The 144,179-nt window shown below is 40.3% G+C and overlaps 1 protein-coding gene and 2 long non-coding RNA genes across 4 annotated transcripts; 2 read left to right on the top strand and 1 right to left on the bottom strand.

Annotated features, from left to right (window-relative positions):
- Positions 1-24,108: 24,108 nt before the first annotated feature.
- FLRT2 (fibronectin leucine rich transmembrane protein 2) lies at positions 24,109-127,321 on the bottom strand. Of its 2 annotated transcripts, none has more exons than XM_045451776.1 (2): positions 125,747-127,321; positions 24,109-32,868 (listed from the first exon to the last, which is right to left on the bottom strand). In XM_045451776.1, exon 2 carries the CDS (start codon positions 32,485-32,487, stop codon positions 30,505-30,507), a length of 1,983 nt encoding a protein of 660 aa, XP_045307732.1. In that variant the 5' UTR covers positions 32,488-32,868; positions 125,747-127,321; the 3' UTR covers positions 24,109-30,504. The 2 variants fall into 2 exon arrangements, with proteins under 2 accessions (XP_045307732.1, XP_045307731.1); XM_045451775.1 differs by lacking the exon at positions 125,747-127,321 and adding an exon at positions 122,254-123,128.
- LOC123584173 lies at positions 67,603-69,711 on the top strand. The gene is made up of 2 exons (XR_006705211.1): positions 67,603-67,729; positions 67,958-69,711. It is a non-coding gene; the product is annotated as an uncharacterized LOC123584173 (long non-coding RNA).
- Positions 95,815-125,425, top strand: LOC123584174. Its single transcript, XR_006705212.1, has 4 exons — positions 95,815-95,901; positions 96,732-96,744; positions 113,156-113,160; positions 125,415-125,425. It is a non-coding gene; the product is annotated as an uncharacterized LOC123584174 (long non-coding RNA).
- Positions 127,322-144,179: the final 16,858 nt, after the last annotated feature.

Genomic DNA, 144,179 nt, shown 5'->3' with positions numbered 1-144,179 from the left:
AGCAATGTGTTAGCGGGGCTAGCATAAAACGGGGGTCTTTATACACTGCAGGTAAATCTGTAACTTGGTACAAACTATTGAAAGAAGGTGATTATATGAAATAAAAGCTTAAACATATTCAGACCTTTGCCTAATTTTCCCAATTATTCAAAGTGTACAAGCACGAAGATGTTCATGTTACTTTAAATATATTACTGAAAAAAAATTAATCTGAGTATCCTTCTTCATTGGACCACTGGTTAAATAAAGGTTAGTGCCTCAATAAGATGGAATAGTATATTCAAAAAGTAAATTTATAAATATAAGTTGCTTGTAGGATTCAGATCTGTTTAGATTGGATTATCTGGATTTTATTTTTTTAAAGAAGCATACACGTACAGATATGAAAATTGTGACATTTGGTAGCTCTGGGCGATGAGAATATATGAGTAATTTTTATTTTATATTTCATGTGTTTTCTTAGATTTTCCACAATTAACATGTATTGCAATTACATAGAGAAAGTTATTTACAAATTAATACATGACATTTTCTTAGCCATCTCAAATCTGTGCTATTATTCACAGAAAGATCACAGGCAAGAAGGCTGGTCTCTTCATTTCAATCATTCCACCAGAAACTGAACTAGACAATATTTGGCACAGGCATGAATGTCAAAGTCCTTTTGCCAACCAGTTTTTCTTTTAACATCTCTCAGATTAAGAGAAATTATTCTGATTGTCATCCGATAACTTTGAAAAACAAGATAAGTAACATTAAGTCAGTTCATGTAAAATGACATTGATAGGAGATAAAATTGTAAAATCGCACATTCTTAGTATCATGAAAAACAAAGGTACAGCTTCTTCATAATTTACTTTGAAAGAAAAATGGGCATCATTTTTTCTGTTTTCTTCATTCATTTCTTAGGCGGCTACTCAGTTTTGTCCTGACGATGTCTCTCTAATACCGACACCCAGTGAAAAGTTCATACACCTGGACTTCTTCTCAAAATGTCCCTGCAACACAGGCCAGGAGTGGCACTTAGATGAGGACAAAGGTTAAGTTACTCAATCAAAGTAACTCTGTGGCTGAGCTGTTAATAGAGTCCACGTCTCCGGATCTCGGGGCACGTTCTCTCCAAGGTGGCTTTGGTGAGGGGAATACAGTATACTCGATCTGAGTTTCTTTCATGTGCTTCTAGGAAAAGGCAGTGAGTTTGAGTAGCACTGTGGAGAATACTAATAGGTCCCCTAGCAGAAGCAGTTTTAGCTTTGCCAGAGATTTCCCTTAAACCGCTAAAAGATACAGTTAAATTGAGATTCTGGAGATCACTTGCTTGGAAGTTTGGCTTAAATGACTTAATGGAGCATCCTTAGTGGCTCAACATAGAACCTCCGGATATTCTTCACCCAGGGCTGACTAGCCAAATGGCACTCCATTGATGCCACCAGAAGATTTGTCATCTAGGATGACGAAGTTGGTATCTTTCCAAGTTACATCTGTTCCTTAGAAAAAACTATTCTGTGTCTAAGGTTGCTTTTTAAAGTGTTTTTTTTTTCTTTCTTTTTTGACTTTGCTTAAAACATTTCATTTGTAATATGTGACTGGAAAGAGCTTTAGCCTAATTACATAAACCCTCAAATGGATCACCAGTTGATTTTTTTTTTTTTTTTTGGTTCTTGTTTGTTTTTGTTTTTGTTTTTAAATGTGTTTTGAGTTCTGATGCATCATTGTAAATGTCTGGAACTTACTTGCTGCCTTCCTTGTTGTAGGTAATGACCATCATCCCAGCCATTGTGTATTAGCTGACTTGGGTTCAAACCTTGACTTTCTCCTAGTTCTCATGTGGTTAAAGGGAACTTCCATTCACAGCATGGAATATGACATTCCTCAAGCAGAACAAATCAAAGGGATCAAAGTTCTACAACTCAGAGTGAAATGATTTTAGGATATTATTATGTGGATTAATGACTGAAACTTAGATTTCTTTTCTTTCCTTTATTAAAAGGAGTGGGGGAAATTTGAAAACCAAAAACTGTTCAAATAAAGCAAATTCATTGATAACTTCTACGTTTTTGTAAATCACTAACAGTATTTTTATACTTATTAGTTGTGATATACTCATTTTGAGCAACTTCATTTGATATAACTTAACATAAACAAAAAGCCAGAGGTTCAAATTGTGCAATTGGCTCACTAATAGAGGAAGATTATGTTTAAGTTGTAGGCTAATAAAAGACACACTCATTTTTTTTTCGATTGTCTGAAAGTTTTATATTTTCATAAGGGATAATTCGTCTAAAAATAAAGATGTCTTTTTTGTTTGCTTATCAAATGAAAAACTCAACTCAAGAATAAAATTCGCAGAAAATGTTTTCTGTAACTAACAAACAAAAGTAAAACCCACCCCAAGGTGGAAAATGCACATTGCTTCTCAAAGAAAGCTTGCAGGGTGTGTGAGTGGCTCCAGGCTCTGAGTGTCCGACTTCGGCTCAGGTCTTGATCTCACAGTCCATGGGTTCGAGCATGCATTGGGTTCGAGCCTGCATTGGGTTCTGTGCTGAGAGCTCTGAACCTGGAGGCTGCTTTGGATTCTGTGTCTCCCTTTCTCTCTGCCCCTCTCCCGCTCGTGCTCTGTCTCTGTCCGTCAAAAAATAAAATAAAAAAAAACGTTAAAAAACGTAAAAAAAAAAAAAAAAAGAAAACTTGCTATCTTGGGTATTCTTCAGTGAAGAGGAAGCACGTCAGGGAACAGAAGTCTTTCCTAAACAGTTATAAAAAAAAAAAAATGCTCCTTAGTGTAAATGCTACTGCATATCAAACAAACAAACAAACAAAACAAAACAAAACAAAAAACTAGCAGTGTTATTTAGAGATTCTCCAAACAATATATTAGCACAAATCATTAAAATATCTTCTGTGCTAAAAACATCTTCTGTGCTAAAAACAGAATTCTAATGACTTTAAATATTATGTTTATGAAAGAATCTTCAGCAACATGAAACATACTTCTAATAATACTTTATTTTCCTTCCTAAGAAATATTGGATGTTCTTTGTTCATTGCTTTACTTTTAAACAGTTCATTTAATGAGACTTATATAATCTAGATGATTTTCTTGGTGTTGTTTTGAAGCCCCTATTTAATAGAAAAGTCTTTTTTCAGATGTATGCATATGTGAGCTCCCAGCATATGTAAATAGGCACGGATGAAGGACAGTAACATGTTTGAAAGTCCTCTCATTATTCAGGAGAAATAAGAAACCATTGATTCATTTGGACTTTAACTCAAACAGGCTTGCTGTGATTGTCAGGAAACCACTTTTTAAAAAAATAAAAATAGAATATGCATCTTCCAAATCAGTTGCGGGAGGGAACTTCCTCTTAAGAGACAGTTTAAGGATAAGGACAGAGGCTAAAAATAAGGGGGAAATAAACCACAACAAGAAAATATCAGCCTAAATAAAGTTAGTGTAACCATGATAACAACAAAATAGAGTCTAAGGCAATAAAGTGAAATGTCCCTCTGAGAAATGAAATGGGTCAGACATATTTATACAAGGAATAACTTAACAAAAACATAGAACTAGTTTAAAATCTACCCATTTAATAACATAGAGTCAACACATGACACAATTGACAAATTGCCACATGCACAATCATTTAAAAATGTACCTCAATTATTCATCAAACAAGCAGGTAAAAACAAAAAGTTGAAAAGATAAAATGAGGTAATCTTAGCTCAATCTAATGTTACATAGAATTCCATAAATAACAATTAGGGAAAAAACACTCGTTTCAAGCAATGACCAAATTCTACTAAGCCATAAAACAAATCATAATACCAAATAATGGATATTTTCAGGCCATATTCTCAACTTAAATGAAAATAACTAGGAATAAGTAATTAAAGATATATATCTATAAAACAAATAAACAAATCCTGGAGACATTCCAAATAATTTATGGATCAAAGAAGTTACATCAATTGAATCAGAACTAGATTCTAGAGCTGAATGTTAAACTTACACACGAAAAGTTGAGAGAGATGGTGAAACTCATACTTAGAGAAAAATTTGTAGTCTTGTATTAAGAAAAATAAATTTTAAAATGATTGCAGACAATATAACAAGCTAACAATTACTATTTAGCATATATAGAGGACTTGAACCGATAAGGGAAAAATTAACCAAATTTCCAAACGGATAAAAAAATAAATAAATGAAAAAAAGCTTAAACACCAGAAGAATCAGGGAAATGCAAATTCAAATAAGAACAATGCTGTTTCCTTTCCTAAAATAGACAAACATTTAAATGTTTTACAATAGGAAATAGCAAGGGTGTGGAAATGAGAACTCTCATGTATAACTGGTGATAATTAAAATTTGTACAAACACTTTGGAGAACAATTTGGTAATATCAGGTAGAGCTACAAATGAAAATTGAATGTTCAATCTAGCAATTCAAATCCTAGATATATATGATCAAGAACTCTCATATATAAGCTATTAAAAATATGTTCAGTGAAGATTCTGTAATCCTAAAATGTGAAATGTAAAATGACTTAAATGTTCATCAGCATGCTAACGTAAAAGTTAAATTCTCATATTATATTATTTGTAAAATGATATATTTATATGATAAAATATTATACTGTATTGAGAATCAATGGGTTAAAACAATATAGGTACATTTCACAAACATGATACTGAGTACAAACAAGCAAGATAGAGAATGATTCATAGATGTTGAAACCATTTAGGTGTATATTTAAAACATGTAAAACAACACTATATACTGTTTATTGATTCATGTGAACATAGTAAATATTTGAGAAAGTAAAAGAGACTAGTGTGATAGATAAGAGACACAAAGGCTTCAACTATATTTGTATATATTTTTTAAATAAACGCAAGACCTGAAGTAAATGTAGAATAATATTAAGATCAGACAAGGGTAGTTGGTGGGTATATGAATGTTCTTCTTATTGCTCTCTTTATTTTTCTGTGTGGGTAAATAATAGTGATTTCCCCATAAAAAATATAAAACAGTACACAAAAAAGATAACAAAGCAATAAGTTGTACAATCAACTAGGACAGAAACTCTACACTCTTCCTGAGAATATGAAAAAGCATTCTCTATGTGTATAGATGTATATTAAAAGCAGGAACTCATTGCCTTTGCCCAAAAAATGGTTTCTTCTCAGAAATTATTGACAAAATTCAAATAAAGATAATTGAAGACTACAAAGATGACCCCAACATGTCAGTTCATTAAATTTTATAATGATGAAAAGTGCAGATACAATCAGATACTCCATTTTGAAAGAATTCATCTTACAATCTTTTACCTAAAACTAGTGTGATAGAAACAGAGCTCTGGTTGCGATCCTGAGCTGCTTGTTTGTTAGGATCAATATGACACCATCCTTGCACATTATTCAAAAACTTAATCCAATATATTTTGTGCCACTGATAACAAATGTGGTTAAGGAGTTCATCTGACAAAATATTTTGTACAATTTTGAATTAAGTTCTGCCTCGAGACACACATATCTATCTTGGCTCCTGATTATCCTCTTGTTTTTCAAATTATTAAAGCACATAAACCAAAAGACCAATGGATGCAAATAGGAGTTAGTGCATCTGCAACAGATTTTGTTATCTGCTTCAGGCTAGTTCTTTCAATGAGCTATTAAATCATCAAAATTTGGGTCAAGTGATTTCTGCTCAAATAAATTGTTACCCAAAATAAATACTTCGGAGCTTTCTGGAGGAAACTGTAGAATAGAAAATTAATAATTAGTACATTTTCAGATTCTTAACGTCATGTTTAAAATGAATACATTTACAGCTCTGATCCTGGAGCCAGACTTCAAGACAATCTTAAGTCACATTGAGGTACTGGCATAATGACGGGGGACAGTATCAAAATTCCCCAGAGATACGGAATATCTGCCCACATTAGTTCTGGAGCACTGTCTGTGGCAAAATACCCTACATGGGTGTGGGTAAATTACTGGTGGGTGGGGAATGGGTGAATTAGGCAATGCTGATTAAAGAATACACTCATCATGACGAGCACGGAGTAGCGTATGGAATTGTATAGTCGCTATTTTGTACACCTGAAACTAATATAACACTGTATACTAACTTTCTATTTATTCTGGAATTAACTTTTTTAAAACTTGAAAAAAACAGAAAAAAAAACTACAAACTTTGTACCAGCTTACACATGGTTTCAAATCTATGCATTCAAAGTTGTTGTTGTTTTTTAAGTCCCACTACGTGTGATAGTCTCTCTCCTTGACTAAACTTCAGACAGTTTCTTCTGAGCCCTCGTTTCAATGAGGCCTCAGCCTCGAGCCTGCCTAGCCCACTTGTAGCAAGTGTCCTGCTAGGTCACGTTGTGAGAATGTTGTGAGAATCTTCCACGTTTGATATGTGATGACCTTGGCCTGTGGAAAGGATGAATCCTAACTCTGTTAAACAAGACTCCCCCTGCCCTTGACATTTCCTCATAGTTAACTGTCCATTACTGACAACTCACTTAACTCCTTGGCTATAAATCCACCCCCTATAAATCCCCCGGCCCTGTCCTTACTGTGTTCACAGTTGAAGCCACTTCTACATTGAGCTCTCTTTTCTCTGGTTGCAATAGTTTCTAAGTAAAATCTGTTTTCGCCACTTTCACTATTGTCTGTCTGCCTTTTCTGGTTCTGCTTACAGTGCAAAGCATCGTGCTAAGTTCTGACCAAAACAACTGTTATCTCTACTTTCATGGATCTTGTGATGAAACTGGAGATAGTCATGAAACACACAATCACACAGACAGATGACCACTGAAGCCGGTGTCCTTGATGCAGTTCCAGGGGTAGGTAAGGAGGTAGACACAACTGAATACCGATATCTAGTCAGAGATACAGCTCAAGAAATAAAACTTACCCTAGGTATTTAGGCAAAAAAAAAAAAAAAATAGGCAATGGAAAATTGTAGAGAGAATTGAAGGAGCAAAAAAAGGAGACTGCCAATGCAAGTAATCACAGTAAGTTCTAGAACATGTCTGAGTGATTGTTCTCTGGGAATTAGGAAAACTGCTGCTCAGTCCTGCAACTATCCCATCTCAGCTGCTCTTTGCACTCAGGTCTCAGTGAACTTGCTAACTGAAACAGCAGCATAAGCATGGCCTCTGCCTCAGTTTCCTTTCAAAAAGGTACATCTGATGGTGTTACCTAATTTCCATCTACACTACTAGCAACAGGGGGGTTGGAAATGCCTTTTTAGGCCTGCAGCTTCTTTAATACAGGACAACACCCAGAAGGATGTGAGAACGGATGCTGAGTGCCAATTGACTGTATCCTATATGCTCTTTGGCAACTTAAGACCTGCAACTTCTACTTTCAAAAAGGGCGTGGGGGGGGGGACTTCAATATGCACCTGCCTAATATATAGCCAGCATTCTTTATACAAATAGAAATATTTGTATTTCTCCCCAAATGTATTTGTCACTGTGGCCATAGCTGGCTGTCATCATCCTTCAGCTCCAGTCTTAATCCTAATCTGATAGTCTGTAACTGGAGGACCAAATTACAAACATTATAGTGTATATAAAATTGTAGAGGGAAAAGAAAGAGGTAAAAAGTAAAGTCAGTACATACATAACAGGGCAAGGAAGAAAAGAGGAAGGATTATGAATTCCTTATTCTGCAACTGGTCACAAGATCACAGATGTTGTTGATGACAGCTTTTATCCTAATCCCATTACCTTTACTTTTGAGTATCTCTCCCAGTACTGAAATTGGTCAGGTGTTTTTGTTTTGTTGTTTGTTTGTTTGTTTGTTTTGCCGGATAGGAGAATGGAATTCTTGTTCTTGAGTGTTCTTTATTGTTGATGGTTCTGCCTCTACTGGGTTGGTATAGTCTTCCATTTAAATTTTGACCAAAAAGGTGATCCTATAGAATTTCCTAGGCTCCAATATACATCTCCTTATCTGTGTAGAAACAACTCTATTTTTCCTTGATAATCAGGATCAGTTGTGCCAGCCAATGCAGTTAACTTCTCCAACTATTGGTTAAGTGGCATGGGAAGACCAAATTATCCAATGGTAATCTTAGAATTCACAGGAATCACTGGCGTGTGTCTTCTTGGAAGAGAAGCAGTCTTCCTTTGAGTGCAAAGATCTTGAAACTATTGCAGCTCAAGGTCATGTGAATAGAAAGGTAAATATTCTGAGTCATCTCTAGATGAAATATAAATGTCTCCTCTCTCAGTTCCATAGCTTGGTTTCCAGACATATACTTTGCATGATTTATATATGTTCTATTGTTAGAAAGCATTCAATTCTGCTATTACTGACACACATAAAAAAACTCATAAGATGTGTTATAAAGTTAGTAACCTATGAGCTATGTTAGCCATGTTAAATATCGATAAACAAGTATGTCTTCTGTGTGCTGAACATAGAAAGATATGGGAAGACCAAAATCCACCTAATATTCATAATATGCTAAATACACATGAGGTACCTGAGGCACAAAATACTCCTGACACACTAAAAGTACATAAAATGTATGAGGTACTCAAATTTATGGGGTTGAGGATTAGCCACACATTTGTGAAACTCATCCTGAACCAATGTGTCCTGTCTCTCATAAATGCAAATAAAATACATAGCTGTTAGTGCAACAATTGGCAGTCTACAGCTTTTGGCAGTTAGGCATGGCCCTGTGCTTCTTGGGTAGGGTAAGTTAGCCCCAGAGTACTTCTATCTATTAGAGACCCTTCCTTAGACCTTAAGCTCACTTGCGCCTTATTTTAAGAATAGTGTTAACTGACCTCAGCTCTTTCCCCTTACTTTCTGTCATGTTCTTTTTTAAGTTTATGTATTTATTTTGAGAGAGAGTGAGAGAAAGCATGAGTAGGAGATGGGTAGAGAGAGAGAAGAAAGAGAATTCCGAGCAGGCTCCACACTGAGTGTGAAGCCAGATGTGGGGCTTGATCCCACGACACTGGGAACATGACCTGAGCCAAAATCAAGAGTCAGAGGCTCAACTGACTGAGCCACCCATGCACCCCTGTCATGTGTTTTAAATTGAGTTAGTCATGTAAGATTTGGGCATCTTAGTTTAGTCTGTGAACCTCTTTGTATTCAATGACCTCTGGGATAGCTTAAGGTAATTCCCACATGACATTTAACAGTAAAAATGTACCATGTACTGGTCACTAATTCAGATCACATTTCTTATTCTGAAACACTGTGCCCTCATCCCCCCATGGTATCTTCTCCCAAGTGATGCTATAACTGAGTCTTCAATAGTACATTATACTGTTTTAAAAAGCCAGTTGCTTCAGGCAGCTTGTGGCATATGATAACACAAGTGAATCCCATTGACTTGAGTCCATTTTTTCAACCTTTGTATCATAAATGAATGCATTTCCCCAAAACAGTATTGTGTGGGTCACTCTGGTAATGTCCCATTAAATAAGTCAACAGATACAGAGGCATGGCCACAAAAAAGGCAAATCCATATCCAGAATTGTCTATTCCAATTTGGATAAATGTTTGCCCTTTCCATAATGGAAGGGGTCCAGTGACATTACCTGTCATCCGATAGATTGCTGGTCCCCCTAGTGAATGGTGATGTGTGAGAGTGTCAGCATTTGTCTCTGCGACTGGCAGCTTGGATATTGATACTGACATGGATACTGATATTGAACTGAACCAAATAAGCCATGTTGTTGAATCTATGTTTTAACCTATATTCTTGCTGTTGTTAATTTTTAATTCATGAATCTACTGAGCAAGCGAGGGGAAGTGGCTATTGAAAGTAACTTATTGACATTCTTACAATGAGTCATTGTATTCACACAATTATTGAGAGGTTCTTCAGCTGGGAATGGCTTCAGAAGAGAATTATGGGACGTTGATATCCACATGGACTCTACCAGTTCTAAAAGGTCCTTCCACATACCTCTTTCCTAGATCTCCTTATTACCAGTCTTCCAAATTGTATTCATATTTCTGGCAACCTTCATTTCCAAGCAAAGTGAACAAGCACATGCACTACTCAGTGATCTGCCCACCTGGAAGATTTCTCATCTCTATAGCTTTTCTGGGGAATAAGCATAGGTTAAAGAAGTGCCAATGCACAAACACATAATCCATTGGTAGGGTAAACAATTGTTCAAACAACAATTTTGAGCACCGAGCCAATCTTATATATACCATTTCTATTTCATGTAGGTTTTTTGTTGCCCAAGCTCAACTTTATGGTTAGTTCATCTTAAGAATGATAGCTATGGTTGCATGGCCACTGGGGGGGTCCAATGGTCAAGTGTTTGGCCTCTATTAGCATCTATTAGCAAAGTAGACTCTTTTTCACAAAAGGATATTAATAATCAACATCAGGAAAAAAAAAAAAACCTGATTTTGTTTCAATACCCAAAAGGTCTACAATATTAATCTCCTATCAGATTTGCAAGATTTTCCAAACTACAAGGCCATTTGCTTCAACCACTTTAGACACCATTGAATTTGCTGCATCATTATGACCAAGTGGCATAGGGAACAGCTTGCAGTTTATCCTGGATGAGCTAGAGAGTCTACTCTTCTGAAACAAACAAAATTCACAGCTTTAGCAATTACTTGGTAAAAATATTGTAATAGCACATCCCAAATTAGTATATTTTGCTTTCAAACATCCAGAAGCCCACCAAGAAGTGGGCCTGTTTCTTTGGAAGGGATATTCAGACATGTCTCACTGAATTTTCAGAAATATGAAAAAGATGGTATATCCTGAATTTTCGTGAGCTGTTTTCTCCTACCTTTCAGCATGTATGTAAATTACAAAGTTGGCTAGGATATCATATATTCATAGCTCTCCAATTTCAGTCACTTGATGTCATTAAATGGTAGACCTGTGTGACATCTTCTAGTATGGTGAAACAGTCAAGGCCCCTGGAAGGAATGCATGATATCACCATGAGAAATGTTAATTAAGGTGAAAGCAAACCAGTTTGGTGTCTTTGTTTATTGAGATAAAACAAAAAGGTATTTTATAACCATTTCTAGGTTAATAGCTGAAATCAAGATGTCACAGCTCAGCTGATTTTTTCCAATAAAGACCACATTGTCTACAACCATAGCAACTGAAGTCACCACTTGATTAAACTTAGATATGCCATTATCCAAACTAGAGCCAACCTCTTCTGGGTGAAAGAAGCAAGTGAAATGGGGATAACATAGAAATCACTATCCCTACAACTTAACTCTGGGTAACTCTTGGTAAGTGGCTATGACTCTCCATTGTCATAATTAAAGCCAGGCTGTCATTTGTCATACCTGGGTCATCTCTTCAGTTGTACAATGTAATATGAGTTAAGTTGGCTGGACATCTATTGTATTCATAAAGTTACAATTAATATACACTCCTAGAAAATGGGTAAGCCATATTTGTACTACTTTACTGTTGATGCCTATTATAATCATGTCCACCCTATACCTGGTAATAAGTTCTGTCATTTGACCTCTCTCACTCCAGGATTTCATCATTCCCACTTAAACATAGAACCCATTTCAAGGGCAGTATTATTTCTGTCCAAGATAGGACAGCTTCATGAATGTATTGCTAAATGCCTCATTGAAATAAATACCCTTTGGACTCTCGTAGGAGACATAATTAGAAGTAAAGTGAATCCGATGATAAATCACTCCTCTGTTCATATGCCCCCAAGTTGCAGATTTTACCACATACCAAAGATTCCTTGCATCTCACCTTCATTTTGTGTGAGCCATTATTGAGTCCAGGTTTTAGGCAACCAATCCAGTAGACAGTTAGAATCACTTTGAGCTGCTTGGGAAAGCACATTAGATGCAGATTCTAGTGGGTGCACACATATTGGTTAATTTCAACCAATGTGTTTATGATCTTTCTTATCTGGTGAAACTCCCTTCAAATCTATTGCCACACATATTCCCCAGGTTTCAACTGATAAAAATTTTAAAAAATACACGACATTTTCCCCGTGTTTTAGCCTTTTCCTCCTGGTTCACCCTTTGGCCTCTTCTAACACCCTGGGAACTGATTCTAACTCTAGGTCTGAGGGCAGTAAAGTGGCAAAGACAAGCAATGAGGAAAAATGGCATTCCTTATACATGAGTTACCTCAGGCAAGTTAGTTCCCCAAGTCAGGAAAAACTGACCTTTTACAACAGGGATAATGGGCTTCCACTGGCAAGGAGGTTTCATTGGATTTGGACAATCAGTATAGTAACATTAATCTATATCCACCTAATATTTCCATCTGAATTTTCCAGGTTCTCAGTCTTTCCCAATCAATGCCGTAACTTTTACAGAGGAGACCTGGGGAGGCTGTGATTCAACCCACATTATAATTCAGCAATAAACAAGATCTGACACTGTGCACCTTTTCTTTCTTTCTTTTTTTTTTTTTTTTTTTTTTTTTTTTTTTGCCAACAGCAGCCCTGCAGCTACAAGATATAAAAGACTGTGGGGAGTAGTCATGGATGCTTTCTGGGCCTCTGACTTGCCTTGAGCAAAGTATTTAAAACCCTGAGCTGTTGTTTTCTTTCTCTACACATTTCAGTCCAGTCATAAGGAGCTAGCCTGCCCCACAATTATTATATTTATATTCCTATCATAAAATTCTATTGAAGAAATCACATAGCTCACCAAAACTTTGGCTTTAATAGGTATTTCATTCTAAGTGACCTCAGGTAATAATTTCAGTAGCTGATTTTTTTTTCCACTGCAAGCCAAGAATTGCTAATGTTCCATTACACAGTGATAGAATTGTGTCTTCTTTCACAACCAGGTTAGGTAACCAATACCAAATTTATATCTTTGAGTAAATAGACTTGCAACCAGTTTGCGTTCCAAATACTTCATCCAACAAGAATAAAACGCAAGAGATAGAAATGATTCCAGTATTTTAAACAGGAGAGGATTTAATACAAGTATTAGGTGTGCACAATATATTAAATGTGCATAATTTTTGGACAGCTTAACGGTTATTTTCTTTAATATCTTCAGCTCAGGCTTTCATTGTAACAAACCATGATCTACCAACATTCGGAAAAAAACACTATTTTTAAACTATTTCCATGTCACCATGCAAAAATTCTTCCTTCTATTTCCTATTTAAAAGGTGACTTAAAAAAATCTATTGTTTATAGAGGTTGACACTAGCCCCAGAAGAAGAGCAAGAAATGGCTAAGGGAGGAGAAGTCTGGGGCCACCCCTTAAACTATTGTCTGCAATAACATTTTACTGTAGCCTTTATCTAGAAATCAGGGCTCTCTTGCTATTGGCTCTTGACCTCAGGCATTGGGACACTGATTATAGCTACCTTGTGTGACTGCCTCTATACCTAAACCCACATATTAATAGGCAGATAGCCTCCACTCCATGATTGTCTTGGAAATTTTGCACATGTGCATGTAATTTGCAAAGCCTAACTGACATCTAGAACCCTGCATGCAGGGGTGTCCTATACATGTGCTAGATTTCTTCCAGGAAAAAAAAAAGTATATAAAAGGAATTAGGAATGACAAATACCAATCAGCCATACCTAAGGGCTTTGTCAAAAAGGTTAACTCTAACACCATGCACCTCAGCATTATATACTACATTCCCTGCTTTTTATCTGTGGGGGGTACTATGCTTTGCAAAGCCCTGTCATTAGTTTCACTTTTGCTTTATTTAGTTTTGGCAGAAATGTTTTATTATCAGGATAGCAAGGCACTACAAATAAGTCATAGGCCAAGTGTACTACAGGTGGGATTATAATATTGCTACCCACATTATGGAGAACTGGATATAGGATGTGCCTTATACGCATTTAAACTCATTTAGAACTTATACCAAATCTATGGGGAAATGATGGCTACAGTTTAAACAACTTGCCCAAGGTCACGTGGTGAGTAAAAAGCCAGGTCAGGATTTCCACACAGGTACTCAGCTATGCTATGGAGAACCCTAAAGTAGGATCTATATTTTAGGAATGTCCCCACTAATTCTCTCAAGCCATATGTGAGAGAGAACGGGAGGTGGTTTCTCAAGATATGTTCACTAGGTTCCTTGAGAACTTTTCTGTCTTTTAATCAAGGGGCTTGAAGTTCTTTGCAGAGATGCTAGACTCCAACAGAAAAGACAGAGAGAGACCAGTAAGAATCTAGCACATGTATATAGACACAGTAATATTCACAAGGCACATTTATTAAAAAGTAGGAAATTTATGGCAGCAAATTGTTGTGTAATGGCAGAGGTTTTAATGAGAGAACTAAGTCTCCTTATTATTATTATTAATGAATTCTGTCTCTTCTAATTTGCTTCTTAAAGAAGACCCCAATGGCTTTTCCAAAGATTAAAGAAAATACCAAAACAATTCTCAAGATGTCTAATACGTGGTATATATACTTTGGTGACTCAATTTTACTTGCCAAGGAAAGCTGGGTCATGATCTGCATTAAAATCTGTAATTGCATGATTCTAAATGTAGTCAGCAGGATGGTTGGGTCATTAATCCACTGACTACCTTGCTGTTCTGATAAAATATACAGTTTGGGGAATAAAGTGCTCAGACTGGTCATTTCCAGATCTCTTTGGATTAATTTTCAGAATGGCCTACCACAGGCTCATCGCAGCATCAGCACTAGTTAGGTAATTAGGTAATAATAATAACTGCAAGAAAACTCACTAGTAAAGTAGCGAAATGAGGGGAAACACCTGATTTGAAATCCTGAGCCCTGTGTTTCAAAGCGTCAGAGCTGACTCCATCACTTATGGTCACCAATTCTCTCAGGGGTCTTCAGTTATGACATCTCTGAAATGGGAGATGCATATAAGGATAGCAAAAAAGTTTCTAAGTATAAATTCTGTTAAGCACTCTAATACTAGCCAAAATCATAAGAGAAAATTCAGCAGTCCTCTAATAGGGTTGAGACAAATCATTCATTGCTACCACTCCTTGGGCATATTAAAAACGTCAGTAGCAGAAAGGAAAATCAGAAGTCTTAGGATTTCTGCTGGAGTCCCAGAATTCGACTTGCATCTATAGAACGTAAATTTGGAGCCTAGAATACCTGATAGCCTTTAGTGCTTATCCTCTGCTTGCCCATGTGGGCAATTGCTTTCAAGAAAAGCTGCTCATTCTCAGGGCACTTGGGTGGCTCAGTTGGTTAAACTTCCGACTCTTGATTTTGGTTCAGATCATAATCTCAAAGTTCGTGGGATCAAGCCCTGCATTGGGCTCTGAGCTGACAGCGTGAAGCCAGCTTGGGATTCCCTCTCTCTACCTCTCACCTTCTCTCTCTTCTCTCAAAACAGATAAACATTAAAAAAACCATGCTTATTCTAAACCATAAACTACTCCAAAAAGAATTCAACTTTTTTATTCCCATCAAGATTTTGTCCACATAAGGAGAAGATGTGCTCATAAACAACTTGCCATCCAGATAGCTGCATTTGTCAAGTGGCATTATGTCTGAAAGAAGGAAACTGGACCAAAGTGAGTGAGAGTCACCCATGTTCCCAGCATTCAGCCAATGACTGAGAAAATTCCTGGGATTTTGCAGGTATGGTTGAAATAATTGGATCATGAGAAAACATTTGTTACAGAGTAGAGAACGCCTGCTCTGGAAATTCTTTTCAGTTTGCTTTAGTTTTTGTCTATCCACAGAAAACACTTGTTCTCATGAAACCAGTAACCAAAGGGTCAATGGGACAGATCTCAGCTGCATACTAATAAATGCAAGTGCAAATTTTTACCCCATCTTTTTCCTTTGCCTTTAAATTTCTCTGCCTCTCTTCCTTCTGGGAGGTGGGTTTCAGGCTTGCCCTCCTGTCTCCTTCTCCGGCCGCCTCTCCAATAGACCCTTGCCTGCCATACACAGGATTTCTCAGTGATTACCTCTGCCGTGCATCAAGCAGACAGAGTTGGATTTAGCTAGACTAACACACCAAGCATTTCGATTGCTTTTTCCATATATTTTTTTCTTTTCATATAGAGTTGATAAACTTTGGTTTCATGTGGCTTCAAGGAATTGAATGTTAACTGTTCTTTTGGGTTTTTTTTTTTTTTTTGGTACCTTGTGTGTTTTTCTTAAATTTTTATGTTTAAGGTATATTAGAGTTATTTTCTTAGAAATTTGACAATCATCAGAGATGGAGAAAGGTTCAATATTGATCAACTCACTAGGTTTGCCATAAACATGCAATCAAAGTTGGACCTCGTGAGTACACGTTGATGTACATCATTCAAATTCACGGAACTAAATGGTCAGAGGTTATAACGTGAAGTTAATTTTATTTCATATTGTTCAATAAATAGGGGACACCTTTGGGCTCAGTCATACCCATTCATGTGATTATAGTCCTACCTCTGGTGACATTTAGCCTTGAGCAGAAGTGTGAAGCAGGCCTTGGTGGGTTGGTTTCTCAGGGAATCAGACTTGCACACAGACTAGTGTACAAGAGGCTTATTAGAGAAGGCTCACTCAACTGACACGAGTGAAAGGGATGCGTGAGGAGGAAGGACAGCATAGAGGGAGAGGTGAACTGGTGATGAAATCTCAGGTGAACCTGCAGCCCATTTGTGAACCAAGGTGCCTACCAGTCATCAGGGAAGGTTGGCGGCCATGGAAAGAGGGAAGAAGCTCAGTGAATACGCCCTCTTCACCCTCAAGCTTTCTACTAACAGCACCAGTGCACTTCATGGAATGCCAAACATATAGGTGACCTTTGCCCTCCTTAATGCTGCCCCCAAATTTGGGATCCCTTTCAGTGGCTGTCCATCCTAGTGGCCTGTGCTCCAAACTCTGCCATTTCTCCTTTTTCCAACCATACTCCGTTGTCTTTTGTCCCACCCTCTACTGGTAATTGCTATATTTGGGTAAGACACATATGCACAGCCCCCATCATAATGGCTAGTATACATTCTACATCTTGAAAACCTAGGTAACCTGTACCCATTTGGCGAGGATGCCTGGAATCAGAGGAATGAAGAAACTGGTGGAAATTTCAAACAAAGTGAAGGATGACAAGGCAAGGAGTAAGAGCCACAGGGAATTTAAGCTTTAAAAAAATTTTAATCAAATTTATTGATTTATTTTGAGAGAGAGAGAGAGTATGCACACTTGCACGTGTGTGAGATGGGCAGGGGCAGAGAGAGAGAGGGAGAGAGAGAATCCCAAGCAGGCTCCACGCAGTTGGCACAGAGCCCGACATGGGGCTTGATCCCACAAACCTTGAGGTCACGACCTGAGCCAAAATGAAGAGTCTGACTGAGCCACCCAGGTGCCCCTAAGTTTTTTGTTTGTTTGTTTTCTTTTCTTTTTTGGCACAGTTACATAGGTACGTATGGTTAACTCTGTTGTCGCTAATGTGGGGAGACTACATCATGAGAAATTTGCAAAAGTGCGTGCCCATCAGCTCTCCCACAGACACCCACAGAAGCTCAAAAGGCAACGACCACGTTTTAAAACTTAATTTAAATCAAGCAATACATGAGCATGCCTGGTTGAAATGTGGATGGGTGGATCCACACTCAAAGCTATGTCACTCCTGGTTGCATGAGATAGTACCTCTCTCTATCTCAGGATCTCATGAAAGAACAGACCGTGGGGTGTCTGTATTCATTACAGGAGCACAAGACAGCATTTTGTTCTATGAGGGGTGATAGAAAAGGAAAGAGACAGGAAATGACAGAAAGAAGTTGTATGGAATTAACATAGCTGAGCGATCACTAGGTACAAGGTACTGTGCTGGTAACTTTAAATGAATTCTCACGCCAACACAATGATAGGGGTTTTTTTATTATAGCACTTTAGATATAAGATACCAAATATTAAAGTGGTTAATTATTTGGCTAGGGACACAGCTGGTAAGTCAATGAGCCAATATTTGAACTCTAAAACCATTGCAATTTCCACCATCATATATGCTGTGGATTCTCAAATAACTTTTAATAAGAGCAGTTCAAATTTCTAGTACTTGAATGGTTAATATTTTTTCCCCTAAATGTTTATTTATTTTTGAGAGAGAGACAGAGTGCAAGCAGGAGAGGGGCAAACACGCACATACACACACACACCCACACACACACCCACACACACACACACACACAGAATCTGAAGTAGGCTTCAGGCTCCAAGCCATCAGCACAGAGCCCGACGCGGGGCTCGAACCCACGAACCGCGAGATCATGACCTGAGCCGAAGTTGGACGCTCAACCGACTGAGCCACCCAGGCGCCCCTGGATGGTTAATATTTTAAACTACTTGTTAATTCTTTTGATAACTTCTTGGTCTCAATGTTTCTTTTTTATTACATTTTCTAAACTAAACCTGATTATCTTGTACCCATGCCACAAATGATTTGTATATGTAAGTGTGCTGATTCATGTACCTACAAAACACATTGTGTGTTTTTTCCTAAAAATGCATTTCACACCCCAATTTTTTTGCCCATACTTTAATCACTGCTCTGTAAAACATTTGTGTGTGTGTGTGTGTGTGTTTCATTTTGTTTTTGATGGGTAATTTATGGTAATTTTATGTAAACATTTTCTATCTTTCTTCCCTATGCTGGTTTGTTTGTTGTTTACTTTTCCAGTTGCACTGGCTTGCACTGGCTTTCAGGTTACACTAATAGACTCACTTTGTAGTAATTCTTTCATTAACGAAAGCTTTGTTAAAATAAATTATTTCAAAAGCATATCTCTGAAGTTTTGAATTTCCTTCACTATGCAAAATTGATTAACAATTACGTACTTTTCCCTCAGATGACTTCATCTTTGATTTACTTGTAAGTTCTTAAACTGCCAGGCAGAATTTTAATGTTTGGAAAAAAAAATACTATTAAGTAATTTTGTCATATTTGCTTTGATAAATTCCTTTAAAATGCGATTTTGGTCCTTTACAGAGGTAGCATAAGGCTTAACTAACTTTCGAAAATAATTATTGTACTAACCTGGTTACATTTTACTAAATTCTTTTCATAGAAGTAACAAACTTTTAAAAATTCCATAACAAGGACATAATGAATAAGTGAGCTTGTAAAAGAAGTGAACAGATAATGATACCTCGATCTGAGTCCCAAGGATCACTTTCTAAGTACATAGCTACAAGCTATTTATTTAAAGTGTCCATCATTAGATGGTATAAATTATTGGAAAGTCTGCATTATATAAACATCCTTAATAAAGCAATGTTTCATTATTAAATTCAGATGTATGATGTGATCAATTAAAGCTATTGCTTACTGGCTGGGATTCTTAGGCAACCACTTTAAGGTAAATATTTTCAAATTAACATCCTTTGCTACCTGGTAAGCCATGGCTTTATAAATGTATTGAAGGCCCTGGAAAGAAGTATTTTCTAATTGTTCTAAAAACTCTTTCTTTATTTTTAAGACCACAATTGTATATTTTTTCAGGGTTCAAAGATAAGAAGTGGCACAGTCAGTGTTAAAATCTGTTCTATTTCATCAAAAATAAAGTACATTTATCATTCAGCATTTTCCTGGGTATTATCATAATTTCTTTTCTGTTGAATATTTAAAGTTTAATAGCTATTACATAAAAGGCTTACAAAGATAGAAGATGCACTCAGTATTTTAAGAAACAATCTTGTTTATACAAGTTTTATTGTAGGGAAATCTATCTTTAATAATTTTTTATCGAAATAAAGTATTTTATAAATATGTCTACTTAGTAACATAGTTTGAATTTCTCTCTTTTGAGGGAAAGATAATTGAGTTAATAAGAATGAGCTTTGTTTCCACTTGCTTCTCTTTCTATTCATTTGTCATTTTTCAGCCATGATGAGCTTGAATGAATCTGTTACTGCACCGAACACTTGACATAAATTATCTCATTGACTCTTCACAAGTACTGTTACCCTATTTCACATATGAGGAAAATGAGGTTTAGGAACATTAATAACACACAAGTATCAAGTGGGAGCTCTTTGTGATTCCAAGGCTCTTTTCATACTTGTGCATGATGCTTTCCAAACATATTGAGTTTACTGTTGCTGTAACTAATGGGGGACATGCTAGTCTTTGTAATAAAGTCAATGAAATGGAATTTTTGCATGCTCCCTGTTTTCTCTCCCATACATATCTTCCGGAAATTCATGAAAACACATGGCATAAATCAGCCCAATTCACTATAGCTAAGCTTCATGGAAAATTGACAAGAATGAAACAGAATTGAGAGTCCAAAAGAACTTAAGAAATCAACCAAAGTCTTATGCTCTCAACTAGAAGAAAGAGGCCAGAGAGATGAATGGTCTGACCCATGATCCAAGGGAGATCCAAGGTGTGTAATCCAACTTTGTGGATATTAATTCCCCATATTTTCAGAAAGCGCCTGGCATTGATTGAACACTTTAGCGTGTGCCAGGCACCTTGCTGTATTGTTGCTGCTGAGGTAATTGTTGTAATTACCTCAAGGACCAATGAGGAAATAGAAGCATAAATACACTCAAGGCCCATGGAATGGAGCAAGGAAAACTCTGGACAGATTTGAACTCAGAATCAGAGAGGTTCATCATGTTCAGGAAGCCCCATACAATAGGCTGTATAGAAACTGCTGCCTTCTGTCAGAGGTGATTGGCCTCCATTACAAAGCAAATGGTTCCCTCTTATTCAAGATCCACTAGTGGAGCACACTGTACTCCAACTAGTAAGAGTCAATATGTAAAAAGTTAACAACAGAAAAAGCCAGGAGGCAAGCTATCAAAACAGACACCAGCCGAAAGAGAAGAGAAATTGGCTATAGACCAGGGGAATGCCAATATTGACTTCTCCCTGCCGAATAGCTGCCCCTAAACCAATTAAACTCTGCAGTCAAGGACTAGAAGAGAAAGCATTTTTCCCTTAGCATCTGAATGGCTAACCTTCTGCCTTTATTAAACAAGGAAAGGCAGGATAAAAGGAAAATAACGCTAATATAGAGCCCAAATGAGTGACCTGTTTTGAGCCTGTTTTCACTACCATCAATTACCATGCACCAAAGGAAAAAAGAACATGACCTATTCAAAGAGGACGTATGCCTCTTAATTACAACGAGATTACAAAATGAAGAATGACATTGATTGCAAAAAGTAACTGGGTGACAGATGGTAGACTGTCACATCTACACTGCAGAACCATTAACGTGCTCTTCCATTTGGTTGTTACCAGCCCCGCTATCTGCCAGCCAAGTGCCGGTATAGATCCTATGGTTGGTTATAGTAAAACAAAATAAAACCATGTCATTTAACATTATAGATTTTTGAGCAGAAAGTTATTATCTTGCTTTTTTTTTTTTTAGTTTTAATTTCCCAATGTCTTCTGAACACTCATTCTCAGAGCACATTTGATACTTCTGTGCTAATTTTTAGCAATAATCACGTGTATGTGTATTCTGAGGATCAGAGAGGAAATATGTTAGCTACACTACAAAGAAGTCTATTCTTTTTCTGTTCAACAGTGATGCTCAATGGTCCCACCCATCATGAGACAGAGGACCTGGTATTGTTCTGTGCTACCTTATGGCGCCTCACTTTCCCTAACTTTTCCAGTAAAAAAAAAAAAAGTAGAGAAAATGGAAAACTCCCTGTTGGACTGTATTGATAATGGTTGTACACAATTATGTGAAATTTGGGATGCTAATTACCTTTGAATACATGCCTCTTGTATAATTCTGATCTTAATACCCATGAACTTGGGTGTCTTCATATAAAGTGGGCAATATGTCACTCTGTGCTTGTGAAAGAGGTCTGTCTGAAAATATATCATGTCCAATGCCATTTATTCAATGCTTGCCGAGTCTGACAAACTGTTAACTGCTCTACATACCTGCACTTCTGACAACCCCCATATGTGTTAGACTTCACTGTCTCCATTTCAGGTAAAGGAAACTGATGACCATAAAGTATAAGTTATTAAAAAAGCCAATTGGCAGAGACAGGTTTCCAAAATAAGTCAGCCTGTTTCAAGTTTGAGGTTTTAATAACTACCACCTCCCCTGCATCCTTCTTTATGGGAATATCATTTCTAGAAGAGAACTATTTATTTGTAGAGCAAATAATCAAGATAATACAATGTGGACCTCTAAATGATACATGCCATATTTTAGGTATAAGATATGACACAGTGAATATCGACTGTCCCTTTTGATATTGTTGATGGAAACAAAAAGCTAATTTACTTTTTTACACGTGAAAAGTTCATCATACCTAGCAAAGTGTCAAAATGTTTCACTTTGACCTTATGTCTATCCATACTTTGTGTACTTCTCATGATGACGACATCTGGTAAGACAATTCTTTAAGATATGTCTTTATATGCCTTTTTGCAAGTTGGCTCAGAGTTTTGGGGTTTTCTGTAAAATATAAAAAGGATGTTCTTCAAATCATTTGAATAGTTCTCTCAGCCTTCCTTGTAGGTATAAACATATCCTGATTTCACAAACAAATAATCACGAAAAAAAATTTTTCTCTAAAAATAGTCATGGATAAACAAAAGATTTTTTTAGGAAATGTATGTTTTGTTTCTTGTAAAATTCATATTGTAGCTTCTGAGCAAGTCTAATTCTGCATATCCAGAATTCCACCGATCATTCGGAGGCTTTTAAGAAAGTCATCCAGCCATAGGAGGTTGACAGAGTAGCTGTTATTTGAGCTGCTGCTGTTTGGGGACACGTGACATCACTTCATTGTCCCATGTGCTCTGTTCACATTTTACCCAAAAGCATGTACGAGACACCTGCCCAGGGCTGGACACTGCACTTACTCATCACTGGATGAGATACAAAAATTGCCAGAGTCTGTCCTCTGTCTCCGGGGGGTTAAAATATAGGCATGAAACATACCCATGAAAACCCACAAAATATAGATGCCATAAAGAAAAGTATTTTAAAGTTATATTAACTGCACAGAGGAGTCAGTTGACAGATGTGATTTGAGAAGCTTCCCAAAGGTGGGGGCCACTTGAGTCATATCTTGAAGAAGGAACAGTTCACCAAGCAAAGGAGAGAGTGAATGTCATAGGATAAAAAACGTCGAGCAAAACTACAGCAGTATGGAGGAGTTGACATTTCTTAGAGATAGATTGTTGGTTGATTTCAAGTTATCTATCTAGTCCAGAGAACATAATGAATAAGGAGGACATACTAGTAAGGAATGCCAGAGAGTAATGTATATATGACACATTATGTCATACAAAGAGCTTGAATTCTCTCTTAAAATCATGGTAATGCCTTGTCACAATCAGGCATTATTTATAGACTATTATACCTTGTCCCACGGTGTGTAGGAAAGATGCAGGTGGACTAGAGAATACAGGAAGGGTCTTAACCATGTCAGAATTAGGAAACGGAGAGGAGAAAAACATTTGAAAAAGCATGTAAGTGCTGTAAATAGAACTGCTGTATGATTACTTAAATGTAAGAGTGCAAGTGCTCAAAAGAGGCAAAGAGACAGGAAAAACCTGGCCCATGTGTTGAGTACCATAACTTTCAGGAAAGATTTCTGATGATGCCAAGTTTGTTGTCCCGGAAAGCAATCTTATTCAGCACCAAAACTTACCAGGCTTCATCAAATAGTTGCTAAATGAAAACGAAACTAAACTAACAAAGACCCATCCTACCCAAACCAGGGAGTTTAGCAGAATCTGAACCAGCATAATTTGATATTTGGTTAGGAATAGATTGACCCAATATGGAAGTTGATTATGTCACAGAAATGACAAGAATCTCCTTAAGGATGTAATGAATTTTTCATTTAGTTTAGACTTCACACCAAGAAAATGGGCAAACGGGTTCATCAATTGGTGTGTGTGTGTGTGTGTGTGTGTGTGTGTGTGTGCTAAAAAGACCTCTGTTTTTAGAGTGTACCATTACAAATGCTTTATCCTTAACTTTCCATATAACTAATAAAAACAAAGCTCCTACAATATCCTCTAAAGCGCACATTTTCTATTTGTGCTATGAAAAAAAAATTGTAAATCCAGGAGCCAGTTTGCTAAGGCCCTAATAGATTCTGACATATGAGCATCTTCAGCAGGATCTACAAAATACTTCGAGCAACCTCTCAAGTAAGAAACAAACTCATTACTAAAAATAACCTCACTCAAGTCCTTTTAATAGTTCTTTCAGCTCACCCCCTGGGTGTAGGCATATCTTGATTCCATCTGAAGCTTTCAAGTCAGATAAATGTGCAGCCACCCAATAATAACAAACACAGAATTTCTCTAAAAAAAACAGGAATGGGATTTGAAAGACAAATATTTTTAGGTTTTTAGAATGTTTCCTTGATTTGCCACAAACAATAATTAATATATGTGTCCTCAGAGTGACGTTGTGATATCTCGATCATCACAAATTTTAACCGTTGACTAAGAAGTTGTCCTGAAGGCTAGTCCATCTCAAAGCTAGTCAATTTAAGAGGCGAGAAAGTACTTAAGAGTCTAAGAATCACGTTTGGGGTTAACGCCCGACTCTGCCATTCACAGGTCTTATGATCAGGGACGAATCGCTATACTTCTTGGGAAATTTTACATGCTGAAAAGCTAAGATGAAACACCTTACATAGTTGAAGACAAAATGTGACCACATGTATCAAAGCATTCTAAATGTGGCATTACATTGGTGCTCAAGAATTGTCAGGTGCCATTATTTATTGTTTTAGATTAATTTATATTCTGGTGCCCAGCGGAAATTTAAAGTTGCATGTCTAATTACCAAACACAATTCCTAAATGTTCAATTACTTAGTATATGTTTGAAAATTTGATTCAAATTCAATTCTAATTTCATCAACGCACCATCACTTTGCGTCATCTATTAAACACCAAAATCATCTAATATATACAACAAATGCATCATCAAATGTATCAAGAAGTACGTCTATTTCTTTTGTCACCTTAGATGCTCTGTTGAGGTTGAGAGAATGTTAAATTATTACATGGTCTCTGAGACTCCGGAATGTGTTTGAAAATAAGCTTCTTGCACAATCTGTGAGCTCCTTAGTGGTAGAGTCATATTTTTCTCTGAATCCCCAAAAGAACCTAACATAGAATTCTGTAGAAGGTACATGAAAAATAAATACTTTGGGTGAACAGACAGATTTCTTTAGGAACACAGGGAAGTAGAAGATGTGCTTGACTTGCCTAAGACTGTATTTTATTCTTCTACAAAACTTCTGAAGTCAGCCAAATGCTGACTTGTAATAAACTTTTTTTTTTTTAACGAATTTTATTCCTTGACTAAGGGTCTGGTCTTCACAGAATAAGGTCTGCAATTCTTGGTAAAAGTAACTGAGAGTTGCATGGACATTACTTGACACAAAATCTCCCAAGTGTAATAGAAATCACCAGTGACCACTGTCTTGCATACTTAATTTTCCAACATAGATTCTAAAATAATTAATACTAGTTAACTGAAGTGTCGTGATTTTGTTTCCCGATTTAATCTCTGTCAAATACATTATTAAAGAGTTAGAGGAAAGGGGTCTGGCAAAATCGTGAGAATAATCCGAGTTGAACTGGAGCACGTGAATAGATACATTTTCATGAGTGCTCATTAGAAGTATGGGTGCATGAGCTATAAACAAATCTGAAGTAGAAATGTACCATGGGAATTCTTAAGAAAAATTGACATTTTAAAACCAATAGTGTATGTTATGAAATGGGGGGGGGGCTATTCTGATTGGAAAACTACATTCATATTTATCTCTATCCTAAGCAATACAGATTTCACAAATACAAAACAATATTCTTGATGTATGGTGTATACTGAAAAGATATGCAAACACACAAGTTAGTCGGGAAGTAGAAAAGAACATGAAGATTTCATATAAACCCCTCACACACACACAAAAAAAGGTTAAATGGCTTTAAAAACAGAAGTTGTCTTCAAGGTAGGAGAAAAGGAAAAATCCTATCACCTCCTTTATTCCTGCCACCCTCATGCATCATCAGGAAGCCTTCCACATTAATTTCTCTTTCACATTAACAATGCAAGTGTTGGCTATAACCCAATGAACTTACTCAGATAAACAAAATGTGGTTTTCTTTTAAAATAAGCCTTTACTGAATATATCAACAAGGTACTGTATAGTGTAGAGTGAAGTTTGTAGTTAACAAGGTGTGCGGCATGGTAGGTCTCAGAGGACGTGCGATGCAGAATCTTCCAGCCCCTTGCAGTCCCTTGTTATGAGAGCACACTAAACATAAACCAGAAGGAAATCAACATGTGGTTCAAACAATAAAAAACCATTGGGATTAACTTTTGGTTAATATATACTGGTCTTAGAGGGACAGACAGTGGTGACGCCTTCACCTTGCCTCAAAAAGTTATAAATCTTATATCCCATGGACATCTTCATAAATGCCTCAGTGTGCGTGTTTGTGTGTGTGTGTGCACGTACGTGTGTGTTGCATACTAGTTTAAAAATGCCTGTTACGATGGCCTTGCTTTGTGCTCTTCTGGTGGATGATGTGCCTCTAGAAAAAGAAAAATGAAAACTATAGCAAAAGAATCTGATTGGTTTGTTGTAACAACAGTATCATACATGGACAAAACTTTCTCCCCACATTCTGTGACAAGCATCCCCCAGTGGTCAATTGTCTTATGGCCCTGATGTAGAAATCAGAGAAGGATGTAAGCCATAGCTTTCTTCATTAGTATTTTCACTTTTTAAAAAAGAGCATCAGGTCAGTTTTGACAAGAGTAAGAATTAGGAGAGTCGTTTGTTTGTTTTGTATTTGTATTGCCCTTTACGGCACAAAGAAATTGCTTTGCACGCCCATGAAGCTGGAAAGGTAAATCATGGGCAAAACTGTTCTTGTTCTAACGTAAAACTCAACGTCTCCTTGTTGTAGGGTAGAGAAAAATGCTGTAAACAAAGAAATTGATGAAAACTAACCAGTTCACTGTCAAAAGGTGATCTGCCTCAGCCGTTCCCTGTAACTTTTGCTTGCATTGGGTGTTCTGCTCACCGCATGCAGAGCTGGTTCTCCACGTGGGGAAGTAAGTTATGATCTTGGGAAGTGACTAAGACCATCATGATCGGCACTGGTAGGAAACGGAGCCTTAAAATTAGCGACTTCATTAATATTTTTTTGCCAGATTGGTCACAATACAGCAACACAGTTTGTTTGTTTTTTTAAACCTTGGGGAACATATCTTATATATTTCCAACAGACATCCAGGTAATTAGAAATCGCATTATTTCTCAGGGGATAGAATGCTTTCCACTTCTCATACAAGGAAACCGGGCAGGGAAACACACTTTTTGTCTCTGCCTGTGGCCATCCGTTGTGATCAACTGCTAATGTATTTGACAGTTTTGAGGGGAGCACAGAGCCTCTCCCTGTTCAAACACATCTCCCCACAACAAGCAGGTATTAATGACAACCCTGGGAATGAATAACGATCAGTAACATCTGTGTGATCACGGCTACACCTTTTACTCTTAGAATTTCCTCTGCACAGTGACAGTTGCCTAGCTCTGAAAGTGGCCGTGTGTTATCTGAAATCAGCTTGTTTGGTCAAACAGCATCCAATTCTATAAGCCAGGGTGTATGTCTTGTTGGTTCATGGTCCTGGCCTGCATCTTCAACTGTGACTCTTGGCTACTCTCAAAGTACATAACAATGGCAGCAAGAGAGGCTCCATTAGAGGGTAGATGTTTCAGCAAAACACACTTCCCGCGATGAAGATGCCAATCAAAGCCTAAGCCAACACTGACGGTTGGTTATTCAGCAGTTTTCCTAAGACACGTAAGACATTACAAATTCCGTGATGGGCTTCCTATCCTGGCGTGAGAGCCCCAGGTATGCTATGACAAACGAGACACTGATCTTATTTTTAGCAGCCTCCGTCATACTGTGCGCAAGATCAAAGCAAAGACTGTAACTAGGTTCTATCTCTTCAGGAACATCTTTTAGCAGAGGCCCCTTCACATGACTAGGACTTCATTGTACCACTCAAGCCCCAAATAATTCTGTGAATCCCACAAGACATCATAGAAACCTTTCCAACATCGGTCTTGGCTCGAAACTAAAATGTTTCAGCAGCCAAATATGATGCTGGGGGTTAGATACACAATATAAATAAATGAGCATGATTATTTTGTGGATAAAAGAGAAAAAAAAAACCCTCAAAAGTCAAAGTACCATAATGTGAACACATAGTTTTATCTACACAGCCAAGGAGAAGACAACAGTGGAAGGGAATTATCCAGTTAAATACACACAACCCCATGTCATTGTCCTGAATGGTAGATGGCTTACTGTTAACACTGATCACCTTCACAGACTGTCTTGTCCCTTTGCTGTGTGGAATTAGCTTTCAACAAGCAACAGCCAGATTTTGCTAGCTAATAAACTCATATGGAAACCTAAGTCACTTTAGAATTAATTCAAATTAATTAACAGCTAATTTCAGTTCAACTGACTGCCGTTTCGATTCTTGCCTCTACAACATTATAACTTCAGTTATATGTTCTGCTTATTCTGAGGGACAAGGGAGATTAAAACATATAAGTTGGGGGGTACGTTATTAAAGAAAATAAAGCTCTTACTATAAAGAAAAACTTGCATAGCGTTTTATACCTAAACTCTTACAAAGAAGACACATCACAGTTCTATTTTGTTAAAAGTGAGAGACAGAGAAAGAGCGAGAGAGAAAGCCAAAATGAGTGTGACATCAATTTCACAGGTCCCTAAAAAATGGCCAGGGGTAAAGGAAATCCACAACACAGGGCAGAATTTGATTTTAAAAGGAATTTTCCAATGGTGTGTTTTTTTAGTTAATGTAGGTGATCGATAGCCCTTCTACATCTACGGGATGAAAAGGAGTGAGTTATACATACTTTATGAAAATGGGCATTGCTTTGAAAATATCTAGAATTAAGCACAGACATCCCTCTCTTCTCTATGCCCTCTGCTCTTTGCCCACTCTGCCAAGATTAGGGGAAGGAGCCTGTGCTCTCTGACTTGTTCCATGTGATCCTACTAATGTAAGATAGATCATCCCTCCACAATTCCGAAAGAAGAGGGACATCCAAGACTGAAAGGGAATAAATGAAATTTCAAAAATGGAATAGGATGAACATCAGTCCAAGGTGGAAACTCAGTATTGCTTTAAAAAAATACATTATTTCAGCCAGCTTTGATATGTCCTTATAGAATTATCAGCAGAGAAAATTAGTATACATTTTAAAGTGTATACGTATATATGGATATTTTGTGGACCCGAGACTGGGATCTCAGTTTCTCTTTCAAAGTTTAAGCAGAGTGGGGGGAAAAAATCTAGCATAAACGGCCAGTTACGAAAATATAGGTGAGGTGATTGGAAGACAAATTTGCAAGGGGATAAAGGTATTAATTCAAGCTATTTCAACATGATACTAACAAAGTCGTTTGATGAAGTGTAGCAGAATCACTGATCACTTGCTTTTGTCTAAATGGTACCAATAGTTTTTAAATAACAAGTTTAGTATATTCCAAACACTGATCTCTTGTTGGTCTAAATATCATGTTGACATAGCTGTGGTGAATCTACCCAAATAATTCTCATTATCAAAAATAATTCCATTCAATATAATTCTTCCCGTTATTTTATTAGCCTCTTCTAAAAAAGTATTCTAGAATATATCTCTGTTGAATGTGATTCAACCTGACATATAATTTGAATAGTAACACTTTTAAAGGGAGTTTTCTTGCTGGAACATCCTATCTGTCCCTGAAGATGGCCGGAATCAGACTCAAGTCTCTAACTCTGTTATCACATAGGATCAGGGAGGCGTGAGGGGTGATTTTTAAGCTCCCAGTCAGAAAGCCAACCCCCGGGTTTGAAGTTCTTTTCAAAGCCCACATCATTTTCTGGATTCTGCCGGGTTCGGTTAACTTATCTTACAGGAACGGGCTTCCTCGTGATGCTTTCTAGATTTCCTGCTTTGAGTCAAATCAGGGTAACTACCTCCTTTCTTCTACTTTGGAATTTTTAACTTTCCTTCCACACCAGGAAGTATAGAAATGGCATAAAGATATCTATCTGGGCCACTCCTTGTTTTCCCCGTGTTGTGTAGCCTACCCTGATGAGTCCGTTTCCATGCCTTTTCATCTGACCACCAACCATAAGAAAGGAATTTATTCTGACAGCTTCAACAGTAAAATGGTGAATGTGCATCATGAGGAAGAATCACTCCTTAGCCTTGGCATTGGGTTCTCATGGTACAACCCTGTACAGTACTTCAGCAACTATTTTTTTTTTTAAGATTTAAAAAGCAAAGAGTTACAAAACTGTTTGTCATTAACTTGAAATAGAAAAGATAGCACTTTTTTCTTTAAATCCCATTATATAGTACACCGTATAAATTACAGAGTATGCAAATGCACAAATGCATCTGGGCAACATTTATCAAATGTAATTCGTGTGTCTTTCGGTGCACACACGTGTGTGTGTTCTCCAGAGTCTTACTGTCTGCCTTTATAACGCTGGACCTCTGGCTGTCACGTGTGGCAGTGCTCCAGGTCTGGCACACTGCTGTTACAGTATCGCATGTTGTTGGGGATATGGCAGTCCGTGTAATTAATGCCCCCGTTTGGGGTATAAAGGGGCTGCAGTCTGAAATCTCCTTTAAGGAGCTGATCGTTATTTAAGGAGACGATCTGAAAGCTGGTTTCTGTCATCTCCAGGATGGAATTGTCTTTCTTGGTGCCCGCCTCGCAGTAGTCGTCTTTCCGCCGCCCTCGGTTGTATTTCCACTTCTGGGAGGTGTAGCGCCCCTTTTTGTGCATGTGCCAGCAAAAGACGCTGAGCAAGACCACGAGCACAAATATCACCGCGCCCCCGATCAGGCCCGCCAGCAGAAAAGGGGAGCCCATGCTGCGGGAAGTCGTCTGCTCGTGGCTGGAAGCCGTGTTGCTGCCATTGTTCAAATAGGAGGCATGGGTGGTGGCCTCGGAACAAATGGTATCTTCTACAGCTCGGTAGTTAAAAGCATCCAGTGGCACTAAACAAATCCGATAGGTGGATCTGGGCTCTAAATTAACCAGGCTCAAGTGCTGTTTCTCACCGCTGACTATGCGTTCCTGAACAATGCCCCCTACTAAACTGTGGCCCATTTTCACCCACGTGAGTTTGTATGCCATCACGGTAAAGAGAGAGAGCCAGCTGACTTGGATGGACGTGTCATTCACAAAATGGATAGAGAGTTGGATCCGTTCAGAAATAGGCGGGGTCACTCTTTCTCTGCCATCCCAGTCAGGGATCGTGGGAAGTTTGGCTGTGGTGGGAGTCAGAGGCATGTAGCTTCTGCTAGGGGTTGGGACAGAGAGCGTGGAAGGCTGGGTCGTTGGCGAGGCTGTACTTGGAGCTGGGGTAAAGACGGGCAGCCCAGGGGTCGTGGTGGGGCACGACAAAAGATTCATATTCAGCTCCCTGACAGCCATCCCCCGGACTTGCTCGGGCCCTTGGCACATGAAACCTCGCACGTTGAGAGATGAAGGGATGTATTTGAGCCATTCCGTGACCCATTTAATACTGCAGTCACAAAACCAGGGGTTATTCCGAGCAGTGAGCTGCTTCAGGTTGGAGAGATTATCAAAGACCCCTTGAGTCAACACGCGCAGTTGATTGTTGGATATGTCCAGGCGTTCCAGCTTGCGCAGATTTGAGAAGGCTGTCAAAGGGATGTGGTTGATCTGGTTGTCCTGCAGGTAGAGCCTGATCAGATGGGTACCTGGGAGATCAGGAGGGGGGTGGGAGAGTGAATTCCGAACAATGGAAAATTCCTTGAGCTTGGTGAGATGACTGAAGGTGCCCTCGGCAATGCCCTTGTTAGTCAGGAGGTTCCCATCCACGATCAGACGCTCTAAGCTCGTGAGGTTCTGAAAGGCCATGTCTGATATGACAGCGATACGATTTTCATCCACTCTCAGCTCTTGCAAATCCACAGGAAGCCCAACGGGCACACTGCTCAGGTGATTCTTGGACAGGAACAACAGTTTGAGGCTCACAGCCTCCCGGAAGGCCCCGTCTTCCACCCCCACCGTGGATATCGAGTTGTCATCCAGGTGAAGCTCTTCGAGCTTCAAGAGCTGGGCGAGAGCGGCCCGCGAAATGGTCTGAATGTTGTTTTCCTGCAAATGGAGGACTCTGACGTTCTTGGGAAGGTTCATGGGGAATTCATCCAGTTGGTTGCCATAAAGGTAGACCGTGTGCACCGACCGTACGTTGTGCAGTTCTGCGGGAAATCCAGCATTATTAATTTGGTTGTTGTGGAGGTAGAGTACGGTTACGCCCTCCGGGATCCCAAGAGGCACTGAGGTCAAGCTTCGCTCGTTACAGTAGACAAAGTTCCTGTCGCAGCGGCACACGCTAGGGCACGCCAAGGTTTTTGACATTTGTGAGTAGAGCCCCAGGGAAATGAGAAGCCAAGACTTCAGGAAAAAAGCCCCACGGCTGGGCCACTGTGTGGTCTGTAGGCCCATTTCTGAAGTACGGAAACAAAATACAAGGTGGTGGGAAAGTAACAAGAAACAAAACCAAAATGACTGGAAAGGGCTCTGTTAAAGTCCAGAACTCCAACTAGAGGAAAAGTCCCAAGGGCCTGTAATAAAAGAATTCTCCTGTGATCTCTGCTCTTATCAGCCTGTGTTGCCGTCTTTGTTACTGTCCTCCATGTGCAAAAACAAAAAAACAAAAAGACACAAAAAATCAATAGGGAGAACTTTCCACACAGGCAATGAGTGAAGCCGAGTTATCTGCAGTCAACAGAGGCCCAACTGGGCAGGCAGAACTCCCTTCTGATGTTGTAGATCAGGTCAGTGTTGATCAGACTATGAACTTCTTGGTTAAGCTCAATCTGCACTCTGTCAGAGGAAAGTAGAGAGAAAAAAGTCAGTTTAGTATAGTGATGGATGAAGTTCTGGTTACTAGATGCCTTTTAAGAACACTATGGCCAGAACCAAATGGCCAGGGCCACAGAGTTGGCGTTAAATGATGTTTTAAGCAACAATAATTTAGTTGAAAAGGTATTCAACAAAGGAACACGATTCAATTACCTTATCTTCAACAACCCAATCAGTACCGTCTCTGAAATATCTGTTTGAATATCCAAATAGAAAGGGCACAAAAGGCACACTGCTGAATCCACTGAATCAATAATGATGGTTACCTACAAATCCAACTGGTCACATCTTCTTTCAAGATGAAACAAATGACTGAGTACCTAACACCACTTGAGAGAAGAAACGTGAAGCCTTTTCTAAATGCACAATAGGCATTGCTGCGGTCATTTAAAAAGATGTGTCCTTTTGATCTAATGCCGTAAGGAAGAGGAATAAACACAATGCACAGAAGCACGCATGAAGGCAGAGAGATTTATTTTTCTTCCCCATTTTTCGTCTCTCCTCACCTTTGTCTTCCATCAAAACAGCTTACCCTCAAGGTATTAGCTAAGGAGAAGGACCAGACTCCTGTTCATGATACATGTGTTATTTATTCCCTCTTTCAGGACCTCCAGGTACAGATTTGAGAGTTGCCACACTCATGATTGGGAATAAGGTATTTTTCAACACCACCCCCTTCCTCCCATCTGTGTTTATTTCTACCTTTTTTTTTTTTCTTTTTTTTGTAGGTTCCACATCCAGAGTGGAGAGCAGTACCGGGCTTGAACTCATGACTCTGAGATTAAGACCTGAGCTGACATCAGGAGTTAGATGCTTAATCAATTTAGCCACCCGGGCACCCCTTTTTTCCTGCTTTAAAGAAAGACCTTTAGCACACTTTAAAACAAAAGAAGACCCAGTTGGGGAAGTCAAGGCAATACACAGATAGTAATCATGCCTCCCGGCTCTACAATGTGTTCCATCTGTTTTTAGATCAGAGAGGTAAAGCAGATAATTGAAAGGTGCCAGATTTTATTTCCTTACAAAATAAGCCAACATGACAGGACATGGCAAGCTATGAGCTTCTTAATTCTCACCAAAAGACAGAAATTGAAACAACTCATATCTAGAAGCACAGAGGAACTATTTGAAATTGTTCCCTTAGCTATCTTTAGAAACATAATTAAAAAAGAAAAAAAAAAAAACACCGCAAATGCTGTTTAACTGTCAAGGATATTGTAAATTTGTTCTACAACTTAAAAAACATTGTGAACCACCTAAAAAAATGCCACTGATGACCTGAAACAGTAAAATTCATGTTTTGTTGTTCAAAAACCTTAAAAAGGGAAGGGGAGATATAGGGAGTTTTCTCCACACCAAAACAGATTGAGATATGATACTTTATTAAAAATCAAACATTGTTTACTTTGTTAAAACGTACAAATAAATATATGTTTTGCCACTAGACAGGAGCCATCCCTCCAACCCAGCAAAAATCTCCCTATATACTTAAAGAATAATTTATAATACAGCCAAGGATAGTATAGGGAAAATTAGTTTAATGCCATCAGCCTGACATCATCCTTAAGCTCAGATTTCAAATTTGTAAGCCATCTCAATGCTCCCTAATAGCTAGCTATTCAAGTGTGCTCTTGGTCCAGTAGCATGAGCTTGAGCTGGGAAATTGTTTGAAAGGCAGAATCTGCACGTTAGCAAGAACCTGGGTGTGCACGTTAAAATTTGAGAGGCATTGCCCTAAACACAGTAACATTTAACCATTCGAATATTTTAATTTATTAAATATAAAATAAATGGAAGAAGATGCCCAATGACTCTTCAAGAAGAGTGAGAGCATAAGGCATACTCATCACTTTTGTCCCCCGGAGACAGTCTCAAATGACATCTTATGTATAAATGACATCTTGGAGGTGGAGTAGTGCAATGGTTATACCACATGTGTTACTTGGCCTCAACAGACCCTTGAAAATGTATGTCTGCATGACAGGCACTAAACTAATGCCCTGTAGGAGCTTACAAAGTTACTTGTGATCGGGGGAGCCCACTTTTACAAAACATGATTTATTTAAGAAGAAATATTTGTTTGGTGTTATTAGCATCTGATCTTCACAGGAGGCAGGAAAGTGAGACCAAAGGATAGAACCTAACACATTTTTTAGCATTCCACAAGTATCTTCAACATGTGATAGTAGCACACAATAATTTCCTAAGATAGAAAACCAGCTACCCCAGGGTTCTAAGTTCCTAAATAAAGAGAATAGATGTTTCTTAACTGAGTTTACAGTCTAAGTTTTAAGGCCCTGGAAACAATTAGCTGATACTTGAGGATGACAGAATTTATTTGGAAAGTTCCTCAGCTAACAGCCTCAAAGTTAATAATCACTGGGAGTTTAGCAAGTACTCAGTACAGACTGGGACACTATCATGTTTTCAAATTGTAGATTTTCCACTTGCCTGAACTGTGTCTTCTGTAAGAACTGTAAAAGCCCCATCAGCCAATCCTTTGCCCCGGGCTTTGCTCTCTGGCCTCTGAACTCTCCTTACGAGTGGTTCTTTTATAATTATGTAAGAAGAGGATGTGGTCCCGAAGAAATCTCCTAATAGGATTACATGGGGCAAACTGTCACTGCTTATCCACCTTAAGAGGAGAAAAGTCCCATCGAGATCACCATGTGTTGATCAGCTATGACAAGTTCAATTCTAAATGAAAACAAACTCTCAGGGTTTTCTTTGAGCTTCTTCGGAATCCCACAAAATTACATCAAATAGATTTGTTGTAATCCTTGGATCAACGACAGCCTATATTATGTCAGCCAGTATACTGTATCTTTGTTCAAATTAGTGCAAGTGTAAAATTACAAACATGTAGGCAATGATGACATTTTTTTTCATTAAATAGGCTAAAATTTCCTCCATATTTTCAGTGTGAATTCCTACCGAATACTGAGGGCAGAAATCCTTTTAGACCTTAAGCTGGAGACTCCATCCATAGAGAAGGCAGTACAGTATAATGGTCAAAAGCATAGCCCCTGACTTTTCATTCCACCTCTGACACAGAGTAGCTGCAGGATCTTAAACTCTATGCCTTCCTTTCCTCACCTGAAAAATGACAATAATAATAGTCATTCTTATCTCATAGTATTCTTGAGAGAATTAAATAGGATAGTATTTGTGAAAAGCTTTTATGTTGCCTGATACCTACAAGAATATAATAAATATAAACTATTATTCTCTGTGTAATTATTAATATTTAGGTTGTCCAAAGAGGTGAACTCCAATGTGTAGAGCAAAATAAAATCGCTTTGAACCTTTCAAGTTCTATGCATTTTTGTATACTCCAGGATTTCTCAACCTCAGCACTACTGATATTTTGGGCCAGATGATTCTGTGGTGGAGCTTCCGTGAACATCCAAAAATGTCTCCAGGCCTTGTCAAATATATGTCTCCTGGGGTGACTAAATCACCCCCAATTGAGAATCACAGACCTACACCATCTTACAAGTACCTTAGAAGGTTAGCATTATTATTCTAATTTTATAGAAGAAATCAAACATAGGTTTCTAATAAACAGAAGCTAAAAATTCTTCTTGCCATGGACACCAAAAAAAAAAAACAAAACATGACAATGCAGCATGGTTTTCATTCATTTATTCAACCAATATTTATTGGCCTGGGCATTAGAATGAAGATACACTCTTAGGCGGAAGCGATGTGGGTTTTGGCTTCATGAGCTTGATTAAGTCAGGGGAGAGAAATGAATAAGCAGGGAATTACAGTACTGTATAAGGAGTTCTAAACTTAGGATACTGTGTAAGGATCTCTCACCTAGTCCTTGGGGTATTAGGAAAAACGTTGTAGGACAAAGACTGTCTATGTAATGATCTGAAAGATAAAAAGGTACAAGAAAGGGAAGAGATTCAAAAAGGGCTGCACAAGGAACCAAGCAGGTTGTAAGGTGGATCAAGAGGTAAAACTCAGCCCAGCTAAGAGAAGGAACAAAACTTGGATGGCAACGCACCTTCCCCAACTCTGCCTACTTCTCCCTGAGATAGTCCAGTTTCCAGAAGGTAAGAAACAAGCCCATGTTTCCAGGTCATTAGCCATTTCCATTTATAAGTCTCTAAATATTAGGAATAAAAGGTTTTGCTTTTACAAGAGGCGTTTCAAATACTGGGGGCAATGTTTTCCCCCCTTTCCTATTTATTTGAATACCGCACTGAGTATGCTTCCTTTCCAGGAAACTAGCGATTATGAAGAACGGTTTAGTGGAAGGTGCTAAGGAAAAAGAAGAATTTTCACTGAAAGTAGCAAACACAGTTTCAAAAGACTGAGTGTAAATCAACACGCAACAAATGCTCTTTGGAGACATCAAGACCCTGGCCCTGCCAGTCTGGTAAAGCTGACAGTAAGAGCAGCAGTTATTCTAGGCTACTTTACCTTAATTCAACTCTTTTCATAGGAACTGAGACTCAAAGCACATAAATCATGTTAAAGCTTTCAGCAAAGTGTTTCTCTCCCAGTGCTGCCTAGGAAGATTTTTTTTAATTAATTCCAGGAGCCTGTATTCCAGGAGGGCTTAATAAACTCAGACTATAAAAATCATAGTACAGAAAATAAGAGTTGTCAATAGGCACTGCCGATTGCATAATATAGTGACACCAGGACAAACCTAATAAAATCTTAATGGTCTCAGCATTGGCTGGATTGTGACAAGACAGTGCAGTAAGGGAACTGGTGTGAATGAGAAAGCTGACCTGAAGAGAGATTCTCTGCAAAATTTCCCGGGGTACCGGGGACTTAGCACTTCTGGAATTAGGCAATTCGTGCTTGAAATCAGACACACAGGTGCAGAATCGATAGGCCTAACTATACTACAAATGTCTCTGTTACAATCTGGAAACACTAAAGCCATTTATAGATCTTGTGCACATTTCCACATTCCTGAAGATAGGTTATAAATACTGCTCTCACAACAGTCAGGAGAATGCTATAGTTAGTTGAGCAAGATGTGGGGATTAGCAGAGGAATTTGGGGAAAAATAAAACAATAGCCACCCCCTAACTTGAAACAATTTTTCCGTCTCCTTCACTGATCCTCAACCAAGCTCCTTGAAGTTTCTCAATAGACAAATATTTTTCTTTGCTAAAACAAAGAGAAGAAAGGAAGAGGGAGAGACAGAGGAGAAGAGAGAAGGAAGGAAAGAAAGGAAACACTTTAGGTAAACAGTAGACAATTTCCTGGCTCCAGTCAGTCTAGGATTGAAAACATTAAAATTGGAGCCCCCCCCCTCCAAAAAGAAAGAGCTATTCTCCCAGCAAGCATAAAATTCTCTAACGCATTTGAAGAGTTGTCCCCATGTGGTTTCCAATGCAGTTGGTTCAAATAATAAGTTGACAACACACAACCAATGTTAAAAACCCAAAGACATAAACTTTGAGGGCAAATTCATTACTGCCATTCTCTGTTCCTCATCCACTGGGGAGCTTCCACTGACCATTCCTTGGGTCCATTAAAATCTGCATGTCTGGATGCAAGACTGGCCTCCATGTTTTTTTGTCTGCTTGTTTGTTTGGTTTTTGTTTTAATGTTTATTTTTGAGAGAGAGAGACAGAGACAGAGTGTGAGTGGGGGAGGGGCAGAGAGAGGGAGACACAGAATCCAAAGCAGGCTCCAGGCTCCGAGCTGTCAACACAAAGCCTGACGTAGGTCCGAACTCATGAGCCATGAGATCATGACCTGAGCTGAAGTCAGATGCTCAACTGACTGAGCCACCCAGGTGCCCCTAGCCTTCATGGTTTTTAAACTCAGTGGTGAACAGACACTAATAGAGAAGAATTTTATTGAGACAGTACCAATAAAGATAGAAGTAGGGTCCATAAAGGATGGAGCCCTCTAAAACCCACATCTATATATTTTTCAATCCATTTCCAAAAGAGGTAGTTCATTCATTCATACATCCATTCATTTGGCCAAACAAATATATACTGAGTATCTCATGTTTCAGGCCTAGAAAATAGCTGGTTTTATGTTTTTATCTCTGACATGGATTTTTCCCATCATTTGCTCCAGATTTTCCCATCAAAAACACTACAGGAAGATGATGAAAAAAGAGAGTTTCTCGGTACCACCCTGCAGATGTGGGGTTTAATAGGCCTTCAAAGAAGGATGTTCATTGTCTTTTGTCAATATTCCCCAGGTGGATCTGATGATCATTTACTTTTGAGTTCATCCACCCAGGTACCGCTACTGGGAATTGTTTTCAAGGCATGGAGACAACTGATTTTTCTCTTTTTTGGATCAAATTGGCTTGTAAGAGGTGGAACTGTAGGTGTGGTGGCATGACAAGAACAAAGGGTTTGGGGTAAGTCAGAATTTGGCTTTGACCTCAGCTCAGCCACACTTCAAAAGCATGATGATGGAGATCTGACTTGAACTCTCTCAATCTCACTCTATACATCTCAAGAGAGGACATTAAGCCATGCTCACAATGTTGTCGGGAAGACTAGAGACAATGAATATAAAGCAACTAAGAGTCCCAAGTAGGCACTCAAAGACCTGTGTTGGGCTCTGGGGATATGTGACCTGGATAGCTTTCTTCCTTGCCAGCTGTGCTAACTCAGGCACAACATTTCACCTCCCTTGGCCCCAGTTAACTCACTTGTCAAATGGAGAAAATGGCAGTTTTACTCTCTCATACTTTTTGTAGAGCTGTAAATCATTTCAAGTGTTATCTAATATCTAATATAAACACACACTCATTATGCTTTGGCTATTCCCATTTTTAGCTTTAAAAAAACAGCAATAGGGGTGCCTGGGTGGCTCATTCAGTTAAGTGTCAGACTCTTGGTTTTGGCTTGGGTCATGACCTCACAGTTCATGGGTTTAAGTCCCACGTTGGGCTCCATGCTGATGGCGCAGAACCTGCCTGGGATTCTTTCTCCCCCTACTCTCTGCCCCTCTCCTGCACCCTCTCTCTCAAAAATAAATAAACTTAAGAAAATAAAATAACATGAAAACAGCAACCATAACACACAGCCTCCTGAACTGGGAGTTTCAGTCCCTAATGGAGTAAAGAGTTGGTTCTTTGGAATCCATGACATTTCACTTTCCTTTTTCATTCATTGATCATAGTTCTTTCCTTTGGAGATACGCACATACATCTTCCCATGTATCAACACTGCAAATATGCGGAGACATTTACTGGGTCTCTCAGATCTTTCCTATGTCAATGTTTCATTTCTTTCATTTGCTTCACAATCTTAGCAATGCTGATGCCTCCATTTCTTGGTATGTGCTGCCCATAAAGGAAGACAAGACTCATGTGGTCTGATCAGCACCAAGTACAGCCCAGCAAACACGTGGGGAGCACCTCACTCCCTGCCAGGCAGAGGACTAGTTACTAGAAATATATCTATGACAGAGCCCCTGTGTTTGAGTATCAGTTTATGTCAGATCAAATAACTCTTTGCATGAAGCTCTTTACAATTCCAAAAGCATTTTAATATGTTTCATTTCATGTAATCCCACAACAACCCTTAGGAGATATGTATATGAACCTGAAATGAAGTCTACAGAGATGAAGTCATTTGGTTGAAGCCATATTGATGGTATGAACAGAGGATGGTATTATAAAATTTCCATAAGAAAATACTAGATACTGGTATGATTTGATGACTGGTGTTAGTTACGATGGTATTAAAGCCAACGTGCAAAAACTAAAGCCTCTCCCACTGCTTAAAAATACAAAGCTATCAGTAGCCTGGCATCTGAAGTGAGTAAAACCTCTAAGCTGGACTGGTGCATAAATACAGAGTAATTATGCCAGGGAACGCAGTGTCTGTTCTCCCCATGTGACTCCAGGACTCAGCAGGAGTAGGAAACCAAGCTGCAGCTCAGCTGATGAGGAGTATCGAGGTGCCAAGGACTGGAGGTGTCTAAAGGACTTGATGACTACTGATAGGATGGTAGCAAAACAGACAGAAAAGCTTCCGTGCCTACTTTATCTCAAAGAATCTCAAGTTGGCTGTCACCACATTCTGCAGCTTGAGAAGGTCTTCATGTGGGGCCACCGTGGGAAAAGCTGTTGAAGGAATAAAGCTAGTCCCTAACTACCCAACACATGGCCACCTTATGTATACTAATCAGTTGGGATGATACGTGTCAAGAATTCCTTCAATTCTAAGGGAAAAAATCTGTAGAAAGTGAGATCAGTAATCTAACATAGAGTAATTTTAAGAAAGATCTTGCTAGATCAGCGTTTTTTGTTTTTTGTTTTTGTTTTTCCTGCAAGAGATTGTTCCTAAGCAATCCCATTGGAACACCTGACTCCAGAAATTCTGAAAGTTTTCTGGGGCGCCTGGGTGGCTCAGTTGGTTAAGCATCCAACTTGGGCTCATGAGTTCGAGCCCTGTGTTGGGCTCTGCACTGACAGCTCAGAGCCTGAAGCCTGTTTCAGATTCCATCGCTGTCTCTCTCTGCCCCTCCCCTTTTCATGCACTATCTCTCTATTTCTCTCTCTCAGATATAAATAAACACTTAAAATATATTAAAAAAAATAAAGTTTGAAATATTTCTTGTATCTTCTGCCCTATGATCCAAACATGCAGGGCTCACTCTGAATACTTATGTCCCTTTCCAAGCTGTCTTCCAGCCAGTCATATCCCCAAAGGCACTCTGCCAGCATTCATCTGGAGTGGGGGGAGGGGGAGGAAATGAGAAGTCATCTTCTTTTCTTCCCTCCTCCCCTCCCCCCCCCTTTTTTTTGAGAGGCAAGCTATGTTGGGATAGAACAAAAGATTTGAGCTTGTTTTCATACAGTCGTTGGTAATTCAACAGAAGAAATAAGCAAATAACTATAATCACTTTATGTACTCTTAGGCTTTGGTGCATTTCCAACTTGAGTTTAAATTCAGCTAACTATTCAAATACCCACTGAGTGTTAACCACTGCTAGTAGTGTGAAATACAGAGCGATGAGAAATAAGTCATAATTATCCTGAATTTACAAATGAGGAAACAAGGTTGGAGAAATCTGTGACTTACTCAAGTTCAAATAGTAGCAAATCCTAGCCATAGAACCCCAGCTCAGTTTTTGTGATAAAAAGAAAGAAAGAAAGAAAGAAAGAAAGAAAGAAAGAAAGAAAGAAAGAAAGGAAGAAAGAAAGAAAAAAAGAACAGAAAAAAATTGGTGCTCTTCCCACTATATTCTCCTCCTTATTGGTTTAGGGTGTACAATCTGCACTTCAAAAATCCTTCTGCCAACATCCAGAGTTCTCTTTCCCTCTGTTCTTTCATTGCACCAATCAAGCAAACAAAGCCACCCAATCACAAGCCCAATCTCCCCTGTGCCTGCCCGAGTTTCAGGTTCTCGCCAGAGAAAGTCACCTAATAGCACAGATGAGGTCTACCTTAAATAAGAAATCACCAGCCTACAGTGAGACTGCACCAAATCGAGGAACTCTGTTAAACTTCTCTGGAAAACTTGTCTCTCATTCTCCTCAAAGATGGCTTCAGTCTTCAACTCTCCTTTAGATTCCCTAACTTCTCTCCCTTTCAGTAGACAACCTGACTTTCATCTGAAGATGAGCAGAAGACATCAGACAGGATCTCCCATGTCTTTTTGTTGCCAAACATCTGAGCTGATCTGTGTCTGCACCCACTTTCTTTTCCTTAGTGGTTGACGACTCTATCTCTCCTGTGGAGCCCTTGCCCTGCAGGCTTCTCTAGAATGTAACTCCATATGTGCTCCTTCCCTGTGTATGCAACCTCTCTGTCTCAGACTGGATCTGCTGTCAATCATATTTCTGATATTTTCCACCAAAAACATCCCTTTGACTCCAAACCCTCCCTCCAGCTGTTGCCCTATTTCTCTCCTGACTTTGATCCAAACCTCTAGAAAGAATAGTCCATAATTGATATCTCTGTTTTCTCACCTCCCACCCATCTTCACATTCCACACTGTTTCCTGCTCCTACTTCCACACACGCGTGTCTCACTGATGTCAACAATCAGCCCTGGGGTTGTAAATCGAAAAGACTAGTCTAAAACCTTCTGTCTTCTTAGCTCCTGACCTGTACAAGCAAACACCCACCTGATTTACCTAGTAAGTGTTTTAAGAGCATTTCTAACTTAGCATTTGCCATTTCAGACTTTTTAAGAAACTTACATTCACTGACTCATAATAAAGCAATACTTTGGTACTGTTACTACTCCCACAGAGGGAACAGGGCTCCAAGTGATGGAGCTTCTCCAAGACCCATCAGCAGATAGAAGACAAGGACAGAGTTTGAACTCAGTCATGAGTTGCAAAGCCTTGCTAGAAGCAACCCATGTCTTGCCTCCCTGTAAGCTTCACACAGGCAGAGTTCAGACATCTTTTGCTTACTCTTGTTTCCCCAGGACCTACAACAGCACATGGCAGACATTCAAGAAGGGCCTATAGAATAAATGATGAATCAAAGAACGACCTTCAGATGATCACTTTGTTTGAAGAGGCAGGCTGTAAAACCTCGTTGACATCTTCAGTCTGAGGTCTCTTAAGAAATCGCCAAGGTAGTATTTCAGAAACGGCTTCAAAGTTTTTAAGTAATACCAACCTACCCAGAGAGATTGAGGGATAGACAGAGAGACGGATGAATAGTCTTCAAATACAAAGAAACTAGACGACCTTAATAAAAGGCATAAATCATGCAACTAGAAAGTAACTGTAATTATCATAGCACTATACTTGTTTTGTAACATAATATCAAATTCTGTGCTCTTATCAACTGAAATGGGGTCAGTCTGGCCCATTATTACAAACTTGGTTTGATGAAAGGCATGATGATCACCTTAGATACCTAATACTTCAGGTTCTATGATTCTGACCCGAATTCAGGGAAGTCCTTATGGTCTACTGCAAAAAAATAAATAAATAAATAAAATAAAAAAATACATGTTTGTGCTCAAATAACTCCAACAGCTTATAAATGTTTACACAAATTTCAGTGCGACAGTTCAACTGTGCTTTAATTGCTTACCCCTTTACCATTCCTCATAGTTACAATCCATACAAAATAGGCCAGGAACTTTGAGAGCTATAAAAAAGCTCACGAAAAAAATAAACTGAATCCAAAAATGTAAACATGACCCATTTTCCCACCGAAATATTGCACCACATATGTAATATGCATAATGAAACAGAAAACCTTGTCTCCTTCACAAGGAGAATACAGATTTCCGTCAGTGATATTGATTAGGCACATGAAATGAAATTACATAGTGTGTATTTGCAGGTGAGTTATCTGGTTTTGAGTTTAAAAAATGAAAAATTCATTGCACAAGCCTATTTCGGTATCATAGGGATGGCTCTGAATGTAAATGGTGCAAAAGTTCCTCACTGAATAAATAGTTTTTACGTTGCACCTTCTCATCTTCAGAACACCTGTCACGCTGAAGTGTCAGGCTATGTTCAGGGGGGTATTTCTGGATTTGAGCGATGAGAGGGGAAAAGCAACAAAAGAAGAATGATTATTTCCTTTCCTTGACCGTCTCCTTTTCTCAAGGGCATCCTCCCCGACCCCTGCAGCATGATCAGATATGGGATAAAATCAAGTGATTTCCAAGACTTAAAATTAAACCCCAGATGAGAACCATTGGTACTGTGTCCGGTGTGAGTTTCACACTGCAGAAAAGGAATAATTCAAAGGAAAATATTAAAAATGCACAGCAGATTTTAAAAGCTGTCTTTAAAAAATCGACACTGGCAGCTTTTCTCATTTGAATGAATCTTAAGGTATGTTTTCCAAACAAAGGGGAATTAAAACATATGAGCAGATCTTTTACAGGTTTATTATACACAGTCAGAGCACTGCTTTCGTTTGTGAACACTGCAGACTTCAAACTTTATCCAAAGTGCAGAAAAGTTTGTCTTTTCTTAATCACATGCTGTCAATCATTTTCAATCACTTAATTCTGTTTAAAAACAGTGCCTTCCCCACCGCAAACACACACACACACACACACACACACACACACCAGGAGAACATGATGACTTCTTCCTTTCCTTTTCCTTCCTTCCTTCCTTCCTTCCTTCCTTCCTTCCTTCCTTCCTCTAGGAAAAGCAAACTACAGTCTGACTCAGTGCTTGCCCACCAAGCCCATGTACACAAAGCTGCCACCAGAGGGAAGCAACACAGCTAAACGATGGTCCCAGTAACTCTAACCCACACATCACGTGAGAAGACAGTTTGAGCTGTTTTTCATCTTTGTCTCAGTTACTTGATAGTTGTACAAGAAAGAGTTCCAATCTTCACTTCTAAGTAAAATTACAAACTCAAGTATTGGAGAGTAACAGGATGTTTGGGATGATAAAGCAAATTTAAAACATTGAGACTGATGAGTCTCAACACATCATATATATGGAATTAGATCAGATTACTCATTGCTTCCTTAGTTACACTCTCATACTTGACTAAAATGTGCCCCCCAGACCCTTGGGAATACTATGATTGTTCTAACAAGGCTTATCTTCTAAAGTATTACATCTTAAATGGCAGGTCTGCTCTCTGAGACAAAACATTCAAGAAATAGGTCAAAGAAAAACACACTTTGAGTGGGCAGCCACTTAACGTGATGTGGTTTCCTCAAAAACCTTTCCTCACCAGGTCCCTAATGCTTAAAAGTTTATAAATATAAACCAATCCCTTTGGATTAGAATGCTACTCTCTCTAGAAATCCAAACATTCTTGGCAAACATTCTAAATCAAGTAAAGGATATCTGACCTTTTCCTAGAGCTAGTGTTTGTCACTCATTCATTCATCAAACGATTGTTGAGTGGTTACTTACTATGTGCCTGGCACAGTGTGGGATCTTTGTGATACAAAGATGAAAAATACAGTCAAGAAGAAGAAAAGAAAAAAATACTATAAACATGAGACTAGAAATGCTAAGATAGTGAGCAATGTTATGAAGGAAAGAAAGAAGGGTGACAGAGAATATCACTGTGGGTGATAGGTGTGGGTTTAGATATGGAGGTCATGGATGACATTTTGCAGAATGGGATTCCCAAAGAATGAGGAGTTGTAATGAATGGGGCATCTGGGAAAAGGGAGGACAGCCCATGAGAAGAGAGAGGCTAACAACACTCTGGGCATAGTAAGGAAAGGAGCAAAGATCAATGGAGGAAGAGCCTGACCTCTTCCCAGAACTACAAGACCAATGTGGCTGGCATTTGGTGAGGAGTGGAGTGAACAGAGGGCCACTGATGATCCTGGTCACACAAAGTCTCATGGCTTTAGCAAGCCTTTTGGATTTTATTCTCAGGGCAATGGGAAGCCTACAATTAAATAGACTAAAACAGGGAGGGTACAGTGAGAGAAGGTAAGGATCAAAAGAGACAACCTGAATCTCTACAGCAAAAAGCTGAAAGAAGTTTGGGGGGAAGGGATAAAGTAGAACAGAAAATGCGATGGAGAAGAGGGGCTCGGTGAGGCAAAGTAAGCTCCGTACTCTTCTGTCAGAATTTTCTCTTTAAATGCCCTGCTTCAGGACAAATCCGCCACCCCCCCCCCCTCCACCATTTTTCAGCTGTCTCAAATTCTCTTTGGAAATAGATGAAGTATAAATAATAAATAAATAAAAGAAATACAGCTTTGACTAAACAAGAACTTAAAAGACAAAGTGAGGTACCCATGCTGGGGAAAGACAGCCACATAATTAATTAGAAGGGTCTCTCCCCTTCTATCCTCAGCACTGAAGCCAGCCACCCTGCTTAGCATAATGTCCCCTTCACTGGGAAAGGCACAGACTACCTGCTGTTCCCTAGCAAGTAAATTGGTCCCTACTATAAATTATTCTATGTGGTGAGGAAAAGCACTGGCTTTTTATTTATTTATTTATTTGGTTTTCTGAAGCTAGGAACATGGCCAGGCAAATAACCCTAGATAATTTGAAAAAGTGGCTTTTAGTGACCCTAGTGACAAAAAAGTTGCCAGTGCTGTCCAGGGTGAGGCGGGGCCGCATCATTCCATGGAGGCTGTTCTGTCTCACCTGAAGGGGGTACTGGGGTTGCTGCTTTGCTCCCCTCAGGCAAGGGTGGACCTCACTCAGGGTGAGGGTGCAGGAACCCGGACATTGCCAGCTTCCACTGGAAATCTCACTTTCTAGACCCAAATCTCTTTACAAAGAATGAGTCCGTCTTTCGTGGGACTTGAGAGGCCAGAAGCTGGAGATTTATGATCAGGACTTAATGGAGGGATTGATTCTCAGGTGCAACAACCCCCTCCATTAGCCTCCTTTGGATGTGGCTAAGCCCTGACCTTAATGTTTCCTCAGACTGTTTTGTCCCCTCTCTTGCTCCCTCTTCAGGGAAGTCAGAGCATGGGAATAATTTCAAAACCAAGGCGAGTTCCTCAAAGAACTGAGACTGACCACTGACCACAGCATCACCCTCAAGACGTGCACCCTGCACCCTCCCACCAGGGGCACGGTGTGCACAGGGCTACAGGCCATGACCGTCCAGAGCCTATATAGTCCTTTCTAGGCTATGCTCTGAGTACCCAGGTTGCAGAAACCTTCTCCCAGAACCTTGATGGGCTTCTCAGCTGCATCTGTCTTCCCAGGGTATTGGCGCCTCCAGGCTGATTTGTCTCGGTGGGGGAAATGCAGAGCTGGTGTGTGTGCCCAAGGCCCCTTGGGGCTCAGGATACAGCCCCTGAGGGAAGAGAAAAGGGTTGCTACCAGTTTTCTCTGCACTGCGACTTTCCATGCAGAATGTGGTGGAGTGTGAGACTTCTAAAGTCAAACCTGGCTGGCCTTCCAGGCCACTCTAAAAGACAGATCAGTCACCTAGGAGAACTGTATACACTTTTTAAACAATTTGTTAGTAAGATTTATAACTTTCAAGGGATTAAATCTGAGGTGGGCTTCCCTCTCCAACTCTTGCACAGGGCCCCACAAATGTCTAGGGCAGTGCCGCTGGTGACAGTGGCCCTTCAGGTGATAAGAGGAAATGTCACCATGGAGAGAGCAACTGTGCACAGCTGCTGAAAAAATAGAAACACCGCCGTGGAATTTTATCTCTTTCAGGGTGAAAGAGATAAAAATATAAACATTTTAAGAAACTTACTAATAACTCACAAGAACGGACAGAATTGCTAATTCAAACATGGCCAAAAATAAAATAAAAATTCATTCATTAACCCATTTATTCATTCATCCATCCGTTCATTCATTAATTCACTGCTGAATGTCCACACACGACAGGTAGTGGATTATCATGAACTCAGTTGTGTCCCACAAAACTCATGTGTTAAAGTCATAGCCCCATGAACCACAGAATGTGACCACCTCTGGAGACAGAGACTCCAAAGATATACCTACGTTAAAATTAGGTCATTAGCGTGGCCCTAATACCTTATGACTGGTGTCCTTATTAAGAAGAGGCGATCAGGACACAGATACACACAGAAGAACCATGTGAGAACACAGAGAGAAAATGACCACCTACGAGCTGAAGAGAGAGGCTTTAGAATCCTGCTGACATCTTGATTTCAGACCTCCAGCCTCCAGGATTGTGAGAAAAGAAATTTCTATGGTTTCAGCCACCCAGTGTGTGGAACTTTGTTATGGCAGCTCCAGTAGACTAACAGAGAGATACCTTACAACAGTAGTTCACCACACAGCAGAAAAGAAAGATATGCCAGAGTCTATTGTAAACTGAGGTGATTAAGAAACAGCTCGCTAGGGGTGCCTGGGTGGCTCAGTCAGTTAAGCGTCCAACTTCTGCTCAGGTCATGATCTCGCGGTCCGTGAGTTTGAGCCTTGAGTCGGCCTCTGTGCTGAAAGCTTGGAGCCTGGATCCTGCTTTGGATTCTTTGTCTCCCTCTCTGTCTCTCCGCACCTCGGCCCCCACACTCTGTCTCTCTCTGTCTTTCAAAAATAAATAAATGTTTAAAAAAGAAAAGAAAAGAAAAGAAAAGAAAAGAAAAGAAAAGAAAAGAGAAAGAAAGAAAGAAAGAAAGAAAGAAAGAAAGAAAGAAAGAAAAGAAAGAAAGAAAGAGCTCACTTACGTCTCACTCTCAGAGCAGGACTGCAAAGCGATTTGAGTTTCCGTACCGCTGGAAAGTCTCCCTTCTGGACCTCCACTCTGGACCTCCTTCTGAACCTAATCTCAGCTTCTAGGCCTTAAGCATTTCTCACTCTTGGAGCTGAAAACCTTTTCTCAAGTGCCATGGTCATAGCCCCAGCAGTTTCAAGAATCCATCCACCCCCCTACTTTTCAGGCAAATGAATAACAACTTCATACCTTCGATGATAATCCATTAATAAAAAATAAATAAAAGCTACTAAGAGGTCATTAAGAAAAGTATGTTGTCTAACTATAATTGCTCTCTCAGACTCTAAAAATCACTGATGTGCTTCAATTCCTTACAGGGTTGTCTGTATCAACAGTTCCCAAATCTAAATGTCTGTCTCAGGGAGGGGGACATCCAGCGGGGAAGTGAGCATGACTCTCAGGTCAACTTGCTCAGCCATGTCCTGAGCCACGCCCACTCTAACACAGGGCCCCACTGCCTTGGGTAGAGGGGGGGTACAATCACCTGAAACACAATAGGTCATGCATTCTTGACAAGGGGGACAGCATCCCCAAGGCAGGTACACACTGGTTCTCAGAAAAAAGGAGAAGAAATCCTTAGATATTATGATAGTTTATGGACTTTCCAGTGGCCACACTACACGAACAGACATACTGAATGTCTGCAGTATTAAAATGTCAGGAGGGAAGGGGGTCTTTAGGAAAAGAAAAAATCTAGGCAACTTTTCAGGGGAGGGCAATAAAAAAAAAGTTTGAGAAATACTTCCATAGATTGGAAGTAAGAATACCAAGCATGGAAATAAGAATAATAATAGCTAGCATGTGCTGAGTGCCTTGTAAAACTGTGAAATGCACACTGTCACAGGCTTGAGATCTGTCAACTCATTTAATTCTCGCGGCAACCCTATGTGATAACTATTATTATTATATTGCCATTCTAGCGATGTAGGTATTGAGACATTAAACGTTTAATTTTCTGAGTGTTACGCATCTTAGATATATAGTAGCTGGGATACGTGTAGCAGAAAGTTCCTTACCAATATTAGATTTTATCAACATACCCGAAGATGATTTGCACCCTCACTGACTGCGACAGTGGCACAGAGGATGTTAGTGGCGGCTCAGTGTTCGTCTAGCATCTATACACACACTCTTGACTTTCGAGCTCTATGCCTACCAAGAGTTCCCAACCATATTATGCTAGGGGTGCTTTTGTACTGGAGTTACACGAGAATAAAGATTCTATAAAGCAATAAAACAGAAATACAAAAAGGGAGTTACTCATATGAAAACATGGTTGAATATAAAAACAGTTTTTTTTTTATTCAATAGCAAGTCAGTTAAAGTTGCTGGCACATTAGGGAAGACAAATATGGAGAGAGCAGAATTAAAATTCTGTGATGATTTTGCACTCAGATTACTCTCCTCGTGCCTAAATGTTTTAAGTGCACTATAAGAAAGCAAACTGGAAATCAGAGTTGATGCATTTGGGGAAGAAAACAGGAATCCAATAAGTTCCATAAGCAGATGGAACCCTGGGCCCTACATGAAAAGACTGGCAAATTATTGTCCATTTAAATGTCTGTGTGTGTGTGTGTCTATAAGTTATTATTAAATATTTTAATGCTTTCTTAATTAAACTTAATTAAACTTCCCCTAGTGTACCTGATATAGACAACTTGTATACTATGTCCATTTTCAAATGCATCTCGCAGTTCAATCGGCCCTAAAACCTAGAAACCCGTAACCTATTTTACTGAAGCAAAAACTTAAGCAAAACTGAGGAGCACCATCCAACGGAGACAGCTACCAACCATTACCGAAAGAAATAATGCTCCCTATTTCCACCTACTGTTGTGAGTTAGCAAAGGCAAAATAGAGCTAAGAGAAAACAAGCCACTGGGCTCCCTAAATGACATTTCTTGACAAAAAAAAAAAGAGAGAAAGAGAGAGAGAGAGAGAGACAGAGAGAGAGAGAGATGGGGGGGAGAGAAAGGAAGGAAGGAAGGAAGGAAGGAAGGAAGGAAGGAAGGAAGGAAGGAAAGAAGGAAGAAAGGAAAGGAAGGAGGGAGGGAGGGAGGTGAAAGGAAGAATGAAAGAAAGAAAGAAAGAAAGAAAGAAAGAAAGAAAGAAAGAAAGAGAAAGAAAAGAAGGAAAGAAAGAAAGAAAGGAAGGAAGAAAGAAAGAAAGAGGAGGGAGGGAGGAAGGGAGATGAGAGAAAGAGGGAGCGCAAATTTAATCAAATAGATGGAAAGTCTTGGATGTTATTAAAGAAGATGAAAAAGCACACTTAGAGTCTTCCGCACCCAGGCACTTCTGACTCCCTGAATTATTTATCAGGTGCACTGCAGTTAGGCTCCAAAAGGGTTATGAATTCTTAGTGGTGTCTTTGTGACCTGTGATGATTCTGAACCCTCCGTGTCAAAGCGTCCCGTCTTCACTAATGGGCCCTGACAGCCAGATGAGGCTGGGACGGCCACTGTGGTCTTCCCATTTTCTTTCCTAATCCCCGTGGGCCGCCCCTCTGCGCACACAGGCAGCAGGAAAGACTAATTTCTTTCCCATTTTCTAAGCCCTCTTTGAAGGTACTTCTCTAGCAGTGTGCTGAACTGCAGCGGTTTAGAGTGGTTTAGTTTATCTGCATCGTTTTATTTCCTCTGCCATTAGTCCACTTTAAAAAAACAATAAGAACAAAAAAAGAAATCGTCCTCAGTTTTAAAGACAATCCTTAGGCTTATTTATCTTGCTTCTGATTTTTTTTTTCCTTTGGTGGAGGTTTCCAACTCTCAATTTCTTCATCCACAGCAATTTGTACAAACAAATACTGCCCACAGCCATCATTAATCCTTGAAGTGTGACCTCATGTGAATAATAATGTTCAAAAGTGCAGGCTTGGTTGTGCAAGGTGAAGTCAAAAATGCGATCCAAGTCCTTGAAAAGTTTACAATTTAGCTGGGTAAATAAATATGCACATTAGAGAAGATTACCAGGCCACAGAGGAACAGGGTGGAAAACGTGAAATAAAGTATAACTGAAGGAAGACTTGGGTAAGATTTTTGAGATCCTGATTTTACTCCCGAATGTTCTGCTAATACAGGCATGTCAGTTGGGCGCCTAGGTGGCTCCGTCGATTAAGCATCCAACTTAGGCTCAGGTCATGATGTCCCAGTTCATGAGTCCAGGCCCGCGTCAGGCTCTGTGCTGACAGCTCAGAGCCTGGAGCCTCCTTCTTTGGAATCTGTGTTTTCCTCTGTCTCTGCCCCTCCCCTGCTCTCTCTCTCTCTCTCAAATAAATAAACATTAAAAAAAAAATACAGGCATGCCAATTAACTTTTCTAGGCCTGGTGTCACACATATCTTTACAGAAGAAGCTGGAATCACTTCTATCAGAACTTCTTCCTTTCCAATGTTAAGATAAGTGACAGTTTTTCATCCCATGTCATCCCCCCAAATTAACAATGATAAAACAAAAACTCCCCATTAATGTTTTTAAAATCCAGTAAAACTGGGTAGTAGTAATTTAGGTAAGAGAACTGTTGAAATTCCTGAGTTCACAGAAATAATATTAAAGAAAGCAATGATGTGAGCGTGAACAAAAGCGGTGTATTTTAACACAGCTAACACGTCCCCATCAAAAGCAGTGGAGTCACTTTTTTCGTTACCCAGAAATCTGTACAATGTTCATCTCTGACCTTTTCTCCATTCTTAATCCAGGTCTCAATTACCTGCCAAGATCTGACAAAAAGAAAAGAGAAGAAAAAATAAAGAGAGAACCCCTTCATCTTCTATCAGAAGGTATTTATCTGCCCTTATCTTGTCCTCAAGCAGAAGTCACTCATCAATGAACAATAAGACAGGGTCATTCTTCATATGCTGGTTTTGAGCTTATCAGTTATTCAGTCAATGCGATTATTCTAGAAAGCATTAATGACAGAAGCCTTTTTTTTTTTCTGTTAATAATCGATGCCCAGAACCTCAACTTTCGTCTTCCCTACAGACACAAGCAAAGAGGTCTCTATCTCCTGTTCTCTGGGGTTTACCTCATTGGAATAGCTTCAGCAGCTACCAAGTGAGCGAGCTAAGTGAAGAGCTCTGTACTGAGTGCCTTCAGGGAATTCAGAAATAAATCAGTTCAAGTCCTTGCCTGCGTGTTACTTAGGAGAAAAGAAGGCAAAGAAGATGGATAAATGAATAATTGAAGGCAGAAGGTCATAAATGCCATAAATAGAGGTATCAACAAAATTATATCCAGGCTGAAAAGAAAGAGGGGGGATATTTGGGAATATCTGAAGGACTTGGAAGGGAAGTGGCGTTTGAGACTAACTTCATTTCCAACTCCTCATCCAGTAGTAAAGAAGAAAATCACCTCAAGACCCCCCTGCCTGGCTCCCCAAAATAAATCCAAGAAGAGAGATGACCATTCATCTGGGGTCATGGCGTATTTTTCTCTACAATATATCTTCCAAATGGTTATTAGTTTCATTTTCAGCAGGAATGAAGGGTCCCCACGCAGAATTCTCACACATCAAAGGATATGCCATCCATTTATGACATTGTAGCAACTCGTTTCCTGATAAATAAGTTGCCAGATCCATTCCCCTACAGGGTGAATGAAGGCATTGATGTTATGGTAGGGTTCTTAAAGCAAAATTACACTCACTCTTTCCATTTCACTTTTCATAATAACTGGAGTTTTTTTTTTTTTTTTTACCAAATCAGTTTGCTGTACTGAATGTAGAGCCCCCTTAAGCTACGCTCACTTTGAAAACTCTAACTTGGCTTTGAACAGATCCTGATAAAGACAAAGAGAGCACAGAATGTAATCAATCCTGATTTCTCCAATTTGTTCTCTGAGCTACAGGGTGCTTTAATGAAATCGGAAGTGTCACGTTGCCTTCCAGTAGAGGAGCTGGGCCCAGAGAAGAGCCAAGAGCGTAGCAGGAATGATTCTGCAGTGGTAACTCTAAATCTGAGCACAGGGACCACTGCAAGGTTGTTATAGCAAGACGGTTACTTTGAGAAACTGAAATAAATGTATCATTATTTGAAAAGACAGCTTTACAGGCTAGAGCAAAGAAAATAAAGTAGCTGTATATGTAATTTTGTGTAAACATGCATGTAAAATTTTACATGCATTTACAGAATATGTGTGTGTGTGTGTATATATATATATATGTATATATATGCAAATATATACCCACAAAATACACTTCTCTACTCTTTACTACGAATACGTATTTAATGGTAAATTTTAGATATGGTTAAGAAACTCATGAGTCTATTTTGAAAAGAGGCTTTCCTCCATAAAGTCCAAGAAGCAGTATTATTTGTCAAAGTCTTCTACTCGACTTGTAGGAGCAACCACCTGTACAGGGTATTCAGAACCTTTCATGGTGGACTCCTGGACAAGTGCATTTCTGAGTACTGTACTCCAGGTATAGGACTCAGATACAGGGTAACCTTTCTGCTAGTACTGTTTCTTAGCCATCCGCATCTTTGCAGCTTTACCAACAATAATGAAAACCATTAAAGAGATAATATTTGCATAGAATTTGCCATTTACAAAGCACTCTCCCATACATGTCATTTGATCGTCCCACGTCTAATGAGGCAAGTCTTGTCACTGGGCCATTTTACAAATGGCAAAACTGAGGCTCAGGCAGTTCCAGGAATCTGTTCACCCTTATCGAAGTAGTGGGTAGCAGAGCTGGGGGTGAAACCCAAGTGCTCTGATGCTAAAGCTATGCTGTTTCCTTTGGGGTGGAAAGATCTTTAGGGCTTTTCTCCCCAGGCCACCCATCCACTGCAGCTTGCCATTAACCAGCTGCGAGGACAGCCTGCTGTCCTCTATTATCCAGGGGCCTGCAGTCTCTCTGGGGGAACTGGTGATGTCGGGCATAATTTTCGTCTTGGCAGCCTGGCTGTGCTCCAGGACCTCTTTATTAGGATCACGCTGTGTCATTTAAAGTTCAAAGGGGCTTGTAAGCAATGCTGACAAAATGGCTCGACAATGGTCTATGGGTCCGTGGTGAGTTCAACCTTCCCCTGATGGGTTTGGACTGCCAGTTTACTGCCTGCCCTGGGTACATTCTGCAGGTGGTCTCTTTCACATTGTGCGTCCTTTAAATTTCATCCTATGCTCCCTTCAGCGCACCAGTCTCTGCACCTGCATCTTCACAGCCCCTGCCTGGCCGTGAGAGAACCTTCTTCTTTCTGAACTTAACCCTGTGCTCTCCACCCAACTTCCTCCGCTCCCTCCTGCCAACTAGAGGTCATGGCTTCCATTTGTTTGTTTGATTTCATCATGTTTTTAATAAATAAAATGAGGGGACTATCCATCTTTCTGGCTTTATAAAAGGCTAAGTGACAATATTCCACAAACATCCACTAAGTACCTGGAGTGGATGATGCTATGCAGCTAGATGTTAAGATGAAGGTTTCACCTCCAACCAGATCTTCTCTGCTAACAAAGCTGATCAGGTCTCCACTATTCAAAACCTCTTTCCCAATACTCAATCCCAAAGCTCTCGCTTTGCCTTTCTCTTTGCATTTACATAAATCATGTCATTTCTATATCCTACCCTCTGGTTCCTTATGATCCAGCTTATATGATTTGAAACTTCTCTCTAAAAAGTCCACACTAGGGGGGTGCCTGGGTGGCTCCGTTAGTTAAGCGTTGGACTCTTGGTTTCAGCTCAGGTCACCATCTCCCAGATCATGGGATGGAGCCTGACGTCGGGCTCTGTGCTGACAGCGTGGGGCCTGCTTGGGATTCTGTCACTCCTCTCTCTCTGCTCTTCCCCGGCTCTCTCTGTCTCTCTCAAAATAAATAAACATTTTTCTTAAAGTCCACAGTACGATTTCCAAATATAAAATCTACTGCTCTCCTTCAGTTGTCCTTTACCTTGACTTCTCCACGAGGCTTGCTACTCCTGATCATGTTTCCTTTCCCTAAACTCTCCATTTCCATCAGTTTCTCTGATATCCTGCTAGTTAGTCTTCCTCTTACTTTTCTGACCACATCCGTTTGACTCCCAACCTCTAAATGTGGACCATCCTTGGGGTGCCTGGGTGGCTCAGGCCCTCGGTTGAGCCAGGTCTTTGGCTCAGGTCATGATCTCGCAGTTCTTGGGTTCAAGCCCTGCGTCGGGCTCTGTGCTGATGGCTCGGAGCCTGGGGCCTGCTTCAGATTCTGTGTCTCCCTCTCTCTCTGCCCTCCCCCGCTCATGCTCTGTCTCTCTCTCTCTGTCAAAAATAAATAAACATTAAAAAAAAATTTAAATAGGTGGACCATCCTTATAATTCAATCCTCATGCACCTTTTCTTCAACACACAATTAAGTGCTCCTGCTTTAATAGTATAAAGCTGGATTCCAAATCTTCAACCCAGTTCCAACATGGATCCATCTGATCTGATTTCCAGACCTATGGACGTTAACAGCCATACATCCAGCCAGAATTTCAAACTGATCTCTCAAAGCTCTTCTTCTGACTTCTCCAATTTAACTGGTGACAGTGACATTCCCTCAGTGACTCCACAGTAGTGGCCACCACTCGTCCTCCTTCTTCCAAAGTTACCACCCAAATGAGGCACTGGTGAGGCCAGATCTTCCTTTATAAGTGCTTCTTCATATGATGGCTGCTTCCCCCATAATGAGCTAAATAAAACTACACTTTGTCCCACATCTCCTTGTCCCCAGCGTCTCCTTTCTAGCCGCTCTCAATTACTTACATGAGTTTCCTGGGGGTATCATTGTGTGATGCCACTCAAAAATTTGTATCTACTGCTTGTGAGGATATTGTCACTTAAAATTTTTCATAGCCAGTTACAGCCTATCTTTTTATCTGGGTCTTGAATTGAAATCCCAGATTTGCTACTTTCTGGCTGTGTGACCTTGGGGAAATGACTTAATCTTGCCATGACCTGGTTTCCTCACTTGTAAAATACACAGGCAGGTGTTAACTCGCCGATGAAATAAAGAAAGGATAGATGAATGAATGTGTTAACTGAGTGTCTAAGGCGCAATTTAGGAAGGAGGAATTGATTTTGTTGTGAGTGGCATTGTTAGATGTGCTTGATAATTCTTCAACGTTAATTGGCTTCAATTTTGTTAGGCCAATGTGGTACAGAGGGAAATGTGTAAACTTCATAGCTAGAGAAACCAGTGTTCAAGTTCTGAATATTCTAACGACTAGCTCTATGACATGGTGAAAATCATTTAACTTCAGTGAATCATGGTTTTCTCCCAGTAAACAGGGATAGTGATACACACCTTACAGAGTTACTTTAAAAATTAGGAATAGCAACGTGTTGTACCAGTGTAGCCAGCAACTTGAGGCTCTTTATTAGTACGATTCTTGAGCATGTTCTAGGGATGAAACAGCCAGAACATAGCCATCTCTGACATTGGAAGATATTTTTAGCTTATTGAGTCAAGAGTGTTTCATGCAGCCAAAATCTGGTCGCATTTGCCATCTGAATTTAAAACAAACAAAAAATCATTTCCCTTCTTTCATCCTAATTCATAGCTGCATAAAATATGTTGTAGATGATTAAATTCGTTACTCGACACTACTCTTTATTTCCATTTTTTTAATGTTTATTTATTTTTGAGAGTGATAGAGACAGAGTGCAAGCTGGGGATGGGCAGAAAGAGAGGAAAACACCGAATCTGAAACAGGCTCCAGGCTGTGAGCTGTCAGCACGGAGCCCCAACATGGGGCTCGAACTCATGAACCACGAGATCATGACCTCAGTTGAGGTCACTTAACCTACTGAGCCACCTAGGCGCCCCTCAACATTAGTTTTCAAGAAAGCCTGTCTGAATAGCAGACAGAGGTATAGCCATGGATTGTAGCGACCTGGCTCTTTGCCTCAGTGTTGTTACTAACTACATATGTGGCCTTGAGGAAAGTTATTTCATTTCTCTTCTTGAGTATTAAAACCATAACAGGAAGAAGGTTTTTACAATGCCTCAGGTCTCTTTCAGCTTGAACATCCCATGAGTCCCAGGGATGGAGTGCCACCTGTTGGGTCCAACTGAAAATTAGCTTTGAGATTTAAAGAATTTCTCAGAGCATCTGAATGTTACCATCAGAAGCCGAGCCCTACAATAAATAGAATGAATATAGTGTGATGATGAGAGTGACAGAGAAGACGGGTTCCCGAATCTGCTTCCGGTACCTGGCTTCTGATAAGTATCGTTTATACACTGCCATCTGAAATCACTTGAAAATCTAAGGAAGTTTAGAATTCCCACAGAATGATTTAACTAAATTAGGAAACATGTTTAGTTCAAGGATGAATAAATACAGCCAGACAGACTTGTGTCTCCAGACACCTTCTCTGCCATTAATGAGCAGAGCTCAGAGCTGAGAAGCAAACCATTTAACTCCTCTAATCCAAAAATTCCTTACAACGTGGCTGTCAAGATTAAATGAGCGGATCCATGAAAAGTCTTTACCGAGCAAGTGGCCTGAATGGACCAAGGACTCAATAAATGGGAATCATTATTTTCATCGTTGGATATAAATTGTTCTATATGAAGTAACGAGAGTAACAGTTTCAAGTGAAACCACTACAGTGAAATACTAGCAATACAAAGCTACTAATGTGAGTCTAAACCAGAGGAGATCAAAGGGTTATGTCCCAACTGCAGAAATTATATTTGTGGCTGTAAATAAGTCACTTCTGTTTGTGTCAAAAAAAAAAACACCACCGGAGTATATCATCTCTGAGATCCCGCTCAGCTGTAACATCCTATTCGTATATAATTTTAAGCCACACGTCTGCTATAGAATTCACCAATATCTTTAGCTTTCTGCAGAAGTAGAAATGAATGAACTGTAGAGAAACATGCTGCCTCTGTGAGCAGACGGGGCTTCTCAGAAGTTGCTTAAAGCCCCCCCAAATCTTAAAAACCGACTGCATTTTATTTCCAGTATTAACATAGAGCAGGTTAAGGGGAAAAAAAATAACCTCACAGACTTTTGTTATTTAGCTGGGAATGGCTGACAGTAAAATCTAGTAGAACAAATAAAGAAAACTAACTTCGTAATGACACTGTGATGTTTTTCCTGACGAAGAAAAAAAATATCTCCAAGTGGCTCATCTCGTTTACTCACATATTTCTATCAGCTAATAAGAGAATATGTACTGAGCACTTACATGTATACAAAAGTAGTTCATGCCTAAATAGCTAATATTTCTCTTCATTTTTCTTTCACACCCTGACACATCTTCTCTCATTTTCCAGCTCCTTGAACTACATTTTTCCTTATTATATTTTAATTGACTTTTCATATTAAATTTTGCTTGAAAGGATGATTTGAGTTCAAAAGCACCAAAGGAGTCATACCTTTTGAGCAAAGCCTTATGTCATATTTAATTTGATCTAAACTTCGATAGCAAATTCTGATTTTCCTCTTTATTTTTCATATTAACACAATAAAATACAGGCGCGGCTGAAAATAATAGAGAGGGAAGAAATAATTTCTGTCATTCAAACACTCAGATTTCACCTTGACTTTCGCTATCATGAAACTCTATCATTTTTTAAATGTTTGCTTGCTTTCTTAGAATCAAATCGTTAAAGCCATATGCTATCTCCCAGCTCAGCATTCTCATTACCATTTAAAGTGTGCTTAAAATCAATTGAAAGTCAACACATCACATAACCAGCAAGGCACAGTTAGCGTGTTCTGATCTGTGCAGTCGCATGGTAACTGCTGGTCTATGAAACATCCAAATTCTCCCAGGTGCCATAGTGATAGGCAGGAAGAGTTTAAATAGTGAAAATGTTTTTTTAAAAAATGGCTTTCAAAAGATGATGGGTTCAGTTTCTTCAGAAGGTCTAAATCTGCAATTCTGTTATCTAATTTGCACACTGGAAATTTCCAAAAACTAAATTCTCACGTTGAAGTCTTCTTTCCATATTGGAAAAAAAAAAAAGAAAAGAAAAGAAAAGAAAAGAAAAAGAAAAAAAAAAGAAAAAGAAGAAGTTACTTTAAAAAAATCCTGTCTTGCATTTGTGTCTAATCTCTTGTTTGGTCCACGATTCTACAAGGCGTAAGCACAACAAATAGCAAATGTGCTAGAGCATCTCAAAAAGAGAAAAAGAAGAACTACATGAAAAGGACCTGTCCAACTGTTTTCATGTTTACAGAAATGCTTCATTCATTTTAACTCTCTTGTGAAGATGAGGGGGTGGGGGGTGATTCTTTAATGGATCCCACCTAAATCCATGAGGCCAGGTTCTGTGTCATTCTCCAGATCTGGAAGAAGAGATAACACATGAAAACAAACAACTGCATGAGTTCAGAGGAGCCTGTTTCCTGGCCCCTGGGTGAGAAGCCATCTCCCTGACCCGTGCAGGGAGAGACAGTTTGTTTGTTGGACACTGGTATTTTAAAAGGTCCTTCCTGAATAGTCAGAAAAATGAACTGTAATTTCCTGAGAGATGCAGCCCTAAAGCCGGTCCAAAGATCAATGAACATGAGCCCAACCCCAAGGGAAGAATTCTCAAAGGCCTCCCAACCCGTCCTTAGGAGATTTGTAGAAGTTGACTCTAAGTGACCCACCAAGTAAGGAACGTGCTCACCTCTTGCCAGTCAACTGAAGCCCTCTAAACCTTCTTCATGGCACCGAGAGAATATATATGTGAAGACAGGAAAATGCAGTGAACCAGAAATGGCCTAGTTTTCCCGCTGGGCCTGTTGCTTGGTATTAAGAAGTTATCCCCCTATAGAAATAGCTACGGGTTTCATTTCCAGGCCCTTCTGTATTAGGACTTCAAAGAAAATTCTGAATATTAATCCTATTGGTGCTCTTTGAACATGGTAGGCACTTATACCTTGGATAAAAGAAGGACATTAATTCCTAAGCTCTTTTCATATAGACTTCAAAGGGTTCTTTCTTCCGTATCTTTGAAATCCATGATTTCACAAAGCCACGTGCATATACACAAATATAAAATAAATAAGCATACATACATATATTCAAAATGTGTGCCTACCAACTACTGAGCATGTTCTTAATGCCAAGCACCTTGTCAGGCATCTTTTTCTTACATCTTACTACTAATCCTCACAAATCTCTTGTAGGTCATTACTATTAACCCAATTTTGAGATTAAAAAAAAAAAAAGAACAACTAAATTTAAGAAAAATGAAATGATGTGCTCAAATTTGCAGAGATTATAACCATCAACTCTTGAACCTAGGATCATATGAGTTCCAAAACCCAGGGTCATTCTATCACACGCATCTCCTATTAACTAAAGTTAATGTGGGTGTTTTTTCTGGAACTATTAAGAAAACTTCAGTTCTTTCAGGATTATATGAAATGTAAATAGAAAAAAGACTTACAATTACAAGTACCAAAACTTAAAAGCCTCATGTACGTTCCTCAACTGGAAATGACGGGAGATTGGCACAACTCTGGAAGCCAAACTTCTTTCCGTGCTCAGGGAGAACATTCCTGTTTATTGAGCACCAACAGCAGTAAGAGGAGTTTAGGGTGTGTGGCAAAGGGCTGAGTGGGTGCATTTTAAACAGGACATCTGAGCTGAGACCTTCAGGCAGGAGGGAACTGGGCACAAGGATGCCAGGGGAAACAGTTCAATGAAGCTCTGCTCAGGCACACATCACCATACTCAAAAGACACACGTGTGCATACGTTCCATGCACAAACACAAATGCCCAGACTCCTGCAACTGTAGTAATCATGGCTTACTCCCTTCCCTGAAGCAAACTTCAGATATATGTAGGACCTGAGCAAGACCCTTGCACCCATCAGCAGTCACTCAGTCTTGACCGACATTTCTAATCTCCTCCTAGACCGTCACTTTCTTTTACAGACTTGTAACTCTCCTTAGGGTCAAGTCTTGCTTCTTGACATACACGCGGGTGTGTCTGTGGAATTTCTATTATTTCTTTCTGTCCCTATGGGTCAGATGTTGTTACAACTGGCCTCTCCTTTCCTGGGTTTACTCTTATTCTAAATTAGGAACCAACTTCATCCCATTTTAAGGGCTCTAGAGTATTAAGAGACCCTTTCTAATCAAGACAATTGCTTAATGTTTATTTATTTATTTTGAGAGAGAGAGAAAGAGAGAGGGCAGAGAGAGGGAGAGAGAGAATCCCACGCAGGCTCCATGCTAAGTGCACAGCCCGATGTGGGAATCCATCTCATGACAGTGAGATCATGACCTGAGCCCAAATCAAGAGTTGGCACCCTTAATCAAGACAAATTTATATTTTAAAGTGTATTCTTATCTTCTGGAAATTCAGTGGAAGGAAGCCATGCTAATGGTATCAGACAGTGGGGCTGATGTTTCAGGGAGGGCTTACAGCTCTGTGTGTCTCTTCCCACCAGTCCAAACTTCATGTTTTCCGCCATAGGAAGAGGCTCATCTTGGTTACGTCGGGACAGAGTTTAGGCTGTTTCACATGGCTGCTAGATTATCTGGATCTATCAACTGCGATAAGAATTTTTTTGACAAAGTAGATTGAGTTGCTTAGGTCTAGAGCCAATTCATTAAAATATTCAGAAGACCACAATTTGAGTGGGCTTAAAACCTCATTACTGTTGAAAATACAAATTTTAGCTAATCGTTTTAGGTAAAGAATAAGTATGGTCAACTACTATCAGTTAAAACTTTAATCACTTGTTTGCTTCATATAATGTAAATAATATTTAAATATTATAAGCTTTGTATTAATGAATATTGTTTATAGATAAATTTGAAACAAATTATTAAGAGATACTTGTGATCTGAGTATTCTAAATAAGCAGAGAAATGATGGGATCCCAAGGACATAAGGTGAATAGAAATTTTTAAAATATAATTTTTAGAAATCAGATACTGAGTACCTGTAATGCTAGAGCCAGGTCTATAATGATCTCAACTCAAGAGGGGGAAAAAAGGTAACCAAGAGACATGTAAATAATGCTAAATAGGGGTGCCCAGGTGGCTCAGTCAATTAAGAGTCTGACTTCAGCTCAGGTCATGATCTTGTGATTCATAAGCTCAAGCCCAGCATTGGGCTCAGTGCTGAAGGTGTGGGGCCTGCTTGGGATTCTCTCTCTCCCTCTCTCTCCTCCCTGACTTGCGTGCATGCACATATGCAAGCTCTCTCTCTCTCTCTCTCTCAAAAAATCATAATGCTAAATGACCAAAAGAAATAGTTAAAGTTTGGCAATGGTATAAAGAGTCCAAAATCTATAAAACATTATTAACTGGTTTCCAGATAGACTATAAATATTCAACAATATCCCTTCAATATTTCCAATCCCCAGAAAGTATAGGACATATTTAAAATTCTCCTGGAACCCACTGATTTTGGCTCAACATGTCTCAATCTTATCAAGTCAATAGGGTTCCAATTCTATTTCTTAAAAAAATCATATGAAAGATTTGGTAAACCTTATATTAACCTACTCGCCATGCAGCCAGGTGATGAGATACAGAAAGAGAGTCTGAATATCATAAGGAAGAGGCAGCTGTTAGCTTCATGGAATTTCAAAAGCAACACAGAGTAGAGCCCACAGGCATCAGAGAAAAACTTAGAAGTTTTAAGAAAAGTCTAAAAAAATCTTTAGTTAACCATTTGAAAGCTATGCCCGAAGAAATGAAAAGTTAATCTTGGTATTTTATGTAGACATCTAATCAAATCATCTTTTTCTCCTTTCTCCAGATGTTAACCTAAATTTTCCTAATGAATCATAGTGTCACCCAGTGGCGACTGTATAGCATACTTGGGAAAAAATGGTACCCGTATCAGATGTGGATTGAGATGTAGTACATACAGGAGATGAAGATATATTTTGTGTATTTTCTTTCCACTGATTTGAAAATATTATGCAAAATATTAATGTGATTTTAAAATATTATGGGTTGACTACAAAGAAAGCCCTGAGCTCATGGAACCGGCAATGCAGCATATTCTCCATGTCTGGATCCCCCACTGCCCTCGGCATGGCATCCTACATGAACAGGTGCAGAAGTCATGTGGTCAGTTTGTGACTGAGAGTAATGCCAATACTTCTTTGCCCATTTATTCTGAGTTGCTACACTTTTATCACCAAAGGAGAAAGTGTGTGCCAGTTTTCTTTCCTGTTAAAGGAGGAAGGGAGGGTGAAGGTCACTATTTGCTGTGTGTCCCACAATTTGTAACCCGACTGCTACCAGAGTGGGAGAAAAGTGGGGATGTGGCCATTGGGATGTAAAAGGCAGAACAAAGGAGGAGCTGCCTCCTTCCTTCTCTAGAGTCATTTCCTTTCTTTTCTATTTTCTCTTCCATCATCACAGAATATATTGATTAACATTAAGAAATAAGAAAGCCATCTTTTTCCTATCACGTGTTTTCTTAAAAAAAATCTCATAAAAGATTATTGTTTTCTTCCTGTTGCATCTATTTTAATGACCCATCTCAGGCAGGGTGAAATCAACTACTTATGTAGACAAATATTTAATTTGACACTTAAAAAAATCAATTTGTAATTTACTTTGTTATTTCAATTTAGTGGAGTGAGTCATTCATTTCTTGACTGCTCTACGTGTTTAAAACAATAAGATGAATGCATATTAAATTTATATAGCATTCTATGTAAGCATAATGCCTCTTTATTCCTCACATCCATAAGAGTCGGGGTTTAGCTCAAGAAATATTTATTAAGCAATAAAACTGCTATATATTTAGGAGACAAAACTGAATCTCATTTATAAGTTAAGCATTCATGTACACCTGTCACTCAGTAAATCAAAAGCAATTAAGAGAAACCATTTAGTTGTCTACTAACCTAGATATATAAAGATTTGTTTAATCCTCAGTTCTTGTCTATGCTAATTGGCAAGAACAATTTGATGGTGATTTTGCAGGCTGAAGGGGATGCGGTTTCTGATCACCTAAACATTCACCTAAATTACATTTCAAGTGCTGATGGGAACCTGCTCCATAACTTCCCCAAGCAACGTACAGGACTGTGGTCCTTCCCCTGCGTGTGCATCTTCAGATTTTCAGAGTTCAAATGCTTCCCACTGCAGACTTTCCACAGAAAATGAATTCCCATAGGACAATGCACTTCAAACACACTTAGACTGGAACAAGGTCAGATATGTCCTCAGCTTCTGGGAAATGGACAGATGACACCAACATGAAGACACCACCAATGGGTGCTTTCATTCCATTCTCCCAAAATGATATTGGTCTGGGGCGCCTGGGTGGCTCAGTTGGTTGAGCATCTGACTTCAGCTCAGGTCATGATCTGGCGGTTCATGAGTTTGAGCCCCATGTTGAGCTCTGTGTTGACAGCTCAGAGCCTGGAGCCTGATTCTGATTCTGTGTGTGTCTTTCTCTCTGCCCCTCCCCTACTTGCACTCTCTCTCTCTCTCTCTCTCTCTCTCTAAAAGAAATAAACATTAAAAATTTTTAAAAATTCAAAATGATGTTTGTCCAAATCCTCAGTGACTATAAAGTCTGAAAAGGTGACTACTCCTGAGAATACTGAAACCAGCCTGAGGATAGCTTGGGAGAGACTTGTGTTGCTACCTCCTTGCTTTCTTCTACTTTATATAGTGATGACTAAGAAATAGATAATATCATCTTAAAAATCAATCCCCCTGAATAATGATTTACTTTTCAACAAATTGGATGTCTCGGGATTCTTTTCAAAGTGTTCAGCAGTTAACATCACACCGCTCTCTAAAGTCACAGTAAGAGGCACCACGATACAAGGGTGGTTCTCATTTCATCAAAACCACAAAAAATTAGGAAACGCAAAAGGCCACTCAGCTATTCATAGGACACAGTGATTAGAAGTCAACCCCATGAACACAAGACTACTGCATCACCCAAGCACACACTGAGAAAGGCAAGACAGATGAGCAATTAAAAAAAAATGCTTACTGTATGTTTCTTCATGCATGCTGCTTTGTGTGCGCTATTCCTTTCCCAATGTGCAGACATCTACGCCATTTTAACTGACTACACCCACAAAGAGAATAGGAGGGTGTTTATCACTGCACTTTTAGCCCATCATTGAGATGAACGAGCAGACATTATTGACCATTGACTATGGGCTAAAACTCTAAGTTCAGAAAAAAGAAAGGGCAGGGGAGAGAAAGAGGCAAGAAGAACTAAGAGCTGTAGCTATTTGCTATATGGACAGAGAAAAGCAATGCAGTGTGGGATCTTAGAGGAAGGGGATTAATCTAAGATATTCCCAAGCTAGGCCCCATAACCAGTGTTCTCAACAGGGGCCATTTTGCCCCCCTCCCCTGGTGGATATTTGGCAATGTTGTAGACATTTCTTTTTAAGTTTATTTATTAATTTTGGGAGAGAGAAAGAGAGAGACGAGAGAGAGAGAGAGAGAGAGAGAGAGAGAGAGAGAGAGAGAACATGACCAGGGGAGGGGCATGAGAGAGGAAAAGAGAGAAAAGCCAAGTAGGCTCCGTACTGTCTGTGTGGAGCCTGATGTGGGGCTTGAACTCACCAACCATGAGACCATGCTGAACTGAGATCAAGAGTCAGATGCTTAACTGACTGAGCCACTCAGGTGCCCCTAAACATTTTTAATAGTCATGACTGGAAGTGCTACTGGCATTCAGTGGGTGAGTCCATGGATGCCCAACGGACCCCACAACAAAGAGCTATTCAATTCAAACTGTCGATGCACTGCCATGAAGAAACTCTGAACCAGTGACATGACGCTGAACAAGTTATTGACCTTTTGGAAGCCCAGGTCTCCTTATCTGCATAATGCTGATAATAATACAACAGAACCTTCCTTGAAAGGTGGGTAAGGATATTGTAAGACATAATCCAAGCAAAGCACTTCCTCCAGCTACCGGAATGCTGATTGCCTCATAAGTATTTCTTTAAATAAATTTATTGGTAACAGTGCCTGTGTTTTTCACTTAACACAAGAAGATGTGAAAGGAAAATATAAGAGGCCACGAGAATAATCGCTCATTTTAAGTTGTAATAGTATAAAAAATAAAATTCAGTACTCACATAGTCAAGTTTGGTTCATTCCAGAATATTTCAATCTAACCGCATCACCAAAAATAAAAAAGGAAGCTCAAATAAAAGCAGCATCCCAGAACACTTCCTCATCATTCACCAAGCAAGGGTTCCAGAACTCTTACTATAAGGCTGTTGAAGACAAGACAGCCTTGTGGGTAGTGTTTCATCCGGGAAATTTTGGACTAAAAGGAGAATATGAAAACTTATTATCATTTTAATATCATCTTTGGAATATGAGCTCTCATTCCAAGGATGAGTTTTTATTTCAAGTCTTGGAGCGTTGTAATTTTGTTCTTTCGAACTGTCAAGGGGGACCACATCTGAAGAGATAGTTTTCATTTGCCTGTTGAACCTGTGGTAGGGTCTGAGCAACAGCAAACTGTTCACTTAAAAAGGAAAAAAAAAATTCCACAGTCAAGTCCTTCCATTTGTTGAAACAGTTAGAAGTTGAAGAGCAAGTCCAGTTAAAACAGCCTGAGAATCGAATATGTTTTTCTGCTTTAGATGGTGAAGGGGGCCAGAAGCCACAAGATTGCACATCAAATGAGCAAACAAAACAAATCAGGGAAGTCTTGGACAGCAGGAGTAGCTCTTCCACAAGAATTCTTTGGAAATGGTGTCTGTTGTCAGTAGCAATTAGAGTGACCGAGATGAGCTCTGCTTTTTTTTTTTTTTTTTTTTTTTTTCCATTCCTTAGCCATCTACAAACTGGATTACCAAGCAGGTTTTTTTTTTTTTTTTCAACGTTTTATTTATTTTTGGGACAGAGAGAGACAGAGCATGAACGGGGGAGGGGCAGAGAGAGAGGGAGACACAGAATCAGAAACAGGCTCCAGGCTCCGAGCCATCAGCCCAGAGCCCGACGTGGGGCTCGAACTCACGGACCGCGAGATCGTGACCTGGCTGAAGTCGGACGCTCAACCGACTGCGCCACCCAGGCGCCCCCAAGCAGTTTTTAAAATCTACTTCTGCCCATATTCTGAAATGCTGGAAGAATATAAATTTTTTTTTTAAATATCATTTTGAAAACAGTGTAAAAGTGAGTTTCCTCACTTGATGGTAAAGCTGGAAATTGTAACACCTTACCTAAGACATAACCAAAGGGCAAATATCAAGTCAGATATTAGCAATATAAAATAATGAGATTCCCTGATAGCTAAACTGGATAATACTGATTTATAAAGGGAAGGCAACTCCAAAAATTACAAAAAAAAAAAAAAAATCTCTACTATTTTTAACATTTACAAGCTACGCGGGAATTACTTTGATTCACCTAAATTCCATGAGAACCAGCTTACCTTCCTGTGTTGACATTTTGGATGTGAACTTCTTCCTTCTGACTTTGAGAAATATCATGGCCCCATTATACAAATGACAAGATCATTCCTCAATTGATTCTGTGTCTACTATGCCCAGGAGAATTTGCCTGGCTGGCGTTTTAACTTCAATTGCTTAAAAAAATTAAACCAGGATCCCTTTTTATATTTCACTTTTTATGTTGAAAAAAAATAACAAAACACCATATTTTCAACTCCTAAACTGTGGAAGAACTGACACCTCAGTAGAGGGGGAATTTATCAGGACTATGAAACACCAGTCTGAGGCATTGTTTCTTTTCTTTTCTTTTTTAATTTCATTTTATTGTGGTAAGAACAATGAATGAGATCTACTCTCCTAACAAAATGTTAAGTATACAATACTGTACTATAACTATAGGCGCAATGTTATACAGAAGATCTCTAGAACTTATTCACCTTGCAGTAAGGAAACTTTATGCCCATTAAACAAGCATGATTTCTTACACCAGCATTGTCAGTGAAGTCAGTGAAGTTGCTAGAAGCTCAAGTCACACAGCCCCCTGTGATTGAAGCCTGGCTCCACTGGCTGTGTGACTTGTGGGCAAGTTACTTAACCTCTCTGTGCCTCATTTACTTCTTCTATAAAAAGAATTACATAAGTCATATATTTTGTATGTTTGTGCATGTATATGTGTGTATATATGTGTGTATATATGTATTTTATATATGCATGTGTGCTTACATATATATATATGGCAAATAGAACCAATGCCAAGGAGATAACTGATATAAAAGTATTTGCTATCATTATTGCTGACTAACAGCAAAGCTGAAGCAATGGCACTCTTGAAGAACATTAAAAAAGGAAAATGTAGGAGTGCCTGGATGGCTCAGTTGGTTAAGCATCCAACTCTTGATTTCAGTTCTGGTCATGATCTCAAGGTCGTAAGATCGAGCCTCAGGTCCAGCTCCATGGAACCTGCTTGAATAAAGATACAAGAGGGCTGAGATTCTCACAACTTGAGATTCTCTAACTTTCTCTCTCTTTCTTTCTCTCTCTCTGCCTAAGAGAAATAAAAATAGAAAAAAGAAAGGAAAATGTATATACAATTCTATTTGTCAATTATTCCTCAATAAGCTACGAGACAAAAAGAAAAGAAAATGCAACACCTCATCTTTGTTTCCCAGCTCTTCACCTAAACCCTGTCACAGAGTCCAAGGCCAGATGGCATTGTCCAATCTCTTATGATTTAGATATATATAATATGAAGAAAATAAAATTCACCCATCCTTAATCTCCACAAACTTTATTCTGAAGAATCTAGAACTCTAAATAACACATTAAGTAAAATAATACCTAATAAAATACCCAACACATATACGTATACTCTCCTGTATAACACACACACACACACACACACACACACACACACACACACGGATTCTTTATACTGAGATTACTATTTTTGGTTACTTTACTCTTTAACTTCAGGTTTATTTATTTGCAAATAAATTCTACCTTATATTTGTGACCAGAAATAAGTTTTGTGGTTTTTAAAATAAGGATAAGTTTAGTACTTTTCTTATAACTGAACATTACCGAGCCCCCTTTGAGTGGGGAAGGCAGTATTAGGCAACAATGTAAAATACTGTCCAGAAAAATGATAGTCTGGGATGAACCAAATCTGAAAAAGACTAGTAATGGGGAATAAAACATTTGAGCAAGCAATCTTGCTCTTTCAACCCAGAGGGGAGATACTCAACTCAAACCTGCAGAGGGATGGCTTTGAAAGGCTTAGGGACTGGAGACACTTATTGAGTGCTGATGACAGATGACACCACAAGCATTATATCTCCCTTAATCTCACCTCCACCTTGCAGGTAGCTGCAAGATTAGACCACCATCTTCCAAATAAAGAAACCAGGGTTCAAGGTCACACGGCCAGTCAGCAGCTGTGGTAGAAGGCCAACCACATTTCCTGGTTCTAAGTTAAATATTCTTTCACCATGCCACAGAAGCCCTCCCCTGTCTCTTGCCTTTCCTCAGCCCTCTTGTATTTTTATTCATTGCCTCTCCCAGGCCCCCCCTGCCAGCCCCCCCTTGCATGCTTTTTGGATGATGCCCCGTTTGCAATGAAAAGTAAGTGGGGGCACAAAAGCCTCATATAGCTCCCACACAGAAGGCCTGACGAAGGTAGGGCCAACGATGCCCGGACACGCCAGTACTGTCACAGACACGCAGCTGCAGACATGCACACCGCCTCTGCAGGGCTCATAAAGCAGCTCTCAGTGCCACTCAGCACCCTGTGTCGGCGGGCACCTGCGGCCAGCCACCGCACAGGAAGTCATTCTCTGCGGAGGCCAGGCAGGCCTGCCATCTGAGCAGAGAAGTGGCCACAGGAGCCCAGAGGAGGACGTCTGTCCTCTGTGGCTCTGGAGGGCATATTGTCATGTCCTGAAAGACAGGAAGGGAAGAAAGAGCTGCAGAAGTGGCTAAGGAAGAACCTCCAAGCCTGACTGAGTCCAGTCACCCAACCTAGGCCCTCCGTGTCTACTCCTGCACACGAATACAGAAAGAATGCACGATTCACAAGGCCTTTCGTGGCTTTAATTGGCCTCCACATTTTTCTCTTTAAACGCTTCAGCACTTTCTTTTTTTTTTTTTTTTTTTTCATGTAACGTCTTCTGCTAACTATTTAAACAAGGATATAAGTGCAGTGCTCCCAGTCAATACTGTACAGCCTGGTACGTGCACATCCCATTCATAAAAGACATTTCCTAGTCCTGTGCAAATACTAATCAGCTCTTCCGTTTGGCGAGGCAAGTAGCTACGGAGCCCTAGTTCACTGTTGCTTAAATAGAGATTAAGAGGAGAGCAGTTGAATTGTGGAGCCTTCCCTAGACTGAAAGCTCCCAGGTTCCGGAGAATGGGGGAGCCCATATTCTCTGAGGGATAAATAAATAAATCCTATCACAGGGATAAAGACAGTCCAGTGCATCACAGGAGCCAATCAATAACAAAACACCTCGGCCAATCACCGCCTATTCTTAAAACATCCTTCTAGCCATTGTCAGATTCTGATTAGCTTAAGAAAGGCCCCCTCCTCCTTTTTCTCCTTGATTTTCAGGAGGTTCCTGCATTCACTCCCTCCAGAGCACTGCAATCAGCATGCAGTGCTCCTGCCTGGTAAAGGAAGTTAGATTTTCATCTTTGCACAATGCCTGGAAGCAATACCCTTTAAGTGGACCGGCAGTCTGATCTTGACTTCATCCCGTAGGCGCTCTGGAGTGTGCTCACAGCTTCTCCCTATGGCATCCACTGCCTTATTCTGGGTGTATCTGGAGCTACTCAATTGGAAGTTTTCTGCTCCCAAAATTCATTGCTTTAACCCACATCTGACTTCTGCTCATGGTAAAGAGTGCCCATCAGTCACTCAATGGATTAATTCCTTGAAGCTACTATTTGGGAAATCTGCCCATTCCACTTTAGCCAACAGCGAGATTTTGAATGAGTCAAAAGTGTTTCCTTAATTTCTGATTTAACAAAACGGGTGCACTTTATATATATTTTTTTCTCATTACCTCTACTACTTTAAGTATTATAGCACAGTATAAAAATTGTATAAATTAAAATTAATTTATCTTACAGAAACAAATTTTCCATAAGTATTTATTTTTGGAAATGTTAGGAGAGGCAATCTCACCGTCAGGATTGGATCCCCCTACCTCCCTCCCATAATTTTCAGCATCTTACAGAGATTATTTCTCAATGAGTTTCTGCATACAAGTCTTAGAGCCCTAACCCTTCACAAGGACAATCTCACTCCTCACACAGGAATTTTCTCTAGGTTCTTTCCTCTCAGATGGCTTTCTAATTTTCGATAAGTGCAGGGGACGGGGGTGGGCAGGAAGCTTAGCTTTAACCCACAACGTTGTTCAGTGAAACAATGAGCAATTTTTATTCTGAAAAAAATTATACAGAATATAGGAATACAGTAGAAATATAGGACAAAAATTAACGTACGTCTAACATATATGGAACCCTACGAAATGATGTCCTTTTCCACAGTCACTACTTAACATCTCTCAACATTAGGTGCTTTCATCCTGAGTTGGTAATAAAAACGGCTAGACAAACTGAGCACTTTCTTAGAGGACAAATCCGTGCACGAGTATCTCCTGTAATCCACACAACGACTGCATATGATCGAACTATTATCCCCTTTATACACATCATGGTAAGTAGCTATGTTGTATCTATTGGGTGCCTAACTATGTGCCAGACATCTTATTCCAGATGTCTTCATTTAATCCGTACAGTAGCCTTATGAAGTCGGTTCTCTAGTTACTCCGATTATACCAAAGAAGAAACTGAGTCCACAGCGGGTAAGTAACTTACCGAAGAGGAACACCAATAAATGTCAGAACCGTGACCCAGACTGGCCTGATTCTACACTTCATAGCCACTTGGCTCTACTGTCTCAAAACAAAAACAAAAACAAAAACAAAAACAAAAAACAAAACCCTAAGTACAAATGAAAATCAATGAGTGGGGCTGAAAATGATCTCCCAGAGTAACTGGACAAATAATTTCTACTTCTTTCTTTCTCCCCAACTCAAGCTTTCTATCACTTTCATAGAGGCTCCTGAATTCAAACAAACCATGATTACCAACCCGCTCCCCCTCCCTCCACACACACATCATGTAATTGTAAGAATAGATTACATCAAACTAATGCTCATCTGGCTGCTGAACAGAATCATATCAAAACTCCATTCATTTTGCATTATCACCAGCCTGCATATATAATAGGACCGGGGCATATCTTGCGCCTGGTATATCATACAGGGTATGGGGTGACAGCTGTTAGTAAGTAAATATCTTCCACTGTTAGAGGTACTGCTCACTATAAATATCCTCTCATTTAAACTTCCTAAGAACGTTCCAGAAAGACTTCTTATGTACAGCTTTTAGAGACATGAAAACAGAGACTCAGAAAAAATTAATAGTCAAGTAAATATTTAAAATTAGCTCTTCCTCCAAAGCCTTTAATTTTTCCACTGACAAACTGCACTGATGATGCTCTCCATTTGCGAACCTCCAACAAAAGAACAGCCAGGGTAAAGTAGGAACACCACAAAAAGAGAACCGTGCCCCTCACTGTAGGGAAACGCATAAATTAATGCCAGATTGCATCCACGTTTGCAGGTACAGCTGTCATCCACAGCCCGGGCTTCATCCCTTCAAAGGCTATGACCCAAACTGAAATGCGATGACAGAATCATTGTTGTCACACGTCCTAATTGTGGATAGAATAATACTCAGAAATAACACTGCAAAATAACCCCAAATATTAGATCTCTTTTTCATTCCGGTGAAATATGGCAAAGCAACTTTGGGCACTATCTTCATAGCCCCGATAAATACACACACTTTTTTCCTGAATAAAAATAAATAACTTTATTATTAAAATCTATTTCTATAAATTTAAAAATCATTGATACCATATAGCAAACTTTATGACTATTGCACAGGGAGAATTTAACCTCTTATTCCAGAAGAAAATGGAAATCGTCCAGTGCTAACGTGCTGCACTCATCACTATAGACGTCCATGAGGACTGGGGCTTTGAACCAAAGGAAGGGTACAACCATCAATTTGTTCCGAGAAGTGGAGACGTGGTAGAATTTTCTAAACTGTTTAAATTAGGGCTGAATGGTACAGTCAAACTATTGTTTTCCTTTCTTTGACCACTAAATATAGAGGCCAGTCTTCTCTGGGGTAGGTGGCATCCTGTAATGAGCCACGTGAAGCCTCGGGCTTGTCACTCAGAGCACTGCTTGCTCTGTTCTAGAATCCTGGAATACTCCATGACTGCCACAGCAGCCTCCGGACCGTCTCCAAACAAATGGGAAGCTCATTTGCATAAACCTCATTTCCATTTTATTCATCCTCTGCCCAAATCTAGATCAGGATATTTAATACCATCGCGCCATGGGAGGTCACAGGAATTTAAAGGGCATCGTGGCCAACGATTAGAAAGCATACGTTCCAGAGTCGAGTGTCTATCTGAAATCCAAAGCTGAAACAAGAGAAAGCCTGATGCCAGACACAGAGTTAAGAAAAAAGGACCAACTAAAAAAACATCAACAGGGAAGAAACTAGAACCATCTCTGTGTTCTTCTCTCTCTACAGATGAGCTAGAAAGCCACCGCTGAGGAAGTAGCTATGAGGCACACCAACTACTTCACTTGCATTTCCATATTTAGTCTTTTTCTACTCCCTGATACCTAAGTAAAGACCCAGAGGAAAAGAAAGTGAAAAGGCAGGTGGTGTTTTCAATGTTAAACATCCTCTAAACAGCAGAAGTAAGATTGGAACGCTGTAGTCCCTGGCTTGTGACTCCATCCCCTTCCCCCAGGGGATCTCCCTTCCGCTGACCTGTTGTTTTCTGACATTGTTCTTCATACAACAGGAATGTGTCCTAGGACGTGTAAACCAAAAACTCAGCGATTTACTCAGCGTTTGCGTGTTTTCTTCTCCTCGACCACTAAAAAGACGGAGACAAACGGTTACCTTCAACTCAACTCTCCTGAGGTTTATGAGCCAGATTTTGAGGTCTGTGTGTCAAGGTTATTTTCCAAGAATAAGTCGGCTTGATGTCACGGTAAATGTATGCGCACACACCGCACGCGCACACGGGCGCGTATGTGAACCCGAATTTCTTCAGTACGCGTGATCGCATTAGGAGGAGAAAACAAAATGACTTCTGGAAACTCTGCAGAAATCCTGCAACACCAACAGCACCTTCTCTGGCTCATTAATTCTGGCCTAAATTTGCTACTGTCAGGCAAATCAGGCACGCTGACCGGCAGACACCCACCTGCTATTAAGCTGAATGTGCCTGGCATCTTGACATTCTATTGACTCCATTCCAAGGCTTATGTAAAAAAGGCAGCTCAGAGTCCAAAAGGAATTTTAGCCACAAATACTTTGGGAGAAATCCAAACAACTAAAAACAGAAAGAAAGACAAGATGCACATCTGAGTGACACAATTGAGACAACCAAAGCAGACTACTGAGTGTTCAAGGACAAATCTACAAATGACCCAAGCACCCCCTTTTGAGAACTACTCATGTTAAGAAATTCCAATAGCCTAGGCATCGAATGACCACCCCCCCCCTCATCTGGATTATTGGCATATATCCTCCCAAGAGTATTCGTTATTATTCCAAAGGTGTTGCTTTTAAGGTAGACCCTGTCAGTTCTTGCCCTCTAGATTTCTATACAGATTCAGTAAAAACTCGCTGCATTGTAAACATGGTCCTGATAATGACAAGGGATTCAGGTTCTTAAGTAGTTACGATAAACCAGAAACTATGCAAAGGGCTTTAAAAGACTGTGTCCTTTAATCTTCCAAACAGCCCTATGAGCCAAGAGTTTGATTTCCATTTTACAGATACGGAATATTGAGGTTCTGAGAGGTAAAGTAGTTTTCTCCAGGTAGCTGGAAAATGAGATACTAGGGAAGAGAGAGCATCAGAACGCAGTTATAAATTTCCTGAAACGTCCCAACCCTTAGCCACCCCCTACCCCCAATAATTCAAGCATAAATAAAATGAGTATACACCCAATTTCCTAATCCTGGCACTGATGGCTTTGGTGGCAGCTGCTTGTCACCATCAAATATGCATAAACAGGATGGCCCTGGGGGTGTTCTTTAAAACCAGACCAACTCTCTCTTACTTTCGTCCAGAGAAGGCAAACATTTCAAAATCAAAATCATATATACATTAAAAAAGAGAGAGGGAAGGAGAAACCTGTAAGCCCACCAGGCAGCATGAATTTCAGCTGGCTCCCACTCCTCCCCTCTGGCTTCTCACTCCCACCAACCACCGCACTTCAAAGAGGGCTCTGAGAGGAAGGGGGGCATGAGACCCATCGGGGCCATCTGGAAGAAGGCTCTTCTGCTAAGGGGAGACTAGAATATGAGTGGAGATTCACTGCAGATGCCAGTCAACTCAAATAAAGAATTCAAAATGCTTTCCAAAAGCTGATTCCTATCAGAGCTGCTGGGAGGACCAGAAGATAGAAGGTTTTTCAACCGGAAGCGATGTGTTTCTGCTGCACAGATATTTCCCAGGTTTATAAGACGGTTCCAGGTTTTGAAGTGCCCGTGTGGGTTGAAGGAGCATAGACAGCCATCTAGATTTCAGTTAGACTCAGCTTACCCCTTTTACCACCTGACAGGGGTGTTTCACCCTCCAACAGAGCTATCTGTGACTTTGTACGAGTCTACAATTGGAAGGAATACTCTTCTTATAAAAGTGCTCCTACATTGAGCTACATAAAGTCAATACATGAAATAACCAAAAACCAAGGTTTGTTAGCATTCCCCAACCCTCAACTTCCCTACTCTGCTATGGCCTCTATTTTCTTGGCCAGCGTCAGCCCTAGGTAGGAGGCCAATGCATCCTTCCCACCACTTGGCCTCTGATTTGCAAGGTGACTTCTTAGAGACAGCCACTTGGCCATGGATTCTTGGTTTATCATCCATCAGTTAGCATTGCTACTGCTGCCATTATTATTCAAAATGGTTATATAAAGATGTTCTCATCTGATAATGATGTTTGCAAAATGCTTTTACGCCACCTAGTCAACAAAGTGCCCCTGTGATTTTTGTGTAGGCACGAGTCAGCAAAAGTGCCACCCTGGAATGTTTAGCAGTTTTCTTAATGGTTATACGTAGAAATAGAGAAAAAAAGGGGGGGGGGGTCTATGTATTAAAAACAACAACAGACTGGATGTCCTTTTGTGCATGGTTGACAATAAAAAGAGCAGCACCCAGGCAATATTAAAAATATCTGGCTCTTTCCTCCTCAACTCAGAGCTTGACAAACTCTGTAAAGGCAGTGATTGTTGTTTGCTGAATAAAGGCCCAAGTCTGTCCTTGACCTTCTGGCTCAAGTCCTATCGACAGTAGAGGAAGCAGAACACACATATCGAAGGCAGGACATGGTCCTCAGAAGCTAAGAAGATGACTAACAACGAGCATAGTGCCTAGAAAGCAGAATATCCAAGGGGGTCACGGATGCAGGGAATTAATAAAAATCCATGCACCTCCTTTTAATGATAGCAGCACTAGGCTAGTTACTAGAATTCTCCTCCTCACGATACACTCAACTCTCCTTAATGTCAACAGGAGTTCTGTAACAGCACTGCAGGAGAAAATGGATTCATACGTCATTTAAAATGAATCATTTCCCTTCCTATCCTCCATTTTTATACATACTGACAAAATACAAAAATAAATTTTAAAAAATCGATTCAGCTTTGTAGTTTTCTACTCCAACAGCAAACGCAAGCATCAGAATGATACGATTTGAAAGCCTTTGAATAATTATTTAAATGGGGTCACCCACAATGGAATCCCACGAGCCTCAGATTTGCCAACCCAAAATGAAAAATACAAGTGGCAATCCATTACAAGGTGAGTCAATTTGGAGGCTCCCATCTTCTCTTCCTTGTTTATTGTGAGGTTTGAATTTCCATTTTGTTTTTAACAAGGGTGGCAGAGTTCGCTGACCAATGGCCGGAGCTATAGTTAGAGGAGTAATAATATTTAAGATCATGGGCAGAACTGGCTTTTCACTTTTTCTAAACAGAAATACAAACCATGTGCTCATCATGACTTTCATGTCAAGGACTTGGGCTGGCCATCAGAATGTTTGCTCCCTTCTTAGCACAGTAGATGAATGCTCTTGGGGATCTGGAATGCCTCCAAGGTGTATCTATAATGCCCTTTCTCCAATGTAATGGAATATATCTACCATCAAGCAAGTAATTGGTTTTAATATGAAGAGCTGTAAATCTGAATGAGTTTGTTAACAAAAAAAGACAACGTATTGTTAAGTTACCCCCAAAAGGTACAAGGCAGTACAAACTGCTTGTTTGCTATAAAAATTATATGCTCAGAAATCAGAAAACACAATCTTTGGCTTTCCTCGAAAGAATGCTAGAGGCAATATGTTGATTATTTTTCAAAGGAGGGAAAGAAGGTGTTGAAAGCTCTTCCCAACATGTAAAGTTCTGAGTTTGCAAGCACCAAACACAGAATAATGATAATGTTTTAGCACTTTATAAATTTAAGTTACTCTGTCTACTCTTTGGAGACAGTAAATACTTTTAGACAAAGTACAACGTCCCTGCCTCTATGCCCAAATAGAGGAAAACAGGCAAATACTTTAAAGCATCAGAAGATAACCATGGTGATGAAAATACGTAGCTCTTGTCCTGAAAGGAAAATAGGAAAACACATGTAATTAAAAAAAAATAGCAGTGAATCTGAAGGAAACCCAAATAACTGCGGGTTTGGTCATGAGTTTCTGAGACTGCTTCTGATGACCTGAATTTCAAATACGACACAAATTGTGAGGAGAGAAAGATCATTTTATCTCCGTGGGTCACTGGTGAACTCAATAGTAGGTTATTAATCAGAGAGAGTGCAGACAATAAATAAGCAAGGTTGTGAATAATCTCTTAAAGAGTTAACGCAATAAGTATCCTAGAATATACCCTCCCAAATGGACTTTTACAGGCAGGAGGGAATTAAGGTTTACTGAACTCCTTAAAAGCCATGTCTCTCCCAGACACTGTGCTAAGCACTTAACATATATTACTTGCTTTAATCTTCTAGATAGCCCAGCCAAGAAGATAGTATTATCACTTCTTTACAGATCAACAATTTGACACTCAGAAGCCAAGGCACTGAATGGGGGAACTACGACTGGAAGGGGGCTGAGGTAGAACAAAGGCAGGCCCCCATTCTGTCTCTTCTCGTGCACACACTCACTGCACCTCCCAGAGGGGCTGGACGTTGCTGCCTTTGGCCTCTTCATTAATGCTTTGCCTCACAGGGAGAAGGACAGTCCGAGGCATGGTTTTCAACACTTGCTGTAAGCAATGTTGGTTGGGGGACTTGGGAATCCAAACTGCTCCTCTCTCATTACTACTGTTAGCTGCCCTTTGCATGAGAGTGCCACTGGGGAGGCCGATGTGCCTGTCCCAAAGCAGAGAACTATCTCATTTCTCTAGTTCCAACCTAACTTTAAAAAAAAAAAAAAGTGAGTCAATTTGGAGGCATTCATCTTTTCTTCCTTGAGCTGCAGGACCCCTTAATCCATTCTAAAACAATGTTTTGAGGGGGAGACAGGGGTACTGATAGGTATTTTTTGAGTTTGAAGAAATATTTATGTAAGACCTAATCAAATTATCAACAGCCCCAGAAAATGAGAAATAGGGTTGCAGGTCACAAAGTCCGTTGTCCCACCCACCTACACTCCATTCAAAGGCATCTGGAAGTATCAGATATACACATTCAATATTTACCTGCAGTATAACATCGGGCCCTTTTCACACACAAGGACTTGGGGGGGATGATTTGGGTTCAGGTTTCGAGATCTCAGTGACATGGGAAAAGCTCAGGAGCAACGCTTGGGAATAAACAACCTTCAGGGTGATAATCCGGTTGGGTCCAAGCAGCTGAACTATTTCCTTGGTAATCACAACCACCTAGTACAGACTCTGTGCGAGTATTTGTCATCTTCGCAAGACAAGTGTGTCCATTAAGTGCATGGAAAACCACGCCCGATAATTTATTAAATAAAAACCAAAATGAAAATATTTGCTTACCCAATGACTACAGGCCTTTCCCGCTGAGTCAGTCTATAATAAGGGTGGGCGGTACCCAGAAATCAATTTCAACCTAAATGAATCCTAGTGGTGTTGGCAATGACACGGTCTCCTCTCGAATGATGGCCAATGCCTTTGTTGCCTATCGTAAACAGCATGTCCTGGGTAAATTTTTTTTTTCCAAAAGAGACTAAAGAGATGCAACTCAATGACAGAGGAAAATATTCCATTTGGAAGAATAACTATTTAGGAAGACAACAAATTATTCAACAGGGAACTCTTAGGTTCCTCATAAGCCTCACATCAAAATAGAGCTCCGTGATTTAGGGAGAAGGTGGTTGGTAGCCACATGAGAAGCACTGGAACAAATTTCCACATGAAGTGATGGCTTAATAGGAGCCATGTGGCTAAATTCCCCTGATCTCTAAAAAAAAAAAAACCCCAATTTATTTAAGAAATAAGAGTGAATTCAACAATGGCAAAATGCAGCATAAAGGCAAAGAAAGGAATAAAAGATAAAAAAGGCATCTTCAAATTTCTTTCTAATATAATGCTCTCAAAAGGATCAAGATACAAGTTAACGGACAGTACCAAAGTCTCCACATAGCCTTTTTGTGTCAGGATCCTTTATGACTTCCTAGTATTAACACTTGTGAAACACCCAAGTGTTAGATTTCTGTCACATGAAAGGCTGCCAGGTAAAATAAAATAAGATACAAACAGAGCATAGGACACATGTATGCAATTATATATATGCATATATTTATACATATACATTCACTGTTTATCAAAACTTTGAATTTAATTGGGCAGGCTGTATTTTTATGTATCGAATCTATTAGGCTTATGATCAGTCATGAGCTAATTTTGAATGAACTATTTTTGAACCGGTGAGTGGTGCAAATCATTACCGTGCTTTGTGATTTCCTAAGAAGGCCTTCGAAAATGCTGACTCCTGAGACTCCCTTACAGATTATTTCCCCTATGGGACAAACAGCACTGTGTTTGCCTGCTTGTGGGAGAGTCTGGATACACACATATTTGAGAAAGACTGTTTTAACCCAGACTAATAAAAGGAAATGAGGAAGACACAATAAGTTTGATTTCTCTGATGGCTCAAATCACTCCATTAAGCCTTTAGAGGGGGGTCAGATGTCTGAAATCTTAAGTGTTAATGTGAGAATGTCCAAAGGAGATCATGTAATACCCAAATACTGGTTAATGAAATATTATCATGGACCACTTCTTCACTACTCAGAGGAAGATGCTGAGGGAAAAATCACTCACTCAAAATTCGCAATCCAGAATCACGACCGAGAATAGCATCTCTGACACCTAATGCCAGAACTCACCCCATGCTGTCATTTCTAAACAATTCTTCCTTACATCCTGGCTTGAACAGCTGAAGGAGTTGGCACACCCAACAGAAGGAGCTGAGACATTTTTCTATCCTTAGCTAATGTGTAAACTCCTTAGCTACAAAGTAAGTGTCCAATCACAATATAGCATAAAGAAATCCACATTTGAATCAGGAATTATCTCAACAGATGTAAGCTGTTTCTTCATTGTATCGGTAAATGTTAACATAGCATTAAAAGTGAGTAAAGGAAAATCTAATTGCACTTTACTGAATATAAAACTCAATTACTTTTTGCTTCCAAGGATATGGGGTGTGTGTGTGTGTGTGTGTGTGTGTGTGTGTGTGTGTGCATGCATGCGTGCATGCGTGTATATTGTATCTGTGGTAGAAATGATGAAGGAGAAAGTGTTTCCTTCTCTTGCTATCAGCAGACTTTTTTCTCTGTGATATTCTAACCATTTAATATAACTCCTCCATTTACAATTTAGCCCTCCATTTAAAATCGATGAGAATTTGCCTTCCATGGACAATATCTGACAATTCTAGGTTGCTAACTATGAACTTCAAATGTCCAAAGGCATGGCTCAACCATGAGAAGATTTTAACATAGAAAGTATGTCTAATCAGTTGTAAGAGTGGCCAAGAACTGGAGAGTTAAAACTGAAGCATGGTCTATAATTATTAGAACTTCAGTAGAGTGGAAAGTAGCGATAAAGAGTCTCTTGAGAGTTGCTCAGACCTCCGTTTAAATCCAAGTTCTACCTTGACTGTCCATGAGATCTGGGGCAGGTTATTCAAACCCTCTGAGCCCCTTAGTCATTGGCAAAATGTAAATACCAGCATGTAACTACAAAAACTACCATGAGGATGAAATAAATCAGTATGTGTGAAGTACCTACCACATGGAAGGCCACACGGCTCACTAAATGGTAAGAATGAGAAGCAACAGCGTGTGTTCCTCTGGGCCCATTGGGTCGCCATGTATTTGCTAGTACAGTAAAAGCTTTGCAAGCATAATTCATTCTGGAAACACGCTTGTAATCCAAAGCACTTGTATATCAAAGCGAATTTCCCCAAAAGAAATAATGGAAACTCAGATGATTCGTTCCACAACCCAAAAATATTCATATAAAAATAATTACAATACTGCAGTATAGTACAAAATAATAAAGAAAATACAAAATATAAAGAAAAATCAACAAATTAATCTGCATTTATCTTTGAAAGCCTTCATGGCTGGTGTGAGCGTGACAAGAGAGGAGTGTTATTGTGTAGGACGACTTTCACTATCACTAGTGGAATTATTGCTATCTATTGGCTCAATGGAATCTTTTTCTGCATGGGGGTCACTTTATACACTGGCATGGATGTTGACTACAGTACAGTATTAATCAACTTGTCAAGTACTGTATTTAATGTAACTGGCAATAAGGCAGCAGAGGAGAGGGTCTATATCTGCAGGTAGCCTGACCTAGAATGAAGCTAAGCATTCCTAAGCTTACTCTTGAATGGAAAAGCAAAGGACTGTCCATAGGTACTTTGAAGTGACATAAAGTACACTCGTGCCAGTTGGGGGCACCTTCCCATGTTCTGAAAAGTCACTGGTTTCTGCCAAACACTGTGGCCTGAGACCGAGCATCCAAGTGTGGAAGACAATCAACCACAATCCCGCAGTGAGAGAGAGAGAAAAAACATTGGCTCAGTTGTGATCATGTGATGTTTGGCATCCTGTACTACTCATATTGCAAGACATTGCTCATTTATCAAGTTAAAATTTATTAGAAATGTTTGCTCATCTTGCGGAATATTCCCAGAACAAGTTACTCACAATCCAAGGTTTTACTGTTCTTAGTTTTGAACTAACTCTGTACCTAGCTAAGTGGAGGGCAAATGAGCAGGAAAAGAATATCAAGGCCTACTTACTGTCTGCATATAATTGTCTTATAATCAATTAGCCAATACATGCTTGGATAACCCCTGTCATGAATATTGGACCTGATTAATTAATGATGATAATACAAAAAATTCTAAGACATATTGCCCTGCTCTCGATGTCTTGGTTAAGGAGATAACTGTACCTGCTTGAGAAGTTAATGAAAATAACAGCAAAATAACTACAACAAAAGGGCAACATAAAAGTAAAAATGGCAGTTGATGGATAGCTGATGAATTATGAGAGAAGTTGTATAACTGATAACACCGATGAGCTCCAAGGAAAAGGGAACCACCATGAGTTGAAGAAATCCCAGGAATTCATCATGAAGATAAGCCACTTGAGATTCACTCTGAAGCGACGTGGGACTTAGATAAGCAGAGAAGAGAAAATCCTAGGTTTCTGATACAAGTAAAGCTGCAAAAATGAGAAAACACAGGGCCCAGTGATGACTTCTAGAAAGATAGTACATTACCCATGTCATTATAGCACTGAATGCTTGGCACAAAAGATGAACCATTGCTATTGCTATTTATTTTTGAAAGAGACACAGTGCAAGCAGGGGAGGGGCAGGGAGAGGGAGAGAGAGAATCCCAAGCAGACCCCACACTGTCAGTGCAAAGCTCCATGCTGGGCTCGAATTCAAGAACCATTAGATCATGACCTGAGCCAAAACCAAGGTCAGGCGCTTAATCGACTGAGCCACCCAGGCACCCTATGACCATGGCTATTTAGGCCCATGGTTCTCAAGATTTTATTGTTTGGCTCACTACCATACCACCATCAGATAATAACAGAGATCATTTTCAAGATGCCACCCAAAAATGTCTGGGGTTGCTTAGACAAGATTGATTGTAGAGTATATATAATCTTAGTAAGTTGGCACTAATGCCTCCCTCCCCAACACACACACACACACACACACACACACACACACACACACATTTTCATTTCACTGACTATAAAACAATGGTGTCTCTTGACAAATGGTTTATACCATGGGAAACAGGGGCCATTAACAGCTTTGGCAAGCCCAATCAAGACACATTTGATAAGGAAAGAAGGTGCTAACTGTATTCTTCAGACGTGAAATGCAGAGTCAGAGAAGGAGAGTCCCACTATAGTTCTGTCTCAGTGGACTTGCCTCAGCCCACCTTGCTACTCCACTATCTTATTACTCACGTCCCATTCCACCATAGTAAGAAAGTTACGGAAGTACCAGACAAATAATGGTTATCTTTGATTCCCTTCTTTGGCATCAATCTTTAGACAGGCTTTGGACATGTCAGTGGAAGGGAAGAGCTCAGAGTTTAGACAAACTATTTTCCTTTGTTATACCCACATTAACCAGCCCACCCATTGGATTATACTCTTAAACTGCCAGTTAGGCACCATTAAATGAAAATGTCACAATATGCACTCTCTGCTCACCTAATAATGTAATATTCTCCCTATCCCATAACATTCTTTATGTTTCTAGTTTGCTAACGTTTCTGAAACTGATACACAAGAGTGTGATAATTTCCACTTAAAGAGATTTTAGAATATTAAAAAATATTACAGCAGATCCAAATATAAAAACGTTATGGCCAACCCTAAGTCAACACCATGGTAGACTCTTAAAATGATGTGCTCTTTTGGAGAAAAACATTAGCAGATAGCGTCCCATACTGAAATAAAGTATATCCTTTTAAACCACTCAAGCTTGAGCAAAACAGATGAAGAAAATCTCTGGGTTCCAAATCCTTAGGAATGTCACCAGGCCCCATTACTGTCTCACAACCACATAAAGACAACACCACCGAGAAACCTAAACGGACACTTTCTCTAGAGACAGGTCTCACACACTTGAGGAAACAATGCTTTAAAATCTAGACTCTTAATTCAGTATAGAGTGTACTGAAGAAAAAAAAAGAAGTAAAACGGGATATATTAAGTTACCAGAGTTGTTCTCAAAGAAATAATGAGAATTTAAGGGAAAACACAAACAGAAAGAATTCATTAAAACCATACACTCCACTCTTTGGTCCTTCATTAAGTGTACAAGTTAAAGCCCATCTATGCAGTGTTTTAAAAAATAATTGACCTCTAAATGTGAATTCATTTAGCTGCTTCCAATACTGTGGTCAGGTTGAGGTAAGAAAGTACAACTATGAATCCTAATGCCTAAAACAAAAAAAAAAGGAGTTGAATTATTGTACGTTCAATTTTCATATCTACTGAGTTATTTAGAATATCCTCACATAGATTCTAATCTAGAGTTGAAACTTGAAACCCATGAAAACCAAGGGCTTTCACCTTTAATGGTCAATGCAAACTTGGCAAAAGAACAAGAGAACATCTTTAAAGGAGCCAAGGTCTAATTTACATGTCCAAGTGGCAACTTCCCCCTCTTGGGTGATGGCTGTCAATACCAGAAGCCAGAGAAGGGGGATGGTAGAGACAAAGAGTGCTATTTTGTGTAAAGGCAGCTTGTCAGTTTCTGTTCTTGGATGTTTTTCTTACGTTGAAATATGATAAGCCCATTCGGAGAAAGCCTGCTTAGAGAATACTGTGGCAGATGAAATGGACATACCAACATCTTATAAAAGCCGCTAAGATTCACTGTCACATTTAATGAGCATGATCCCAAAATTGAACCGACCAAAACTTTTAGGAGAAAACATCTTGGTAATGGCAGCATTTGTGATCATTTTTATTGCTAATGTAAAACCCCTCCAAAAGCACCGAAAGAGAATGCTTTAATACCATTACTTCAGGATTGGTATTCTGCCATTGGCTCATCAGTGTTTAGCAAGATAAATGTATTTTTCAGTAGCTCTGATAAAAAAAACAAAACAAGCCATGGTAACCAGAGGGCTTGGGGACAAAATAAGCCTCGTCTGAAATCCTTAAAATACATTTCTTACTGTGAGTGTCTGCAGACTTTTATTAGAACTCTAAAGGACTCACAGGGTCCTGGCTCCTAATGTTCCCTTGTCTCTAATGTTCATCCCTACGGGCCAAGTTGAATGCATCCCAGTGTGGTGTTTGGTGCAAGAAATGATCTCTTGCCCAAACCGTCCTTGCCCTGCCCTGGTTCCATGGTCCCAGCCCAGAGAACTCCACACTGGGTTCCACACTCCCATTTGGAGCCTGCTATCATGTTCTGGTCAGCCCAGGGAACCAGAGGAGCTCAAATTTCCCCTTTACTCCATCCCAGACTGGAAGAAGGAAACCTGTTATCGACACTGGTAGCCTTAACAATACATGGTCAGCTGCCAAGAATCTGTGGCAATGACAGAGCTGCTTTGAGCAGACAGGGTTCTTTTCTTTCTAGAAATCCTAAAGAAGTGCTCAAAAGCAAAATGGTAATCACCAGTAGAGGCTAAAGTGCCCTCTTTTTGCCCCAAAGAGTCTTCACTACTTTGCTACAGTGCCCCAAAAGTCCATCATCATTCAGTCCTTCTTTTTCAGGGAAGGAGTGTAGTTTCCAGGAAACTACTGTTAAAATGTTAACTATTGGGGCGCCTGGGTGGCTCAGTCAGCTAAGTGTCCGACTTCAGGTCGGGTCATGATCTCTCGCTTTCCATGTGTTCAAGCCCCGCATCAGGCTCTGTGCTGACAGCTTGGAGCCTGGAACCTACTTCAGATTCTCTGTCTCCCTCTCTCTCTGGCCCTCCCTTTCTCACACTCTGTCTCTCTCTCTCTCTCTCTCTCAAAAATGAATAAATGCTAAAAAATATTTAAATGTTAACTATTTATCATGAAAGGGTTAACTGATCAGTTAGTATGATAGTTGGAATTTCTGAGATAAAAGAGAGACTGACCTACAAATCTTTAAGAGAATAAGAGGCAGAGAGACGTGGCTAATATATGCCAGGCATATACACACCATGTCCATTAACCTCCGAAGTCAGTAAAGCCTGCACCATTTTACAGATCAGGAAACTGAGTTTCAAAAGATTTGTAACTGACAAGAGAAAGGTAAGGATCCCAAGAATAGGAGGAGAGAGTAGGCAAGGTGGGGTTCCACAGTGAGGTGTCCTCATTATGGCGAGGTACGGGAGGCAGGATTGGGACACCTGGTTCCCAGATGAGGTTCATGGAAATAAAGAAAAGACAAAAACCAAACCAAAACAAAACAAAAAAAAACCCAAAAAACAAACAACAAAAGAAAACAAAACGAAACCAACAGCTGGTTAACCGACGGTGATGCTCAATCACCATTTTGGTACCCCTCTGGTCCAGACATGCTCCAAGCTTCCCGAATACGAGCACGTTTCTTAAGGAAAATCCCCCTTTACATTATATAACACAAAGAAAGTTAAATTCGTTTGGAGATATACCTAGCAATGACCATTTTCTTGGTGTATTAGTGCCTCACATATGGTCATTAAGGTTTTTCAATCATCTTTTAATTTCAGTGTTCATTCTTACAATAATTCTTTTGATTGCCCAAGCAGGGCAGAGACACTCCTACTGAGTGAGAAACTGAGTGACTGGCCTACGACAGAACTAGAACAAAGCCATGTGTCTTACCTCAAAGGTCCGTGTTCTTACCCTGGCACTTCCTTCCCCCAACTCAACATGGTTCTGCTTTTACTATCTCCTCTTCATTTGTCCCATTATGAAACAAGAAAGAAGCCAAATTCTCAAGAGACCAACCACAAGGAGAACAGGGGTAATTTTGAAATAAGTCGTAAGACTCCTCACTTAGTGGCTCTGTACAAGCCTTCTATGACTCACCTGCTGGGAGCAGGGTAACCCATATTCTTCATAGAAGTTAAGCAAGATAAACATTCCTCTGATCTCTACAGGAAAGTAAAATTCACTTATCAAGTTATTTACTCTGTTCTAGGCTCCATTCTAGGCCCTGTGCAGACATTAACTCATTCAATCCTTACAACCTCACAACAGGAGTACATATATAATTATGTGCGTTGTACCCAAGAGACTGAGGCAGAGTGGTAAAGGAACTTGTCCAGTCTCCTACGTAAGAAAATGGCAGAGTTGAGGTCTGAGTCCAGACTATCTGGCTCCAGAATTCACGCTCTTAATCCATACAATATAGCAATAGGGCAAGCACACACAATGTATAAAGACAGTCCCCGTTTTCCTAGAAAGCGCCATTTGGACTAATGGGAAAAGTCTGGAAGGAAGCTTAGAGGTTCTAAATACTTTTGGAGTTTCTATTATGTGCAGGCACCAAGCTAATATTGGGAATACTGTGTTCACAACAGTGCCCGGGTGCCTAAAGAGTTCTGCGTGGACATGTCAATGTGGCAGCTGAGCCGGATGGTTCTAACCACTTCTGTAAAGCTCGAATCCACAGTCCTGCTCCCAATTTAGGGCTGTGTTAGCGCACACATCTTTCCTGGCCCAGCTGCCTTGGGAGAAGAAAGAAAAAAGACTCCTGAGCACAGGTCTCATCACATTTTTCATTTAAATATGTTCCAATCGATGTGTCCTTCCTCCAACTCTGGTTGAATCACAAGAAATTCTGTGTAACCGGTGGAAACTATTTTCATTACTTTTTAGTCACAACACAAATATTATACTGTTTGAAAGTTTTCCACTGTACTACCGTTCATCTGGCAGAAACAGACTGTTTTCTTCATCATGACTAATTCACAAATGACCAAACTGAAAAGGAGTTATACTTGCTTCATTCCTTAGAAGCTGATACCGGGGAGGGATATGTTTCTTTTTATTCATGCCAAATATTTGATAGGACCCAACAATGAGATTATTTTTCAGCCACCAGATGACATTTTCTTTCCCTTCAACTAGGCCAGGAATATAAATCCTGTGTATTCTACCAAAAGTATTTGGATCAACTACTGAGTAATACCAAACACTGCATTTTCCAAAATGCTGTCACCTAAATAGAAGCCGAGATTCCCATCCTTCTTAAGCACGTGCACACACACACACACACGCACACACATACTCTTTGAATGGTAAGAATGGCTCCTTTAGGATTAGCCTTGAAAATTTACCAAGTGTTATCTTACAGGTTGAAAAAATCAAGATGATAACCTGGATTCCTTGACAAAGCCATTTTATTCTTAGAGGGCAAAGTCTGATTCCAGTCTTGAATGCAATAATAATCTGTTACTTTGATCTCTCAATGAAAGTTTCCCTTGTAAATTTCTACAATTAGACCCAGCTATCATCCAGTGAATACCATCTGCCCTGACCCATGAACGCGTGGCTCACCATGGTACTTCAGTCCACAACACTGAACTTTCCCCCACGTTAACACATCTAGAAACTATTGTTGGCTCATGTGCTCTCTTTAAGGCCTTCAACCAGAGAGAATTAGGCAAGTGCCAATATGAAAGAGAATCTATCCAGTTAGACCATACCTTGTCCTCCAGTCCCCATTGTATGAATAATCAGGATAATTCATCAGAAAACTACTGGCATAGTAGCATTTGTAAATGTCTCTCCTTTTGCGGTTTTCCTCCACTAGGTCACCTGTCAGCGTGGCCTAGATTTGCCAGAGGGCCAAGACCCATTTTTCTTATTCTAATGGTTGGAGGTTGGGGACAATCTTATAAAAATTGGTGCATTTTGCTTATTCTTATCCTCTATTAAAAGCACTCCACAAGCAGTGACTTTTTTCCCCCTAAGATCTGGCCTGTTGGTTGGCATTTTGTAATAAATTCCATTACAGGTTCTAAACCTTCCCAAGGACCCATGAATTCAATAGGTACGCATACATCAGTGTGATGTCAAGCACATTTTCCCTCATGACTTGCAACAGTTCTTTCAATGTAGGAGTCTTTTTTATGCCATTTCCAAGTGTCTTTTAAGCATGACAACCTAAAATAGCAACTCTTTTGAAAGCTAACAACCTGTATTTTGAAACCAATAACCTGACCACAGGAACTCTCAAGCATATACCTCTTAATAAAGCCCCATGGATTTGGTTCCTCAAATATTTGAACATTTAGAAAAATAAATAAACTTGGCCATTAGTCATGCAGGTACTGGAGAGCTGGTAATATTCCTACTAATAAGATTAAAAAACTAGTGGGGTTCCAGATGCTACAAAATACTCTGGATAGCTCCATAAACGTCATCATTTTTACACCCAGCCCATTAAAACAACTACAGTATCTAGTTGTCTCATATCCACATCGTAACTTAAAATGAATGTGACAGATTTCTTATGAGAAAAGTAACAGCACACAAGAGATATCATGACAAAAGCTATTTTTATGACTCCATACATACCGAAGATATTAATATCACTCTTCCTATGCAAAAAAAATATATGACACCCCAGACTGCATGTCATTTGGACCAGGAAGATTGTCATTATCCTTATCCTGCCTACCCCCCCAAAAAAATAAAACCCAGAAACAAACCAAAAAGGAAATTCTTAATGTAAGATATTTCATTCACATTTTCCTAAGATCCTTTAAAGGAATAGAAATGACAGACACGTAAGACTCATTTAAAATAAAACTCTAAGCCTGCTTTGGATTCTGTGTCTCCCTCTCTCTCTCTGCCCCTCCCCCACTCACATTCTGTCTCTCTCTCTCTCTCTCTCAAAAATAAACAAACATAAACAAATTAAAAAAAAACAATAAAACTCTAGAGTGACACCTGTCTGGCTCAGTCAGTAGATCGTGCCATTTTTTTTTTTAATTTGTTTTCAACGTTTATTTATTTTGGGGACAGAGAGAGACAGAGCATGAACGGGGGAGGGGCAGAGAGAGAGGGAGACACAGAATCGGAAACAGGCTCCAGGCTCTGAGCCATCAGCCCAGAGCCCGGATCGTGCCATTTTTTATTGGGATAGTGAGTTTGAGCCCCATGTTGGGGGTAGAGTTTTTAAAAACAAACAAACAAACAAACAAACAAAAAACTCTAGGATTTCTATGGCTTTGTACCTTGACTTTTGTATATAGTATCCTATCAATTCTGTTTCTACAATCGGTATAGTTCGTAACTCTACTACTCTTTTCTTGCTGTCATAGAAACGGGAGGGCAGACACAAGATAAAACCAGTGATCGCATGATGAATTTCCTATCTCTTTCTTACTATGAAATGACCAGTATAGATTCAACAGCTTTCCTTTTAATATTATATAAATTAGGTGGAACTCCATCAATTCAGGAGTTTGAAAATTCTCCTTAATATTGAGGAAGCAATACTTGAAAATCTTCAAGGCTTGATTGAATTATAAAATTAATTGTTTGCTTTTTGGCAAGGCCAGGATTACATATGCGAAATAACTCACAGTTACACAGGAAATATGAGACAGTAAATTAGTGAACCAAAGGAAATAGGTTTAAATTGGGTATTACTATACAAACCTCTTATGACAAGACAGGTCACATGAAACATGGCTTAATGCATGAACTATCCGGTAGAATCAGAATAATAATCACCACTAGGACTCGCACATGAATAGTACTCTTCAACTTACAAATCACTTTTAGATACAGTCTCACATCTGATCACTACAAAAAAACAAGTCCTTTGAAATCAGCACTATTATAATCCTCACCATACAGATGAAGAAGCGGGTCTGCAGGATGATGCAGAGCTGAAGGGTTTAAGAGCCATTATATTAAATTACATATCCTTTGTTTCAATCATGATAGGCAGAGTCATATTTTTCTGTAATAATGTTACCTATGTCTACAAAAGACACAGAAAATGGTTTTCTACGGTCTACAAAATACATACAAAAGTGACAGAACCTTACTTCCAAATACTTTATTTCTGTATTATCTGTGAGTCCAATGGCACACTCAGAAAATCAGCTCTTTTTGCCAAAGACAAAATATCTTCACATAGATCCTCCATGAATGCATTTGGAGTGGTCTTGGTTGACCCAGTGGAGATGTGACGATTTAGGCTTTTCATTACCTAAATATGTTTCTAGTTCAGGTTGTTAGTGATGGATATTGTTGGTTCCATTTTTGATTATCTTCTATTTTTCAAAGATAACCCATTTGTATTAAATGAGGGAAACCAGTGTTACTTTTAACATTTCCAAATTGCTACTCACTGTAAGACTGTAAAAAATTCAATGAAGTTTCTAAACCTATCCATCCAACTCAAGTTATGCATAGTCATTGGCCAAATCTATTCAATGAGTGAGACATGGGGGAAAAAATGCCAGTTGGCTACAATATTCTCCATGTATGGGCAGAGAAGAGTAGGTGTAGCCATGTGTCACTTTGGTTTTCTGCCATGTAAATATTGAAAACAGATCCACTGAACAGCAGACCCTCCCGCCTATCCTTTACTTGCTTTGATAAAGATCCTCTTCTGGAAGAAGCCCTGACTTCTGGATGTCTATTCAAGTGCCACATGTTGCACTACTTTGTTTTGAGGGCTGTTTTATGCTAAGATTCTTACATGTGTCAACCCATCTCCTTTTCAACTCCAGTATCTTCACTGAGATTTAGAGTCAAGAGTCATCTAGTAAGTTACTTACAAATACCAGACACATCCATACTCTCCACCTAGGATGTTTGACATTTCACGTTGTTTTGCGAGAGAAGTCCTCTTTGTTTTTGTGTTTCTTTTCTAAAGTCATGTTAAGTACTGAGGTCTGGATATTACAGAAGATCTGAACCAAGTCAGTCACAAAAGGCGGCAGCTGGGGGGTGGGGGTCATTCAGTGTATTTGTTTAAATAGCATACACTTTGGAGTCAGATGAAACTGGAGCCATCCCAGTGTCATCACTTCCTGGTTGTGTGGCCCTGGTGACAGAAGTAACTGCTGGGATGTTATTTGGGCATAACCATGACAATTCATCTTTATCAGACTTCTGTAGTGATTGAATTCCGTAGGGCAGCACAGAGTCTACAAAACTGTAATTCTCAAAAAATGACGTGTCTCTTTCCTTTTAAGGAGTGCATGTGCTTTAGATGCTTCTGCGCGTCTGATTTTATGTAAGAAAATATAGATTTAAAGTATATTGATTTATGATGTATCTTTATATTGAACAGTGTTATAACACTCTTGGAAAAGTAAAACAAGAGCCCCAGGCTCTAGGCTTTTCAATTGCCTCTAGGTGTCTGGGATTCAAGAGCTTTGTCTCCTCACTCAGGGTTCTGTTACAACCCATTGATTTTTCCTCACAGTATAAAATTTCCTCTGTTTAATTTCATTGGGTTGTTTCCCCTGGGTCATTCTGACCAATTATGTTCCTTGTTGTTTATACCGTTCAACCATCAATAGACTTCATTTTGAAGAATATGATGCAATCATGTGATGGCATTTTCTCCTGTTAGTGAATTGCTGTTACCTGAAGAATGCTCTAAAGAACAGGAAAATAACTGATGCCCATTGAGCATCATCGTCTTCATGACATGAAACAAATTAGAGATCATGTATCTAGATTAAAAAAGAAAAGACTAGAGCAGTGGGTCAAGCTGGAACCAGCTATAGGTACCTGTGTTTCACGCCTATCTACTCTCCCCCTCTCTCCGCTACATTATACCATCTCACGTGATCTTCAGAACAAGTCTATGAGTGGCTGTTATGAACCTCAGTTAACAGAGCTGGGGACTGCACTTCTAGAAAATCAAACAACCTGCATTAGGTCCTCAAACCCAAGGGGTGATAGAGACTGCACTCAAATTTGGTCTTCTCAGTACACGCTGCCAGACATCCTCCCTGCCAAATACAGGAATCATGGAAAAACTTAACTTTTTTTTTAATATAACATTCCAATTACTTTGGGCTTGAATTTGAGAAGTGTCTAAGTCTATGTGACACAAAATATTCTTTTGAAAACCTGAGTGAGTCAGATGGGTTATTCAGAAGCCAACCAGGTGTATAGTGAACTTCCAGAAGAAAATGGAACCCTTCCTCCCATGAACACTCTTCCCCATTAGTTGTCCCAGGGCTGCCAAACATTCCATTTCAGAAACTGCTTGCATTTAGCCCAAGGCTTTACTCACAGTTTGAAAATGCAGCAACTTCTTACTAGACATGTCTCCGGAGGCAAGGGAAACAAAAGCAAAAATGTAAATACGTTCAAAAAAGTAACCTTTAGCACTGATGGCAGTTATATTCACTGTGGTCAGAATGAGTTTCCAGCTCATCTTGAGACTAGTTTTATCGGTAGGAGCTTGAGGACAGAAAAAAAAAAATACGGTGAGTAAAATGTCCCATAGAAGTCAGGATGGGGAGCTCTGGAAGTTTCAGGGCACTAAAGGAGGACAACAAGAAAATGCAAAGGCAATCATAATAATGACCAAACCGATTTCTTAATTTAACCAAAGGCCCGGACTGTCTAAAGAACTAATGATTCTCAGGGCTACATTATCCCACATCTTAAAATAAGGGAGATTTACCGTTCCACTTGGAAAGGCTTCTGGTATGATTCTATTTTGTCTCACCCTTACATTTTCATTATAAACCAAACAGTCATTCTGCGACTTGATCGGATGTCAGCAATATCATCTGCTGTAACAATGGAGGGAGGATTTGCACGTGGGCAAGACTCATGCATTAGGATGCCTTGATGTCTACCTGCCAGGGTTCTGGGAGCGTTCTAGTAGAATCCCAGCACTCACGCTGCACAGTTCACAATCTAACAGATGGCACCATCAAGCAAGTGTCCCTGGTTGTCAGTGTCTTTGAAAATGAGGGCAAAGAAATGCAGACTATCTTAAGTTGGCTGGAAGAACGCATGTCCTTATTCCTTACGTATGTTGACGATGGCTGACAAATTTCTAGCAGATATAATCTCACAGAACATTCAGGGTAGCATTTTACAGCAACATAAACTGAGACTGTAAGATACCTTGATAAATAGCTCCTTCCCCCTCCCCCCCCCCCCCGCCCCCCGCCCAGGCTGGGATCTCCCTTCTCCAGATACGTGCCCAGCTCTCTGTCACCATCAAGCAGCCAGGGGACAACGACAGACTGCTCCGCAGATAGTTTCGGAAGCTGCGAGGAGGTGTTTAAAAGTTGTGTTCGTACCATGGGGTGGCGGAACACAAACATGTTCTATAGCATGCAACGTCATTTTCAGAAGCAAAAAAGAGAGACAGAGAGAGAAAGAGAGAGAGAAGAAAATAGATACCCTGCTGCTGAAAGGTAATGGGAACATTTTTAGTGCTCCGCGCACTGACAGTGAGCCGTTAACAAGGTAAAATTAACAAATATTGGTGCAATTTGGAGCCTGCATTTTCTGTTTGGGGAATTATGATAATGTGACAAGGTTATCGTTATAATTAGGAGAGTAATTAAAGTAACGGAGTAATTGCTCTTCTGCATTTTTTTCTTAGTCAAAAAGATCTTAATTGTAGGGAAAAAAGAAAAGAATACTCTTCATTTTTTTTTTTTTTTAAAGAAAGGCAGACTGCCACATGCGGCGCCTCATTTGGATGTGTCTGGAGTCTTGGAAGCTTGACTACCCTACGTTCTCCTACAAATGGACCTTGAGAGCTTGTTTGGAGGTTCTAGCAGGGGAGCGCAGCTACTCGTATACCCTTGACCGAAGAATGGTCCTCCTCTATCGGGGAAGGTCGTCCTCTTCGACCGAGCGCGCAGCTTTGGGAGGGACGCAAATGGAGCGGTGAGGGAGGAAGGGGACACCCACCTAGCCAGCCAGATCAGCCGAATCAACCCTGGCGATCAATGGGTGACAGATGTCGTAGCCGGATCGCCCTCACATCCTCTTCATTTTTTTTTTTTTTTTTTATTTCTCACAAGCATCGCAGAATCCAAAATCAAGCAGCCTAGTCACATTGGTACATATAGCATCTTTCAACTTTCTGCTTATGAGCAACATTTTCTTTTTTAGCCGTTACAAATTCCTTGTTGCATAGAATGGATGCTACATGGGAAGACTGTCTGTAGGAGGAGGCGGTCCTTTGCTGTATGACATCACTTCTAATTTTTATAGGTTAAGGGATTTTTCTGCTCATTACTTCCTGATTCTGGACCCAGTTTCAATTAGTTATATGGTCACACTGTCGCCCCTGTACAAATGAGGAAAATCAAAACTGCTCCTCCCAGATGGGTATACGCCTCCCAGGTAGTAAATAAGTAATAATTTATAAACAAACAAACAAACAAGCCAACAAACAAACAAACCTACCCATCCCTGAAGAGTCAGAGGTAGAACAGGCAAGGTCTGTCTGGCAGAAATACTTTGAAGTACGGAAATGAGCCTACAGCAGTAAGAGATTTGTTTGAGTTCCTGGCAGGAGAAGGGAAGCCGACCTGGCAGAACTGTGACAAAGTCAACATTTTTGCTCAAATCCTATGGGCTTCCTGAAACAGATAAAAAGTCTTGCCAATTTCACATGAAGTCACAGTGACCAAGCAGGTGCACTGACTACCGCTAACTACTTGTGCATCATCAGTGACTAATGATTAAGGAAAGCCACCGACTAAATGCTGTTGACGTGGGGGATCCTGGGTACTGGAACCCTGGAATCTAACCCAGAACCCACCATCCACCCTCAGGATGGGAAGGGCAGTGCAGACTCGGTTCCGGGGTGAGTCCAGGAACGTCGCCGGAGGGAAACTGAACCATGTGACCTTTTGCAAGGGACACCATTTCTGGAAAGCCTCCCTTTCCTTACCTGAAAAAATAATGATCCTACTCATCTATCTTGCTGAACTGCTACGAGTTAAAAATGAAATAAAATATAAACGAGCTTTATAAAGGGCCTTATGTATCCCATATACATGTATATATACACATATCGCCTATCACATACAGTCCTTACTACAAGCAACTGTGGTTTGGCTCCGTGACTCCCTTCCCTCTGGACAGTGAGAACAACGCATTCAGAGAACATCTAAACTATTTGGTAACAAAAGAATTCATACTCATTTTGATGTCCATTTAGCCCCAAATTGATCACCTACTGCTCCTGATAGACCTTTCACTGCTTATCTACTTAGCTAATTCCTTCCTCAAAGACCAGTGCAAAGGTCACTTCCTTCTGGAGCCTTCTCAGGATCCCACAGGGGAAATGAGGCTCATTTTTACTTGGCTGTCAAGCCACTGCATACACCCTGCTAACCACCACAATATTTCCTCACGTATCTTTCCACCCCCAGGCCACGAGGAATTTGAGAGACAGAGGCTCAGTCTTCTGCCCCTCGGCACCCCTAAGCTGAGTATGTGTTCAAAGAGTATGTATCGACTAGGCTGAGTAACAAATTCTTCAGCATGAGTAACGATGACAGTTATAAGTGTATGTATATACACATGCATACATGTGTAGAGATATAGATCTATACGTATGTATATGCTTATATGTTCCATATCTAGATCTAGGACTATATTTTAAATACAGGTTTCTTTGATTAGGATACTAAACTCTTCGGAAGCCACTAGCCACCCACACTGCCAAACCTGGAGAAGACCATGGAGCTAGCCAGCTCCTTTATTTCGGGAAACGTTATTTCCTGGAAGTTATTATCTGCTCTGGCAATAGCAATATCATAGCAATTACTCTAAAGACACATTGTGTCCTACACGCATGATACAAAAGCATTCCCAAAACAAAAAGTTGATCTCTGAAGGAATCACATAGGGGGAAGACCCCGGTGAATAAACGTCTCGATGCTGATGTTACGGCTGCTGTTCGTCTGAACAACTGTGTCTTCCCCTCTCCTCTGCGATGTGATTTTAAACTGAAAGCATTAGGTAGCGAGAAGCACTGTAATTAAAGCTTCAAACAGAAAATGATTGAAGAAACACTGAAAGAGACGTCTCCTTTGAAAGTGCATTTCAATTCTCCCCATGTCTCCAGAAGAAAAATGCTTCTGACAGTCTATATTTTACCACTGTTTCACTTAATAATGCATATTGACATTTATCCAGGAACATTGGCCATTGCTTTGCTTCTCATTAAAATCAGCTAAGCACCTCCCTGTGACTCTGATTCTCCCCCCCCCCCCCCACAACCTATCCACGTTGTTTTCTCGGTTTGTTTTCATTTACTTGTTTTTTTTTAAATTAATGTTGAAGCAAGGATAAATGTTGTAGGGTAGAAACGCAAATCCCCTGGTAAAGCAGACCAAAACTCTGGGGGCAAATGAGAGCCCTCTGCCTCTGGTTTTGTTTACCAAATGACAATTTCATAACCCAGATGAAAACACATACGTGAGCAGGACGTAAGTATTCCAAGAGCAAACAGACCACACAGAGGTTTCCTTATTCTTATGACCTATGCTTAGAACATCATAAGAAACACTTTTTAGAGATGCCCGTTACCTGCTTTACATCCTAAAAAGGGTCGCAGATTAACTATCGGTGCAATTGCCATTTTCTTTCTAATATGACATGATCCTTAACAAAAAGCAGTTGTGAGAAGTGTCTTTTTTTGTTTGCTTTTGTTTTTATAATCTCTGGGCCTGTGTGGGTACCTCACGTGGTCTGTCTCCTTTCGAAAAAATCTGGGTATTCCATTCACAAACTTTAATATTCACACTATAAATGTAGGGAAAAAGCAGTTCAAGCAGATTTGTTCATCACTTCATTCAACACTTGGTTAGGAGCCGTGGAGGTTTTACAAAACGAATATGATATGCACTCTGGTCTCAAGGTATCTGCAAACTAGTAATGTAGCTATCTAATTTTAAAAAAAAGCTTTAAAAGAGAACACTATAAATTAGTCATGACTTTAGCTTCCAGTTGAGTAACGGGGCCTATGTTTTTTTAGGTTTATCACTCAGAAAGCAAGGAACGTTCACAAAGTCGTTTACTAGTTGATGACAAACGGGACAGAAATTATGCTAGAAAAGCACTCTTTATAGTTAATAGAAATAGCTAATACATGACGTGCACAGACTACCTGCCATGCTGGTTCTGAGCAGATTGCACCATCAACTCATTAAATCTTCTCAACAACTTTATAAGGTAGATATTATCTCTGTGCTGTAGATAAGAAAACTCAGGTGCAGAGACACGATAACTTGTCTAGAGCAACTGAGCACCAAGGAAGAGATGGGATCTGAACCCAAGGAGTCTGGCTCTAGGACCAGCTTACCCATTTTCTACAACTCTTTCCAGGTACAGCTGTACCCCTGCAGGGAAAAGTGTGTGCAGAATCACTGGGTTGAAACTAGGTTCCTTCCAAGGAATGTGTGGTTCTCAGGCCAAGCTCAGGCTACAATTCCATTTTCCAAGTTAAAACGTTTTCCCAAATGAATGTTATCACCTGTTTTTGTTTTTGTTGTTGTTGTTTTGTTTTGTTTTGTTTTGTGTTTTATAAATAAAGTCCCACTGGGTGTTGGGATGCAGGATAGAACTTGTCAAAAGGTAAGGTGAATATCTTAAATAAAGCTCCTACCAATGAGATGACGGTGCCCTGCACATACTCCCATGTGCTTAATTTTCAACAGCCCAGTGGGCATTCTCTCAAACTGGTAAATATTGCAGATAACATTTATATAATTATCTCTAGAATACCAAACTTTCAAGACATTTTAAATGTCCAGACTGCACAGCCTGGTACTCATGCTTTGATTTAATTTTAAGAGAATTATCTGGATATCCCAGTTAAAACCATCTTAAGATCTTAAAAGTATAAAATATCTACATTCATAAGACTGAATTGATCAACTTCACAGCAAATTTCTTACTTACATCCCTTCTACCCATACTGTATTACCATCTCACTGCTAGAAAATAGAAACATGTATACATTTTAATGCTCATTTTCTTCCTCTAATCACTAAAAGTTATAACAGTTATTTGTTTTCTAGTTTTCACTATTTGGTTTTCCTCCCATTTTCTTTTCTCATTGCCAGATTCATTTTAAGATTTTTACATAGAGGAGAAATACTTCCATGGCCGATCTGTGCATAATCTTCCAGGAATCTGGGCATATTCTGACACAGTGACTAGTTCCTCTCTGAAGACACAGCAAGATTATGAGGGCTTCCAGCCTCCTTCAGCCCCTTATATCAGGATCTGAATCGACTGTAAAATTCGATGTGAAAAGCCTTCAGTACCTTGCCACCTGTGAATTTCCTATCTCTACCTTTCAATAAAGACAGCTTTTGCATGAAGAATGATATCAAATTTCTAACTTGCAAGTGTCTAAGGACCAAAATTACATTACCAGAATGATACCTCTCTCCATTAGGCAGGCATTATTAGATGATGTCATAGGTCTTTAATTCATATCAGTGCCTTCTGCGGGGTGTGATGTATACCCAGGGGGTGAGGGCGTGTGAGGCTGGCTCATGACAGAGTGCCATCTCTGACTCTCATTCAGCAAGCCGCCTTTAGGGGAAAAGAACCTTAGGATCACCTTACCAGCATCCTGTCGTGATACCGTTCTGTTCTAACCAGGCCAAATTTATTGAAATTCACAGCAGCAGCTCTCTGTTTTTACATTCAGAAAGAAATGGCTACAAAAACATAACGCCAACATTCGGTAACACCACACTCCTATTGACAATGCTAACTACTTTGGTCAAAGTCAATGAATTAAATTTTACAAACAATGGATCAAGAAGAAATATCCCAATGTGAGAGGGAGGGATTCTCAGCTCTACTAAGTGGGTTGAAGTCATTGTCAGCTTTAATTGGAATGTCAGCTTTCAGTTAAGGGGGGGGGGGGTGGAGCATCAAAATAAGCATTCAAGTGGCAAAGATGTGGTCTGATAGGACCTAGAGTTATATGTATGCCACTGGCCAGCTTCGAAAAAAAAAAAAAAAATGAACATGTTGTACATCCTGGACCGTATTTCTTTTTTTTTTTTTTTTTATTGTTAAGTTTATTTATTTTGAGAAAGAGAGAGAGAGAGAGAACACACGGGCAGGGGAGGGGCAGAGAGAGAGAGAGAGAGAGAGAGAGAGAGAGAATCCCAAGCGGCTGCATACTCATGACATGGGGCTTGAACCCACAAACCATGAGATCATGGCCTGAGCCTAAACCAAGAGTCGGACCTTTAACCAACTGAGCCACTCAGGTGCCTCCTGGACTGTATTTCTTTTCTTTTTTATACTTTTTTTTTAATATTTATTTATTTTTGACAGAGAGAGAGAGAGAGAGAGAGACAGAGCATGAGCGGGGGAGGGGCAGAGAGAGAAGGAGACACAGAATCCCGGAAGAGGCTCCAGGCTCCAGGCTCTGAGCTGTCAGCACAGAATCTGATGTGGGGCTCGAACTCACAAGCTACGAGATCATGACCTGAGCCGAAGTCAGACGCTCAACCGACTGAGCCACCCAGGCGCCCCACCTGCACTGTGTTTCTTAGCTCCACTAATATTTCAGGGAATGAAGCACATAATACTTCCATTCTGTAGAAAGAGTATTTGCAGCCTGTGACCACTCACTGACAAATGCTTGTCTTCTGCAGTAATTTTTTTCTAAATTTTTTTGTAGATAACAGTTTATTAATCCCTCAAGACCACTAAACTGGTACTTGGAACTTTCTGGTATTTGGGACTTTTATAAATAGTTGCTGATTGCTGGCCCAGTCATGCATCCTTTTTAAACTTACATATATGTAGTGTCTTGCAGAGCATAATGAAGTCCTTTAATAAATAAGTTAAGTGCTTTGAAAAATAAAATAAAATGTGTTCCCCTTTCTTCTACCTGAGAATGGAAAGAGAAGTGAAGCTTGACTTTCTGCCCTAGATGAGATTTTCTTTCCAATTTAAACTTCAAACTCATGTTAAAAAGTATATGCCTTATCCTATAAGCTAATGAACATAAAGCTGAATCTATTGTTTGTACAGTAATTTGGATAACTGTGTCAAGCACACAGAGCTGAGTTTCACTGTACTCCAGAAGTCATTTGTTATGCTATTTCTTCAATAAGACAAAAAGGCTCTGTCATTTTCCAAAATCACAGTGCAGAAACACCACCACCAACAAAATTATTTATGATCGCCTGTTGGAGGGAACTTGAAATCTTCCCCTTTCTCCCCCCTCTTTATCCTTCCTTCTCTCCTCCTCTGATTCCTTCTTTTCTTTCCACAAATATGTGTTGAATCGCTAACTTTTTTACCTGATCAGTGCTGGAACTGGGGATAAAATATGACGTAGACAGCTGTCGTTCCAAGGAGTTCAACAAGGAAAAAGAACCCATACATGATCCCAGTGGTATCACCGAGAGAAGGAGAAAGAAAAAGAGAGGGGGGGGGGGCATGTGGAATATTGGGGGCAAGCATTTAAAAGTTGGCCACTACTAAATACTCTGTTTGCATTCTAAGAAAATTTGATCATCACATTCTGTCCTGATCGCATGTTTCTTGGCCAATAAACTTTTATACCACATTATCCACTGCATCCTTTCCCTCTGTCTGAAGGCTGCGAAGGAGAGTGGGTGTGCATTTCATAACAATGACTAAGACAGACACTCGTACGACCTTACTTGAAGCAAAAGAAAAGAGCCAACAGGTGGAAGGTGGCTGCTGTCTAAGTATTCTCAGCCTTATTTGCGGTGTGTGTTGAGCCTGAAAGTCTTTAATTTGCAAAACTCCCATAGTTAAAAATAAACGTGAGAATCACATCTTGAACCTGGCATCAAAAAATGCCATTACCTCTGCAGTCTTCTGAAACTAGATCTGGGAGGTGAGGCTGGTAAATTTCCAGAGACTTAATGCATGGCAGAAACGTCAGATACAAGAGAGACCTGACTTGTTAGTTACAGCAGTTTAGGCCTCTTTCTGGAAGGATTACTGGAATAGCTCCCTCACACCAAAGGTTCCATAATCAGCCTTCCAAATCCTGCCTTAAGCCAAAAGGTCCCGTGTCTTACCTGTCTGCACCAGGAAACTCCATGCTCTGACAATCATCAGCATTAGCATTGTCAAGCATTTACTGAGCTCCTAGAGGGAGCTAGAGGGACTCTATCTCTCTTTGAAGAAGCCTGTGAGATGTTCTTCTGTGATCATCTGCCCTTGGTAGCTTTGAAGGGCATGACCTAAGCTGCTGGGTGCATAATGAGGGGACACATTAACGTCTGCTGCTCTTTCAAAACATCAGAGAAACTTACCATATCATTTTTTTTTAATAAGCCATGCTGGAAAACTTGTTAATATTTATAGAGCACATAACTGCACCAGGTACTATGCTAAACACTCTCCACGTATGACCTCGTTTCATCCTAAGGCAACTCTTTAAGGAGGTTTTGATTTAAAGGCTCTTGCCACTGCACTGATGAGAAAAGTAAGGCTTATTTGGGTTACGTACCTTGCCAAGGTGCCAAATCTGTGAAGTAGGGAAGGCAGCTACAAGCCCAAGCAGACAAAATCCAGAGCCAAGCTCTGAATCTCTAATGCTAGCTCCCCAGATTCCGATAATTACACAATTACTGGAACTTGCCAGTGGAGAACAGATGAAGAAACTGAGGTCCAAGAAGGTTGAGCAATCTGACAGACATCAAAGATTTTTTTAGGGACAGAACTAAAACTCAGACCTTCTGCCCACCAACTGAACGATTTTCTGGGTATCTCACACTGCCCATCCAATTCAATCCACGGCATCAACTGTTGATAGGATGACTATAAGTACAAAAAACACAGGGACATGCCCTTCAGCATTTCATTTTTCTCTTCGGGATTCTCTGAGAAAGGGATAATTACATACGCCCTACCTACTGCAGGAGACCAGAAAGCAAAACCAAAATGAAAGCTTAATTTAAGGAATAAAAGAAACTTGAGTTACAAAAATGAAAAGGATTATGAAGAATGAGTCCCGTATTCAAGTTTCTCACTTCATATCATAATTTCCCTCCAGCAACAATTAAATTAAATCTTCAGGTATACCAGTAAGGCCCACCGCGATCTTAACTAAAATGAATCTTTTAGACATTTCAGGGAAGAACCTCTCTACATATTCATCCATCCCATGCATCTATCCATCCATCTTAGGATACAGTGGTGATTAGCCCAACACATAAAACTAACAGCAATATACTAAGATCCCATTATGTATGATACTTTTCATCTCTTCCATCATTTAATAATAACTCTAAAAAATTATTAATGTGTGCAGTTTACAGAAGAGACTTGGATAAAATGTATACTTTGTCCAAAGTTCACAGTTAGTTAATAGTAGAGCTGGGATTCAAACTCAGGCCCACCTAATTCCAACAATGAACGACCACACTGTACCTGAGGTTCCCTCTATGTGGGGTCATTCTTGGATATGCCCGTGACCACAGGGAACTGCCCCTCCCATCCATTCCCATTAAACAAGACCAGTGGAGGTGACACCGGAACCACTGCTGCTGTCACTTGGGCTCTACAGAGTTAAATGATGGAACAACATGAAAAAAACAAACATTTCACATTTTTATCCATTCCCAATAACCATCCCTTCGGGAAGGGTAAGAGCTACTGCACACAGAAAAAGAAATTCTTGGAGGTTATCCCTACCAGTGACTTGCTGGGGTGTTTCTTAAGCTTCTGTCTCTCTGACCCCATTTCCTAACTTTTCCAAATAATCCAATTCTTTTTTTTTTTAATTTTCTGTTAGTTTTTTTAATGTTTGTTTATTGATTGATTGATTGATTTAGAGTGCAGCTGTGCATGTGAGTGGGGAGGGGCAGAAAGAGGGAGAGAGAGAGAGAATCCCAAGCAAGCTCCATACAGTCAGTACAAAGCCCCACGGGGGGCTAGATCCCCCTACCATGAGATCATGACCTGAGCTGAAATCAAGAGTCAGACGCTTAACAGACTGAGCTGCCCAGGCGCCCCACCCCATCCTATTCTTTATATCACTTCAACTGCGGTCTGAGAGTCATATTCACACATTTCACAGATACCAACTCCCACTTCTCCATCTGCAACGTGCTCTTAATTTTTGTTTTCATTTTAAAGTTGTACTTAAATTTTAGCGAGTTAACCTACAGGTCAATATGAGTTTCAGGAGTAGAATTCAGTGATTCATCACTTATATACATACAGCATCCATTGCTCATCACAACAAGTACCCTCCTTCGTACCCGGCACCCATCCAGCCCATCCCCCACTCCCCCTCATTCCGTCAACCTTGTTTGTTCTCTATCATTTACAGTTTCTTATGGTTTGTGTCCATCTCTTCTGTTCCCTCCGTGCCCACTCCCCCTATGTTCATCTATTTTGTTCTTAAATTCTACATATGAGTGAAATCATATGGTATTTGTCTTTCTCTGATTGACTTATTTCACTTAGCACAATACGTTCTAGCCCCGTCCATGTCATTGCAAATGGCAAAATTTCATTCTTCTTGAATGCTGAGTAACATGCTCTTAATTTTGAAGAGAGAAGTTCTGGGAAAAGGGTGGAGTCAGATTCAAACTCAAACTACCAGTTAAATGAAATTAGAGATTTCCTCTGGATCTCATTATTTACTAATCTCTCCACCACTTAAAGACAAAGAATTATCTGAATACTTGTTTTGTTTTTTTCAGGAATATATTTGCTATCCATCTTCATAGAAATTATGCAAATGACTGAGAAATACAGAAACACGGAACAGGAAGGGCAATGGCAATTCAGCTTCTTTCCATGCTTATCATGAAAAGACCAAACTTAAGCTAAAACCATCAAGATAATTATTCTTGTTATTTTCATCACTAACAAAGGGAATGCTATAGATAGTTTTCCCATAAACCCCTTCCAGATTTACAGAGTATTTTACATAAGGAGATCAATATCTCCATACAAAGAAAAGCATAATCAAGGGTAAGTTCCAGTATCTGTTTGTTAAAAGTAAAAACAAACAAACAAACAAAAAACCAAAAACAAAAACATTCATGTTGTATAGCGTAGATCTTTCTTTATCTTCTAACACTGTGTTTCCAGACTATGGATAAGCCTTTAAACTGAAATCTAAGTAAAGGCTAACATGACCCTGATTTTTCCCCAAAAAGGAGTCAATAAATATAATTTTGCATAGCTGTGACGTGTTCCTATGAAAAACAGCTTCATAATGGTAGTGTAACACTAATATTATGCAGAGAAAGAAAAAAATATTCATTATTCAGTTATAATTACATTGGTCATTCAGGCTAAATGAACTGTGTCTCTATCACATCGTATTTTCCACAGTGTGGTCTGCAATGAAATTATTTACTTAATTTGCCTTGTTTGCTTCTCTCTTTGTCATGGCTTCCATTTTGTTGTTTACCTGTTTCCTAATAGACATTCCCTAGGGTTCTCAAACGGTTCATGTTCATTCTTAGAAGCTCTTACTTGAGAATTTCACCTAGTGGTGAACATTCACAGCACTGTCCCCAAAGAATATATTATGACTGTTGCTATTTTCATGTTTGTAGTGACAAGCTGAAGTTTAATAGAAAAATTCCTTTTTTGCCTGTTGATAAGCCAGACTCCTCTGCAGGCAGTTGTTTTTAAGAGCACTTTCTTTGGATAATTCCTTTCTAATAATCCAGGATACCCACTGCTTTTGAGGCGATGAGACTGCTGGAAAGATTTTTTTCCCATAAAAATAAGTGATTTTAAGAGTTTTTCAGCAGTGAGTATCCTAACTGAGACAGAGTAATGGCTATCCTGGGGTATTGTATCCTCTTCTGGACCCTAGAAATAAATAGTGATATGGGGAAACTGAGTAGGAGGAACTGTGTCCCTACAGAGATCCTTTGGGGAAAAGTGACACAGGATTGAAGAATTGTCTTGTCCATGTAGGAAAAAAAATTGGCATTTATAAGCCACAGAATTCATATTATTTCAAGTCAGAGGGCAAAGGGGAAGAGCGCTAATGCTAACTAGTACTTGATATGTATCAAGCATCACGAATCGATTTGCCATGGTGATCCTATGAGATGCATATTATTTTTCCTCTATTTAAACACTGAGAAAGTAGACCCAAAAGATGAAAGAAAGAAAGAAAGAAAGAAAGAAAGAAAGAAAGAAAGAAAGAAAGAAGAAAGGAAGGAAGAAAGGAAGGAAGAACGGAAAGAAGAACGGAAGGAAGGAAGGAAGGAAAGAAGGAAGGAAGGTAGAAAAAGAAAGAACGAACAAGCTCTAGTTACCCTAGTTGGCTGAGGCAGGACCAGGATTCAAATCTGAATCCAAACGTCATGGCCTTGCATTACCCCCAACCCTATGTCTTTATGCAGCTCCCTTGTAAAAAGAACACAATTATAGAGATAATAAAAAGCATGTGATTGCTGTATTTTTTCAAAACATCCAGATGCCGTCAAAGATTCCAGCAAGCTGAAGTCTATGGTTTTGCAATAACGCAAACATCTCTTTCAGTATAAACTACCACACCACTAATTTTGGCTATCAAGCCTCAGTTATAAGAATCCAATTCAACATAATCAAGTTCTAATGCCTCTGATTATGTCTATTTGCTCTTGCCTCAAGGCCTGGAAAGACTACAGGTTTCGCAAATATAAACAGAGGGTTCATGATGTTGTTGGAATGTTCTACCTTCCTGTTTTCAAAGCAAGAGTACACTGCTTTGACAAAAAATTCCACTAAGGGAACAAAGGGAGCTTATTCCATTATATAACTTTAAAACTCAAAAATGTAAGAGTTATCTGTGCAAACTTTGTCACTATTAATTTTTTCCATATTTAAAATCTGATGGGAAGCAGTATAGAGGGAGACACGGAGTTGTGCCGTGTGCAAATTTCACAGCGGTGGTTGGGGTCAGTTACCTGAGTTCAGTTTAGCTCCTCAAACATTTATTGGGCATGATCTTTGCGCTAGATGAGCTCACAGATAGTGGAGACAAAGCACTTGGTAAAAATGTACACCACAGTAAGACTACCATAAAGATAAAAGTAAGGCCATACTCTGAATTTAGTTCAGAAGAGAAGATAAACTTTCCTTGGGAAGATTAGGGAGAGCTACAGAAGGAACAGCCTTGAGTATCAAGCTAAGAAGTTTAGGCTTGACCTTGTAAATAATGAAAAGTAATGTCGTCAGCCCTGGAATGAGGAAGACTAAGGTAACTATGGTGGGAAGGTCAGGGTAGGAAAGATATACCGGGGGCCACAAGGGAACCAAAGTGAAAGGGGAAGATGGACAGCATTTTTAAAAGATGCATAAAACTAGAGATAGAAGAGTTGAAAATGAAATAAAAGGAGTAATCAAATATGGCTCAAAATCGTGGCTCTAGACAGCATAACTTGCTTAACAAAGAAATATGAATTAAGTTCTCTGTTGGGACTCAGTTGCGAACAACGAGCTCATGCTGACACATACCCACCCTGAAGTCCAGGAGAAAACCAATCAGGTCAGCACTCAGAGTGGAGAGGGAAGAGTGACACAGGCTGATCTGTTCCAGAAGCATACAGTCCAGACAAACCAGGCAGTCACTACTGGCAGGGGCGACGCTAGTATGTTTAGGTTTCTTTCACGTGGCCTGATCATCTCTCGGTGGCAAACTGTAGATAGCAAATATTTTGGCTCCACCCAATTCAGCCAAATTCAGACTGTTGCAGAAAGAAACACCACAGAATTCCCCGAAGGGCCAAACAGAACTGGTGTTTTCATGTGGTATGGAGCTTGGCTGGCCATGGGGCCATTCACTAAACTGCTCCCGTGCCTGGGCAGATCCTGCTTTCATAACTCCATCAATGAGCTCATCTAGATTAACTCAGGTCACTGACAACACGGCCTTGCTAATACTCAGTGTGATTCAAGAATACTGACTCAAGTATGCCACTCATCCAGAGCTGCCTCATGACAGATAGTAGGCATACGGTGACAGAAGAACCCAGAAACACCAGTAGACAGGGTCTAGCTGTCTAAAGGGGAATGAAGGAATTAAGGAGTGGAAATTAAAGAATTAAGGCAGCATGGATAATATTTACATGGACCTGGGAAGGACAGTTATTTGGAAGGTCTTCACTACGATCCCTGAATTCAGAAAACACAATTTTGCTATAGGCAGAGGTAAGTGCATCAGTACAAAATGCACAAAGGGAGAGATGGCCAAATGTCATTCAACAGGGTGAAGACTTTCAAGTGCATCCTGCGCTTATTTTCAAATCATCAGTGTAGAGCAGCCTTTTCCAGCCCATCTCTGTCTCGTTTTTTCACCCAATATAGTCTACGGGCTGAGCAATTACATAGATCTAGAAAAGGAGAGAATCTGACCTATTTATAACACAGTCAATTCTCCACTATTTCCAGGCTCTCTCAGGGGCCACTGACTTTACGCTAGTATCTGCCCTCTGGTCATTCTATTGTCCATTATCACCTCCACAGGGAAAAGGAGGTGACTCTCAAATCAATTCATTTAACTATTTATTATTAGTTCTGGTAAAGAAAAGAATGGAAAGTGTTCTCTGCAAAACATGTACCCCACAATCAGGCATTTATCTATAGACTTTCATTAATACAGAAAATGGGATGAGAGTTGCCATACTTTATTTTCAAACTAGTGAGTCTTCTCTCTTCTCATTTTACAGAAATACCTTGAGAAACCCAACAACCATTTTCACTCAAAAAACAGGCAAAGAGCAAAGAATGATTTCTTAAATAGTTACCCATTAAAAAAAATCATATACAGAAAGTTACATCACAGATTCCCTACTGGACAATGAGCCATCACCTCTGAATTTGATTTTTAAGGCATGGAAAAAAACAAATTTAATGTTGATTTTGGAAATTACCCAGTGCTCACCTATCCTATAAAGATAATAGCTACGAAATAAGATAAACAACCTAAGGCAATTTTCTCTACTCTAGTTTCTTGTGGTGTCAAATTGGGTTATTAGCAGTATTACTCAACAGAACGTATTTATAGGGTTTCATGAAGATTTCAGTGTGATAATATACATGAACTTCATAAGCATACTCTAAATAAACCTCGTCTATGATCCATACTTTTATATATTGCTGTTGTTTATTATTATTATTATTACGGTGATGCCTAATCCCCTGATGACAATATGGCCTTGCTAATACTAAGTGTGATTCAAGAATGAGAAGAGCATATTGTTTCTAAACAGTCCCATAAGTTAACATTATAAGATCTTCTAGGATGGTGTTCGAAGCCTCTAGTATTAAAGCATGGCGGCTTATCAAAAATCAACTCAGGTGTCATTCTGTGTATTTCCTATTGGCACTGAAAGCACTGCCAACATACAGACAGCCCCGAGGGAACCAAGGGTCAAGTTTAAGGTGGGAGCATATCAAACTATGCTCCACCATCTTCCACCTATTTAGGCATCAGAAATGTTGCTGAAACTTTGCACACACTGAGCCCACATGCATGAGAGTCACCTCTGTCCATCAGTTGATAATTCACCTTGAAAAGTAGCAAGGTATTGTTAGAATTATCTTTTGCCTAAGCAGAAGGACTGAGAGTCCAACGTCTGTCACCATTATGACCACATTAAACCTGGAAAGTTTAGAATTTATTGTAACCTTCAAATGTTCTTCATGTGCACGTCATGAACACTAAGGTGGATCCTGCTTTGTGGAGACAGAGTGATTAAGGAGTTATGATTTCAGGTCTTCTTTTCTCCTCTCTGGAGAGCCCTGGCTCCTCTGATATCTCCATCAGGAAATCATGTGCCTGAGATAAAATCAACAAAATAAAAGCAAAGGCCAAAAAAATGAGAGTACAAATGCACAAAATTTTCACAAGTTCTTTGCTTCGCTCTCTTTAATTAAGCCAAGAAAGATACACAAAGTTAATGGTATGAGTTAAGTTCTCATTCTATGGTTAACCACATCTGCGTGCACATCTACTTAACTGATGGTTTTACTCAGTGCCAAGAAAGATAGATCATCAAGTGGAATTATTTCTTCTTTAAACAGATCTTCCAGTGTGGCATCTGAATTGCCTCATGTGTGGTTTGGAGCGCTTGATGCTGATCAGGGTTGGGTTAACCAGCAGGCATTTGCCTGACAAACCTGCTTAGAGTGAGGTAGAAAGGTGGGCATTGTATTTTGTCCCCATTGGGCAACCAGTCTATGGGAATGAAAATGCACTTCTGAGGAAGCCATCCCTATCATTAGATTATGAATCTTCTTGTCTTCCAGGATTGGCCAGCACAATCATGCATTCATTCATTCAATTACATTTCTGCACAACCTGGTGCTTTGGGCATGATTGTTAACACTAGGGAGACGGAATGAATGAGCCAAGGTTCTCGGAATCTAATGGGAAAGACTGACATTAGAACAGACACACTACAACACAACATGAACATGGAAATAATAAAGGTACAAACAAAATGCTGTAGTAGCTCAGAGGAAGGAGTGAGTAATTTTGACTGGGAGGGAAGGTGACATTTGTGTGGGTCTTAAAGGAAATGAGTTTGCCAAATGGAGAGCGAGGAGGTAATATTCCACATAAAGGATAAACAGTAAGGGAAAGGCTCAAGAGGCCATTCCTAATCATAAAGGTGGGTGCAGGAGATGGGCGCTTGAGAATGAGGCCTGAATGATGGTTTGAGACGCAGATTTCATGGATCTCACATGTTATAATAACAAGCTTAGATGGGCTTTATCCAGAGGGACAGGGAATCCAAGTGGTAGATGACCAAAGTAATGTCATTTGGTTTTTAGGAAGGTAATTGCAGGGATACCAAAAACAGCACAGTGTAATAGTTGAGGCAACATGGATGGAAGCTGGAGGCATCATACGGAGACTGTGGCCACCAAGAGAGAAGCCAGTCCGGGCGTCTGGCCCTCTGAAGGTTCTTTCCTAGAATAGTTGGGTTAAATCAAGCAGTATTTTCTTTGTGACAAAATACACAGAAAAATTACGATAGAAATTCACAAATGACTATAAACCAGATGATTCTAAAACTACTGAATCTTGGGTCAGAAAAAAAAATCCTAAAAAAATGATGTAGGTCAGTAAACTCCAATTCCATGAGTCTTTGGGCATCTGTATCCCCAGGCTTCTCACAGGCTTAACAAATCGGAATCTCCAGGCCTAAGGCCCAGGAACCTGGATTTTTAACCAACTTCTCCAGTTAATTAAGACGGATGAGTCAAGTTTGGCAAAGGGCATCTCTAGGCCAACCCATCATATTTCTTGATGAGCAAGGATGAAGTCTTCTTTGAAAGAATATCCCAAATGCCAAAACAGCATGGTGCTTGGCACATGGTAAGGATTCAACCTTTGTCAAATCCCCAGTTACAAGCCCGTGACTAGAACGGATGTCTGCCTTGCATTCCTTCGGGACTCAGAGATTATTAGACTTGAGTTTCAAATTCCACTGCTGTCAGCACTATTGGACTTGTTCCTTACCTATTTGAGTCAAAGAAAAATTTTAAACTATTTTCCAAAGAATGTTAATCTCTCTTACATGTTCTAAAGTAGCAAAACAAGGTCTTATTGTTTTACACCGGGTAGAACGTTTGGTTCAGAAGCTACTTACCAAGATGTGGACACCTTACAAAATATGCTCTAGTGTCTGCTTCCCTCTTCTCCAATTTGATTAATTATATGTATATATACCACATTATATATTATGTGATCTTCCCAGGAAAAGCTTCTGCACTTCAGGACTTGGAGGTCTGGGACATGCTTAACAGCTTGTTAACTATAATTTCCTACAGCAATAAATTTATAGATTTATACTGGGGGGAAACGCCTAAATTTTAATGGTTGAGTAGAAAGCAAAACTTATACTATACATACATTCAATTACGGTGATAAATGAAAAATAACCCCAGCATTGTGTATTTTGACCAGTGACCTTGAGCACTATATTTGTTCAGAATATCTCCCATAGAAGCAGTTAGAAGCCCCTTTGCTTAATTTCACTGGAAATTACTTTCTGGAAGAAATAGTTCCACATTAAACTGATAATCCACTAGCATCATTCTGATTCAGGCATCTGTCATTATACCAGCAAGGTGCAATCATTCTATAAGTACAAACTAAGCGTTATATAAACCTAACAATAATTTGCGTGTTAATCTTCTACGATAAAATACTCTCAGGACTCTGCCAAGAGTCATGTGTGAGATGAATTGTGTGAAGCAAGTGTTTAAAATTCATCCGGATAAAAATCTCTGTACATTGGCAAAGACCTACTAACCGTAGCTCACTAAGCCCAGTGTCACAGTCTGGACGCAGGACTTTGTTGCAAGCTGCAGGCATTGGCCAACCCGGAAGGGTGCATGGAGGTGAAGGGGGCTGCATGGAGAAGCACTCTTCGAGTGCCAAAGCCTGTGCTTTCAATGAACAACAATAACAACAACAACATCCACAACCATAACAGCAAAACCACAAGTTCGACAAGCCCCCGTTGAGACCACTTTCTGATTCCCCAGAACTCAGACGAAAGTGTCCTCGTTTCTGTTCCCCTCCCTCCTCCGACCCCTATGACACCAGCCGACTGTGAGATACACCACTAGCTATGAGCTCATTCTGCCACCTTGTGAAGTGCTTACTTCCTTTGCTGTCCTTTTCATGCTCTGTTACACGCATACTACTGAGATTTTATTTTGCAGAAGAAGCTGTATCTTGTTGGTGAATCGGTTCAAGGGGTCAAACGCCTTTTTTGGGATTCCAGAGAAATGGCAAAGATATTTGTAGAAGGGGAAAAGTAACGTAGGGGAATCATCATCATTTTGGAGAGAGAAGGATCTGCAGTCAGCATCTATTAAGCCTCTACTGTGTGCCACACAGGGGGACATTTTATATAATTATCTCAATCCTCTCAGAAGAACAGCTCGGTGAGTAGAAAATGTTTTCTCCCATTTTATACTAGACATATAGATTAAAAGACATTGAAGGGGCTCCTGGGTGGCTCAGTCGGTTAGGCATCCGACTTCAGCTCAGGTCATGATCTTGTGGCTCATGAGTTCAAGCCCCACGTTAGGGTCTGTGCTGACAGCCCAGAGCCTGAGGCCTGCTTCGGATTCTGTGTCTCCCTCTGTCTCTGCCGCTCTCCTGCTCACACTTTGTCTCTCTCTCTCTCTCTCTCAAAAACAAATAAACATTAAAAAAAATTTAAAGATGTTGAAAAATCTGTCCATGGTTTTCATTAATACTGTGTATTCCTGGCACATTTCTTAGGGTTGACTAACCTTCGGTCATGTAGAAGTATAATGCAATTAGGTTTTGTGTCTCCCTTTCTCCTCCCCAGCCTAGGCAACCGCAAGGACAGGGATCCTCCTGCATCATTGTTGCCTCTCCAGTCCTACTCTATGGCTGGCATACAGTAAGTGCTAAAAGTCACCTCCTGGATGAATGGAAAAGCTTTATCATCTGGTGCATACCTTCTGTCTCTAAAAGAATCATATCTCCTTCATGAGTATCAAGCCATTCACACAAAAATATATCCCCTCATTGCATTTTGTGCTTCTCTTTATTTAGAGTTTCCTTAGGACCTATTTGGAAAAGAAAATGTCCAATTAAAAATAACTTGGGCTATCTCATTATTCCATTCTGTTGGGGACATATGGGCTAGATTAGCACCACCAAGCTTAAGAATGTAATAGTACACCCTCCCCATGGTATCTAAGACTTAGATTTGTTTGTGCATTTCTAACTTCCCACACATATACCTCCAGATTCTTCTTGTTTTATTAGCAGAACTCTTCAGAGTAGTTGCAAACATTTTCCTTCTTCAAATGTTATTATTGTGTCACTCAGCACTGCCAGAACAGAAAGCACTCAGATTAATTTTGCCAAACTACAAAGGTAATTTGTCATGTAAAAATATAGTTATATGGCCAGGTACTTTACAACATACTGCTAAAATACTCATCAATTAAAAAAAAAGAAAGAAAGAAAGAAAGAAAAAGAAAAAGGAAGGCAGTGTCAGAACTTTGGCAAACTGTAAGTCAGAAACTGAAAAGAACATTATTAAACACAGATTGCCATAAGTCCAAATGACTGATAAAAACATTCTTCTGATCAAGAATCACAACCTAACCATACATTTTATAAATACACTTCCCATATGCATGTGTTTTCTGCAAGCTTCAATTAAGCAACCATAGAATGATTACAAATTCACCTTTACAAGGTCCTACATGTATACAAATCAGGAAAGTAAAATAAACACGCTAACTCTTGAAACATTTAAAATTAAAATGTCTCAGATGTGACAGTTATAAAAACACAACTGAAAAAGACTATGGTTGCATAGTCTTGCAACTATAAGTTGCAAAAAACTGTCCCACAAGGGTTTTGTGATACTAACAATGTCAAAATAAGGCCAACCTTTGGAGAGTAATTTGGTGTCTTAATAAATCAAGTCTTTCCACTCATTGGTAATGAGCTCACTAGGTTTGCTCTACCAAAAAGGCAGGCTTTTCACCAGCCTGCCTCGTGTTGCAAAACCAAAGTTTTAAACACCATCATATATATATATATATATATATATATATATATATATATATACATATATATATACATATATATATATTTTTTTTTAATTTTTAAATGTTCACTCATTTTTGAGAGACAGAGAAAGATGAAGCGTGAGCAGGGGAGGGGCAGAGAGAGAGAGACAGACAGACAGAATATGAAGCAGGCTCCAGGCTCTGAGCTGTCAGCACAGAGCCTGACACGGGGCTCGAACTCAAGAACCACAAGACCATGACCTGAGCCCAAAGTCAGGTGCTTAACCAACTAAGCTGCCAGGTGCCCCAACACCATCATATATTCTACTAATGACTTGTGTTTTGCAAAAGGTAACTTGGATGACTGAAGCATAAATGCACCCAAGAAGAGAAACAGCCTTACTGCGGGGAATGTTAATGGTTTCTTCCCAAAAGATCCTCAGTGGAATCCATTTGTGATAAATTCAGTTTCTAACATTAAGCCAACCTGTCAAGGATGGGAAGCTTGGCCCTTACACAGATCTCACCATAATTACCCTTGATTCTTGAAAAGAATACTTGTATCAAAACAGAGAAAACTCACAAAAGAAGAAAATGCACCATTAAATGAAAGGAAAAATGATGTGGACACTTTACTGACACTTTACTGCTTGGGTGATAGATATCTCATGGCATTCACAAAAACCAAAGCTCCTGGAAGGCAGGACACTGTCTTAATATAAGACCTAGAACTATCCTGGCATATGACAGTCTTGCATAGGTAAATGTTATCAATTTGAATAATGTGCCTTTATGGAACTATAACACTGTATGATTATCATGGTATTTTCCCACACATTAATCTCATCTGACCCTGCACCAACCCTGTGGAACTCTGCAGAAAGGAAATTAAGTCTCCAGCAGATTAAGTAATTTGTCCAAAGTCATAATGTAGAAAGGAGTGTGCTGACATGAGAATACAGGTTTTCTTTATATAGACATATATTTTCTTTCCTCCACAACAATCTCCCTACCGCTCACTGCCCACCACAGTTAAGGTCCCAAATCACAAGGCCTACATCATAAAATTAAAGCCATCCATAACAGGAAAACTTGTATCTAATATAATGGTGGGGAGACAAGAAATGCTATTTTTTTAGTTCTAAATATTTATGTGATTGAAATAATTGTTACTATTTTTATAAAAAATCCAACTCTAATCTTTTCGGTTAGGTTGGTAAAGGAAGAAACTTATAAACTGTATCTGGAGAATTAAACATCTATGGGATAAAATGTAACGTTCATCATTTTGTGCAAAGCCAAAGGATCTCAAGGGGAACTCTATGCAGACTTACGTAGCTTTCTACTTGTTTCTGGTTCCCATCATCCAGTGAGACAATTGACTAATAGGGCTTTCTCAGACCAACTCACAGAGGCAGTTGTGAGCAATAAAATCCCGCATGTGATAATTGGAAAAGGTACAAGAAGAGGGGGAAAGGCTAGGTATGAATCAATTTCATCCCTCGGAGCCTAGACAGAATTTTCTGGAACCTCTATGTCAAATGCTTCTCCAACCTACTTCCGTAACGTTCACCTCCCTCTATCTATGAGGAGTATTAGAATTCCCTGCATTATTTCCTTCTTAAAAATACTTGAATCCAAGTTCTGGAGCAAAGTGGGAAAGGAAATTATCACAGAGGCTATTTTGACACTGGATTTTCATGAAAGTGACGCCCCTAGGCAGCTGGGGATAAGAGTGACACCAGCACATGGACCTATTTCGGGACTGATATGAGTCTAATGTTTTCCATTCAGCTCATGACCTCTGTTGACTTCAGTGGGCACTATATTTGTGAGCAGACTTTAGGAGCCACTGTCCTTGTACTCTTTGTTGAAGGGGGTTTCGATATTCCAAGGACCTAATAGCTTCTATGAACTTTGAGACCTGATATTTTTTGGTGGGTTTAAATCCAAAAGCCCTGAGGTTCTTAAAAGGTTCAGATAGAAGATTCTTTTATCTGTGTCTTGAAAGCTCTAATAAAGAGAACTGAAATATAACACATGACCTGTGAACTGAAGGGGACAGAGGAACTTTTGCCAAGTTTCCTGCACATTCCCTTAAAAGCAACCAGGGAAGAAAGTGAGAAAAACTGCTCAGCTCTAATGAGCACCTAACGGGTAGGAGGACCAGAGATTTACTTTGTGAATGCTTAAAAAAAAAAAAAAAATGGCTGAGGTCTTTAACCACTAAACTGCCAGAAAACGTGTGGCCTTATTAAGCATCAGCAGAATAACTGACCAGTGTTTGAGAATCGTGAATGTGGCCTTTTGACTTCCCAAAGTATACAAGGATATTTTCTTTGACTTTCCCTTATTACAGATCCATAAAAACGACACTGCTTTGTTCAGGAGACTCGAGACACATGGTGCTGCATGCTTCTGCAGAAACACATCCCACATTAAATTAAGTTAGAGGTGGTATTTGAAAAATAAATAAATAACGGAGTTCCAATTCACTGCAAATGGTACAGGAGGCCAGTAAGTGGGAAGCCCACAAGAGAAGGACTTCTTTTAGAAAGATGTTTTACAGGACTTTTTCTGCATCATTAACTCTTCTGGAATCCTGAATATACCATGATGAATTTCCCTAAAAAAAAGTAGCTACTGTTTAATTTTGAATCACTTCAAAGAGCCTCAGTAGAAGGAATCAAAGAAAACCAAAAAAGACCAGTAGATGTGAAATTCGCCAAGAAAGAAAGAAAAAAAAAAAAACCCATGAAGGTTCTAACAGATTTTGACCATGTACTGAAAATACCGCTGATTATTTTGCTAATACAGTGTTTTACTGTTCCATGCTACTGAAATAAGTCTCTGTATTCATCGGAACACAGGATATTTTTATTACAATATTTGTGTCATAGCTCTTTAAAAAGAACCATATTTAAAACCTTGAAAAGAATCTCTGTCTTAAAAGGGTTCTTGATGTGTAGGTGAGTGTGTGTATGTGTTTTACTATAAACAGATACTTAATTGGAGTTCACATTGCTGAAAAGAGTAAAAAGATGCTGGGAGTCATATTCCTATCCCCAACATGTAGTTCTAGAAAAAAAAAATACATAACTTTTAAAAAGCAAAGCATTTGGAAGGTGGGGAAAAGAAAGAAAGTTGGCTAGGGTATTATAATGGTTGTATAACAATAATAATAATGTCTGTAAAAATGTCTTTTGCGTAAAACCTGCCCAAGGGAAAAGAAAGAAAACCTCCTAAAAATTCCATATCCCTGAATACCACTCCATCAAAAACCATCTGGAAAATGTCAGATAATGGTATCCACCCACCTAAGAAATTCAGTAAACTTTGTCTTCAATTACCATTTAGAATAATCAACTCAAATTGAAATTTCAATTTCAAAACCCTCAGAAGACAAAGCTGGGATTAGGAATCAGATTTTAAAAGTCTCCTTAAAAGACCATCTGTTTATAGACACCCTTCTCACATCCCACCTCGCCTGTCCTTGATCTGTCCCATAAGTTCACAGCAGAAGCACAGCTGAATTTAAAGACATACACACACTGCTACCACGAAGTCTAGTTATCACATGTATGTTCTGAGCCTGTCTCAAGCTTCCCTTGTTATGTAAGCACTTAGGGGCAATAAAATTTCACTTACATCCAGCAGCATTGTGAGTCTCAAAACATTAGTCTACCTGACTGTACAATCTTTTTACTGGCAGTGGATAGCACTGGTATTTTATTTATATTGATCATACTGTCGATGCTATATGGAATAACCATTTAGTAGCCTATTAGCCTGTAACATTTTATTACTGTTGTTAAATATCATTACCCATACTGAACTCCATATTAGAAAAATCAGGCTCGGAAATCTAAATATTCCGAAAGAACTACAGAGCCTTTGGGTTTTTTCCCCCTACATAATCTGCAGAATGATGAGAAGAAAGAAAAACAATGAGTATTCACTTCTCACAGATAGAGGTCACTAATGGACTGAATTTGAACCACCATGGCAGAAACCACAAAGTTATTAAAGTAATCTAGTGAAAAATGAACTTGAATTGAAATTAAAGTAAAAATACCAAAAGGTGATTATCCAGAAAGGTCTGACCTGAATAGAAATAAAACTGCATCACCTTGACCTTTTTTGAATCTTCTAAATAGTGAGCAAAACCGAGACCCCCTCCCCCCCCCACACACACCCTTTGCTATTTTTTAACTTCAGACACTGCTCATTGCAGAAGCGGGAATTCTTCCTTGTAGGCTACAAGACCAAAGAGTCAAACTAGATCAGATGTTCACACTGAGTCTCTACAGAATAAAGCTTCTGGACGTACATACTTGAGCCTTTCTTGAAACCACAGCTTCAAACTGGGAAGATATAAGGTTGCTTCAGGGAGATATGTCTAAATCCTAAATCAAACTCTCCAGCAGGCCAGCATATAAATGTAACAGGCATCAGAGGAGGTTCAAATTAGATCCAGCGGGTCAAAGTCAAACTCGGATAAGATCACATCATCTGAAACCTAGCATAGGGGGGAGAAAAACTATGACTGCCTAGGGAACCTCAAGGCAGCCCAGCATGGTGTCATTTGGGAATCTACTTTCTTCCGTTAAAGAAGAAATTCCCCCCGGAATTTCTAAAACTGCAATGAAACTACTGAAGTGTTCAGACACGGGCATTAAGACAAACAAACAAACAAACAAACAAAACCCAGCATTCTTTCCATGCTAGGTTTGTATTTGTAATAGGTTCTGCTACACAGCTAGCCCAATTCTTTTTACGGTTTCTTGTACCTACTGGCAGAGACATTGAATAATGCTTGAAATTTCGTCTTCCAACCTCCTCCACTCACATACTGGCAATTCAACATGACAGTATGGTGTTGCACTGCCATAGATGATCATTAAAAAGTGTTAAATGGTTTAACCCTATCCTGTTTGGGGCTTTTGAGGAGGAGAGGAAGAAAAGTTATATTTGGAAGAACAATAGCATCATGGGGAACGGGCAACTTTTCATGGCATGTGTATTCCCCAAAGATGTATTCTCTTCTAATATGGTGGCCTGTCGATCTTATGAATCTGCTGCATATTGCTTAGTGATAAAAAAGAAAAAAAGTCCAGTTCTCACACTTTAAATACTGACCTAAAATTTTACGTTTATACTGCAACAACTAAATACATCCCCAGACAAACGCCAACCTGCATTCTATTACCTCAAAATGGTTGGGGGATCCTTTCACTGGAGACTTAAGAAGGTCATATCACTTAAGTCCACAGACAATATGGGTTCCTATATGGAAGCTAGCCTACATACTAGCTTTTGGCTAGGAGAAGTTAGACATAATACATTTAGCAATCAGCCTGTGAGCAAGGGGACATGCCCCAAAGCTCCCTGAGATGCTGTGTGATTTAAGAGCCTCCCAGCTGAGTGGGAAGCAATAGCTCCCATTTAGATGGGGCTTTGCATAGCAAATGCAGCATGTGAAGAAACCTAATCAGCACCTTGCACTCCCGCGTGAGCATTTACACGGATTTGCGCCTTGCACTTGATTAGCTTACTGTAAGCTTTACAAGAGATTCCTTCCACTAAAATTAATCAAAAGGTCTTGGAGACTGATTTCCATTTACAAGAGGAGTCAAGATGAGCTTCCAGGTGAATAAATAATGATCCTAATAGTGATGGTGGCAGCAGCAAAGGAGGAGATGCTTTGAAACTCAAAACTCAACAGGGGGGAAAGGGGAGGTTGGGGAGTTGGGGCTGGAATCTTTCTGTAGCTCTCTGAGGGAAAAGCAGGAGCTCTTTTCTTAGTTAGCTTAAGTAAGGCTGCTGTTCTGGGAAACGTGACCATATTCTCTCCGCTGCACACCCCCCACCCCCGCCCCAAGTGCACACACTCTAACACTCACTCCCCCCCCACACACACACACACCATGGCGCATCAGGCCACCACGGAAAAACCGGCCTCTCCGCAATACCACTACCACCCCCCAACACACACACACACACACACACACACACTACAAACACTGCAAACTCACGTCGTCAATGGTTAATGCTTTTCTTATCAGCCTGCAATAAAAATGTGACTTCTAAAGTTTTTATTTTATGACGCCAGAAGGTGAATGGAAGGAGGGAGGAAGGGAAAGATCCGAGGATGTCAAAGGGGGGAAAGGTAAAATTTTTCCCTTTCCTTGAATTTCTCTCCTCCTCCCTCCCGCGCTCTCTCTCTTTCCCCCTCTCTCTGTCTCTCTCTGTCTCTCTCTGTCTCTCTCTCTCTCTCTCTCTCACACACACACACACACACACACGCCCAGATTTGCTTTCCTGCACCAGCTAAACGGAGTGGGCGAATGGGAGTGGGCTCCTATCATCTTTAAAAGACGCTAAATAAGGCTGAGAGAGCGAGAGGGTGAAGGTGAGGGTGGGAATTAGTGCAATCCATGCATCATTCCCCCGGATTGAAGAATACTAAAAGCCCCCCAATCCACATTCTCAATTTCCAACGAGCTACGAAAAGAGGCCCCAGCTGGGGCCGAGGGTTCTCCTCCATCCCCAGGGGGAGCTTCGCCTCCCCGCACAGCTGTCCACCGGGGGCAGAGAAGCGCCGCGGGTCCCTCTAACCTGACTGTAGATCTCCCCGCGCTTGGTGCCCATCCCCGGGATCTCCAACTTCGCTTCCCTCTTACTTTCAGTCAGATCTGTCTGGCCAGCGTCAGCAAAGGCGCTGGGAAGGAGCAGAAGCCCAGCGGCCGGGCACGGAAGCAGAGGGTTGGGGGTGCGCATTACCTGCGAAGGTTCTCGAGGTCTCCTTCCAGCCCCGGTGGTAATCTCGCTCAGCGCCGCGTCCTCCCCCAGATCCAAACTTTTGCTCGGTCCTCCGGGTGGCGGAGGCGGCGACGGTGGCGGCTGCCGAAGCCCAGCCCTGTCGCCCGCAGCGTCGGGGCTCGGGGGTGCGGAGGCCGGAGCCTCAGAGCGGCGCGCGCCTCCCCGCAGCCGGCCGGAGCCCGGGCGCCCCGCTCGCCTCGCTCGCCTCGCTCGCTCTCGCCTTTCTCCCCTACGGAGCCGCGGCATCGTCTTCCCCCTTCCTCCGCCACCTCCGCCTCCAGGGTTCGGGCATGCCACTTTCTCTCGGCTCCCGCCGCCGCGGCCCCCGCCTCCGGTCCTCCTCCGCCTCCCCCTCTCCGCCTCGACCGCGCCACGAGTCCCGAAAGAAGAGGGCGAGCGGGGAAGGCAGCGGAAAGGGGCCCCGCAGCGCCGGAGCTCCGCGGAAGCGGAGGACCTCGGAGGGAGGCCCGAGAGCCGGGCGTGCGCGCCCCGGGCGCCCCGGAGCTGACCGCTCAGAGCCCCGGACCCGGACGCAGCGCGGGGCTACGCGGGGGCGGGCGCGGGGCTCGCTCCAAGTGCGGCGCCGGCCCGGGTGTGGGTCCCGAGGCTGCTCCGACCTCACTGCTGCCACGCTCGGACGCGGCCGGGCTAATGTAGACGCCGCGGCCCCCACCCCCACCCCTCCTGACACCCCCGGGAGATGTTTACAGTAATGAATTCGCGGGATCGCCTCCGCCGCTCCCGCGCTCCTCCTCTCCCTCCGTCCCCCGCGCTCTGGCGCGCTCCCCTCCTCGAGTCCTCTTTCTCTGCCCCCCTCCTTTACTCCCTCCCTTTCGGAGTCCCTCCCACATTTCTGGTTTAAAGAATGCTTGGGAGGCGCGGCTGCAACCCTAAGCTTTCCAAGAGGCAAAGTCGCACTCGGCTTTTAACCCTCTCCTCCCTGAAGAGAGTTGCAGGGTGTCTGGGCCAGCACCATGGATGCCACCCGGACCGAGCACGCCTTCTCCTCTCTCCCTAGCCTGCACCCCCTCCCACCCCCCAACTCTCAGGGATAATGCCACCGTCTGAGCGCTGAAAGTCGATTCCCCCCCCCCCCCACCACCACCACCCTCGCCCGCCTGCGATGTACTTGCAAGGCAGAGGATCTATTACTTAGACTCGGAGAAATGATCGAAACGTGAGATTAGAGGGTAAAAATATAAGAAGTCTCACAACCAAGATGGCGTTATTTCAAATGAAGGCAACCCTGGTGATTTGCGCCCCCACCCCCATCCCATCCCCCGTTAATTCCCAGATCCCGGACCTTATCAAATAACTTTAATTGGAAAAATAATCCGAAGTTTAACATGATTATTTTGAACACCTATTTTCTCCCTTCACTCTGGCTGCTGGGAAAAAGGGGTGTTCACTTTCCCCGTAGATTACCACGGACAACTAAATTCAGCCTCAAAGGTTCAGAAAAAAGACTTGACAGCAAAAAGAGCCTGATTTGTATACAGGCGACGTTTCCACTTAGCAATCTCTCTGCAAAGGTTAAAGAGTAATGTAAGAAAACCAGGTGCACGTCTCTTTCTTGGAAAACATATTTTAAAAGGTTCTGGTTTTCTGCTCTCGTTTCATCGTCGCTCCTCCTGGCTCCAGTAAGTTGCTGTCATGTTTTAACAAGTCTGTAGAGAGGCTGAATGCGAACAGAAGAGGGAGAGCGAGCTCGCGCCAAGCGTGGGGTTGCGCGGAGAGGTGCCGTCGGTGGGGCCACGCGAGAAGCAAACAGCAAGCTTGAAACTAGCGCAGGACCAACTCCCTGGGGATCCACGGGCTGTCGCGGACCGCGAGTGGGGCAGGGGCGGTGGCCGCGACGGGCTCGGGAGGATTTCCCCGTCCTCAGTTCAAAGCCTGAGTCACTTGGCACCACTTTCCCAATTGTTTCCATTTCCTTCTCATCCCTGTTGTGTCTACCGCCTTCACGTATCTGAGTGCCTTAGCCGTGTTAAGACGACTTAGAGAGACGCCCCATTTGCCTCCTAAGCACAAGCCACGCACGGATCCACCCAGACGCACGCCCGAGACGCACGCTGGCACACGCGCTCACACGCGCGCACACACACACGCACACACGACCTGGGTTTGTGCCCGCGGGTCGCTGCTCCTGTTGCATTATGCAAAGTGGTCAGGAAAATACTTTGATTCACATCTACATAACCGCTCCTCTCCCCAGACTCAGTGTGTGACTAACAAATATCCACGGGAGGAGGGGGCACGGCTGGGGGAGTTAACTGGACTAGGACAGACTGAATGCCATCTTGCTGGGAGGTTCCAGGACCAAGGCGCCAGCGAGGACAGCCGTGGTGGCCTCCACCTCCACCAGCAGCTGCCGCTGGCTGGAGCCCCATGCGATCCAGGAGTTTCCCGGGCATCCAGTAAGAGTCCAGTCGGCCCCAATCACCCTGCTCCCCGATTCTTAATGTCCCCGGTTAATGCCCCGACCTCAACTGGCAACCTTGATCTTGGGCCTGATTAGAAATGAGAAGTGGCCGCGCCGGCGCTGAAGGCACGGAGCCGAGCCCGACACTGGTCAGCGCGGCGGAGGGATCTTCCCAGGCTGCGCAGGACCCGCGCGGGGACACGGTGGCAGCTGGCGAGGCTCTGCTCCCGCCCTCCTCGCCGCCGCCTGGCCCCCGCACTTAGCGCCAGGGGGTGCTGGGTGGCGTGTTCCGCCGGCTCTCCGCGTCCCACGCTCGCGGCTCAGAGAACGCAACCCGGGTTCAGCCTGGTGTGCTCCCTGAGCCTTCACCGCCCCCACTGGCGCGCCAGGAAGACGCGCTGGCCGAGCTCAGAGCTGGGCCACCAAAGAGCAGCAGAGCTGGAGAAAGACTTGGTTTTGGAAGAAAGTAACCTTCTCCCCAAGTCGAAGGGAAATGCACCTCGAAGGGAAAGGCACCTCCTCCGCGTGCGTTTAGCCAGGAATCAGTCCCGGGTTTCGGGCAGGAGGCGGGCTACCGCTTTGGATGCAGCCGCTCGATAAACAGCGGTGACATTATCAGCAGATGGAGCGGGCGCGGGGGTGGCGGAGTAGGGGGTGTTACTCCTAGAAGTTAGCGTATTCATTCGGGGGAAGTGAGAAGCTGAATTCCAGCAAGCTTAATGGCTGGAGAACCCCCAATTGGGGATGGATCTTCCTAGCAAACTAGCAAATTTGCGTTTGACCCAGAGCTCAGTTACAAAACTCTTTGAAGGAGGTGAATTCTACCTGCAAATAGACCTCCGTAAAGTCGGGGGAGAGTTAAGCAGCCTGTGCTCTCTCTGGAGGAAAAAAAAAAAAAAATCCCATCCCGATGACCACCCCTGCGCTGGTTCAAAAAATACACGTATCTCCCACCCCACCCCCCCCCCCCAGCCGCTTAGCAGCAGCCCTGGAAGTTGCTGGAAACTCCACCTGGCACCTCTGTCCCTTTACCTGGCCTCCGTGTCTCCTCGCAGAGGGCTCATCCGAATCCGACAGGGTCGGGGAGGTGGAAAGGGAAGAAGCTGGCGCGGCAGCAGCGGGGCTCCCGGGGCATGGTATTGTTTTAGGGGTCACCGCCAAGGTCCCTCCTGCCCATCGTTGAGAACGGCCAACCTGATCCCTGCTCGGGGTGGACACCGCGGCGGGCGCGGAGCGGCCGCCTCGCAGCTGCTTCGCACCCGGAACCGAGGGCTCGAGACGCACCCCGGGCGGAAGCAGCGCAGCGCCTTGGCGCGGGGATTGCGGCCGCCGCCGATACCTCCAGGCGCTTGTTCTTCTGCGGCGACAATGGAAGATGCCCAACTCACAAGTGACAGCGACAGGTTTCGTCCGTACAACTAACTACAAGGTACCCAGCCTGAGACCGGAGGCTGCGTCCCCCCTCCCCCTCCTCTCCCTCCTACTGGGGAGGGAACTAATTTAACCCTGTGTGCGCCCTGCGCTCCCTGGAGAAGCTGGAATCGACTTGGAAACCGCAGGCGGCGGCTCGCGGGGCCAGAGCTTTGTTCACGTGCGTTTCCAGCGGGCACTCGCGTGGCAAGACGCCAGTGGCAGGCTTCCAGCGCCCGGCCCCGGCATGGGAAGGAGCCCTAGCGTTTCATCCGGACCAGACCCAGCCCTCGGAATCTATTTTTTGCCTCCAGTTACCAGATGTATTGAAGTTGCCAGCAAAGTTGGGTTTTATTCCTCTGTTTCTTCCTCCCTCCCTCCCGCGCCCCCGCCCCCCGCCGCATTATTTCCTTTCCTAGCGGCGCTTTGAAGATGTGGAACTCGCCGCTCATTCTAATTCTAGCTTATAACTGTTCTTGCGTGTGCGAGACGAATGGTGGAGGGTCCCCACCCACCCACGCGAAATCCAAATGAAAACGCAGGGAGAGCTGTCTCCCACCCACTCACCCAGTGTCAGCCACAGCAGACGACCACATATTCAAATAAGACCAAGACACGGGAGGATGGGGTAGGGGGCGGGTTTGAGGGAGTTTAAGATGTGAATGGGCTGATGGAAAGGAGAGCGCGCGCCTTAGGACGGAATAAACAAGGGAAACAGACAAGAAAGATGATGTAGAAAATATATCTGCGTACCAACATTGAGAAAAGTAGGACAGCTGTAAGTGCCTAGATTCGGATTGACAATATTTCCTGGGCTCCTGTGGAAGCAGAATGAATGAATGAATGAATGAATGAATGAATGAATTCTTAAAAAATAAGGGAGAGAGAGAGATAGAATACAGGAGGCTCAGCCTTGGCCACCCAGATGCTTTTCGTTTTGTAAGCATCTTTGTCTAAGTGTTCCGGACTCCCAAGAAGTTAACTGGAGTTGGAAGTAAGTCATCTCCTGGAGGGGGAATGGAAGTCTAGACAAGAGAAACTGACAGCCAGCCGCCTCCGCTGTCACCGTCACACCCAAATGAGCCAGAACGTCACCCACGGCGCAAACTCAGACAACTTTCAACAGATTCCCTTTTTCTGCATCTCCATTCTGGACGAAAGAAAGAAAGAAAGAAAGAAAGAAAGAAAGAAAGAAAAAGAAAAAGTTCTTTAAAAATCACTTAGAGGGTAACACGTGGTTCTTGCGAAAACGGAGTTATTTTTAAAAGAAAAAAAAAGTGTCTCTCCACAGGATGGATGTTCTAAGTTTTCTCTGCACCCTCCCGAAGCCAATGGGAATCTGTAATAGCCATTCCAAACGCCTCCGGAGAGAGGCCGACCCAGGGAGGAAATGGGAACAGTTTCCAGCCGGCTTGGTGCAGAATTTCGCTGTAAATCCTTTCAGTTTGCCAAGGGGGCAGCAAAGCCTAGGGAGAGCTTGTCAAGCGGCAGAATCCACAGGGAAGACCACATTTGAGCACAAATAACTCATCTACCTGCTTTCAAATACTCATCTTGGTGTTCATAAGTGTACAGGAGTATCCACATAAGGTTCTGTCTCTGAAACCTTAATCTGAGATAACAGTATAATTATTTCACCTTTAAGAATACGTTTTGGTTTAAAAGAAGAGGGAACTCTGCACAGGTTTTACCTTGTCATTTGTGCTGGTAGAAAATGAGGAAGACTGAAAATGTGAGACAAGGTAGCTGCCGATGTACAGAATTTGTATTATAGATTATCGCTGTTTGTAAGTTATAAGGAAATAGGGATGCCTGGTGGTTCAGTCAGTTAAGCCCCCGACTCAAGGGTTTGAGAGGTCAAGGCCTGCACCCAGCTCTGTGCTGACAGCTGGGAGCCTGTAGCCTCTTTAGGATTCTGTGTCCCCTCACCTCTGCCCCTCACCCAGTAGCACTGTCCCTCTCTCTCTCATAAATAAACCCTAAAAAATAAAAACTAAATAAATGATAAGGAAATAATATCATCTGGATGTGCTCCTTACTAAAGACTATTGATGTGACGATTGTAATCGGGGCGAGGAAAATTAAGTACAAAAAAAATATCACATCCAATGTATGAACAGATAAGTGCAACGAGTTTCTTAACCACGTGACCCCTACATCAGCTTTAGAAATATGTGCTGCATAGGGCGCCTGGGTGGCGCAGTCGGTTAAGCGTCCGACTTCAGCCAGGTCACTATCTCGCGGTCCATGAGTTCGAGCCCCGCGTCAGGCTCTGGGCTGATGGCTCAGAGCCTGGAGCCTGTTTTGGATTCTGTGTCTCCCTCTCTCTCTGCCCCTCCCCCGTTCATGCTCTGTCTCTCTCTGTCCCAAAAATAAATAAACGTTGAAAAAAAAAAAAAAAAAAAGAAGTATGTGCTGCTGGAGCCAGAGGAAGGAAAAAAGTAGTCAAAGTGGTTCGGGGGCTCCAGAGTGTAATAAGTTAGCAGCCTCACAAAACCGGGATTTTGAGGTCACTTTATTTTTATTAAGAAACTATCACTAATATAAAAGGGTACAAGAGTAGAGAAAGAAAAAGCACATCTGTGAAAGTCAAAAAAAAAAAAATCAGCTCATTCCTTATTGTTTGGACTTTGATCCTCAGTGGGGTTTTTACCTCAATTGAAATTTGACTGCCATTTCAAATCTTTTAGGTCACCCTCCATTTATTTGTACACACCCCCATCTACACACGCACGTGTACTTTGGCCTGTGTTTCTAATACTTTGAGGAAGTAAAGCTAACACAGGATTTGCATTTCTAAGACCATGGTTTAAGCCCAAGGCACTGAAAATTTTGATATCGGGTAAGCTCGGCTCTGAGCCACTGTTTACTCGTTAATAAAATGGCCATAAAAATACCTGTTCTACCAGACTCGCTGTATGGTCACAGTATGAGTCGGTGCATGTGAAAATGCTTTAGAAAGTTCAGCTGTTATTCAGTTGTTGCCAACAATATTATCATTACATCACACGGTCCCAGCCTTCAAAACATTGGAAAGTTACATCAACCTGAACAGTTTCCTCTAATGTTATCATCTTACATTACCCTGGAACGGTTATCAAAACAAAGGAGGTAACAGATCCCATCTAGGATACCACATAGCCTTAGTCATCGTATCTCCTGTTCTGTGTGACAATTCCTCCATTTTTCCTTGTTTTTGATGACCGTGGGAGTTTTGAAGAATAATGGCAGGGTATTTTGTCTCTCAGTTCAGGTTTGTCTGATTTAACTCTAGTTCTGGGTTCAGGGAAAGAAAAATACCAGGGAGGTGGACTATTGTTCTCATCTTATCGTAGCAGGTGGTGCGTGATATCAGCATGACGTCACTCATGATAACATCATCACTCTCTAATGTATCGTGTGCAAGGTTTCTCCACCATACAAACTATTTGTCCTTTTCCATACTCTGTGCTTTGGAAGTGAGTCACAAGTCCTGCTGACCTTCATGAATTTAGAATTTTTAAAAGCACAAAATAAGCATTTAGTGCAATTCATAAACACCCCAGCTATTGAGTTCACCCAGGAATAATCTCTCAGGAAATTCCTCCTGTATTATCTACATCCTCAGGAAAGTGTTCAACTATCTCTTCTTGGCTATGTATTTTAAACCCATCTTCAACTATTCCAGGGCTTATAGTCCCCAAACCCAGTCCCCAAATCCTGTTCTTTTCTGAAATGTCTCTTACCTTCTTGCTTCTCATTGCCACAGCTGGTTGGTGAATTCCAACTTTCCTACAAAATGATGGCATCCGTGACCTCTTATCCCTCCTTTCCATTCATGGTTTTCTGACAGTATGATGTTCATTTCATTATCCCTCCAAGGGACAATAGCAAACAACAAGTTTGTCTATACATTAGTCTAAATGTCTAGTTTCATTAGTCTAATTACGCAAAGAATTTAGTTGCTGTTACATTTCTATTATTCGGGTAAACACTTGAAACATGCTTGCTGACATCAAGGATAAGCTTCTGTAGCAGGTAGAGCAAAAGCTGATCTTTTTTTTCTAAGATGAGAGCCACTGTAAAGAAATCCATGGTTAACACACTGTGGATAGGTAACTTTTCATTTCTCTCACAGGTATAAAACACACGGAAGCATTTTTTGTGAGTTTGGCTTGATTCATGTGAATCTGTGACACTAAAACGCATACTCTTCTGGTTATGAAACAGCACAATACAGTTCACGGTTCACCCATTTATCCAACAAACATTTGTAGAAAACACAAAACATGTAGCAAAACTTTGATGAATAGATTTAGTCTCTATTCTGTCAAAACTTCAGTGCATTGGAGATACACTGACAAATAATTACACACCCATTAGGTAAATAAAACAACTCAGGTATATGCAAAGGACCTCAGTGCACTGAAACAGAGTCTCTGTAGAGAGAAGGCCTGTTGATAATGTACTGATTTTATATGAACTTTGCATCATTATTTTCACTTCCAGCCTTCTGCATACCACAACCCCAGGTACCAGCTGGAGTCTCCTGTCTCTTGGACATCCCTTTGGGCCAAGAACTAAAAAATCAGTGTAGAAGTAATTGCTTGAATATCCATTTCCCCTAAGCCTTGGTTTCTTTGCCTCTCCATGGAGGTTACAAGACGATTATGCGTGAACACAAACAGAAGGTACATACTGACAGGAAACAAAAGCACGTTAAACCATGGAGATTTCCTTGTACATAAACCTGCCATTTGTTAAGTGGTTGCTCCTCGAATCCAAAGGGAAGCTGGCAAAAACTCGAAGCAAACCTTCTCCAACAGCACTGGGGAAGAATAAGTGAGGGAAATGCCTTTTTAAAAAGGGTATACAGTTGGTATAAAGATGTAAGCCATTTCATGAAGAGATGGAAAATCTACCCAGAGATTTATTCAAACCTGGACGCTACAACTGTAGACAATGTTACTGAGCCTTCTGTATCTGACTACAATTCTGATGAAGAAGAAAGCACCGTTTTATTTTTTTTTTAATTTTTTAACGTTTATTTATTATTGACAGACAGAGAGAGACAGAACATGAGCAGGGGAGGGGCAGAGAGAGAGGGAGACACAGAATCCGAAGCAGGCTCCAGGCTCCAAGCTGTCAGCACAGAGCCCAACACGGGGCTTGAATTCACAAACCTCGAGATCATGACCTGAGCTGAAGTCGGACGCTTCACCGACTGAGCTGCCCAGGCACCCCAGAAAGCACCATTTTAATCTGAGAAAACATACTTAAATCAATGAGTATAAAATATTCTGAATTATAATATATATAATATATATAATAAATATATATAACTTCCCACTGTGTGCTCAAGTATTCACACACACAGACACACACACACACACACACACACACACACACTTCCCACTGTCTACTGATATATTAGAAAACTAAAATTACATTCTTTAGAAGGTCAGAGATAGTTTTGAAGCCTGACTCTTATTGTTATAAGAATAAACACTACATCAGTTAAGCTATGTGTAGTGGCAGGAGGTCTGAACTTGGACTTGGATGATGATACTTCAAGTATCTACTGCTTTATCAGGGAAACCACTTAACTGCCCAAAGTCTCAGTTTCTCTTTTCTCCAATAAGGAAAAGCAAAACTATCTTCTAGGGTCAATTAATAAGCAGTAAGTGAAGTGGGTTATCTAGAAGCTGAAAATAAGAAGCTCAAAATAAACTGTTATTGGGGCACCTGGGTGGCTCAGTCGGCTAAGCATGCAACTCTTGGTTCGGCTCAGGTCACGATCCCATGGTTTGTGACTTGGAGCCCCACGCTGTGGATGCTGCTTGGGATTCTCTCTCTCTCGCTCTCTCTTCCCCTCCCCCACTCATGCTGGCTCGAGCTCTCTCTCTCTCAAAATAAACTTAAAGAAATAAGCTATTATAATATATGTAATTACTGTGTTTTACATAACATAATTTAATGGGAGAACTATTTTACTTTGTATAATCTTAAGATATGGGTTTCACTTGTATTGCCATTTCTGGCTTTTCTGGTAACCTGTTTTACACAAAGTTTCAGAGCTTCAAAGATACAGAGTTGCTTGATCCCTGTAAAGTTGCTCCAAACAATACTTTCAGGTACGAGTCCTTCAACCAACTTTTGAATGACCTAAACGATAAAGTCCCACAACATAGGGAATTCTTAGTTGTCTTCTCACTGTATCATTGAAAATTCCACAAAAATTGCGGTTGGCCAATTTCCTTTTGTGCTTCTCCCACTTAGCTGATAGAAATAACTACAGTTTTCCAAGTGATTCTTTAATTTTTTTTTAATTTTATTGTTACGTTATTTTCATGCTTGATTTGGTCATCTCATTTGCTTCCTTAGTTGGCATAATTTGGATTTCATGTTTCCCCTTGAAACGTTTTTGAAAAATTAACTTCTTACTAAAACTTGATAATAAAAATATTAAGGAGGAAGTTGCTCACAGAGAGTGTCTCTTTCTCTGTCACTCTGCCTCGCCTTTGAAAGTTTCCATTTGTACCATATTTTGTTGACACACCTGAAAGTCATATACTATGAATATGAACTTATTAGCATTTGAATTTTACTCTTTCATCAAGGGCAGGAATTAAATTATTCTTCCTAAACACTGAGGGGCCATTGTGGATCAAAGTCTGGTTTATAGGTCGGTAAAGGCCATGATGTTCTTTTCCCTGAAGAAGGCATTAAAAACTTGATTTTGAAAGGCTTTCCCATTTTCCTTGGTGTTCTGAAGAGATATCTAAGGAGTTTCAAACATAATATGAAACTGTGGAAATATCTGAATCATTCTGTTCTTGGATTCTGTGTTTATTTTTATTTCTAGGAATTCTGCTGCATTTCCACATTTATATAGTATAGTTTCCTGTTCTTTTCACTTCAGTGCTTTGTAAATGGAATCATGTTCAATTATTAAGTGCAGCAGATACAAGAATATGGGTTACAGATCAAAGTGAGTAGAGAAACAAGATGAACGTTATTTATCATTATCGTTTATTTTATTTTTGTTTTATTTATTTTATTTTATCTTATTTTAGAGACAGAGGGAGAGAGAGAGAGAGAGAATGCACAGGTGGGGAGAGGGGCAGAGGGAAAGAGAGAGAAAGAGAGAATCTCAAGCAAGTTCCATGCGGGGCTCCATCCCACAACCCTGGGATCATGACCTGAGCCAGAATCAAGAGTCTGATGCTCAACCAACTAAGCCACCCAGGTGACCCAAGAAGGCATCCTTTAAAATACCTCCGTTTGCAGAGCCTTTATCCCTTTCAGCCTCCTCAAATGGATGACTGTGTCTGATATCTCCCCGCCCTCCACCCACATGTCAGAGGTCACAGAAGGAGTAGAGCAACAATAGATCTCCGGAAACCTGTCCATAGTTTAGCTACGTCTGCTGTACATTTAATTCTCTCATCAGCAGGCAATATTTTTTTTATCATTTTGGACAAAACCAATGTTATTTAAATTTATTTCTAAACGTCTATAAATTAAAAGACAGTTTGCTTAAAAGACGCTGTGTATTTCTCCCATGTCTGTCCTAAGCAGGCAGACTTAAAAATTATAGAAGCAAGGCTGTGAAAGCTAAGGAAGCCTCAACATCATTAGGGAAACAAAATCACAGTGAGATATCATTTAACTCCTAGTAGAATGGCTATACTAGAAACAAAACAAAACAAAACAAAACAGAAAATACCCAGTGTTGGTAAGAAAGTAGAGAAATTGGAGTCCACATGCATTAATGATGAAATTATAAAATAGTACAGCCAGTTTGGTGTGAATGTTTCTTAAAAAGTTAAACATCAACTTATCACATAACCCAGAATTTCTATTCTTAGGTATACCTACCCAAGAAAATGAAAACATGCATCCACACAAACACTTCTATATGAATGTTGTTAGCAGCATTATTCATCATAGCCCTGAACGGGAAACAATCTAAATGTCTACCAGCTGGTGAATGTATAGCTAAAATGTGGTATATCCATGCAATGGACTACTATTTGAACAAAGCAGGGATCCATGCTAAAGCATGGATGAACCTCAAAATAATTTTGATCTATAAAAGAAGCTATGCTCAAGAGACTACATATTGTGTGACTTAATTTATAGAAATTATAGAAGTAGCAAAGTTTTTGAAGGTTGCAAATTAGTAACTGCCAGGGGAAGAGGGGACAGAGATTTACAGTAAATGTGCATAAAAGTTCATAATGCAGTGATTAAAATGTTTTAAAATTGATTCGTGGTGATGTATGCATAGCTTGGTAAATTTACTAAAAGTAAGAATTGAATTGTACACTCTAAAGGAGTGAATAATATGATATGCAAAACATCTAAATAAAATTATTTTTTAAAAGCTACAAGGATTGATGTCAACATCTATGAATATTTCATCTTGGTAATATTCTTCCTAGATCCCCTTACATCACCAATAAAAATGACTTGAAGGATCTTAGGAGTAATGAATAAGGAATATGCCCAGTAGCAGAAATAATAAACTAATATGTGAGTCTAAACATTCTTCTTATTACCTACTTTTTTCAAAAAAAACAGGTCACTTGCAGTCTGATTAAATCCACTCAGGAGATCCGTAAAATTTAGAAACAAAATAAACAAAATACAGGTTGACATAGCATTTCCACTGCATTCTTTGGAGGAAAAAAGTAACATTTAAAAAATGTCTATTAATCAATAAGGGAAAACAAATTCTTTGCTTTTGTATTAAGTTCTCTGCTCACCAGACTCCTCTGCCAAATGAGTCTTCTATTTTTATAACACATAGTACATTTGTTTACTATGACTCAAGGAAGCATAATGTTTTATTAATAAAAATCTATTTTTGATAATAGAATTATGAATAATTTTAACATAGCCTTTGAACAGCTTAGTTCTTTAGATATTCATCAATCAGGAATCTTTTTTCTTTATGTCCAGTTAGGGTGATATAAATATCATTTTGTGAGGATGTCACATTTTTCTTTCTTTCTGGTTAAATAAGAAAGCATAAGACAGATGGGTGAAGAAGAAAGTCAGACACAGTATCATTTACCAAAGGGAAAAAAAAAATAATAATAAAGGCAACATCTTGTCCATCAAGGAGCTCAGATCAAGAGTCTTTTTTTTTTTTTTTTTCTCAAATGATGACAGCCCGAGAGCTATGAGCAACCAGAAAATAAATAAAACAAAACCACCAAAGGTGTTTCTCCATGGTTTCTACCACCATGCCTGGAGTGGATAAACATGTCATTTTACTAGGAGGATTACTTGAAAAAAAAAATTAGCTAAAGCAGACAAGAAAAAGGAAGAAAATAGAATAAGGGCATGTCATGTCTATTTGCCATGGGATGAACGGCATCATGCTTCTCTGGGTACTGCTGATGAAAATGTCTATGGAGAATAATCTACATCTGCCTTCAACAGTATCAAAGGATCCAGGCTACAGATTTATAATCCTCACATGAGGAGCTTCAGGACAAGTCACATAGTTGTGCTCAGTTGAAAGTCGGCCCTGGTTGGTATTCGGCACTCATTTTTTCTCGAACAGGAGTTTGCCCACTAGATGTGTGGTGAAATCGAGTTTATGCGCTCTTTAATAACCTTTCTACAGTCAGGAAGACCTTGTTTTTGAGGCCTCCGGAAATTGTTGCTAGAAGAAAGGAGGTCGGAAGCGGGGCTCTATCTACTGTGAGCCGTCCATCACTCATTCCCAGCAGTGTCCCAGATGGAAGAGGGATGAGCGTGAGAACATTTAATGAGGTGTGAACTCCAAATGGACAGGAAAACAAAATTTGGAAAGTTTTGAGATCAACGTCTTGAGCTGACACAATGAAAAATCTTGGATCATAGAGGGAAAATCACATTTTTTTTTTTTTTTTTGCATTTTTAACATGACTCTCAGGCTTTAGGGAAGAAGTAGAGACCAGGTTTAAAGATATTAAGAAAAATTGCTAATTAGCCAGGTTCTTTGCCAATTCCTTATAGGGTGTGTTTAAGTATAAGAGCACGTTGCTGTCTATTTGGAATAAAAGCAGGCCTAGTTGAAGATGTAGGGAAGCCACTCAATTTTCTTAGGCCCCAGATGTCTCATCTCAGAGGTGATAATAATTTCTGGCAAACTTGCTTTACATCTTTTTGTAAGCATAGGATAAAATGGTTAATGTAGAAATATCTAGGAGAAAAGCATTTCCCTAAGCAAAAGTGCCATTCTTATTAAAAAATGTGAATGTCTCCTATATTTAACCCCTTAGCTTACTTGAGGATGAAAACCAGGGTAACTCCTCTAGGAAATGATCGGGTTCTGTTTTACATTTCTTCTGTTATGAGGGTGATAAAGGGCTGATCTTCAGATATGACAAGTACAAAGTCCCGTGCTTGGGCAGGAGTTCGGAGAACCTCATTAATCACGTTCCATTGTGTTAGAGGTTCTGTAAACATTGCAAAAGCATAAAGTGCAGCCCTTCTATGAGTGACATCTTTCCAGCCTAACTCCAGGACGCCTTTGAGATTTTCTTAACTGACTGGATTTCATTTCAGTCATTAGTTAACCCTGCTTAGTGGGTGACTCTGGATCCCACCAGGCAGGAGTAAGGGGATATGTATTCAAACGGTACAAACATGGCTTGTCCCAGTCACATAACCATTAAGAACAGTAGGGGGGATTTCCTTTCTCAGGATAAGTCAAATCATTTATGTGAATCCCATAATATTCTTTTTTTTTTTTTTTTTGCCTTTGGAAACTAATGCCATGAAGTTGTAGTTAGAAAAAGATTGTTGACAATCCTTCCTATGGATACTTTGGGTGAGATGAAAAGGCAAGTGTTAGTGCTTACAGATTTATATGTCCCATTGGCAAAGTCTTTTTTATGTATGAATGGGCCACTCGAGACAGCTAAGAAGCCAGGCCACCTTTGGGATATGGATCAGAGTACATTTGGTATTCACTAGAACTTTTGATATTTTGGTAACACGTCGCTTCCAAAGTCTGTAAAACCCTCTCATTTGTAAATATTTTATTATTTATTTGTTAATATTTCATTAATGCTTTCTTTCATGGAAATGTTTTAAAGCATATCTATCAGTTGGAACGTAGTTCTTTTTAGCAACAATAGCACAGATCCCAGCAGAATTAATGCAAACATGACCATTTAAATAGCTGTAGGGTGAAATTTGCACAGAAACATATAGATGTATATTTTAATATTATTAATGTTACAATTTAGTTGAAGGAGGTAATTTTAATTCCCAGTTTCAAAGTTTTTTTTTGGGGGGGGGGGCAGTTCTAGACACAATAAATTGAGTAAAAACATTAATTTCTTGCCTGCTTTTTCCTTGCCTTTGCCCCCCTCCATTCATTTACACCTTAGGGAAAGCCATGACTCTGATGGCTAGACATTGGTCTAATAAAGGCAAATGTTGGCGTTTACATAAAAGCAAGCTATCTTCCTTCTGCATAGATAGAATGGAAAACTTTATGAGTCTCACAGCAGGATGACATTTATACACAGAGGAAGAGAATATGGATGGGTCAGAGATAATCCAAAACTGCCTGTATATAAACAACCCAAGCTATTGAACATACTTATGACAGATCATAATTAATATAATGTTTATGGGTAATAAAGCATTTCTTATACCTATAACAGTAATTTTCCTCAGATTCATCATTGATCCTACTGTCTCTCCTTTTATCTTCTTAAGGTTTTTTCCCCTCACACTAATATTTTCCACATATTTCAAACTAGTAAGATTCAAACTAAGCAATTACCAAGAATAATAATAATCAAAATGCATATCTAAATAATTGCAGAGGGTAAGTTCGAATCATTAATGACACGATAATATGGATATGATGATGATGTCAACATATTTATAATAATGGACAAAGCAGTGGAAAGTATAGCTATGGAAATGTTTCCTGGTCCCAGCATATCGTAGTTTAGTAAATATGTGTGGTTATTGCATCATGCTTTCTCATAGCTATACCATATAACCTTCTCAAATTTAGCTAATTTCCCAACAAATCCATATTCTTTCTACCACTTTGGGGTCTTGTCTACCTCTGTCTAAATTTGGTTGTTCTCTCTGTACTTTTACAAATTACACCTAGTACTTTTTTTTCCCCTCAGTATACAAATGGCATCTATGTTTTATTGTTTACATAATTAACTATTTATGAAACTCTATGATATATTACATATGTCAGACATTGTAATTGATGCTAGTAAATGTGTCAGCAAGAAGTAGATTATTGTAGAGGATTCAGCCAACTGAGTGAAACTACAGTGTGATTGTAGCAAGTGCTAGGTTAGGACAGAAAATCGTATTCAGAAGCATAGAAGAGGCCGTTAACTTTTGGAATCAAAAGTCCTTTCTGGTAGGGTACAGAATATTACAGAAACCTTTAAAGATGTCCGCCTTGCCTGGAATATCTATTGTCGAGGAGGGGGGAAAGAGAAGGGACATAGGCAGTAATAGGGCTTGAAAGTTGTAGTTAGAAAGTTGAGCTTTATACGCAAAGAAAGGAGTCTTTGAAGGTTTTTTAAATGGGGGCATGCTTAGCATCTAATTTGTGCTTTCGCTACTTTACTCTGCCATAGACAATACGTAAACCCATGAGTGTGGGTGTGTTCCAATAAAACTCTACTGAGAAAACAAGGCAACTGTCAGGAATTGACCCCCAGGCCACAGTTTTCAAAACTATAAAGTTGCTGATGAGGTAAAATTGCAAAGGTTTAGTCACTGCCTAGTAGGAAGGGAGAGGGAAGTTTCTGGCTCAATCAGTGTGAGAGAGATAACTACAGCGGATGACCCTAAGCCTGGTTAAAGGTGTACGTATTTATGTATCATGCAGAACATTGTAGAAGAAGGCAATGACGCAGTAAGAGGAGAGATTATAACCTGGAGGATATCTTTAAATGGCCGTACGAACGCCAGTTAGATTAAGCAGCGTAGAATCAAGGTGAGCTAGTCGTTCTATCTTTATTACAAATTATGACACAGTTTATACCTGTAAAATGAATAATCGCTTTTTAAAACATAGTAATCAGGAAGACAGCATTTGTTTGAACACTGCAGAGTTCTAAGAATAAAAGGTGCTAGATACAGGCAATGTATTACGATGCAGTAACGTGTAATATTTTGAAATGCTTAACAAAGAGTCACACATAAGCTGCCGAGAGAGAGGGTAAATATGGAAGCATTTAAAGAAAGGATGTGACTCACAGGAAGAGAGCCAATCTGAACATTCAGAGAAACATAGGGAGGAGACCAAGGAGAAATCCAGAGTGAAATGAAATAACTGTTTGGGGAGCAGATGGTGAAATATCTCATTCTTAAGAGATAAGACGAGTGAAGAATCTGCCTTTTCTCCTCAACAAGTTACATTCGTTATATTTTGTATCCCACTCTTTCCTTGTGGGAGTGGTTTCATCCATAATTTATCTTCATTCAAGATGGGAATTTTACCAATTTCCCATATAATGTCACTTCTGTTATCTTCAAGATCTAGGGCTCTCATGCCTTTTTTTCTTACTGTCTCCAACTCCATTTTTGCTCCCATCCTTCATATTCTGCAGATGAACACGAAGTCAGGGAAGTTTCACCACGATGTGATGTGAAAATATTTTGGCAACTCCTAATTATTGGTTTCTGCAAGACATTTGGGAGATATTATATGCTATGAGTAAAGGAAATCCCTCCACCCCTCCTTTTTGGCATGCTTCTCTTGGGCTATCACAGTGAGACCCTCGATGGGAGAAGATGTAACTTTTAAATTCTTGGCAAATATAGCTTGGAACTTCAACCTTTCATTGGTTTTAGCATCTAAAATCCAGATATCCTGCCCATGCCCCTCCCTCGTGCCACTTCACCAACCCCCATTCTCGGAAAACATGGTGTCAATGTCTTCAGCGTCTGGAAACTTTTGGCATGGAAACCATCAGAACACAATGAAACATTTCCTTTTCATGTACATTGAGTCACGTCAATGTGCTTTAGATCTCGAGAACCCCTCCCCGAACTGTCTAAACGCCCCATTTTAAAAGAGGGCATTGATACAAATGTCAAAAACCAATGACAGCAAGGTTGATGCCATCCCAAGTTCTTAATCCCAACATGACAAGCCCTGAGTACGTCCAGATGTATGTGGATAAGGTTTTGTTTAACTTGCTTAGAAAAAGAACTTGGGAGAATGCAATTGCAAGCTGTTTATTTAGAATATATATATATATATATATATATATATATATACACACACACACACACACACACACATATATATGTGTATATATATGTGTGTGTGTGTGTGTGTGTGTATATATATATATATATATATATATATATATATATATAATATTTAGTGTTTTACATTTCCAGAGAAAATAAAATCCATTGTGTAGAAAGTAAAGTAAAATGCACGGATTTTTTATGTTCCAAAAAGCAGATCCTAAGGCTTACTATTTTTAAAACTTTCATCAACTTCAAAAGATCCCCCTGGTTATACTGTCACATGGAAATAAGTACACAGGTCTAACGACAAACCTTCAACTTTTCTCTTTAAATATATGGTTTATTTTAACGAAAGAGGGCCTAGGTTAAAAATAAAAATGAAAGAAAAGGTGCCAGCTTTCTACCAAGCATATTGTTAGCCTGAGGCAAAGTCTATCCAGAGTACCCCTCTAAGTGCCCCTGAAGGTGGTTCACCGTTGTCAAAGTGTAAGGAAAATTTCCATTCTATCACATGTAGAATATAGCTAAAAAAGAATCTCATATATGTTTTTTTCAAAGTTTCAGAAGATTCATATATAACAATGTTTTATTGTCTTAAGTTATATTAATATATCCATTACTCTAAGTAATGAGGGTTAATATGGCTTAATCCTAATTTAATTTTCTCACAGCTAAGTGCCTACAGAGAGCAGGCAAATTACCATATCTCTTTATTAGGTTCATTAAAACCACTGAAAGGTGATATTTACAATTAGTTGTAAAAACTTATTACTTTGGCTGAAACAAATCCAGAGTAGGTGAACAAGACTGTAACTTGTCAACATTTCATAGCCATAGTGCACGAAATACATTTTAGATAGTTCAAAACACAAAGCTCAAAAAAATATAACACATCAAAGTCCTATGTCAGAAAGTATCTGCCCAAGTCATTGGGGCATTTTCAGAGATTAACTGCTTAAGATATGCTTATTAATATGTTTCTAACCTATACATTGCGATTTCTAATGTAGCCCAATGACCCTACCCATGTCAACTTTGCTACATGTACCAGGGTACTGAGGGAAACACATTCCTAGCAGCTGGTGGCCCCATTGCTGAGAAAAGTGGCAGAAAGCATAGTTTGCATGTGCCCCAAACTTTGCATCTAGTTGAACATACATCTTATGCCCCCAGAGATATTTACAAGGCCTCCAAAAAGAAGACTGAAGTTTTTCAGCCTCTTTTTGTGCAAGTCTCTCACAAGTCACATGCCTGTTGCCATTGCACATAATCTAGATACTCAGAGAGCTGTGCCTTTCGCTCGGCAAATAACTGGGAACTTCGTATGCATGTATCACACATCCATGTTAGGTTCTGGGGATGCAAAGCTGAATAGGAAGCTCTCCTAGCTGTGATCCTTCAGAGTTTATTTGACAGAAACTGGAAGAGAGAGAACACTAAGTTGCTTTCGTTGTCAAGAATGGTATGTATGTGTCAGATAAAACCCATCAATTAATGTCCAACTACAGAGTATTGGTTTGCTTTTGTTCTAGATCTAATATTTTTTAAAGAGGTATCTGGTAATTTCATTGGCTATCTGAAGCTTGTCAAAGTGACAAATTATTCTTGCCGTACTCCTCTGTTGATTCCAAGACAAAATATCATTTTAAAATATGTTTCCTTGCTCTGCACTTTGCTGCAAGTTTACAGGACAAAACCATTAAGTTAACAACTGGAGCTGCAAAGAAATCATTCCCCAGTAATTAAATAAATCTCAAAACCTCTAAGGTTCAGCAAGGGTAATTGCCAGGGAGAGGAGTTTGCAGATTCTGCCTGTCACAGAGACATCTTTCTCTTAGGTTTTCTCCACTTTCCACTACCGCTGCCAGTGAACTCCCCAACAGCCATTGGGTCCCTCAGCTGAAACTCTAACTTCTTCCCTTAACGTTTACGTATGAACTGAAAAGCCCTCCATTTGATTTACCAGTTTAATAGTAAAACTGAATTATTTTGGAAGTTCTCAAATTGTTTCCAGAATATTAATAAAGAACAAAATAGGAACTAAATTAGAAAATAAAATAAAACACGGGTCCCTGCACGGCTCAGTCAGTTGAGGGTCCGACTCTTGGTTTCTGCTCACGTCATGATCCCAGGGTCCTGAGACCGAGTCCCATGTCTGGCTCCACAAGAGCATGGAACCTGCTTGGGATTCTCTCTCTCTCACTCTCTCCCCGGCTCGTTCTCTCTCTCTCAAATAAAAATAAATAAATAAATAAATAAGAATCGAAAAGAAAACGAGAAGTATTTTCCCTCAGAAGGTAGAAGTGTTTTACTGAAGATAGCCTCCCTTAGCATCTGTGACCTTATCTATTCAACCAGTTAATTAGCTCTAGAAGCTATCACAGTTAGTTACGTCACTGGGGAGGGAGACCCAGAGGGAGAATAGTGGACTTGCTCTACCTTACTTAGTGTTGTTTTTATCTGTTCTGTTTATTTACGTTTTAGAAGAGGTTCCCTTTGAAGAACATTGCATGAACTAAGAATATTTAAAGCCATCACATAAACCATGCTGAACTAGTTGCTTTCGGGTGCATGTGTGACGAACATATGACATGAGTACTGCTTATGTTCCTTGCTTCCGTGGAAGGCATCACTATACTCTTGCAATCCCTCACCGATTCCCGATGGAGCCTCAGAATCCTTCTCAACCCAGCAGTTCAGAAAGCCACAATGACTGGTCAGGAATTGGCACACTAGTTTAATCCAATGCACCATCATCTCTTTTTCAGCCCTTTCTTAGAATGTCTTCCTTCCAGCTCCAGGTCTGTCATGATCTGTGTGCAAGAATGGGCTCTTCCCTAACAGTCTTCCTTAGGATATCACTCTCTGCCCAGTGTGTTAAACTGGAAGTCGGAAGTCATTTTCACTATCTCAATAGTTCTTATATTAACCCACTCTCACTAAATTTGTTTCTGAATATTACCTTACATTTCTTATCAAGTGTTCTTTGGAACACGATTCCTATTGTATATGCCATGAAAAATATTCCTGAGGAAAATATACTTGGAAAATGCTATCTACTATAGCCAACTTGTGAAGAGTTACAATGTGTAACAGCTAAGGAAAGAACCCAAGAAGTGCTGTATTCAACGGTCTGATTTCGTTTAACCAAGAATTTCCCAAACGAATTTGACCACAGAAAACTTTTATTTAATGACACTGTTTTACCAAGTCCAGGAACACATTTTGGGAAATGCTCTCATAACTTGACCAATTTCTTCTCCCTTCAACCCATCTTATTCTACCACCAGACTTATCTTTCTGTAATTATATGGGTGATCACATCATCCCCTCAAGTTCTTAATGGCTTCACATTAGTTATAGAATAAGCCCAAACTTTGACTATCATACTCAAAACTCGAGGTGTCTTCTGCAATTCATCTTCATCAGCTCTAAGGCAAGGTAGGCAACCATTCTTTGCACATCGTAGGTGCTTTGTGCATGAATCTGCCTCTCCTCAGCCCCAGGTCTTCCTGATTGCCATTCAACATGCCCACTCATTTTTACATCTTTCTGCTTTGGATCAGCCTGGAATGTCCATTTTCTTTACCTCTGTCAACCAAAATTCTTCAATGTGCAGCTTCAGGAACACTCTAAGTGTGAAGCATCTCCTTTGCTTTCTCCAGATCCCTAAAGAAACTAATCACAACTTTCGATATGTTCTCACTACAGTCCGAATACCTTTCTCCACCTGTTGCACTCCCTGGACATAGATGGAAACACCTGCAAAGGACTGGTCCAGGGGTTCTCGGTCTTCTCACTCTTGGCATGTTGCACT

Source organism: Leopardus geoffroyi, chromosome B3, assembly GCF_018350155.1.
Source record: "Leopardus geoffroyi isolate Oge1 chromosome B3, O.geoffroyi_Oge1_pat1.0, whole genome shotgun sequence".
Classification (NCBI taxonomy): domain Eukaryota; kingdom Metazoa; phylum Chordata; class Mammalia; order Carnivora; family Felidae; genus Leopardus; species Leopardus geoffroyi.
Note: the sequence above shows the minus strand (reverse complement) of the source record. Positions and strands in the feature narration are given on the sequence as shown.

What these genes read in the sequence shown, in the direction of transcription:
- FLRT2 (XM_045451776.1), bottom strand. Translation starts at nt 32,487, where the DNA reads ATGGGCCTACAGACCACACAGTGGCCCAGCCGTGGGGCTTTTTTCCTG.